Genomic DNA, 144,179 nt, shown 5'->3' with positions numbered 1-144,179 from the left:
ACACAGTATTTTAAGAGAAACCTCCTTTTAAATTTGTATAGAGAAGGAAAAAAATATCGCTAGTTTGTTTCCTCCTGCTGCTTAAGAGAGATAAAAATGTCTGACACTTGCAGCCTATTTCCTCCATTTGGAGACCCCTGGCCTTCCTGCCTGTTACCCTCTCATTTCTGCATACCAATCAAAACCTGCTTTTCACTGTCTCTGAAAGATGTGAGGTCCTTTTTTCAAGGGTGCCCCTTCAGTTGACTTGTCTAACTTGAAGTTTCCTCAAAGTGGCCATTAATAGTTCCAAATTATCCAAAAGTTCATTCATTTCCCAAAAAGGCACAAGTTTCTGGTCCATAATGGGTAAACATATGGGAAACAGGATTGTTTTTTCTTTTAGCCATACCACACAGCCTGTAGGATCTTGGTTCTCCAACCAGGGATCAAATTCAAATGCCCTGCATTGAAAGCACAGAGTCAACCACTGGACTGCCAGGGAAGTCTCCAAAAACAGGTATTCTTGAGGACAGTGAAGAAAGAGTTTTAGACCTGGTAGAACCCATCTTTGCCTTTGAATTCCCTGACACAATCTCTGGGGAGAGTAATCCTGTTGCGGTTAAGTCACTAAGTCATGTCTGACTCTTTTGCGACCCCATGGACTGTAGCACGCCAGGCCCCTCTGTCCATGGGATTCTCCAGGCAAGAATACTGGAGTAGGTTGCCATGCCCTCCTCCAGGGAGGGGATCTTCCCGACCCAGGGATTGAATCCTCCTGCATTGGCAGGTGGATTCTTTACCACTGAGCCACCAGGGAAGCCCCAATAATCCTACTGCTGCCTAAAACACAGGGAACCACAGATTTCTGCCCTTCAGATAGAAGCGGGACTTACCAAGAAGCTTCAACAAACAAAATACAGGTATGTAACATAAAGTCAGAGAGTTCAAAATGCAAAGAGAGTAGAGCTGGGATCCAAGAGGAACCCTTGCCCTCTGAAGCCAGTAGTGGAATCCTTGCTTGCCTCTTTCTGGCTTCCAGTAGTTTGCAGCAATCGTTGGTGTCCCTTGGCTTGTAGATTCATCTCTCCAGCCCTCCACCTTCACAGGGCCTTTTTGTAACACCAGTCAGATTGGATAATGGGCCCAGTCTCCTGCAGTAGAGCATCATTTTAACTTTAATTATATCCGCAATGCCCCTATTTTCAAATAAGGTCACATTCTGAAGTTCTGGGGATCAGGACATTAACATATATTCCTTGGGGGGCATGATTCAGCCCGTAACATGAGTCTAGAGGAAGGACAGTTATTTCAAGGAGGAGAATTGGGAGACTTTGTAGAGAGGGGAGCCCAAGAAAGAGGTGGTGGGAGTTGAACTCAAGTAGATTGGGGAGAGGAAATGGCAAGCATCTCAATTTGGCTTGGGTGGACATTTGTCAGGAGGGTGGATGGAGGGGATGGTGGAAGGCTGATTGTGCCAGCTCAGGCAGGGCCCTGGATGCCTGGTATATGTGACAATGGTGGTATTTAATCCATGATATGTGCCAGGCACTGTGTTATGTGCATTCCCTATTTCGTGTTATCTTATTCAGTCTTCCAAAATGTCTCATAAGGTATCGCAGAAACAAAGCAATACCCTCTCTTTAAAATGTAGCTCCTCTCTTTAAAAAAAGAAACTGTAAAATCAGAAATGTGGACTTTTGTTTTATTAAAATGAGAAACAGTGAAGCCCAGAAATACTTTCCTTGTTCAGGCACTGAGGCTTCCCCTCACTAACCCCATCCTCCATTCTCTCTGCTGCAACCCTGTGCCCCCAGAAGTATGAAAACCCAAATGCTTCCTTTCTGAGCCTCCTGCAGGCCTGACCAGTGGGAAGTAAGGCTTTTCCTGGAATATTCCTCTCAGTGATACAAAAGGAATAAGCAGAACCCCCTGTCTGGTGCTTACCTATCTCCAGAAGACTGGCAAGACAGCTTGTAAGAAAAATAAACCACTAATTGATATTGCTGTATGTTATATATGATGGGACTTCCCTGGTGGCTCAGACCAAAAAAGAATCTGCCTGCAAGGCAAGAAACATAGGTTCAGTCTGTGGATTGGGGAGATCCCCTGGAAAAGGGAATGGCTATCCACTCCAGTATTCTTGCCTGGAGAATTCCACAGACAGAGGAGTCTGGCATGCTACAGTCCATGGGGTCACAAAGAATCAGACACAACTGAGCAATTAACATGTTATATATGAAAGTCATTAAGAGATTAAATTCTAAGAGCTCTCACCACAATGAAAAATTTTTATTTCTTTAATTTTGTATCTATATGAGATGAAGCATGCTTACTAAACTTATTGTGATGATTGTTTCATGATGTATGTAAGTCCAATCATTACACTGTACACCTTAAATTTATACAGTGCTGTATCATATCTCAACAAAACTGAAAGAAGAAAAATCAAAAAGAGAAAAAGTAAATTGAAAGAAAAAACCTATCTCAGGAGTTTTCAAAGTATGTTCTGCAGAACACTGTGTGACCAAAGAACCTTTCAGATGGCTTACAGGGTCGAACTGTTTTCATAATAACACTGAAATGCTATTCACGTTCATTGTATTGACATTTGCCCAAATGGTACAAAAGAAACAGTGGGCTAAACTGCTGGCACAACCTGAATCAAGCCACCAACACCAGACTGTACTGTAGATCATATTCCTCCCTCACAAGCATTCACACCCTTAAAAAAGAAAAAAAAAGGCCAGTTTCACTCATGATGATGCTATAAGAGTTATTAATTTATTAACTCTCAATCTCAGAGTACAAGTCTTTTGTATTCTGTATGACAAAATGGGAAGTTCGCAAAAAGGACTTTTGTTGCATCCCCAAACACTATGGTTTTCTTGAGGAAAAACACTTGGGCAATTGTTTGAATAGCAAGCCAAACTAGCCACTTTCTCATGGAACATCATTGCTTCCTGAAAGAACAATTGGCAGACAAACTGAATATTGAGACTTGGGTATTTGGCAGATGTTTCCTCAGAAATGAATAAATGGAACCTGTCAATTCAAGAAAAACAACTGACATTTCTTGTTGCCTGTGATACCATTCAATGTTTCAAGCAAAAATTAACATTTTGAAAAGCTTATACCAAGAACCATGAGCTCAAGAGCTTTTCAATCATTAAAATACTTGAGAGTTAGATGGTGATATTAACAATTGTGATTTGTTTCATGTTCTATAATAATTAGATCAACATTTGGAAGTTCCATTTACCTTGGTGAACCAATATTTTCTAAATGGCCAATGCATTTTGGTACAAAACCATGCATAGATTGAAAAATATAGATAGAACCCTCAAGTGCCAACTACTGAACCACGTGGCGCAATTACTAAAGCCCGCACACTTAGAGTCCATGCTCCAAAACAAGAGAAACCGCAGCAATGAGAAGCCTGCACAGAGCAATTAGAGAAAGTCCGTGGGCAGGAACAAAGACTCAATGCAGCCAAAAATAAATAAAATGAAAAATAAAACCTATTACAGAAGATTGGATGCAGAAGTGGATATTTGAATCTAGCTATCTTTTATTAAGCCAGCCATTAAAGAGATTTGCAAAAAGGCACACAGTGATACTCTTCTCCAAACAAAATAATTACTGGTAAAACATCATTTTAAAAAAAAAATATGTGAATTAACATGTAATGGGTTTATTAGTGTTATTTTAGGTGACGCTAGTGCTAAAGAACCCACCTGCCAATGCAGGAGACTTGGGTTCAATCTCTGGATCAGGATTCTCCCCTGGAGGAGGGCATGGCAACCCACTCTAATATTTTTGTCTGGGGATTTCAAAAGACAGGAGAGCCTGGCAGGCTATCGTCCACAGGGTCGCAAAGAGTCAGACATGACTGAAGCAACTTAGCATGCACCATGCACATAAAAATTTTATTATTTTTAAGTTCTAATACATTCACCACACATGAATAAAAGGTCTTTGGCTCCTCAGTCATTTATGAGACTACAAAGGATCCTGAGAACAGAGGTCTGAGAAGTCTGGGGTCTTCAAGGTCAGTGCTAGTGTCTGTTTCATGCCTCAGAAGCATTCATTTTTGTAAGTGATGCTGGATACCCCTTCTCTTGTGCTGATCAGAGGAGCTAAAGAATAGAGACTATTGATGATCCAGGGCTAATCATGATGAAGCAAGCCAATTCCACTAATCAAACTGAAGAAACAGGAACAAGAGTGAGTTTAACTGCACTCTCTCCTCCAAAGACACATTTTGCTGCTGTGATGCCTCTCCTTTCACTGCAAGGAGAGCCACCTGTCTCTGCTGCTCCCACCTGTACAGAAACCTTTAATGTCTGTGTCACTGTCTAGGAAAAGTGAACTGTATTTTACAGAATTATGTGAAGTTACAAAACACACCTAGTGTAGACAACATTGATTGCTTTAAAACCACTTCTTAATCGCTTCACGTTAAATTTACAATGAGATGGACTTTCTGGGCTTCCGACCCCATTCCCAGGCCCCATGAGCCTGCCCTCAGCATCCGCCGGCCGGCAGCCCCTCTAGCTCTCCTCTGCTCCTGGGCGGGCCTTCACGTCCAGTCCAGGCCATGCTGCCCATTGATGGCACTTTCCTCACTTCCAGCGTGTTTGGTGATTGTTGGTCTGTTTATTTCAAGATAACTGTAATCTAAATAGGATTTGGAGATAGTTCAATGCACAGGGAAAAACAGAAAGAAAAGTTGCGACTCCCCAGGAGCACGGATGCCTCAGTGGCCAAGCAGAACTCAGGGGCCCTACACTGATTCACAGCACAGATGGGGATCCAGCCTTGGGGAACCCCAAAAGTCAGGGCCCTTTCCCTAGGGACTCAGGCTCAGATCAGTCAATGTGCCCGGCCAGGCTTCCCCACCCTCATTTTCTCTTTCCAGTTTCATGTTGTCTTTTTTTAACTTGTCTATTTCTATTGGTTGATTTAAGTCCCTTTTGGAGCAAGGAGGGAAGAAGATGACTGGGCTGTGAGACTGTTGGTGACTTAACACATTACTGACCTGAGACATGACAATATGTTTTGACAGAATGATACAATTAACATCACTGTGTGAAGCTGTTGGAGCTTAACATTGATTATTATACAACTTATGACAGTCGTTATCATTCACGTTTTGCTCTGTTGGGTTTTTATTCCAATTCTGTGTATATTATACACATAAGTTAATTACCATAAAATTTTCAAAAATGATGCATTGCAAAACTCTGAGTGAAGAATTTTTCAGTGAATTTTATCCAGATACTTTCTCTGATTGTCTGAGAGACATATATACCAGTGTCTCAGAAGATGATAGTTCTTCAGAACATAGTTCTGATTCAGATGGTGTGAATATTAGACCAACAAAAAGACAAAAAACTTCAGTGATTGATTCTTATATGGAAAGTGAAAATGAAACTCATGGTGCTGTAGAAGACTTTACAGGTGCATCAGGTGTAACTATTGAATGCAATAACCCGCAAAGTGTTAGTGAAGTAACAGAATTAATTTTTGGCCAGCCAAAATAAAAATCGCTGGCCACAGGCATTACTTTCTGCAAAAATCCCCCAGTTAATAATGAGTTAATAAAGAGCTGTCCAGTTTGGGCAGAGGTGGAAGGATGTATTTCCAGGTCTCACTTTTAGCAGTCTAAGAGTCCCCATCTCTCCAGTCTCTCACATCTGTCCTGAGGGCTCTTTCAGACACGTTGGGAGAGCAGTTGGCCTGATTTTGTCAGGAAGTTTGATAAGCTGGGTGGGAGTAAGAACAGGAAACACGAACACAACTATAATATTTGATCTTACTTCATCCTCACATCCAGCTATAGAGGAGGCTCTGCATCAGACCAAACTTGGTGGCCCCAAGGAGCTAGCATTTGCATAATGAGAAAACCATACAACTCCCAGGCCTGCTCACCTTTTTATCAACACCAAACACAAAGCACTCATATCCAGAAGCCAATGGTATCCCCACCAAGGAAAACTGTCTTCAGTTCTTAACTAAAAGGTCAAAGACAAAGGCCAGTATTTTTTATGTAGAATTTTTCCATCCCAACTTCTGACATGTAGAGGCAACAGCATCTGGCATCTCTCCATAGACGCTTAGCTTCGGGTGTTCTTTCTGGCCCCTCCATGGATTTTTCTTATCTCATCCATGTGCTTCTTTAAGCTTTTACTGTAAAGAAAAAAAGGGATTTGGAAAATCACATAAAACAAAGATGCAGCTGAAGATAAACATCCCCACAGAGGCCACGACACAGCCTTGTTGCAGACCAGAAATGCCCTGCAGGCATCTCTCCCTTCCCAGGGAGGGGACAGAAGTATCTTAGGGTGCTGCTGGCTCAGGGGCCGCTTGCAAGGGCAGGAGACTTTCTTCCTATCTTTCCAGGCCCTCCAGGGGCCCAACGTGCTCATTCTTCTTCTCCCATGTCACACGGAGAAGGGAGGATGCCACCCACTGTTAGAACAAACGTGATCTGGGGGCTCAGTGCACTCAATAGCCCCATTCTGACACATGCAGAGGGCAGTTCTGGGGGTCCACTGAGGAAAAGGAGTCTGACGGCTCTTGGAGGCAGCCTCAGACCAGCCGTAGAATACTGGACATGGGTAGGGCAAAGGATACAAAACTAAAAATACATAGTTCCTAATGTGCTGCCTTTAACTTGTGCAGGAATGAGAGTTACTAACTTAGTGCAGTAACCAGACTCTGACAATGGTTGCCTGTGGGCAGAGCAGCCTGGCTTGCTACAGTCCATGGGGTTGCAGATTAGGACACTACTGAAGCAACTAAGCATGCATGCATGCATGTAGCAGTTGTAAACTACTCTCCTTAAAAAAAAAAAAATGACATGTGTCTGCCTTTCAGTTTGCTGGCCTGGTAAGCAAACATGGTAAGCCTTGCAGTTGCTACCAGTTGACTTAGGCAGTGCCCCAGTTAGACAGTGAACTCTATAAATGTGACTGCCCCCTGCAGGGAATACTGGCCTCTCTGGAGATATTTCTCCAGCTGAGCCACCTTTACAAACTACTAGCCATGTCTGACTCTTTAGGACCCCATGGACTGCAGCACACCAGGCTTCCCTGCCCTTCACTATCTCCCAGAGTTTGCTCAAAGTCATGTCTGTTGAGTCAGTGATGCCATCCAACCATCTCATCCTCTGTCACCCCTTTCTCTTCCTGCCCTCAATCTTTCCCAGCATCAGGGTGTTTTCCAATAAGTCAGCTCTTCACATCAGGTGGCCAAAGTATTGGAGCTTCAGCTCCAGCATTAGTCCATTCAATGAATATTCAGGGTTAATTTCCTTTAGGATTGACTGGTTTGAGCTCCTTGCAGTCCAAAGGATTGTCAAGAGTCTTCTCTAACATCACAATTAGAAAGCATCAATTCTTCGGTGCTCAGCCTTTATAGTACAACTTTCACATCTACACATGACTACCGGAAAAACAATAGCTTTGGCTAGATGGACCTTTGTTGGCAAAGTGATGTCTCTGCTTTTTAATACATTGTCTAGGTTTGTCATAGTTTTCCTAGCAAGAAGCAGGCATCTTTTATTAATAATTTCATGGCTTCAGTTTCTGTCTGCAGTGATTTTGGAGCCCAAGAAAATAAAGTTTGTCACTGTTTACATTTTTCTTATTCTATTTGCCATGAAGTGATGGAACCAGATGCCATGATCTAACTTTTTTTAATGTTGAGTTTCAGGCCAGCTTTTTTACTCTTCTCTTTCACCTTCATCAAGAGGATATTCAGTTCCTCTTGCTTTCTGCCATTAGAGTGGTATCATCTGCATACCTGGACTTGTTGATATTTTCCCCAGCAATCTTGATTCCAGCTTGTGATTCATCCAGCCTGGCATTTCGCATGATGTACTGTGTAGAAGTTAAATAAGCAAGGTGACAGTATATAACCTTGAGGTATAACTTTCCCAGTTTTGAAACAGTCTATTGTTCCATGTAAGGTTCTAACTGTTGCTTCTTGACCTGCATACAGGTTTCTCAGGAGACAGATATACTTCCTGATGTACAGAGAACTTCCAGATGTACAAACTGGATTTATAAAAGGCAGAGGAACCAGAGATAAAATTTGCCAACATTCGTTGGAGCATAGAGAAAGCAAGGGAATTCTGGAAAAACATCTATTTCTGCTTCATTGACCATGCTAAAGCCTTTAACCGTGTGGATCACAACAAACTTTGGAAAATTCTTCAAGAGATGGGAATACCAGACCACCTTACCTGCCTCCTGAGAAATCTGTATGCAGGTCAGGAAGCAACAGTTAGAACTGGACATGGAGCAAAGGACTGGCTCAAGTTTTGGGAAAGGAGTATAACAAGGCTGTAAATTGTCACCCTGCTTATTTAACTTCTATGCAGAATACATCATGTGAAATGCCGGGTTGGATAAATCACAAGCTGGAACCAATGTTGTGGGGAGAAATATCAACAACCTCAGATATGCAGATGATAGCATTCTAGTGGCAGAAAGCAAGAGGAACTAAAGATCCTCTTGATGAAGGTGAAAGAGGAGAGTGAAAAACCTGGCTTAAAATTCAACATTCAAAAAACTAAGATCATGGCATCTGGTCCCATCACTTCATGGCAAATAGAAGAGGAAAAAATGGAAACAGTGACAGACTTTATTTTCTTAGACTCCAAAATCACTGTGCACAGTGACTGAAGCCATGAAGTTAAAAGATGCTTGCTCCTTGGAAGAAAAGCTGTGACAAACCTAGACAGTATATTAAGAAGCAGAGACATACTTTGCTGACAAAGTTCCAGATAGCCAAAGGTATGATTTTTTTCCAATTTTCATGTACAGATGTAAGAGCTGGACCATAAAGAAGGTTGAGTGCCAAAGAACTGATGCTTTTGAACTGCGGTGCTGGAGAAGACTCTTGAGAGTCCCTTGGACAGCAAGGAGATCAACCCAGTCAATCCTAAAGGAAATCAGCCCTGAATATTCATTGAATGAACTGATGCTGAAGCTGAATCTCCAACACTTTGGCCACCTGATATGAAGAGCCCAACCACTGGAAAAGACCCTGATGCTGGGAAGGATTGAGGGCAGGAAGAGAAGGGGACAGAGGATGAGATGGTTGGATGGCATCACCGACTCAATGGACACGAGTTGGAGCAAATTCAGGAAGATGGTGAAGGACAGGGAAGCCTGGCATGCTGCAGTTCATGGGGTCACAAGAGTCAGACAAGACTGAGTGACCGAACAACTGGTGGCTCAGTGGTAAAGAATTCATCTCCCAATGCAGGAGACCTGGGTTTGATCCCTGGGTTGGGAAGATCTCCTGAAGAAGGATATGGCAACCCACTCTAGTATTCTTGCCTGGGAAATCCCATGGATAGTGGAGCCTGGTGGGCTACAGTCCATGGGGTTGCCAAAGAGTTCAACACAACTTAGTGACTAAACAACTGACTTCTTAAAGTGATCTTCAGTAGTTTTATATATTTGCCTTTCCTATTGTGATTTTCCCTTTTCTACGGATTCTTGCTCCTTTTCTATTTAGAAAACACCTTTCAATATTTCTTTTAGAATAGGTTTAGTACTGTTGTATTCTTCTGGCTTTTGCTTTTCTGAGAAATTCTTTCTCTCTATTCTAAATGACAATCTTCCTGGGTAGAGTATCCTTGGTTGTGGGTCTTTCTCTTTCAGGACTTTGAATAGACCATGCCACTCCATTCTGGCCTGCAACATTTCTGCAGAGAAATCAGCTGATAGCCTTATGAAGGTTCTCTTGTGACTGACTCATTGTTTTTCTTTTGCTACCTTTGTTCAGTCATTAAGTCATGTCCAACTTTTTGCAACCCCATGAACTGTAGCACATCAGGTTTCCTTGTCCCTCACTATCTCTTGGAGTTTGCTCAAACTTGTGTTCACTGAGTTGGTGATGCCATCCAACCACCTCATCCTCTGTCCCTGCTTTTGCTGCCTTTAGAATCCTCTCTTTAAGTTTAATTATATCAACTATTTATTTTAATTATATTTATGTCTCAGTGTGGGTCTGTTTTGGAGAAGGAAATGGCAACCCACTCCAGTATTCTTGCCTGAAGAATCCTTTGGACAGAGGAGCCTTGTGGGCTATAGTCTGCAGTGGGTCTGTTTGGGTTCATCTTATTTGGGACCTTCTGTACTTCCTGCACCTGAATATCTATTTCCTTCTTGAAGTTTGGGAATTTTTCAGCCATCATTTATTCAAATACATTTTTGATCCCCTTCTCTCTCTTTTCTCCTTCTGGCACCTTTGTTTTTCATGCTTTATATTATCCCACAGATCTCATATGTTGCTTTCATTTGTTTTCATTTGCCTTTCTGTGTGCTGTTCTGATTGGGTGATTTCCATTATTCTATTTTCCAGATCACTTACTTGCTCTTCTGTGTTACTTAGTTACTGCTTCTAGATTGGTTTTTATCTCAGCAATGGAGTTGTCTCATTTTGATTGGTTCCTTTTTATAGCTTCTAGTTTCTTGTTAGAGTGATCTGCATTTCTATTTAAAATCTTTATTTCCTTCAGCATTTTTATTACCTCTTTTTTGAGCTCACTGTCTTGTAGACTGGTAAGGTCTGTTTCATTATTTGCTCTTTCGTGGGATTTTTCTTGTCCTTTCAATTGAGAGTGATTCCTCTGATTTTTCATCTTACTTCACTTTCTCTGCCTGTAAAACTTTAGGAGAAAATGATCTATTATGGTCCTTGAAGGGGTGTTTTTCTGTGGGAGCACCTCTGTGAAGACTGTGTGAGTCCAATATTTAGGATACGGGTCTTTTCTCAGAGTGTGCTGGCTGTTCCCCACGTGATGTGCTATGCTCAGTTGCTCGGTTACGTTTGACTTTTTGCAACCTCAAGGACTATAGCCTACCAGGCTCCTGTCCATGGGGTTTCTCAGGCAAGTATACGGGAGTGGGTTGCCATTTCCTCCTCCAGGGGATCTTGCCAATTCAAGGATCGAACCTGTGCCTCCTGCGTCACCCGCACTACACATAGATTATTTACCTCTGAGCCATCTGGGAAGCCCTATCCACTCCACAGTGGGTGTAATTAATGTTCTGCTATCCAGAGCCAGCACTATTTATTGGGCAAGGGCCCCTCTTTGTTCCATAGCCATCACAGCCCTGCCAGGGGCAGGGTCTGCTCCCCAGTTCCTGGAGTAGAAGCTCTGATGGATGGATGGATTAAATAACACTCTGTTGCCTTTGACTGCATGCTCTGTCCCAAAGGAGGTGAGTGCTGAAGCAACTGAGGTTCCTGTGGTCACAGTGAACCCATTCACCACCTGTGCTATAGTCCATGGTCACATGGAAGCAGCCCACGGTCACATCCTTTTCTCCATTGTGTTTATCCTAGACTTCATCCTGGGCAGGTGCTGGGGGCCAGGGTGCTGTGGCTACAGGGACCAAGGTGGTTGTGCCGCTGCATGGGACCTGGCTGACTCTATAGCAGGTCTCTCCCAGGACCTGTTCATCCCAGATCCAGCTCCAAACTGTGGTAAGGGGTGGGCAGAACCAGAGCACTCCTGCCAGGAAAGGAACTGCTGCATATTCCTCCCCAGGGGCCGTCCATGTAAGACGTGTGTTTCTGTGGCCCCACCCAAATGTGCACGCCAGCAACCCCTGCTTCTGCTGGACCTGCGCCCCACTGTTAATGCACTGACAATGGGCTCCAGTGTAGGACCACACTTGTCATTCCCACGCTAACGATGGGCTCCAAGGTTCAAACCATATCACACCCCAGACCCCCAGGCTGTCTCTGTGCAGCTAGACTGAGTCTTCTCCCAGGGCCCATCCACCCCAGATTCAGTGCCTAGATGCTGCTGGTACTAGAAGTGCTATCTGGTATGCATTTCGGGCTGGGAAGTGCAGCAAGGTAGAAGTTCATCTCTCTCTGCCCTGATTGTTGGTAAGCTGGCAAGCCTCCTTGCGAGCAGGGTCCTGACCATTCCAACCCCTCAGTCTGTCCTTCCAGCAGGCAAGGGGGATCCCCAGGAAAGTACCTGTCTGTGTGGCCTTTCTCTCCTATGTCCTCATCCTCTTACCCAAGGTCCTACTGTCCCTTAATAGACTTAGGTCCTCAAGTGGACCAGATGCCTGGGACAGCAGCACCCATCATGCTGTCAGGCTATGGGTAAAACTGATCATGGAGAAGACAGAGGCGACCCTGATGTACTACACCTCATCACACCTCCCCTTCTGAGAGCTTTCAGTTATGGGAGATGATCCATCCTTGTCTGAGCTAATGTTTCTATCACTGTTGTGGAAAATACCCTAGGTGGTACTTTGTCTGAAATTTCTATCTTGTGTAAGGTATCATGCCAGATACTTTTCCTACTGAATGTGATGGAATCTCAGGAGACAAGGCAGTTCAGAATCACGATTCGACAGGTGCATCTAGTCAGACCTGCAGTGCCTTTGCCCCTTCCTGGGGTCACTCTGGTGGAGGTCACACTCACTCCCTGTGATAGCCCCTTAAGGAGGCCCTAAAGGGAGTAATCAGCCCATTTTAAAGGTGGAGATCTGAAGCCTGACCACTACACCCTGTGTGACAGGGCATGGAGGCAGAGATGAGTCGCCTCTTAGGACATGAAGAGCTGAAATGATTGCTTGCTAAGAGATGGTTAGTTTCCAATGAGAGACCTAGAGTTCTGCATGTACAATAATGGAAACTGTTAGCTCAAGATACCTGTGTCTACTATCTCCAGACTCTCCATGTACAGCGTCCTTCAAGCCTCTAAAAGCACATGGTGAATGGCTGGCACTCTGGCTGTCCTTTCCCTATAACCCCTGCCACAGCTCACTTGTGCTCTCTCTCTCTCTCACACACACACACACACACACACACACACACACACACACACACACACACACACACACGGGACCTCGACCTACTGTCCTGGCACCCAAACTTGTTTTGCCAGAACAGAACGTATATTGTGTCGTTGCTTTGCTTACAGAGGATCCCCTAAAACACAGGGCTCTGTGTACTACCCCCTCGCCTACTCCGCTGCAGAGATCTGGTCCGCAGGCAATGACTCTGTCAGAGAGGACTATTGTTTTCAGAAGCCAATGGGCAGCCCCCATAGACCTCAGTTATAACTACAAATGGAAATCCCTGTAACACCCTTGAATGAACTAACAAAATGCATGGAGGGCTCTCTGAAAGATCACAAATATGTGGCATGAGGAAGTTCATGCTCATGGTCAGTTGCTTAGCCCTGTCTGACTCTTTGTGACCCTATGAACCCTAGACTGGCAGCCTCCTCTGTCCATGGACTTTTCCAGGCAAGAAAAGTGGAGTGGGTTGCCATTTCCTCCTCCAGGGGATCTTCCCAATCCAGGGATCAAACCTGAGTCTCTTGTATCTCCTGCATCGGCAGGCAGATTCTTTAACACTGAGCCACCAGGTAAGCCCCCATGAGGAAGTTAGAAAGCCTTTATGGATAAGAGCCGATCTTACAAAGAAGTCTGTGAGAGAATTAGAACAGAGAAATACAAAGTGTGAGTGCGTGTTAGAGGATACAGGACACAAGCAGGTGTAGCTCTCACTGGCGCCCTCTGGCCTGAGGACACAAACAGTGACCATTCATTATATTGCCTGAGATGGTTGTTGAGACCAAACTTCATCCTGCTCATCTCTCCTTCTTTGCCACCCTCACTGCCCACCCTCCAGTTTCTCTAACGTAACAAGCCATGTGCTTTCTCACCCCAGGGCCTTTGCACATGCTGTTTCTTCTGCCTCTCTTCAGTTCACTAGTCGTCCTCCTGCTTCAGGCCTCTGCTTAAACGCCCTGTCCCAGCAAGTCCACCTTCAACCCCTGGACCATGTCAGGCCAGGTTAACTCACACTGAGCACATTTCACTCTGTAACCAATTAACATAGCTGCATGAGTTGTGTAACTGAATAAGTCATATATAGCTTATATAGTATGTATAACCACGTGGTGTTGCAGGATAGTTAGTGATACTAGTAGTTTGAGCCCGTCCTCCCCTGTGGGCTGTGAGCTTTATGAGAAGCAGGCTGACTATCCTGTTTAGATTTGGGCTCTGGGTGGCTGGTATGAAACTTACATAGCTTGAGCCTCTAAAGTCCTAGACTGTCAGACCCTTGCCACATAGAATGAAAGTAATGAGAGTAAAGCAGCCCACTGTCCCTAAGGGAGCTGGGTCTCTGACACAGGGACACAGCCCAGAGGTTCAACCTGGGGGCACAGCTTCAGACCAGGGGTCTCTCAACACACACACTTGCCTCTCTTATCTTTGCGGTTCCCAAGGAGGCCCATGCAGCTCTTCAGGGCAAGCCTATCAACCCATAGCTTCATTCCAATTTCACCTAAACTTCCTCATTTACAAATCCTGAAAAGACTCTCTTAATTGGCAAGCTGCTCAAAGATCTGTTTGGCAAGCTCACTGCAACAGGTCAATGAACAGGAGGAGGTCCCAGGTGATGAGACATATTGATCTTAGACAGAGCATGGTGCTTCCTGACAAGCTGGGTGTTGTCCACGTCCCCAGCACTTGGTCTGGTAGGCTCCAGGTGATAACCTGGACTGTGGTCTCTGTCTTCTCCAGATTCCATCATTGACCTTTTAAAAATTGAGATAAAATTCACATACTGTAAAGTTCACCCTTTGAAAGTGAAAAAGTTTAAGTGTTAGTCACTCAGTAATGTCTGACTCTTTGTGACCCCAGGGACTATAGCCCGCCAGGCTCCTCTATCCATGGAATTCTCCAGGCATGAATACTGGAGTGGGTTGCCATTCCCTTCTTCAGGGGATCTTCCTGACCCAGGGACTGAACCCATATTTCCAGTGCCTCCTGCATTTCAGGCAGATTCTTTACCACTAAGCCACCTGGGAAGCCCTATAAAAGTAAACTTTGAATTCAGTGGGTTTTTTTTTTTTTTTTTTTTTTTTTTAGTATATTTAAAAGGTTGTGCGACCATCTCCACCATCTAGTTCCATAACATTTTCATAATCCAAAAAAGAACCCCCAGAACAGTCACTGAACAGTCACTCCCCATTTCCACTCAGCCCCTGGCAACCTCTGATCTGCTTCCTCATCTGTCTCTATCAGTTTAGTTCACTTCAGCTGCTCAGTCATGTCTGACTCTTTGTGACCGCATGTGACTAAAGCACTCCAGGCTTCTTTGTCCATCACCAACTCCCAGAACTTGCTCAAACTTATGTCCATCGAGTTGGTGATGCCATCCAATCATCTCATCCTCTGTTGTCCCCTTCTTCTCCTGCCTTCAGTCTATCTCTATAGATTACCCTATTCTGGACATTTTTCAAGGTTCACACATACCTGTAGTTTCTTCTTTTCGTGGCTGAATACTATTCCACCATAGAGATAGACCACATTTTGCTCATGTAGTCATCAGTTGATGGACATTTGGTTTTTTTCCTTTTTGTCTACAGTGAATAATGCAGCTAGAAACACGTGTGTGCAAACTTTTATGTGGACATGTTTTCATTCCTCTTGGGTTTTAAACCCAGGAGTGGAAGCGCTGGCTTGTGTAGTAACTGTTTACCATTTTGAGGAACCATCAGACTGTTTTCCAAAGCGACTGCACCATATGCCTTCCTACCAGCAGTATGAACAACAGTTCCCATTTTCCCACATCCTCACTAACACGTCTTTCTGAGTAGAGCCATCTTGGTGTGGAATGAGTGTGAATATATTACTTTTGAGTAAATAGATTTCCTGTATCATGCCAAAACTCACAATCTGGCACGTAATCATGAGCGTGTACAAGTGTACTTGGAACTGTGATGTGAGAGCTGTGTATGTATAGGATACTTGAAGCACATCCAACCTCTTCTTACCTGCGTGACCTTGTGCAAGTTATTTATCATCTCTCAACCTCAGTTTCCAGGTCTATAAAATGGAGATGGTAATGTCTGTTGGGAGATTTAATGAGATAATATACACAAAGTCTCTAGAAAAGTGCCTGGCAAATAGTAAGCTATCGTGTCTCTCATTATCATTTATTTAAAGAGTTTTTTTGATGTGAACCATTTTTAAAATCTTTATTGAATTTGAACAATATTGCTTCTGTTGTTTATGTTCTGGTTTTTTTGGCCATAACGCATGTGGGATCTTAGCTCTCCCAACCAGGGACTGAACCCATACCCTCTGCATTGGAAGACAAAGTCTTAACCACTGGACTCCCAGGAAAGTCCTTCTCATTATCATTTTAATGTAAATTGATGCTATTGAGCTCCTATTAGCGACAGAGTGACTTAATTTGTTAGAGCAAATTAGAGACACCATAGTGATCCACTTACCATCACTTGATGTAACCAAGTGACCCACAACCCAGAGACAATCTCTGAAGACAGTTGGCCAGGGTGGGTCTGAGGCCCGATATGTGTGGTTAACCTCAGAGTGTGGTGTTACAGGCTCCAGCCAGCTGGTCAAGATGGGCACTGACCACTTAGGATGAAGCCCAAAGGTAACAGCTCACACAACTGCACTCCTAGTGGTTTGCCATAGCTCTCGGTAACCTCTTTCCTGAGGTTCCCAAGATTGACCTGCAGGGCTGTCCAGAAAACACACTGCAGGCAAGCTAGACTTTCTAAAGCCCTTTCAGTTTTCAGTCTCCAATTCCTCCTTCCTCAAGGCCGATTCATCACCTCATCTCTGGAGGTTTCTTACCCTTTCCAGGCCTGGTGACCTTTCTCTCCAGTCCTAACCGCACAGACCCTCTTGTGGCTATAAAGCACCTGCCTTGGTGACCCCTGCAGTTTCCTCCACAGTGGTTCAACCAGCCAGCCCGCGGGGTGGCATGCTGCCACAAGCTCATAGGGCCTTTGACCCGCAGAGCAGAGCAGAGGCTCCATATACCTCGCCATCTTGTCTTACACCACAGGGGCCTGTGTGGGCCTCTTTCACCTTGCCTGACTACAGCTCCAGGAGGCTAGGAGACCTCTCCAGGGCCCTGAGGCAGCTCGGATAGCCCAAGTCTCTGAGTTTCTCTGTGCAGCCCCGTCCTCTACACACCAGGCTACTCTGGAGGCAGCTCCGACCTGGAGCTGGTTAGAAAGGCAGACTCTCAGGCCTTACCCCACGCCCACTGAGTCAGAATCTGCATCTCACACTTCAGGAGAATCGTGCTCTCAACCCACTAGTCTTGAACTAACCGACAAGTCTTAGAGCAACGCCTTGGGCAGCTGCTCTGCTCAGAGGCCCTTAGTCAGGAACATTCTGTTCTCTGCGGGCCTCAGCCCTCCCCTCTCCTCACTGGCCTCCATAGCTGCTTTACTCATCCCTCCATCTGTGTTTTCACCTCCAACCCCCAGAGACAGGTGTCTGCTTCCCGTGCACATGCACACTCACCTGTTCCCACTCACCTGCATATGCATGTGCGTGCTGAGTCACTTTGGTCGTGCCCAACTCTTTGTGACCCTATGGGCTGTAGCCCACCAGACTCCTCTGTCCATGGGATTCTCCAGCAAAGAATACTGAAGTGGGTTGCTGTGCCCTCCTCCAGGGGATCTTCCTGACCCAGGGGTCAAACCCGCATCTCATATGTCTCCTGCATTGGTAGTCAGGTTCTTTACACTAGTACCTCCTGGTAAGCAGCACATGCATATGCTAACACATGTCCATGTGTTCACATGTTACACACGCATATACTTTATACATGGGTGTATACACACATGCATGCATATTTAAACACGTTTATATGCCCACTTGAACAGAGACACACAAGCATCCTCACGTGTGCACACTTTCACACTTGTGAGTACACATGCGACCCTGTTCTCAATCACTGGGACCAGCAGAGAAAGGGAAAAGTAAGATTGATTCTAACACACAGGCAGACTCTCTATAAAACCTGTGGGTAAAATACACAAACCTCTCTCCTGAGAAAGGTCAGGATTTTTCAGCCTGTCCTTTGACAGCCTGTTTTGTAAATCTGTATATATTGAGAAGAAGAGAAATATATTGAGGAAGTCAGAGGTCTGAATGAATGAAGATCAGCTGCATGGAGGCTGACTGACATGGTCAGGTCCTGATCACACTGGCAGGTGTGAGTTCATGGAAGGACCTGCGTTGCCCTCCAACAGGCAGGTGCCCACAACTGGATGGATTCTGGACCTTCAGGTCTGCCTGCCCTCTTTAAGATGTGACCACCCACCCTATTTCAGTCTTGTGCACATCACCCCTGCTGGCTCCAGGGCAGAAACTGAGGCTCTCACAGCCCACTGTTCGAAGACCCTTTGCTCCTGAACTGAAGCTCCCGAAAAGTCACACTGAACTTACAGGGAGAAACAGGAAGGAGGCAGATGGCCACCACTGAAATGCATGGAATGCACCCTATCTAATGACAAATACATAGTATCAAGACTTACCTGTACAGTTTACAGAACAGCAATGAGACACAATCACCCGGGTTAGGTTATGCTAAGGCCTTATCCGCACTATCTGCCACAGCAGCTATAGGCCACATGTAGCTATTTATCTTACAATGAAATAAAATTAAAAATTCAGTTTCTCAGCCCCAAGGACCATTCTGGGTGCTTAGAAACCACATGCAGCTACCGCATTGGGCAGCACAGACAGAATATGTCCCTCATCCCCCAAGATTCTACTGGACAGCGTTGTCTAAGCTGCTCAGTGCAAGCACAGGTCTGGGTCTTACTGCTCAGACACTCAAGTGGCCCCATCGTAAAATGATGATAGTGCCTAACCTTCAAGAAGTCACTCTAAGATTTTTATATCTCATATATGAAACATACACACAGAGCAACCAGTGTCCCAGCACGTACACACATGGTGTTTTGCTGCCGGATAAATCTGAGTAACTGCTATGTCTTGGTCCACTTGGGCTGCTGTGACCCATAGTCAAATACTGGGTGGCTTATAGACAAGAACTGCTCACAGTTCTGGAGGCTATAAGTCCAAGATCCAGGCACCAGCAGCAGGACTGACTTCCTGGTTTATAGACGGCTGACTTACCGCTGTCCACCATCACACACAGGAAGGGGCAAGGGAGATCTCGAGGGTCTCTTTTGTAAGGTCACCAATCCCATCAGGGGCTCTACCCTCATGCCCCAGTCACCTCTGAAAGGTCCACCTAATACCATCACATGGAGCATCAGGATTTAACACAGGAATTTGGGGGAGACACAGCCTACAGTACCATGGGCTCAAGTTTCTATCAAGTGTCTTCATGCAGACACACATGCTTCTCCTTGGAGTCCTTATTTTGTCAGATGTTAATATCTCTGATATGAGATACAGAAACCTGTATACCGGTCAAGAAGCAACAGTTAGAACTGGACATGAACAACAAACTGGTTCAAAATTTGGAAAGAAGTACATCAAGGAGGCATATTGTCATCCTGCTGATTTAATTAATATGCAGAGTACATCATGCAAAATGCCGGGCTAGATGAAGCACAAGCTGGAATCAAGATTACTGGGAGAAAGACCAACAACCTCAGATATGCAGATGATACCACCCTTGTTTCAGAAAGCGAAGAGGAACTAGAGTCTCTTGATGAAAGTGCAAGAGGAGAGCAAAAAAGCTGACTTAAAACCCAAAATTCAAAAAATTAAGATCATGGCATTGGTCCCGTCACTTCGTGGCAGAGATGGGGAAACAATGGAAACAGTGACAGACTTAAATTTTCTTGGGTTCCAAAATCACTGCGGGAGAGCCATGAAATTAAAAGATGCTTGCTCCTTGGAAGAAAAGCTATGACAAACCTAGACAGCATATTAAAAAGCAGAGACATTACTTTCCTGACAAAGGTCCACATAGTCAAAGCTGCGGTTTTTCCAGTAGTCATGAACAGATTTGAGAGCTGAACTATAAAGAAGGCTGAGCGCTGAAGAATTGATGCTTTTGAACTGTGGTGTTGGAGAAGACTTTTGAGAGTCCCCTGGACACCAAGGAGATCAAAACAGTAAATCCTAAAGGAAATCAACTCTGAATATTCATTTGAAGGCCTGCTGCTGAAGCTGAAACTACAATACTTTGGCAACCTGATGCGGAGAGGCGACTCACAGGAAAACACCCTGATGCTGGGAAAGATTGAAGGTGGGAGGAGAAGGGGACGACAGAAGACAAGATGGTTGGATGGCATTACTGACTCGATGGACATGACTGAACAAACTCTGGGAGACAGTGAAGGGCAGAGAAGCCTGGTGTGCTGCAGTCCATAGGGTCGCAAAGAGTATGACACATCTGAGAGACTGAACAGCAGTATCTCTGATCCCTTAAAGGCCTGAGGAAATCTGACTCTGAAATGCTTGCAATATTCCTGTTCTACCCAGCATTTCTCTCCATCTTGGATTCTTCCAAGATGTTCTTCTGAAATGCAAGGTCATTTCAGAATACTTTACCCTGATTTCAGCTGCTTTACGCTGGTTAGGTCTGAGTTGCTTGTTACTCCCTTAGAAAGGGTTTATTGCTCACCGTTGTGTTGGTAGCCATCAGCGGATGAGGGGTAAGTGATAACTAAGGGTCCATAACATCTCTCCAGCATATTCCTCTGCAAGCCACAGGGTGCAAGCTTCTCTTTCTAGGTCCTTAATCCACAAATCCAAACCACCTTTTAGGGAATTCCCCAGTAGTCCAGCAGCTAAGACTCTGCACTTAAACCACAGAGGGCACAGGTTCAATCTCTGGTTCGGAAACTAGACCCCACAAGCTGTGTGGTGTGCCCCTTGGAAAAAAACACCTTTTATTCTTGAGAGGCTTTCATGTCTCATTCAAAGATGTACCAGTAAATCCCATTTCATAATAGCAACCACCAGGCAACCGTATTTCTAAGGACTTCCTTAGAAATGATCAACTGTGGATTTGTGGATTTTAAAAGACAATTTCAACTTATTGTGAAGTCAGGACACACCCTTGGAGGAGGCCTTCCAATCCATACGGCTGTGGGTCCCAGACAGAGAGAAGGATGGAGGCAGTGTGATTCACCCATTAACCATTAATTCTCTGTTGTGGTGACCAACCTCTCCAAAATACATTATTATTTAAAAAAAAAAAATACATTATAACCTAGGACTGATATTAGGTTTTACTCTTTCGTACATAATTTAGACAAGAATATCACTGATATTCAGAGAGACGAATACATCTACACAGACATGAAATAAAGCAGTTTTGAAACGACTAGCATCAGAGGCTTCTGAGACATGGGTCATAAAACAAAGAACAGGTCAAGGCCAAGGCTGCCACAAGAACAGAGGTGGGCATCACCTGGCTGCCTTTCCCCCCGGACTCAAAATCTTATGTTCCTATGCTGTGAAAGATGGCAACCAGTTCCTAAGCATGAACATTTGTCCTCATTAGAGTGTGGGCATTCTTTTTAGGGCTTCAGTTTTCATGAAACACTACACATTTTGGAACACATGGTGCACACTAGGGGAAACAAAGCTCTCACGGAAAAGTGTAGTCAGCAGAACCTAGAGATGATCTCCCATAAATGTGGCATGCTGCAAGTTCATGGGGTCACAAGGAGTCAGACACGACTTAGGGACCAAGTAACAGTAACCACAAAGAATGGAGAGTAAGTCCCACTGGAACGTGGAAGGTGGATCTCTTACCTTTGCATCTGGATGCAGCTGTCTTTCTTGTCTGGATCTTGAAGGAGGAAGCACACCCAAACCTGAGAAGAAATGAGGAACTGGTGGTCACTGCCCTTGAGGTCAAGGCTGTGGGTGGCATTAGCCAACCACTAACTTATTGAGTAAAACACCCAGGCCATGGAAACACCAGGACGGCAGGGGCAGACTGCAAAGGACGTGCAAAATGCCCACGAGGAATAGCAACGTGTTCCCAGTTATGACTGTGGAGAAGGAATTCCCTTGCAATGACAGCAACTGGAAACTGATACGGAGAAACCTCCTAAAGTAGCACATGCAGAAACTGTTCAATCGCTGTCATGTCGGGCTCTTTGCGACCCCATGAACTGCACCACAGCAGCCTCCCCTGTCCGTCCCTATCTCCCAGAGCTTGCTCAAACTCATGTCCACTGAGCCGGTGATGCCATTCAACCATCTCATCCTCGGCTGCCACCTTTTCCTCTTGCCCTCAATCTTTCCCAGCATCAGGATCTTTTCCAACGACTCAGTTCGTCACATCTGGTGACCAAAGTATAGGAGATTCAGCTTCAGCATCAGTCCTTCCAATGACGGATGATTGGAATGATTCAAAGTTGATTTCCATTAGCAATGACTGGTTTGATCTCCTTGCTTTTGAAGGGACTCTCAAGAATCTTCTCCAGCACCACAATTCGTAAGCATCAATTCTTCAGCGCTCAGCCGAAGAAATCGTTGTTGTTGTTCAGTTGCTAACATATCCAACTTTGAAACCCTATGGACTGCAGCATGCCAGGATTCCCTGAGCCTTCACCAACTCCTGGACTTTGAATTATGGTCCAACTCTTACATCCATACATGACTACTGGAAAAACCATTGCTTTGGTTAGATGGACCTTTCTCAGCAAAGTTTTGTCTGCTTTTTAAAACGCTGACTAGATTTGTCATAGCTTTTCTTCCAAGGTGCAAGTGTCTTTTTATTTCATGGCTGCAGTCACCATCCACAGTGATTTTGGACCCCAAGAAAATAAGTCTGCCACTGTTTCCACTTTTTTCCCTCTTATTTGTGATGAAATGATGTGACTGGATGCCATGATCTTAGTTTTTTTAATGTTGGGTATTAAGCCATCCTTTTCACTCTCCTCTTTCACCTTTAAGAGGATCTTTAGTTCCTCTTTGCTTTCTGTCATAGGGGTGGTGTCATCTGCATATCTGAGGTTGTTGATATTTCTCCCAGTTATCTTGATTCCAGCTTGTGCTTCATCCAGCCTGGCATTTTCCAAGATGTACTCAACATAGAAATTAAACGGGATGACAATATACAGCCTTGTTGTACTCCTTTCTCAATTTGGAACCAGTCCGTTGTTCCATGTCCAGTTCTAACTGTTGCTTCTTGACCTGCTATATATGGGTTTCTCAGGAGACAGGTAAGGTGGTCTGCTATTCCTATCTCTTGAAGAATGATCCACACAAAGAATTTAGCATAGTCAATGAAGCAGATATAGGTGTTTTTCTGGAATTCCCTTGCTTTTTCTGTTATCTAACAAATGTTGGCAATTTGATCTCTAGTTCCTCTGCCTTTTCTAAACCTAGCTTGTGCATCTAGAAGTTCTCAGTTCTCGTACTGTTGAAGCCTAGCTTGAACGATTTTGATCATTACCTTGCTAACATGTGAAATGAGTGCAACTGTGTGGTTTTAACATTCTTTGGCATAGCCCTTCTTTAGGATTGGAATGAAAACCGCCCTTTTCCTGTCCTGTGGCCACTGCTAAGTTTCCAAATTTGCTGGCATATTGAGTGCAACACTTTAACAGCATCATCTTTTAGGATTTGAAATAGCTCTGCTGAAATTCCATCACTTCCACTAGTTTTGTTCCTACTAATGCTTCCCTAGGCCCACTTGACTTCGCATTCCAGGATGTCTGAGAGTTCTTAGGTGAGTGATCACACCATCGTGGTTATCTGGGTCCTTAAGACTTTATATAGTTCCTCTGTGTATTCTTGCCACCTCTTCTTAGTATCTTCTGCTATTAGGTCCACATTGCTTCTGTCCTTTATTGTGCCCATTTTTGCATGAAATGTTCCCTTGGTATCTCTAATTTAAGAGATCTCTAGTCTGTCCCATTCTATTGTTTTCCTCTATTTCTTTGCATTGATTAATGAGGAAGGCTTTCTTATCTCTCCTTGCTATTCTTTGGAACTCTGCATTCAGATGGGTATATCTTTTTCTCCTTTGCCTTTCACTTCTGTTCTTTTCTCAGCTATTTGCAAGGCCTCCTCAGACAACCATTTGGCCTTTTTGTATTTCTCCTGCTTGGGGATGGTTTTGGTCAACACTTCTTTTACAATGTCACGAACCTCATCCATAGTTCTTCAGGCACTCTATCAGATCTAATCCCTTGAATCTATTCATCACCTCCACTGTGTAATCATAAGGGATTTGATTTAAGTCACACTTGAATTGCCTAGTGATTGTCTCTACTTGAAGTCTGAATTTTGCAATAAGGAGCTCATGATCTGAACCACAGTCAGCTCCCAGTCTTGATTTTGCCTATTGTATAGAGCTTCTCCATCTTTAGCTACAAAGAATATAATCAATCTGATTTTGGTATGAACCATCTGGTGATTTCCATGTGTAGAGTCGTCCCTTCTATTGTTGGGAGAGAGTGTGTCCTATGACCAGTGCATTCTCTTGGCAAAACTATTAGTCTTTGCCCAGCTTCATTTTGTACTCCAAGGCCAAACTTGCCTATTATTCCAGGTCTCTTGACTTTCTACTTTTGCAGTGAAGTCCCCTATGATAAAAAGGACATCTTTTTTTATGTTAGTTCTAGAAGGTCTTGTAGGTCTTCACAGAACTGTTCAACTTCAGCTTTTTCAGCATGAGTGGTTGGGGCATACACTTGGGTAACTGTGATGTTGGTTTTGCCTTGGAAACAATCGAGATCATTTTGTCATTCTTGAGATTGCATGGAAGTACTGCATTTCAGTCTTTTGTGGACTATGAGGGCTATTCCATTCCTTCCAAGGGATTCTTGCCCACAGCTGTATATATAATGGTCATTTGAATTAAACTCACCCATCCCTGTCCTTTTTAGTTCACTGATTTCTAAAATGTTGATGCTCCCTCTTCCCATCTCCTGTTCGACCATTTCCAATTTACCTTAATTCATGGACCTGACATTCCAGGTTTCCATGCAATATTATTCTTCACAGCATTGGACTTTACTTCCACCACCAGACACATCCACAACTGCATCGTTTCTGTTTTGGCTCAGCCTCTTCATTTCTTCTGAAGCTATTTCTCCACTCTTTCCCAGTAGCATAGTGCACACCTACCTAGCTGGGGGCGTTCATCTCTCAGTGTCATATCTTTTCACCTCTTCCAACTGTTCATGGGCTTTTCAGGGCTGAAGCAGTTTGCCATTCCGTTCTCCAGTGGACCACGTTTTGTCAGATCTCTGCAACATGACCCATCTATCTTGGGTGGCTCTACACGGAATGGCTCATAGTTTCATTGAGTTTTACGAGGCTGTGATCCATGTGATCATTTTGGTTAGTTTTCTGTGATTGTGGTTTTCACTCTAGGGCTAGGGAAATAAAAGCACTAAGAGACTTGGGACCAATTTGTGTGAGAGAAAATGGTCACATCAGCCAACATTTCACCACAGTAAATGCACCTGCTTAGCTATCAGCTCCAACAGGCAACCTGGGGCTGGGTAGCTGCTCTTTTCTCTGCAATCCTGGTCACCAATGTGTGGTACTAAGTTGAAAGGGAGCTATTAGATCCTCACTGGCCTTCACAGGCACCACTCAGAGAAAGAATTCCCACGTTGAAAAATGAGAAGTGTGCCTAGCTGCCACAGCAAACCCACCATCAAACACATTCTCCATTAACAGTCAGGGAGGACCATCTCTCAAAGCTGTAAATCCACTATGGTCACTTGGGATTTGCACTTGACACTTCTTATGTATTACCATTTTCTTCTGAAGCCTCCTGACCATTCACAATAGGAGTGTAACTGAGACAGTGGTTACACAACTGATCTTTGTGCAAAGAGAGCAATTATCTCACTACTCCTCCTTCCAGGAAGAAGTTGGGGGTAGGTGGATATGGTGACCTGAGATTTAAGTGCCATCTCAATGTCCAGCAGACAGGACACAATCTCTTTACCAGGGACTACACTCACCACTGGCCCTTGAGGCCTGGGCTGCTCCCTCGACTTTACAGATGCCGTGAGGGATGACAGCGCCAGCTCTTAGTGACACCAGTCACAATGTTACGGACATGCTCTGCGGGCAGTGAGAGGCCCTAACGGAAGCCCTCCTGACTCCACTGTGGGCCTCTGCCCAAGCACTCAGCTTCACACACATCTGTCAGGCACTCGGGAGCTGGCAGACAGCCTGAGATGGAGAGCCATTTAAAGATGGGACTCTCAGGTGAATCTGAGATGGGTCTGCTCAGAGTGTTTCTTCTAACACACGGGAGGCACTGTATTAGTTTACTCCTTCTTTCAGTAACACACTTTCATATACTTCCCTTGTGGGGGGATTTTCTGCTCAAAATAACATCACACCAGAACTCTTTCAAAAGGATACTCTGGTTAGTACTTCCCAGGGGACTAGATAGGACTTTACTATCTCAAAAAATCTGTGGCACAAGAATCTTAAAATTTCGCCTTTAAAGATCATAAAAAGGAAATAAATTAAGCACAAAATTAGATTAACATGACCCTGAAAAAAAAAAAGGAAGTCTAATTTATGGAAATTATGGTTTCAACAAAGTGCAAAGGAATTTTGTTAGTACGGTTAGCTACAAAACAAACAATTTTCTTGGAAAAATTAACAATCAGCCTCAGAGTAAAAGCCTCAAATAAATTCTGAAAAATTTCTAATTCAGTTTAGTGCTGAAGGAGCATAAAAACTACCACGCCAAACCTAGGATGCTTTCCACAGTATGATGAAAGTACTTTTAAAAGCTGGTACACAAAGGTCCCATTTTAATAGTTCCTCTTCTCAAAATATTTAAAATATTTTGAAATCCAGTAAATTCTCCCATATCAGAAAGATAAAGCAAGTAAAGTTGGTCTTTTCTCCAAAGGAGATAGAGATAAGAAAACAGAGCTACTGTAGTAAAATGGCATCTAGACAAAAATCATGCCTTTCACCCTTATTCTGTGTGAAATCAGAATGGTTTTAAGCACTTTGGAAACAAATGACAAACGATTTTAGAGTATTTTAAATTATAAAGACACAGAAACTGAGGAAAAGATTTTGGATTTTTCTGATAGTAATGGTAAGTAACTTGAAATGTAACTTCGCACCTCATGATAAAACCATAAAGTGTGCGTAAAACCTGAGAAGCACAGGTATGACAACCCAACCAGGCAAGTCCTGACCGCAGCCCAGCAAATCCTGCTAGAACAAGGAACACGAGTTTGTCCTGCTGCCTCAAAGAAAGCCCTTGGCTGGAGGAGGCTGGGCAGTGACAGCCCTAGTGGATTCCCATGTATTAGCAGTCTGTTGGTCAATGGTGGTTGGCTGGGAGAATTTTGACTGAGAACATGCTGCAATTTACATTTTACTTTGTTTTCTCATTCTAAAAGTTACACCACACCCTTCTTCAGTGTCACAGAGAACTAAAATGCGTATATGGCAGTTGGAATCTACTCCATGGGGCACAGCCTATTAGGCATGACACTGGTTAGGAACAAACACCTTCATAAACTTCCATGTTCATCGGCCAAAGTAATTGTTGATATAAGGCAACTTGCTGAAGCAGGTGCACAGTGGGAGGCCTGAGATATAGTAATACTTAGAACAGATACAAGCTAACTGCTATCCAAATTACTCTGCTACTAGTTTAAATGTCCTGGTTTAAATAAGGTCACTTATTCTGAGGAAGTTTTGCAAAAAAAAAAAAAGTTACCCTTTCCTAATGAACAGGAAATCATAACATTCTGGATAAACAAATGAGTTCACAGATGTTAAAAAAAAAAAAAAAAATCATGCAAAGAACCTGAGCACAGAGATATTTTCAAATAGAGAGCAGAGAGCAGAGTGCAGGTTATCTGCCCAAGGCTAATTCTGCTAGGCCTTGCGAAGTTATCCTGTAATGTCCAGCTGCTGAACCACAGTGTCCCCCAAAATCCCAACTTATAACCACCATAAAACTCATGGACTGCTGAGTTTAACCACAGAACAGTGACCACAAGTTTTGGGAGCCATCTCAATGAAGTGTCTCTCTGAGGTGGCAGTACACTGTATCGATTTATATCATCTGAAGAGAAGACAACCCAGAGGGACAGGGTGGGAAAAGAGGTAGGTTCAGGATGGGGGGGGTGGAAACACGTATTCCTGTGGCCGATGCATGCTGATGTATGGCGAAAACCATCACAATATTGTAAAGCAATTATCCTCCAATCAAAATCAATTAATTTAAAAAATAACAATTCTTTTTTAAAAAAAGAAAGAGCAATCTTCCACAGGAGACTTAAAAATTCACTGAAGGGTGGAGAATTTTCAAGGGCAAAGTAACAATGTATACCTGTTTTGCCCTATACAGTATTTTAGGTATCTTATAAAACTATTTGTATATTATCCATATTTACAAAATATACTACAGGCAAATGTACATTTCTACTACTATCTGAGGAGTATTAAAGCTGAATTAGGTTAAAACTGACTTATGTACAGGTTATAATAAACATTTACAACATAGCAACATTTGAAATTTCACTCTTAAGAAGTCTGTATAAACCCTCACCTCCAGTTATAACTTCTAGACCAAAGGTCTACAATGGTCCCTAAACGTTAACCCTTTAAAGGAAGGCAGCCTGCTGTCTTCACTTTCTCAGAAGGACAAAACACCCTCAGCCACTTCCCAGGCGCCCCACGGAAGAACACAGGCAGCGGCACAGTTACGTACCAGCTGCCAGCTACCGTTCTCTCACAATCTTGAGGGTTATTTCTTTTAGCACCCATGAAAATAAAATTAAATTCTGTTGCAGTTTAAATAAAGCTGTTGGCATTACTTAAGAATGTAGGACCCAATGTTAAATATCCATACCAGAAATTAATGAGGGGATGTCAAATACTAAGGTGAATTTTAATACCCATAAATTTCCACACCACCTCCGTGACCATGCAGAAACATAATTAACTTTTAAAACCTCTCCAAAGAGGGACCGATTTCAGACCATATTAGAGAAAAAGCAACGGTGGTGATTAAAGACACGGTGAACCAAGGCCTCGCCTGGGGTGGGAGGGAGGACAGTGGTCGTTACTCTATTGTACGTAACAGTTACATTTCAAGGGGCATTACTATGCCGGTTTAAAGACACATATCCCCTCATAGGCAGCAAATCATTCTGAAAGTGGGCGCTGTTTAAATTACTCTTGAATCGGGCTCACGGCTGACACCACAAACCTCTAGCACCACGTTTAATAAAAGCACTGAGGCAGTTCAATGTTCATGAACCCTATGACAATGTGAGAACATAAGCAAAGCTCTATCCATCAAGATTACCTTTAGTCTACTTCTCAGTCACAATTAAATGAAAAACGTGGAACAGCCACTAACCCTTCAGCAGTGCTTTTTATAAATTTTTACATATGCTGGGAGATGCCAGTGTTCTGAAAAAACATAAAAACGGATATCTTCCCGACTGACGTTATGTAAGTGAAACTAAACTTAGGATCTCAAAGATTATAAAATCAAAGCAAAACATGGTAATGCCTGAAATGACAGAGCCACTGCCTGTGTAAGGGTCCGCCACTCAATGAACTCCCAGCACAAAAGGAACTCGTCCGTCCTTCCTGCATCAGGCTCAGGTTGGCATCATTGGAAACTTACAGGCATCTTCAGTGTGGAGGGCAGGATTCTCCCTAACTAGATGAGAAGAAGGTACAAAGGTTAAGTAATCTGCCTAAGTTCACACCAGTAGAAAGTGAGCGACTAGAACTAAGAGATTTGGTTCTTTTTTTAATGCTCTTTTTAGTACACTAAATTTATCCACCTCTATTATATAAAACCAGAACTAGTATTAATTTTTAAATAATTAAGACTGTCAAAAATAATGCCCTCCCAATAAGATTTCTTTTCCATTGTAAGCTTCACAATAAGAAAATCCAGCATGGTGCTACGGATTGAACTGCATTCCCTCAAAATGTGACTGTATTTGGAGACAGGGCCTTTAAATAGGCCATGGAATTTTCCAGGCAAGAATACTGGAGTAGGTTGCCACTGCCCTCTCAGGGGAACTTTCTGACCCAGGGATCAAACCTGGGTCTCCTGAATTACAGGCAGATTCTTTACAGTCTGAGTCACCAGGGAAACCCTTTAAATAAGCAGTTAAGGTTAAATGAGGTGGTTACAGTGGACCCTAACCCAATGTGACTGATGTTTTTACCATTAGAGACCAGGACATGGACACAGGGAACACCATGTGAAGATGGAGATGGAGGGAGAGAACACGTCTGCAATCCGAAAAGAAAGGCCTCAGGAGAAACCAGCCTGCTGACGTCTCAACCATGGACTTTCAGCTTCCAGAACTGAGAGAGAACAAAAGTCTATTGTTTATTAAGCCCCCGGGTCTGTGTTTGTTACAGCAGCCTGAGCTGATACATATAATATGCAGAGCAGGAGGAGAAAAAAAATCCTCCACTGGTCTACCACATGTAATTTGATCAGAGCATGGCCCTTTTTAAAAACCTGCAATTATCAAATTTTTAAAAAGAGCCAGTGACAATAGCTTTTTTTTTTAAAAAAACAAATGCCTGTGAATTAGAGACATCCATCAATGGGTGTTAAGATTCCTATACTCCGTGTGATCTCCCCCTTACAAACTGCTCAGAAGCAGTGATTCTGGTTGTAGGACAATGCAGACCGTGGACTCCATCCCTTCAGACATGTTTTTCACTGCTCTCCTCTGCTGGACTGGTCTGAAAAGGACCACAACCTTGTCCTTCTAGTGTGACAGATCAGATTTGGAATAAAGACAAAATCAGTGGTTAAAACTACTTGGCCATGGTACTACAGGACGTGAAGCAGTACTTTGCTCAGAATAGGTCCCCCATAAATCAGACACACAGAGAGTCCACCACAAAGTCTAACTCTTGTGGGGAAAGCCAGGGTCACCAGGGACTACTCTCCTTGTTTTTCTAGTGGGAAAGTGCAGGGCACACGCAGTCATGTCCAGATTTCTTACAGAGAGATCCTTTAGGAGACAAATTCAAGGCAAAAGCTTTAAAGCTCCTTTCACCATCAATATGTGAAGATAATTTAGAATGCTGAATTTCAATCTTCAGTTGTTAACTCTTTACGTTAATGTCAATGGTTTTAAACGGTCTTCCTTTTCTACTTTTCACATCATGGTTCCAACATGAAGACACAAAATTCAAAAGCTCTACGTAATATGCCAACCCTATAAAGGATTTCCAGGTAGTTCACATGGTATTTCAAGCTCTTATGTTTTCCCAGAGGATGAATTTTTCAAGGCGTAAACTCAAAGTAATGGAGGAGGATGGAGATAAAAACAGAAGCAGGAATGTGCCTACAGTACACATAGCAGCCTACTCACCTACTGTTGACAGCCAACGTAAAAAAGAAATACATGGCAAGGACCCAAACTTCCGGGCCGCTATCACCAGAGCTGACTGGTGTCAACACACCGCCTGGTCCAGTGCCCTTCACATAAAAATTGAGCAGAAAGAACGCAGCATCATTTTAATCAAAATAATGTGCCAAGGCAGTATCCCAAAACCATCTGCCACTGAGTTACCTGAACCTAGGAGCTTTATGGCCAATGTAAGGACAGAGACTATCTAAGAATGTCTGGAGAAGCAGTTTAGACTCACTTATTCAGCAGCTTAAGAACTTGAGAACTACATATAAATTCAGCAACCTAAGAACTATATATATATATATATATATATATATATATGTATATATATATATATATATATATATATATGTATATATATATATATGAATGACAAACTAATTACTCTAATTAGATAGAAGTCCAGGTTTAACAGGAGTATTAATTTAATGATGTTTGAACTTGTCTTTAAAATATAAAATAGTACCTACGTTCTTGTACTGGAGATTTTAAAAATACTTCCAGTATAATTTCTCTCCAAATAATAGATATTTTTGTATCTTTTATTAGCTATCATTTTGGGTTATAATTCTCACTATAAAGAGACATAGCTTTCTACCTTCTAGTGACAAACACTCCACTGAAGTAATTTAATTCTGATGCAGAATGCAGCAGCTTGCAGCCTTGGCACAGCGTTGGGGGTCTGAGTTTCATTTGCTTCTGTAATCCTGGACAAGGGACCCCACTCTCCTCTCTTACATAAGCACAACATGAAAAAACATCATGCCTTCTTCACAGGATTAAGAATGAAATGAAGAGAATTCCCTGGCAGTTGAGCAATTCAGACTCAGTGCTTCCACTTCAAGGGGCATAGGTTCAATCTCTAGCTGGGGAACTAAGATCCCACATGCTGTGTGGCATGGCAAAAAAAACACCACCACACACACACACAAAAGCCAACAGCAAAACAAAATATACAACCAAAACAGAAAGAATTAAATGAAATGGGTGGAAAGCGCTTGGTAAGGTACTTATTAAGCACTTTTGCTAGTGCCTTATTAGTGTCAAACGCTTTTATTATCACAGAGCTGACAGTACCAAATGAAGAAACAATGGAAAGTAAGCCCACCCTGCAATTCTCCTCCAACGGTGACTGCTTTAGACTCAGTTCTTCAGTTTACAAGCAGCAGTCAGCAAGCGCCCACCTTTAGGCTAAGCCTGCCTTGTTATTTTGGGGAAAAAATATTTCCGGAGGTGTACCTTCAGTTATTGCAATGAGTGATTTACCTTCAGGAAGACAACTGTAAGCTCTCACTCAGGGTGAACACCTGTGCTTCCTGGTCCATCTCCTCCCTGTATCTGTCTGTGGCTCCTCCCACCAGAGCCTGAGAGGTGATCCTGCCTCCCCCTGGCCATGGCCTTGGCAGTGGCCACTGTGGCTGCCACGCCAAGCCTCCCCAGCCGCTCTGCCAGCAGGAAAGGTGACCTGTCCCGTCCCAGCTTTAACCAGAGATCCTTGGGCCAAATGGGTAACATTAAGTAAATAAATAAATCTAATTAAGTGTAGAAATACCATAAATTCTACTTTTTCCTCTGATAAAATTATCCAGGAAGATAAAACAGAGTACATCCAGTTTCAGTATTACTTATATGCCTTGGTGCTTAAAATGAAGACTTTTCACTGCAGAATCTAATTGGTACTTAAGTATTAATAAAAGCAATATGCAATTACAGCAAGAAAAGATATGAAAATATAAAACACATTATTTAATCCTATTTAAAACAATTCTTTTTAAGTTAAAATTTTATGATAAATTGAAATTTCATATTAATTGCTAATCACAAAGTTTAATACTTTGGATTATATAATATATTGGGGCTACTGATTATTATTGCCCCTTTTCTTTTCAGGTAGTATTAATTATCATTCAAATAAAAATTCTACTTCTTTTTGTTCCTATATGTATACCTGACATTTACATTGGGGAAAAGAGGGGAAAAGGTTAGTTAAAGTCTTCAAGTAAAACTTCAAAAAATCTTTTCACAGAAGCAGGTTTAACACATCACAGTCTGCTCATAAGCACAAAATTTACAGTCAAAAGTTGCACATAAAGGGTTTATTTTAAATGTTTTAAGGATAGGATAGAGTTACATCATAATTATAAAAATTACTTACAGAATTAACAGCTTTATATTGTTTATACTTCTAAATGCAGAGAACAGGGAACTGTCTACACATTGTATAAAATAAAATTAAAATTAAAAATGAATTCAAGCTTGAAAGATGAGGTCATTTACCTAATTTTAAAATGCGAACACGAAGACCTCTGAACTATACACATTCGTTCAACTGCACTAATGATGGAAAATACAAAAAGCGCAGCATTTCCAAGGAACCACGGACATTTCAACCATAATTGTTTTCTGTTATAATAATTATTCCTGTTTTGTCTTTGGAGAACTTTCTTTTTTTAAGACAATCAGCTTAATAATGTTTTCAGGCACTACAATTTGTGACAATCAAAACAGTCTTCTAATGGGTCCACGGTGTTCAGAGATTCAAGCCCAATGCACTTCGGGGTTTGGCACGTAAAACAATAATAGAAATGAAATCTGGTTTAGAAGCAACTGTGATTGTTTTAAGAATGCACAGTCCCTTCAAATGCTGCAAGACATACACAACAGGAAAATCACCTTCTGTTGGCACTACATTTGCTTCACCAGTGCATTTATATCCTACAACCACTAAAACAGCACAGTTAAGCAAATATACAGAAACTGAAAACAAATAAAAACAAAGATAGAAAACAAAAAACCTAAATATATTTAACATGCAATTTTAGTTAGTTACATTGAACATTCTACTTAGAATAGAGCATGCAAAAAAGGATGGTCTGCTTTTAAGGTCTTCCTTTGAAGCTTTACGTGGCAGCCAGACATCACACACGCACACACACGACACAATAATACTATAGCAGGTCAATGAGAAAGGCCAATACATTTTATACAGAGATTCATGTCTTGTGTTGTCACAAGTCCCATGATAATTTTGGAAATTAATGTTGTATTCCTAGAACAAGGAACCAACATTCCAATACCAGGAAAATGCAAGCAATGCATGCAGATCTGAAACATGAGCCTAAATGAAGCCTGAAATACTCAGCTGGGAAGCAGAGTTAGTCACGGCATCAGGAAGTGTGGTTTAAGCCACCAAAAGAAAAAGAATGAAAAATAAAAAAAGGGAAAACATCAACATAAAACCCCTTCCCCTTCCTTCAACCCTAAAGGCAATAAATGGAACAATGATTAAAATAATAATGAAAACAAATCACATGTCACATTTATCTAGAGAGTGGCAGATCATGTGGTATATTAAAAGTTGCTAAAGGTACTTGCAGAAAAACCACAATGCAAGTCATTAAGTAATGCAAAGAATGTTTCAACTGACCCAACCCTCAGGATCCCACCAAAGGACTTCATTTTTCAGCCTACAGTCACTGTGTCCTGTTCCTGCAGCGCACACTGGACAATTCACTCTCTTGGCCATTCGTGTCCACCTGGACTCGGGGAGCTGCGCTCAGCCTTGAGATTCACATGCAGGAAAACTCTTACAAGAGCCACCAGCAGAACAGACAACAGATCTGTAGTGTGACGCTTGTTTCAACCACAGAATGAACACCTAAGACCTAGGTACTCACTGCATGGAGAAGCTCACCCCCGACCACCCAGGGTGAGGGCACACTGCAGAGAAGCAGGGTGCTGGATTTACATGGCGCACAAGGTTACCGTACACCAGCACAACAAGGCAAAGCCTTCCTGAAAGCGAAAACGGGCGTCAAACCACGTACAGTGGGGCCTTGAAACTAAATAACCTCTTTATCATCAAGAGCAGCTATGAGAGGGGTCCCACAGACCTGGGTCTGATTGCCAGTCTATGTATTTAAGCTTTCTGCCCAAATCTTGGGTAAGATTTTCAACCTCTACAAGACTGGTTTCACAAACCATCTTTCTCCCAGTCAGCTTTCAAACTGCCAGGGATCATCCAAAACAAAGTGAGAGGCTGACGTTTTGCTGCTAAACAAACCACTTTTGTGGTTCTATTTTAGTTCAAACAGCCTTGCAGGGAAGGTTTCAATGGCTAAGGGCTGCTATCAGTCACACCCACAAGCCAGTGCAGGCGACCGACCCTGATGCGGCAGGACCCACCAAACGGAATGAATCCACAGTATCAGCACACCATGAGCAAGAACATACAGCACCAAAAAAGGTGTCAGGAATTTAAGCTGTTAATTGTCTAGACATTCTTTGAGAGGGAAAGTCGAGGGGGAGAAGCCTTCTGACCATAATCATACACCAGTAATAACGGTAATAATAACAAAGGGATCCGAGAGAACTTGGTAAAAGACAATAATGCCATTCTTACATTTCTAATATAAAAGTACTATGTTCTTCCAGGAACTTACCAAGTACACATAATCCACTGATATACTGTTGCCTTTTAAATCCATGTACTAAAACCCAGACTACTGATTTGTACAAATAGTGGACCAAATGCATCATCCAAAATACACCTGTATTACACAATGTGGACCAAGTACCTGGGCTTTGCTTTAAAAAAGTATTTAAGATTAAAAAAAAAATATATGTAAACAAAAAATGTACAAAGCTTAAAATTAAAGGCAGCCTTTTACCTAGATTTCTAATTGCTTTGTAAATTCTAATGTGGGTCATTAAACATCCACAAGTGATTCATGTTTGAATTTACAATTTAAAGCCTCTGGATTGAAATGGTGCTCTGAACTTCTGACTTTCAACACAAGCTGAATGTCCCCATGTTCTTCCTGTGCCCAGTTTTAATTTTTAAATAAACAGCAGTGATATAAAGTCAAGCACTCCTGTTAAACTGGAGACAATTATTTAACTCCTACCTCAATCCACAAAGAAAGAACTGCCAATGAAGTGTGTGTATGTGTGTGTGTGTGTGTGTGTGTGTACACAGATCTGTGTGTGTGTATATATATATTATATATGTATACACACAGATATAGATAGGTAGATAGATATACATACATATATATCTTAAAAAAAAAAAAAAAAAGGCAGTAACAAAAATGCAACCAAACTATGCTTGCATTGTGGCAGCAGAGTGTGTTAAGAGTGAAGGGGAAAGTGGATAAGATCTATTACAGTTTTAAATGACTATGATACTAGCTTAACTTTTACCAGACTTGCCTGTAACTCCCTTCCAAACAGACAGACTTCTTTTAAGAGGAAGGAGTTCCTTACACAAAATGCTTTGTGTTCACATAAATCTGTACGATTCAGAACAAAACCAGTTCTGCTGGCAGAGATTGTGGGTTCGCAGGGACATTTAAGCTTTCATTAAACTGGAAAGCAATCAAGTCTTTATGTCTACAAATTATACATTTAATAGTTCCACAAATTTGGTAAAGTTCGTGATGACATCTAGGATGTTTTCACCAAATCGTAGACATAAATATGGAAATCATCATCAAACTTGATGAAATAGACAGACGGTTTGGCTTCTACTTGATGAATGACCATGCCAGTCCTTTTAGAGCCATCTTCTTTGGCATATTCCACTTGTTTGCCCACCAGGCTGTCCACAACTTCTCCCGGTTCCCTTTCTGCTGGAGGTGAATCATCTATATTTAAGGGGGGGAGAAAAAAAAAGAATTTAAAGTTAGTTTTTAGATACACACCAACTCACATATTCTAATATTTTTTAAAAATGTTTTTAATATCCTGCACTCATCTTGATTTTCTAGACCAAGAGTCAGCAAACTTTTTCTTCAATGGCCAAACAATAAATATTTCAGGCTTGAAGCCATATGGTCTCTGTACCAACTACTCAGCTGTATCTCTCTGTGTGAAAATAACCACAGATGACACATAAATGAATGGTGTGACTACATGCCAATAAAACTTTATTTACAAAAATCTAGATATGTAAACAATTCCAAAAATCATAAATAGAAATTCTTCTGGCTCATAATTAATTATAGCTATAATTACCTAATGAAGTAATAAGGACTAAAAGAAGGAAAAGGTCAAGAAAAAACGAAATACAGTTCACCCTTGAACAACAGGAGTTTGGTATGGGTTTACTTATACCGGGATTTTTTCCAACAGTAATCAGATCTGCAATTGGTTCAATCCATGGTTACAGAGGAACCACAGAAATGGAAGGGCTGCCCATAAGTTATATGCAAATTTTCAACTGCTCAGAGGGATCAGTTCCTCGCCTCAACTCCCAAGCTGTTTAGTTGCCAACTATAATAACATCTTTCTTTTAAAAAAAAAAAATGTATTGACATATAGTTGATTTATAATGTTGTATTTTATAACTTCTTAAAAATAAGTCTGCATTGGTGATTTTCCTCGTGGTCCAGTGGTTGAGAATCCATCTTCCAATGCAGGGGATGTGGGTTTATCTCTGGTCAGGCAACAAAGATCCACAAGTCAGAAGACAACTAAAGCCCATGGGTGCTTCAACTAGAGACATGGGCTCTGGAGCTTGCACACCACAACCAGAGAGAGGCCTGCACATTTCACAAGGAAGATCTTGCATGCCACAACTAAGGCCTGATGCAGCCAAAAATAAATAATAAATCGAATTCCTTTCAGTAAAAGAAAGTCTTGCTTTACTTTGGAATGATTTTAAAGGAGACAATGCCTATTGGGATTACTGAGAATGTACTACACACTTAAAATGCCTAAGAATCCCTACCTTATCTTGAGACTCCTTAAAGCTTTTTTCCCTCAACTTCATCTCATTACACATGGTCCTCCTAACCCAGTTTCAAAATAAGAGATTTCTCATGCTATAAAAATAGGTGCTAGGTGAACTCAACTGAATCTCAGTGGATAGATGGGGCACCTGAACTTTTTTTAAAAGTCCCTAAGAAAATCTGAGTGTTAGAAAACATTGCTCACCCTATGACCTAACAATAACTCTGTAAATTCTAGGAAAACATGTAAAAATCAGAGCAAATTATCACTGTCAACAACGAAGAAATAATGTACAAAGGGGAGAAGAGACTGGCAAGAGGATGGATGGTGCTAGGCAGTTACATTTCTTTTTTTAAAAAATTTATTTATTTTACTTTACAATATTTTATTGGCTTTGCCATACACTGACATGAATACACCAGAGGTGTACATGTGTTCCCCCCCTCCCACTTTCCTCCCCATCCCATCCCTCTGGGTCATCCCAGTGCCCCGGCCCCAAGCACCCTGTGTCATGCATCAAACCTGGACTGGCGATTCGTTTCACATATGATAATATACAAGTTTCAATGCCATTCTCCCATATTATCCCACCCTCACCCTCTCCCAGAGTCCAAAAGACTGTTCAATACATCTGTGTCTCTTTTTCTGACTTGCATATAGCATTACTGTTACCATCTTTCTAAATTCCATATATATGCGTTAGTATACTGTATTGGTGTTTTTCTTTCTGGCTTACTTCACTCTGTATGATAGGCTCTAGTTTCATCCACCTCATTAGAACTGATTCAAATGTATTCTTTTTAATGGCTGAGTAATATTCCATGGTGTATATGTACCACAGCTTTCTTATCCATTCATCTGCTGATGGACATCTAGGTTGCTTCCATGTCCAGGCTATTATGAACCATGCTGCAATGAACACCGGGGTACACGTGTCTCTTTCAGATCTGGTTTCCTCGGTGTGTATGCCCAGGAGTGAGATTGCTGGGTCATATGGTAGTTCTATTTCCAGTTTTTTAAGGAATCTCCACACTGTTTTCCATAGTGGCTGTACTAGTTTGCATTCCCACCAACAGTGTAAGAGGGTTCCCTTTTCTCCACACCCTCTCCAGCACTTATTGCTTGTAGACTTTTGGATAGCAGCCATCCTGACTGGCGTGAAGTGGTACCTCATTGTGGTTTTGATTTGCATTTCTCTGATAATGAGTGATGTTGAGCATCTTTTCATGTGTTTGTTAGCCAGCTGTATGTCTTCTTTGAAGAAATGTCTGTTTAGTTCTTTGGCCTACTCTTTGATTTGGTCTTTTATTTTTCTGGAATTGAGCTGCAGGAGTTGCTCGTATATTTCTGAGATTAATTCTTTGTTGCTTCATTTGCTATTATTTTCTCCCATTCTGAAGGCTGTCTTTTCACCTTGCTTATAGTTTCCTTTGTTGTGCAGAAGCTTTTAATTTTAATTAGGTCCCATTTGTTTATTTTTGCTTTTATTTCCAATATTCTGGGAGGTGGGTCATAGAGGATCCTGCTGTGGTTTACGTCAGAGAGTGTTTTGCCTATGTTCTCCTCTAGGAGTTTAAAGAATTTCTGGTCTTACATTTAGATCTTTAATCCATTTTGAGTTTATTTTTGTGTATGGTGTTAGAAAGTGTTCTAGTTTCATTCTTTTACAAGTGGTTGACCAGTTTTCCCAGCACCACTTGTTAAAGAGATTGTCTTTTCTCCATTGTATATTCTTGCCTCCTTTGTCAAAGATAAGGTGTCCATAGGTTCGTGGATTTATCTCTGGGCTTTCTATTCTGTTCCATTGATCTATATTTCTGTCTTTGTGCCAGTACCATACTGTCTTGATGACTGTGGCTTTGTAGTAGAGTCTGAAGTCAGGCAGGTTGATTCCTCCAGTTCCATTCTTCTTTCTCAAGTTGCTTTGGCTATTCAAGGTTTTTTGTATTTCTATACAAATTGTGAAATTATTTGTTCTAGTTCTCTGAAAAATACTGTTGGTCGCCTGATAGGGATTGCATTGAATCTATATATTGCTTTGGGTAGTATACTCATTTTCACTATATTGATTCTTCCAATCCATGAACACGGTATATTTCTCCATCTATTTGTGTCCTCTTTGATTTCTTTCACCAGTGTTTTACAGTTTTCTATATATAGGTCTTTTGTTTCTTTAGGTAGATATATTTTTCTATTTTAAGAAACCCCTTACAGGTCCCAAGTAACTCAAACTCTTTCCTTCGGAGCAACAGAGAGCCTTCAAGTATTAAGACCAGGTATCCTGGTTGTCCATGCTTATGCCAGTCATCTTGACACACTAGTTAGCAGTGTGCCTTTTAATTTCCACATGTACCTTGGTCTGGACCATATCTTTTATTTACATTAACAGCAGTTTGCTCTTTGATTATAATAAATTCTCTCACTGAATGATATAATCCGAAACCTGCAATTCTGATCTCACGTAATACAAATAATCCACATGAGCATGTTATCAGTCCTGGAGGAATAAAGAGGAAATCTAAGCTGAATTCTTCTTTAATAGCGCTCTTCCATCAAGTAGCAGCATCATACCACACCACACTTTCATGGCACCTCATGTGGATGAAGAAATCCCATACACATGACTGCCATACGTTTTATAGTAAACATGATGAAGAAGCAAGAGACTCAAACAAAGGCCACCATAGAGCTCTTTGTATCAGAACATCATCACGGATTCTAACAGCAAATAAACTTGCATACCACTCAAAAGAAAGGAGTGAGAGGATAAAGACATGGTCGGTACAGGCAATGGGTAAAGTGCAAATGACCCCATACTTTCTATTATCAAGTCAATAGTACCTGCTTTAGACATTTCTCTACAAAAACATTAAAAATTTCATATAGGTTGGAGAAAAGCTTTTAAGGAATGCTCTCATTAGTAAATTCTTGCCTATATCAACACTTTGCATTATACATTTATAACAAATACACACAAACTAAAAAGAAAAACTCTAAGAAGGCTGAAATCAGGGCCAGATGACCATGAGTGGGTTCACTGAGCAGCATGTTCACAGGGAGAGCTCAAAAAAAAAAGACACAAAAACGAAGAGAGGATATCACACTGCTAATATACCCACTGTCTATCAGCCACTTATGTCTAAGGCCAAGACTTCATGTGTTTGAGGAAAAGCTATTGAGTAGTTAAAAAAAAGACTCACCTAAAAGTGAAATTAAGAAAATAAGTCTAGTCACAGCAGCATCAAAAAGAATGAAATACTTAGGAAATACATTTAAAAAGTGCAAAATTTAGAAAACTACAAAACATTATTCACAGAAAAAAAAAAAAACAAAAAACCCTCAATGAATGAAAAAACATCCCACGCTCATGGGTCAATAGCTTAACATTGTTAAGATGGCAATACCCTCATGCCAAACTGACCAAGAGATACCTGACACAAAGTTGGCTGACTTCTTTGCAGAAACCAACAAGCTGATTCTAAAATTTGTATGAAATTGCAAAGAACAGCCAAAAAAAATCTGAAAGAAAGGGAGGAACATTCTCACTTCTTGATTTTAAAACTTAAAGAATGAAGTTGGACCTGGCATCACATCATAAACAAAAAGTAACTCAAAATGTATCAAAGATCTAAGTAAGAATTAAAGACCAACATATACAAGGCTTCTAAAAGACATGAAGTAAATCTTTATAACCCTGGACTTGGCAAGGGATTATTAGATATGACTCCAAAAGCATGAGCAACAGAAAGGAAAATAGACAAATTGGATGTCATAAAATTTAAAACTTTTGTACTTCAAAGAAGGCTATCAAGAAAGTAAAAAGACAACTCTGAGAATAAAATAAAGTATCTGCAAATCATGTATCTGACAAGAGACTTGTACCTAGACTACTGACTCTAACTCAGTAACAGAAAGACAGCATAACTGAAACTACAGGCCAAGGCCACGAATAGATTTCTCCAAACAAGACACACAAAAGCCCAGTAACACATGAAAAGATACTTGACAACTTTAGTCATCAAAAAAATGAAAACCAAAACCACAATGAGGTATCATTTTACTACCACCAGGATGGCTAGATTCAAAAAGGCAAGTCCAGAGATGAATGAACAAACAAAATATAGTGTATCTATTCAATGGAGTTGTACTTGGGCATTAAAAGAAATGAAGTATGGACACACACTACAACATGGATGAGTCTTAAAAACTCTAAGCTGAGTGAGAGAAGCCAGTCACAAAGGACCCCATATTATATATTCTGTTCATATAAAAATCCAAAGTTCAGAACAGAGAAAGGAAAATATTCTTGGCAAGAGGGTGAATAATTTTACAGCCTAATAAAATGATCACTTATCCCTAATAATTAAAAATTTTAAATGTATCTCCGTAAGAATTAATCAAAGACCTTGTTTTGAAATTCAAATTCCTTCTGAAGTATCAAAAGTGAAAGCTGTCAATTTATACTTACTAGAATCGGGCATAATGCGAAGGTCGCCTTCTTTATAATCATCTAAGAGCTGGTACATGTATAAGACAGGATCTTTTTCATAGGTGATGTAAAACCATGTGTTCATGATAGGGGCGCGTGCTAAGACCATTCCCCTCCACTCGTCTTTAGAGCCGTCCTCTGTCTCAAACATGTGCTCCACTGCTTTGCCAATCATTGTGTCAGCTAGGTGCGCATCACTGATTCGAGATGTTGCTAGGGACAAAAAAAGCAAACAACGGTTTACAAAGTATGCACTGTGAAGACTGAACTTATTCAAAGAAATGATTCTGAAATACACCATCAGGCTTCAGAATCACGTGGAGGGCTGTATGAAGGACAATCACCAAATTCACATTACTGATGCAGCCTAGGATGGATTCCACGGAATTACTATGCCCCAAAGTCATGTTACTGAGAGCATCTGTTTTTCTTTCTCTGAATTCATCTGCTCTTGGTACTGTATTTAATTAAAAATTTTAGTTGTTTATTTCAAGGTATAAAGTATTTTGGTTACAATTTAATAATTATTTTAAAATTATTAATAATTATAGACTTACAGAAGAGTTCCAAAATTAGTATTGTCCCTATATAACTTTTACCCACCTTCCCTTTACATTTACAAAATGATCATTTATTAAAATCAAGATATTAACCTTCAAGGCACAGGTTTTCACTCTTGCCCCTACAATCTATTTTTTACAGTAATCAGAGTGGTATTTGTGGCAGTTATACCAGATTATGTCAATCATTTGCTTAAAATACTCCAGCATTTTCCTTTAATAATCTGAATAACAAACTGTTTCTCCAGAGCCAAAGCCCCTCATTCCACCCATCATTCCAAAGCCATCATTCCCTGCTGGTCCTCTGCCGTCCTATTCTGTCACCTTCCTCCTACTACCTATACCCCAGCAGCATGGGCATCTTTTTCTGGGATGCCCTTGGGCTGACCATGGCACTCACATCCTCAGGGGCTGGCTCTTCCTGAGCAGGTGTCCACCCTGAGGCTCCCCAGGACCATGTTATGAAAAGCGCCTCACTGCTCCAGCACCTGAGTTTTATTTCTTAAAGACATTCACCACTATCTATAATCATCTTGTTTTACACGTTTGTTTACTTGCTTTTACACTACACAGTGATGACAGCAAAGACCTTTCCCACCTTATTTTCAATAATGTGATCACAGGGGTTCAACACTGCTGTGTGAATTAATTATCTCAGAGGAAAAGTAGGTTGTTCTAGATTGACATTAGGAACACAGGTGAAAAATAACAAGCTTCTTTTCTTTTTTAGTACCGGGAAAATTATGAAGGAGCCTATTGATGTTAAGATTTCTCCGTTCTTCATATTTCAGATAATTCTTTAAGAAAAAAAAGGCACTTCTATCTCATTCATGAGGGCTATTTTTGTTTAAAGATACTGCCACTATTTAATTTTATCAGAAAGACACTCTAAACACAAATGGTAGTTTCATTTACATGTTCAATAATTACCAAAAGTAACAGATTCTCTGCTGCACAACACTAAAGCAAAATCCCACCAATTTCTTCAAACCAGAAGGTATCTAACTTTCTGATCTCAGGAATCCTAAAATTTCTGAGTATTTGCTTATATGGATGATAAATATTTTAAAAATTATAAATGATGCACTTAAGATATTTTAAGATACCCACAGAAATACATTTTTAAGGAAAAATAACTATTTTCTAACAAAATTTTAATATATATCTAGTTTTAGAAACAGGCAGCTAGACTCGTATCTGTTTCAATATTCAATCTTTTTTGCATGTACTTTTAGTTGACGTGTAAAATCACAAAGATATGCTGTTGAAAAAGTATTTTATTAGTCTTTCAAATAATTCTAGATATTCTTCTCTGATATCACATCAAAACTCATCAAGTCTTGGCTTTCCTTAAGGGTTAATTGCACTGTAGAACCTGAAATCATCAATAAACTTCTGTCAAACTATTAAATTAAAATTCATCTGCATAATACATAAAGAATTCCTATAACTCTGCAATGAACAAAACAAATTGAAATAACCTAATAAAAAATGTGGGCAAAGGAATAGGTATTTCTGCAAAGATGACATATGAATGGACATATGAAAGCATATAAAAAGATGCTTAGCATCACTAATCATCAAAAAAAAAATTCAAATCAAAACCAACAGAAAATAACAAATGTTGGTGAAGAAACTGAAATCCTTATGCACTGTTGGTGGGACTGTAAAATGTTAATGAACACTATGGAAAAACAGCATGTATACAAGCACCTCAAAAATTTAAACAAAATTACCGTATGATTCCACTTCAGGGTAAATGCCCAAAAGAACTGAAAGCAGGGCTTGAAGAGATATTTGTACACGCATATCATAGCAGCACTATCCACAATAGCCACGGTAGAAGGAACCCACCAAGAGTCCAATCAGGGACGAATGGGGAAAAATATGGTATACACATACAATGGAATATTACTCAGCCTTAGAAAGGAAGGAAATCCTGTCACATACCACAACATGAACGAACCTTGAGGACGCTATGCTAAGGGAAAGAATCTAGTCACAAAAAGCAATACCACATGATTCTACTTATGATGTACCTAAAGTTATCAAATTCACAGAAACAGGATGGTGGGTACAGGGGGGCTGATGGGAGGGGGAAAATGAGTTGCTTAATGGGGAAAGAATTGCAAAATAAAAGAATTTGGAAATCTATCCATAACAGTGTGAATATACTTAACACCTCCGAACTGTACACTTGAAAACAGTTATGGTAGTAAATTTAATGTTTTGTGTTTTTACCACAACAAAAAAAATCCCTGTTGGTCTTTGAATGGATCTTTCATCAATACATGATTTGGTAACATCATACACTGTTCGTATCAAAAATATATTCACTGAGCTATGCAGATCTTCCAAATAGTGGGAAACCTCAGTAAATAACTGTGAAAGGATGAGAGTGATAAAGGCAAATTATACCTTAATATTATTATGAATTTTGATCTCATAAGGCACATGAATATGCTTCAGGGAACCTTAACAGTCCCCAGACCATGCTTTGGGAATCAGTACTCTGTGATGTCACTTTCTCTCACCTTTAGCTTAAGGTTAAGGAAAACAAAACTAACTTACATGTACTGCCTAAAGCAAATTAGGAAAAACCATTTTCTTTCTACATGGAATATAGATGAAGTCCAAATAACTTTTCAGAATTAAGTATCACAGGGAATACTATAATTAACTGATAATTATGTTAGTCATATAACATACTGCTGGTTTGCACATAGGCCTTTGGATTTCCTTTTTCTGCTTACAAAAGCAATCCATGTCTATTGATGGAAACTGAAATGGCCCATAACTAGAAAGAAAAACATTAAGAAACCCTAAATCTCATCACCAGAGACACTCATATATTTCTGGGTATCTTGGTTTGGTAAAACCACTGTTTTTTAATAAATCAAGCTAAGTTTTTTCTGCTCTATGATGACAAAAGAACTAATACAGGTCATGTGGCAGAATACAGTAAAATCTCAAATAAGCTAGCAGTCTTGCCCTTGAAGGAGTCAGAAAAAGAATTATGATAATTAATGAGCAAAAATAATTGATATAAAGGTGAGGATACTTTTTAAGCCCTGAAGGGAAGATTCTTCTATGTTAGTTTCTAATGTGGGAAATGGACTGCTCTCAAGATCAAGAGGAAAGAGGACATGCCTCACAAGGAACAGTGTGTTCAGTCACACTGAAAAGAGATAAAAGTTTAAAATGCCAAAGATTTACTATTACACAATTAGTTACTTGTAGTTAAAAACACAAATTTTAAGAAAGACTTCTGTGAAAGCTGAACTATATTTATACAGGATGAGTAAAGACAATATATGCTATCTAAAGTGAAGATTAAAAAGTAACTTGCTGTTCTGCCAAACTTAACCTGATGGGGAAGCACTGTTCCAGGAACACAAGGGTAAAAACAAAGGGACAGGGGACTGGTAAGCGTCTTCGCTTGACAATCTGATTCCAAAATTCTATCCTCCAAGTACAGAGCTGCTGAAGCTATATTTGTAAAAATACAGGCTTTCAAAGGACAGTTACAAAAACATAAACCAGATTCAGGCAGCATCACTGTGAAAATGCAAATACTCCAAAGAAAGGAACATTAATTTGGGAGTATTCTATTGATCTTAAAAATAAAACCTAGTTTATTTTATTCTTAAAAATAAAACCAGTCATTATGCTTAAGGTATGCAAGGCAAAACTGATTCATATGACATTTAAAGTCATTCATAGCTCCTATGACCATTTGTATATATAAAAAATAAACTGAGGCTGTCATTTAAAAAAAAGAAAAAAAGCCATTCATTTCCCACAAACCTTGCAAAACAAACCCTTAAAAATACAATAAAATTCACATGCATTGGTTGCTTAAATTTTACAACGATCACTTTTGTAAAAATACACAATGAAAGATACACTTCACCTAAAAGATTCTAAAATAAACACATGAAATTTTTCTTAGCTATTATATGATGAAATAAGTACACTGAATATTTGAGCTAATGAGAAATACTCTTACCCATCAGAGTCCAGATAAACTGTGAGCAAAACGTGGGAAATAATCATATTAGAAATTATTAGATTGTCAACTTCTTAGGGAACAATTTTATACATCTTTATATCCCTCATAGTTCCTTTGAACTGTGGTCTCAGGACATCTGCTCAGCAGTTTTTATGGTCTTAGGTGACTGATTTAAATATGTATCAGAAGTGCTTATACGCCAATAAAAAGACAAATATCAGTAATGCAAATAATCAAAAAGCATCCATTTCAGAAATCCTTTTTAAAGCATATAATGCACAAATAGTAAAGAGAACTTACCAACTCTATCAGGGAGGACTTCAAGCGCAGAAACTCTTTCATCTTTATTAAGTTCTAGTCCATAAACACAGTCAAATCCATCGTATTTTATAAGATACAAAGAAGGGTTTACAGGCACCTGGTCCAGAACGGTTCCTTTCCACTGGGTGACAGGGCCATTCCCCTCCTTCCACCCATGCTGAATCCTGCAGCCTACGATGTTCCGCCGAGGCTGGGAAACAGGCTTGCTTGGTCCCACACTGCTCCGATGTTTTCTGTATTCACACATACACACACGTAAGGTATCTTCTCAAAGTATGCACTCCTACCAACACAACTACTGCTAGCCAGCATGCTCTCATCAGAAATGGCCCCGGGCCTATGCAGGCTAACGCTGCCACACCCAGGGTTCAGGTGGCTCCAGCCAGCCATCCCCAGTCCCGCAGCCGTGCAGCGGCGCCTCACAGGGGCCCACTTCAGGCAATAGGAGCTTCCTGTGCGCCTTGAGTGTGGAGGCAGAAAAACACAGGACTAGCCCTAAAATTAAGCATCAGTTTTCAGCTTTCTGAGTTTCTTTTAATTCAATCAACTTACAGTTATCCAAATTAATCAAAGAAAGATAAGGGCTGACTACATGATATAACTGCATGTGCATATGGCTTTATGAAACAGAAATCCATTTCTTGTCAAAATGAAATAACTATTCAATTTCACCCATTCTTATGCCCACACAACTTTATTCCCACTGGCTTAAACAATAAGAATAAACTAGACATTTAGCTTTTTCTTAAACTACGTCCAGGCTGGCTTATGTTCATGCATTTTTACCATCATTACTTCTCTAGAAAGCACACAACCTTCAACCCTTAAATCTGCAGCAAATAATGTAATACTGAAAATTATTCAAGTGACATTCATCGGTTACAAGCAACTGAAAAACCCACACACAATGTTTACAAATAATACACCTGGCTCTTGATGTCAGGGGAAAAAAAAACCTTCATTTCACGGAGCAATCCAAAGACAAGGAACAAGACTTGGCTTGAATGTAAGCTGAAGGCCGAAGCCATGCTGGCACATGGATGCTGCTATATGCCAAGAATGAAAAAAATTTAGAGAGCAGATAAGAATTGCTTTTCTGCTAAATGGCATAGATACAAACGTACCTTAAAAAAACAAGCAATTTATTATAGGATGTAATATTTAAAATTACAGTTGTATATATTTGAAGTAGACCAGCTTGGTAAACTTACTGGGTTTGTGAAACAGAGAAAACAGGTTACAGCAAACCATTAAAACTGCCTTAATGAGGTCTATAATCAGTTGACACAATCCTTTACCTAAGCAAGACAGGGAACACCATTTGGGGAACATCTCAGAAGGAAAACTTCTCCAGTTGGACTGTAAAAGGATTCACAGGATTACACACAGGATTACGAGACCATGAGACCAGAAGACACTGTGTCTGCCGCAGCACTTAAGGCTTTAAACACACCCAGCCAAAAGGCCTTCCAGGAAAGGCAGAACCAGGCACTGAGGTCACAAGCTGAGAATAACACCCTGAATAGGACGAGGCCCAGGGATAGAGGAAAGAGGAGGTTCAGGTGCTGGGCAGACCTCAACAGGTAATACAGAGAGGACCACACAGAAGTGTACTCTGCGCTCTGCAACACGGACAGCTCTCCTGGTACAGTGTCACCCCTTCCCACGGACAAGGCTCAGGAGAGGACCATGGTGGCAACAACGGACAATGGAAGCAAACCCAAGAATATGTCCACAGGGTAGAGGGAAACTATCACCTAACATTGTGCACACACAAAGGCCATGAAAGAGGAACTTACATCAGAAACAGAAGAGCCCAGATGAGAGGCAGCCACACGAGAGAAGATGCAAGAAAAATCAGACACAGTCAAGAAACAAGCAGCAATTTGAAATCTTTTCAGAAATGAAGACTAGACTAGAGGAACATGGAAGAAATTGACACCAAAGGGCATTTAAGGTAAACTGTTGTTTTTCGGTCATTAAGTCGTGTCCAACTCTGCAATCCCACAGACTGCAGCACATCAGATTCCTCTGTCCTCCACTATCTCCCAGAGTTTGTTCAAATTCATGTCCATTTAAGGAAAATAGATAACAAAAAAAAAAAGAGACAGATGGGAACAGATATGAAATTCCAACTTCTATATAACAGAATCACCCAATAGCTAAAATCAAAGGAGCAGAAAAAAATGCTAAATAATTCAAGAAAAATATCCTGAAATGAAAGACTGAAATGTACAAACACATCCCTGGTGAAACTGACACAGAACTACTGATGCTAAGACATCCAGTAAAACAAACTTTAAGGAAAATAATACCTCCTGGGCATCCAAGCAAAAGAACTGCATCACTTGTAAGGAAAAGCAAATCACAATGTGACAGTGACCCTGTGTGCCACCAGGTAACAGAGTGATGAACTTTCAAGTTCTCAGGAAAGAAAATGTGAGGCGATGATTTCATAGTCAGCCAAGAATTCTATACTATCCTCCAAGTAAAAGTATACAGATAAAACTGTGAACAAATAAGAACTTGAGAAATATTGTTCTTACAGATGCTTCCTGAAGAATTTAAGAGTTGGCTATCCATTATCCATGGGTTCCACATCCTCAGATTCAACCAAATGTGGACAGAAAAACAAAGTTCCAAAAAGCGAAGCTTGAATTTGCCACATGCAGGCAACAATTTACATATCATCTACATTGTATTTACAACCATTTACACAGTATTTACTCTGTATTAGGTATTATGAGTAATCTAGAGATGATTTGAAGTATACAGGAGGATGTGTGTGGATGTTATGTGCAAATACTAGGCCATTTTATATAATGGACTTGAGCATCCGTGGATTTTGGTATGGTGTCAAGGGTCCTAGAATCAATCCACCCCAGATACCAAGGGACCACTGTATAGGACAGTTTCAGATAATCAAGAATGCTAAGAAAGCTTTCAGCACAGAGCTGACAGTAAGCAGTGAGCATCTCTTACTGCCGAACAAACACAGGGAAAAGAGAAATACAGCAATATGTAACTATTGTCTGCTTTGACAACAGAGTTAACACCACTCTGCCAAGGGGAAGGGAAGAAGAATACCTGTAAAGAGGAGTTCGCTAAACAAGAGAGTGTGACTTGGAACAGAGCACCTTATATTAAAGGGAGAGGAAGCAGAGAAGCAGGAGCTAAATTCAATACTGTTCATAGTAAGGAACCGATCTATATAAACTAAAATAAGTAAAGACTGGTTAACTTTAAAAGACTGCAGTATAAAACTTAGTGGAGAGAAAAGCCTTACTAACATACTATCAGTCAGTAACTTGTAATACTAATACTCAAAGCTAAAAATGAACTCAAGACCTCTTCATAATCCCTGAAAATGGGCCACTACATCCAACTGGCCCTCTGTAGGGATATATGGCTGTGAAGACTATATTTCTTCTTTAGAATACAGTATCTTTTCGAGCATTACATTTTTCTTCAAATAGACAATTACCTATCTTCTTTTGATCTTTAGGAAAAAGTCCTTGTGATTCATCCTGTGTACAAGATCAGGTTTTCTTCAAAGCAAAGGCAGAGGTTGGTCCCCAGAACTCACTGAAGAAAGAATTCAGTCATATGCACCATTTTATAATTCATAGACATTCTATTATTACTACCAAAATTATAAGCAAATATAGCATCTTCACCAGTGTGATGATTAATCTTAATGTGTCAAGTTGTCTGGGCCACAGTACTAAGACACCTAGTCAAACATTACTCTAAATGTTTTCTGTGAAGGTATTTTTCTACATGACAAGTAACATGTAAATCAGCAGATAGACTGCCATCCATAACATAGATGAGTCTCATCCAATCAGCTGAAGGTATTAGTATCAGCTCTTCCCTGGATCTCCAATCTCTCTGTGCACACACCATTGGTGCTGTTTCTTTGGAAAACACTGACTACAAACAGAAGAGTCTATCCTAGATTCAGAGGCATGAAATTTTCTACTACCATGATTCGCAAAAAAAAAAAACCAATATATACTTAGCAACTGATAGCAGAAAAGGGCAACCGGAAGACTCAGAGCAGTTCAGTCATTCATCCTTCCTCACTCACGAGTGGCATTCTTCTGTAACGTGCAGTTGCTTCTGAAGAGGGAGCTGCATGATGCTCTCTTTACTCACATTTCAGAACAAGCAGTTTTCATCCTGGTCACCTCCAGTGGAAGTACACGAGACTCTCTTCCCTCTTCGGAACAACACGAGGGACTCAAATCTAGCTAGCAAGCAGCACTATTCAGAGTGGTTGCTATATCCTTTAGTTCTGAAGAAACATGACCCTTCCTTTTTTGCATGGATTTTATTTTCTCACTTTCTTTAAGGGAATTTTAATCAGCTTTTGTTACATAATATGTGGTAATAATATGCCTGGATTACTCCCTGGTTAGTGGAACTTCCTGAAAGCCGTATGGCGCGGTCAAAAAAATACAAATAATCTTATTAAGCTTACAATTTTCTACTAAAGTACACAATTAAAACCCAAGCAAGACAAAAAATAACCAAAAAAAAAAAAAAAAATTAAACAGAAAAAAAAAAAGGAAGGAAAAAATTTTAAAAACAAACACCTTAGTAACCCTTTCCTGGCCATGTTCACCACACTACCAGAAATTTAGTCTTTTGTTCCAAACTATTATTAATCTTGCTCAGTTCAGTTCAGTGGCTCAGTCGTATCCGACTCTTTGTGACCCCATGAACCGCAGCATGCCAGGCCTCCCTTTCCATCACCAACTCCCGGAGTCCACCCAAACCCATGTCCATTGAGTCAGTGATGCCATCCAATCATCTCATCCTTTGTCGTCCCCTTCTCCTCCTGCCCTCAATCTTGCCCAGTATCAGGGTCTTTTCAAATGAGTCAGCCCTTCGCATCAGATGGCCAAAGTATTGGAGTTTCAGCTTCAACATGAGTCCTTCCAAAGAACACCCAGGACTGATCTCCTTTAGGATGGACTGGTTGGATCTCCTTGCAGTCCAAGGGATTCTCAAGACTCTTCTCCAACACCACAGTTCAAAAGCATCAATTCTTCAGTGCTCAGCTTTCTTTATAGTCCAAGTCTCACATACATACATGACTACTGGAAAAACCATAGCCTTGACTAGACGGACCTTTGTTGTCAAAGTGATGTCTCTGCTTTTCAATATGCTGTCTAGGTTGGTCATAACTTTCCTTCCAAGGAGTAAGAGTCTTTTAATTTCATGACTGCAATCACCATCTGCAGTGATTTTTGGAGTCAAAAAAAAAAAAAAACAAAGTCAGCCGCTGTTTCCCCATCTATTTGCCATGAGGTGATGGGACCGGATGCCATAATCTTCATTTTCTGAATGTTGAGCTTTAAGAGCCAACCTTTTCACTCTCCTCTTTCACTTTCATCAAGAGGCTCTTTAGTTCCTCTTCGCTTTCTGCCATAAGGGTGGTGTCATCTGCATATCTGAGGTTATTGATATTTCTCCTGGCAATCTTGATTACAGCTTGTGCATCTTCCAGCCCAGCGTTTCTCATAATGTACTCCACATATAAGTTAAATAAGCAGGTTGACAATATACAGCCTTGACATTCTCCTTTTCCTATTTGGAACCAGTCTGTTTTTCCCTGTCCAGTTCTAACTGTTGCTTCCCGACCTGCCTACAGGTTAATACTATCTTAAAAATAATTTTTTAAAAACATTCCCTTGTTTAGTAGTTAAAAAAAAAAAAAAATAGGATTTTTGTTGCTTTTTGCAACAAATTTTTGCAGCATTTATTTTTTTCTCATGTATATTTGGTCTCTATAGATATATTCTCTGGTAGTCAGACAGGGTTCACAAATGCAAACTACAAATTCTTGCAAGCCTCAAAATACCGCTATTTTGTTCTCATCCTTGACTTGCCTAGGTATGCAAGGCAGGCTCGAATGCCCTTTGCCCTCGGTACCTTTACTGCAAAACAGTTTTCATCGTCTTTTCTCTTCCAGAGTCACAGATACCAGATGCCAATCTGATCCTTGCTCCTTTGAGGGTATCCCATCTTCCTCTTCAAGCTGCTTTTAGAATTTTGTTTGTTACTAGATTCTGAAATGTCACAAGGATTCGTGACATGTTTCAAAGCATCCCTCACTAGGACTCGGTCAATTTCTTGAATTAGGTAAAATAGGCTTGAATTTCAGCCTATCTATTGAATATCTTACCTAAAATTTTTTATTTCTATGAACTGATCATTTCTTTATCTTAAGTGATTTCTCTTTGTAATGAGTGCAACACCTGATATGAGGATAATTTTCACTTTTCTGGATTCCTTATGAGCTTCTGGGTTCAGCCTTGTCTTTGTTGCATCTGCCGCCATCTGAGTGGCAGCCTTCTTCACACCTGCAGGAGAGCAAGGTTAACTCTCCTGTTCTATATAACTTTCTTTGGTGCTGTCAGAGTTCCTCACGTGCCTGATGATTCTTGGTGTCCATATTTTCAGATGCAAGCAAAGATATAAAGTGGTATCGTAGCTGAGATGTATTTCTTCAAGCCAAGTCAGGGTCTCTGATGTCTGAGTATGATATATAGGCCCTGATAAAGCAGCCAGGACCCAGGTAATTTCAGAGCAGCTGAGACTGTGTGGCAACGTCAAGCCAGGGGAGGTAAGGCGAACACCTACTGCCTAATGCAGCTGGTTTCTCACCTGTGATGACAAAAGTAACTGCAGCCAGCCTGTGCTGTCCCTGACCTGAAGAGCTGCTAGGGGTCTAGTTTTAACAGTCAACTTTTTGGAGGTCTTCTTTTTCAGCTCAAAGTTGTTGAGAGTTCCTTAGCTTAGCTTGGTTTTTATATTGATATAAATCTATTCCTGTCTGCTGTGTATCTTGCAGAGATTTCTCAGTGTTCTGATCTGTTGGTGGGATGATCTTTCTATATCAATAACAAAAACTGCAAACTTAATGCAAATTACAGTGAAGTACTATTTTCTATCTGCTTATAGAATAAATACAACCCTCCTAATGAACAAACAATCTGGCATTCATTGCCTCAGTGATTTCATGTCTAGGAATTGATCAAAAGAAAACAATGGACAAGCAGAAAACCACAGCAAACAGTATGCTCTGAGCAGTGTTTGTACCACGGGAAACTGGATATAAAGTTCAGTAGGTCTCACTGATTTAGTAAGTAATACTATATCCATATTATGAATAACTACATAGCTATTAAAATCACAGAAAAAATATAAAGACATTTTTAAAATATACACAATCATCCAAACTTTTAAAACATACATTAAATTATTAATAGGCATAATCTCTGGATGACAGTGGATCAAAAATAATTAAGTTGCATTTCTCTGCATTCACCTGTTATTTTCAAATTTTTCTATGACTTAAATACTTTACTTTTATAGGCAGATAAAATACAATTTGTAATTATGCTTAAATTAATGCAATGGATTCCTAATTCTGCAAGAAACTACATATAAAAATAGATTTATACATATTAGCATTATAAATTCCAAATTTTATTTCTGTTGTCTTTTTAGTCAAGAGTAATTCCACTTTTAGAATACCATTTCACTAATTCTAAATTAAGAATTAAAGGTCTAATATAGACACCATTTTTGCCAAATTTATTTAATGAACAATCTAATTTGATCAAAAAGGTAGAGGCAGGAAAGAATGAACAGACGGGACTTCCTGGAGGTCCAGGGGTCGGGACTCTGAGCTTCCACTGCAGGGGGCGAGTTTGAGGAACTAGGAGCTACACAGCAAAGTGCAGCCCCCAAAAAAAGAAAAAGAAAAAAGAAGGGAATGAATGGATGCCTCAATGAATACTAAAGACAAAAACAGTAATTAGAATAATACAACACTTTTAAAAACCGCAAGCTAAGCTTTCCAATGACTGCTCCTTGAATGTCCAAACTGTTCAAATACCCTTACAGCCAAAGTTTACGAGGATTGCTTTAAAATATTTTTAAATATGTTAAAATAGTAATTATTATTTAATGTTAAGAGTGAAGAAATATATACTACTTTATTTTTGTGTGTATTTGAAATTTTCCAAACTAGAGAAATTAAAAACTACAGAGTAAACAAATTTTTATGTTTTTTAAATTCTAATAACTAATTCAGATTCAAAAATCAGTAAGAAAGATTATAATAAAAATTAAAGCTTACTTACATGAGTTGAAATAGTATATATAAAAGTAAACAATAAGAACATGTCAGATAACTGGCAGAACATACAAAAAGATCAAAAAACACACTTAGATGGTCATACCTCTAAGTAGTTCAACCTAACAGCAGTATAGGGCTCTCATGATGGTCCCACTGTGGTTAAGAACCTGCCTTTTAATTCAGGGGACACTGGCTTGATCCCTGGTCCGGGAAGATCCCACATGCCAAGAAGCAATTATGTCCATGCATCACAACTACTGAGCCCCCCACTCTAGAGCCTGGAAGTTGTAACTACTGAGCCCGTGTGCTGCAACTACTGAACCCTTCGTGCTCTAGAGTCCATGATCTACAAGAGAAGCCACTGCAATGAGAAGCCTGTGTACCACAACTAGAGAGTAGCCCCCACTCTCTGCTAGAGAAAGTTCATTTTGCAGCAACAAAGATCCAGTGCAGCCAAAAATAAACAAAACAGAACAGAAAATAAACATTTTAAAAAAAGAACAGTACACGGAGTTCCCTGGTGGTCCAGTGGTTAGGACTTCAAACTTTCACAACTGAAGACCAAGTTTCAATCTCTGGTTGGAGAACTAAGATCCCACAAGCCAGTACAAAAAGGGATGTAAGATTAACAATTTAAGGCAACTAACTTTTTCTAATGTAAAATGAGTTTCTGGAATATGGTGATTTTGCTTTATATGTTCCCCTTGGATATGTTATTTTTAATACCCTTAGTGTCTTGCATTTTCTTGGGGAAAAAAGTCTAAAGTGTTCTTAACTATCACTTACCAGGTAGTCAATAAACAGCAACATTATAAACAAATACGAAAACATCTCTTTCAACTGAGGACATATGGAATTATAGAGCCAAGGGCAAATAAAAGGCTGTACTATGTCAGGATCCACACAATTCAAGGATAAAAGTAGAGAAACCAGAATTAAATATCTATAATCACTTTCCTTGTCATCTCCATAAGCTATTAACAGCTTTTCCTGTATTCAATGGGAGTAAATGGTGACCAAGTATACAGCATCCAGTCACCTTTCCTTGCTGTAATTGTGTATATTCATTTCCAAACAACTTGACTTTGTTATCTGATGTGCTTTAAAATATCAGTTCTGATGACTGTTTAGGTCAGTGCTTCTCAAACTTAGGCATGCATCAAATCACCTACAGCTTCTGAAAACAGTCACCCAAGCCCTGTTCCATAAACTCTGGGTTCCATTCTATTCTGCAGGTCTGAAGAAGAACCAAAGACTTCCTAACAAGCTTCCAAGTGCGCTGCTGACCTAGGTACCACACCTTTGGTAGTAGAACTGATCCAGAATAAACAGTTACTTCTATACATCCATGTTCCCAAAAAGGAAAACCAAGACTATAGAAAACATTTCTGTACTTTGCTCAATACTTTAAATAATGGTACTGAAAGTACCACTCCAATTATTCTGTCATCAAGAAAAGAATTCCTGAGAACAAACTAGTGGTTACCAGTAAGGAAAGGGAAGGTGGAGGGGCAAAACAGAAACAGGAAAGTATAAACTCCTGTGTATAAAACAAACAAGGATATACTGTACAATATAAGGAATCTAGCCAATATTTTATAATAACTGTAAATGGAGTATAATCTTTAAAAATTGTGAAACACTATCTTGTACACCTAGAACATTGTATAACTCAATTATATGTCGATTTAAGAAACAAAATCTGGGCTGATTCATATCAATGTATGACCAAAAAATAATAATAAAAAAAAAAATAAGAAAGAAAAAAAAGTAAAAAAAAAAAGAAACAAAATCTGTGCTGAAAGACCTTTCACCCTTTATCTAGACTCCCTTAATGACTTAAGTTGACTACCATTTCTCATCAGTAAATATCTTACTTTTATAGTCAATATTTAAAGGCGCTGTACTTCTTACACTTTCAACTATTATAATTCTCCTATAATAAACCAGTAATGACTGCCACATACTACATACTTTGGTGTATGAATTAACTGACCTCTTTCCTTATTTTTTTAGTGTTTTTAATATTGTGAGATAAAAGCAGCTTCCTTACTGTGTTCCAGCAGATTTCCAAAGAAATTAAGTCAAAATAACAGTCTTTTTGCAAGATGCACAGCAGCAAATAGAGAAAAAAAACAAACTGCTTCTCTAGTACTTGTTGCTTGTTAAGAGTTCTACAGCTGAAACTGGCATTCCCAGCTTAAACCGACAATAAAAAACAGGATGGAGAAAGTCAAGTTTTCTATCCAAATCACTCTGGTTTTTTCATTACTCTGTCTACACACTGCGCACACTGAGTGTATTCAGAGATGTCCACGGCAAGCATCCAAATGCCTCAAGGGTTTTCCAAAGCACTATTCACTTTCACTGGTGTGAATAACAGAGCTACTGGCAAATTGATTAAAAAGCATTCCACATTTGACCAATTTAAGATTGTCAATACCATGGTTCATCTAGACGCTTGCTCCAACTGTGATCTAGGTCTGTGTGCTTGTGACAGAAATATTCTTCATATATGAGACAACAAAACATACAGTTCAGGAAACAGGATGTGGTATCAACAGTTACTATAAGTTCCAGAATCATACTGTCCTGTTTCTGAATCCTAGCTATTTCTCAGATGTGATGACTGCAGACTCAAACTCTCTTCGCACAGAAGGGTTCAAGGTCCCTACTTGACAAGGGATGTCATGAATGAGAGGAGGGGAAGGAGCACAGTGACAGCCTTGGTCAGTGACTAGTACTGGTGTCTTAGATGAAGGAAAACATTCCCTGGAAATCCTCAATTCAGTGTGTTAAGAGCTTCTGATTCATTTTCCAAATGTACATTAGTGGAAAAGATACCAAAGCCCAGTCACACCTCCCTGAAATGTAAATCGATTGTCCAAATTAAGGAAGCCAGACCCACATTCGAAAACTAAAACAAAGAATCACTACAGCTACATGCACCTTATTTGTCCCCCAACTACACTTGCCTTCAAGATGTACCTTCAGTGAAGACGTAATTCCCAAACAACCTCCTGGGAAGCCAGAAAAGAAACGTCCACCAGCTTGTCCCCAAAAGACACCAAGTACCCTGGCTCACAAGAAATACAAAAGTTTGTTTCTATTTACTTCAAAAAATGAGAAAAAGGCTCACCTATGCAACATTTCTGGGCGCAGAAACACTGCTCCAAGCACTTTGGACCTGATTACCAGAATCCCCTCACACCCACGGAGAGAGGAGGTGCCATCTGCAGGACCTGGGCTCTGCCAGCCCTTGTCTCCTGGGTGTTCCTGTGACTCTCGCAAGCAAGCAGAGGCATCTGCACATGGAATCATTATTGCATAGTCCCCCTGTACCAACATGGAAAGCAGGAGGAGGCATGACCACTGGTCACTGGCTGCACACAGCGAGTCTGAGTGCCTTACTCTCTGGAGGGCCACAGTGGGGGCAGGCAAGGAGAGCAAGACTCCAAGTTCTGCTTTCCTGTATTTGTTTGCTATAAACACTTCATCCGTAATGAAAACCCGAAAACCTCACTATTCCAGTCCAACACCATGACTTAATACAAGTTAAGCTGAGCGTTAGGCATACGAGGGATTTGGTAAAGCCCACAGCTGGCCCAGTGGGGCTTCCCACTCCAAGGCCAGTCTCTCTACCACCCATCATCCCCACTTACCCATTCAAGGAACAACAGTTAACAGCTTTCATTTGTGATATGTGGAAACTTCTGTTTCAGTTTTTTTCCACCCCACCCATCCTCAAATTTGCACTGACATCAGAAAAAAATAGGAAAATGACTGATAACTTTTCAACTTCTCCTTTTTGCTACTCTTTAAGTGAGACAAGCACACCTCATATTAAAGCCCTAGATCACATTTCCTGCATCATGTAACAGATAGAATGAGAGATTCTTTAGCTGTACACATATAAACTTCAAAAATCAAATGCATAGGTATTTATTCCTTTTTAGGGGAAAAAAGATGAACAATGCTAGTTTTGCAAAGTTAATGTGTAATTTGCTTTCATCTCCCATTGTATGTAAGTTTTTTTTCAATACCTTCTATTTATGCCAAGAGATGGTTTACTACTTATGGTAAAGATAATGAGTGGAGGGAGATACATTACATAAATTATTAGATCACTAGATATGACAGAACTGTGAAGATGATGGGCAAATAAGTGAAATTTGAGAAACGTTTTATCAAACCTCAGAACTTGCTCTATCTTCATATTTTTATTTTCAAGTCATTTCTTAAACTGAGTATCAGATATATTTACATTACATTTCCAAGTTTTCCTTCAAATAGAGACATGTTTTGGTTTAACTACCAACAATTAATGAAAAGCACCTTTATTCATCCAGACCTTCTATAACAGCCCAGAGGACTCTCACACTCTTCGATTATTACAGAGTGGTGACCAAGAGGCACAAGATTTCAATATGAATAATTTGAAAATAATTGTATCATCAGTCTTGGGAGGTGCTAGGGTCAATGAGGGTCTCCCATATTTAACAATCTTATGATGAACACTCATACAATCGTAGTTGATTTATTAAGGAGGATTTCATGGTGCAGTAGCCATCACTAGCACTGGTGGATGTTCAGTACCACAGTACCAGTGGATATTGTTGTTTAAGATAGTAACTCAATTTTCTTTTTGGACATAACTATACACACACTAAAAAAAAAAAAAAAAACTGCAGGAAGGAAGTTGCTTTTACACTCTAGTACCTACAGAATTTAAGATTCATACCACATTTGTCACTTAAAATGATCTTTCAACATGAATATGCTTTCTGTACATTACAATGTCCTCATTCACTTGAAAATGTTACGAAGAGGTGCGTGTGCCTGGCAGAGTGCTAGCCAGCTCTCGAGGGACAGGGACGCAGCTCAATGTGCGGCGAGGCTCCATGTGAGGCTGGCTGCTCTGAGGGTTCAAGAGCGGGCCTCACAGAGATAACCTCACGGCCCACGGAACCAAAGGCCACAACGCGCTCTCTGAAAAGGCAGGCTTCTGTAAAACACATAACCAGTGCAAGTTCAATGCATGAAGCAGGGCACTCAAAGCCAGTGCTCTGGGACAACCCAGAGGATGGGGTGGGAAGGGACGAGGGAGTGGGCTTCAGGATGGGGGACACATGTGCACCCGTGGCCAATTCATGTCAGTGTATGGCAAAAACTATCATAATGTTGTAAAGTAATTATCCTCCAATTAAAATTAATTAATTAGAAAATAAATAAATAAAAAGGCAAGTTTCAGAACCGCTTACTTGTGGGATGTCCTTTTCTTCATCATGCTTGCAGATACACCAGCATGGCCTAAAAGAGAAGTGAGTATATGTCAATGAAAACTGGATTAAAAAATAGTTCAAACTCAGGAAAAAGTTAACTTACGAAAAACTGCCATATAAAGTATGAAATTAAAATAAACCACAAGGGAATTCCCTGGCGGCCCCGTGGTCAGGACTCTGCACTGCTCTGTGCTTTCACTGCCAAAGGTCCAGGTTCCATTCCTGGTTAGGGGACTCTGCAGAATCCCATGAGCCACAAGACACGGCCAAAAAACAAAAAAAACCCAAAACGGCAAAATGTAAGAGAACCATTTGCTTACTTATCTTTTAAACGGAAGATATAAGGGGTTCTGGGAAGATAAAATGACAGGAAGACCAGCTTATCAGCCTAAATTGGCCATGAAACACAAAAAAAGCAAAATCACATGGATAAAAACTACAGCCAAAAAAAGTGACAATCCTAGTCATAAAGTACTAAAAGGTATAGAACTCGTCTTCCTGCCACAAACAACTAGAAAATGGAACAAGAAATGTGAAACAGCTGGATCCAGACAACAGGCAGCACAGGACTACGGAACCAGGGAGCAGAAAACCCACACAAGGACCCCTACACCAACCAAGTGCACCCCAAGAACCACCTAAGGACAGTGGTGCACGAAGAGTAACCAAGAACACGGAGGTTGAGCCACACGGACAGCCAGACGGAAGCTAAGGAAGCGGGGGGCTGGGAGTCGTGGGTCAGAGTGCCGGCAAGGGGAGAGGTCTCACGGGGCTCCAAACATCTGGAAAAGGCATGGTGGTCTTCAGTCTGTGGCGAGATACTAACTTGCAAACGCATGAGAGCTGTTCAGACTCCATCTCGCCACCTCTCTGAACACACAGGACAATCAGGAGAAACCATAAAGATAATCCCTTGGCAGGAGGATGAAGCAGCCCTAAGAAAAAAAGCTGCTACAGACACATCCCAGAATGTGCTTGCCAAAACAAAACTCCAATATTCAGTAAAGGACACCAGTAAAACCCAATGCTCCACAATTGGGTTGGATACTTCAGACGTCCAACATCCCAACTACATGTACTAGGTCTGTGGGAAAGCAGCAGACTGTAACCCCATAAGCAAACAGGTTATAACCAAAACAATGTAATTAGTAAGCAACGATGCTAAAAGAACGATTAACAACTATGCTCAAACAGTTAAAGGAAGACATAAATGCTTAAAACAGATGAATGGGGGAAGGAGAAGAAAGAAATGAAACTGATGAAAAATACATGATCCAAAATGAAGAAGAAAAAAAAATCCACTGGATGTGGTTAGTAGCAGATCAGACCCCACAAATAAAAAAAGCAGTGAATGTGAGACACTGTAACACAACATATCCAAAATTGAACACAAACAGCCTCAGTAACTTCTAGGACAAGATCAACTGGCCCAGCATAAATGAAATGGACTCCACAAAAGAGGACAGAGGGGTGAAGAAAAAGTCTGACAAAAATAATGGCAGAAAGTTTTTCAGATGTGCTTAAGTACATAAACACAGATCCAACAAGGTCAATGAAGTCAAAGTAAGATAAAAACAAAGGGAAAAACAATAAGGCACATCCTAACCAATTTCTGAAAACCAGTGACACAGAAAATACTTTTAAACAGCCAAACAATAAAAGACATCTTAAATTTAGGGAAACAAAATAGTGGCTCCAGATTTGTTGTCAGAAACAATGTTGGCCAGAAAAAACAGTGCAATAAATCTTTAAGGTGCTGCTCAGATAAAGAAAACAATCTACTTGTGAGTACTATATACAGCAAAAATCTTTCCAACCCCAACAATATTATTTCACTAAATATAGTTTAAATACATCAATTAAGAGACCATAGAAAGAAGAAACAATTATTAAAATCAAAGGTATCAGGCATCAAAAAGGATATTCCAAAATGATAACAGGGTCAATTAAGAAGCCGCAACACTCTTTCCTTTCCAGGGTGTGGGAGGCAAGATGGCAGTGCAGATTTCCAAGAAGAGAAAGTTTGTCTTTGAAGAAGATGGCATCTTCAAAGCTGAACTGAAGAAGTTTCTCACTCAGGAGATGGCTGAAGATGGGTACTCTGGAGTTGAGACCCGAGTTACACCGACCAGGAGAGAAATCATTATCATGGTCACAAGGACAGAGAACGCTCTTGGTGAGGAGGGCTAGCAGATCTGGGAATTGACTGTTGTGGTTCAGAAGAGATGTGGCTTCCCTGAGGACAGTGTAGGGCTGTATGCTGAAAAGGCAGCCACAGGAAGTCTGTGTGCCATTGTCCAGGCAGAGTCTCTGCATTACAGACTCCTAGGAGGCCTTGCTGCGCGAAGGGCCTACTATGGTGTGCTGAGGTTCATCATGGGGCCAAAGGCTGTGAGGTCATGGTGTCTGGAAAACTCCAAGGATAGAGGGCTAAATCCATGTTTGTGGATGGCCTCATGATCCACAGCGGGGACCCTGTTAACTACTATGCTGACACCTCCACACGCCACGCGCTGCACGGACAGGGTGTGCTGGGCATCAAGGTAAAGATCATGCTGCCTTGGGACCCAACCGGTAAGACTGGCCCTAAGAAGCCTTTGCTTGATCATGGGAACACTGTGGAACCCAGAGATGAAAATGCTACCTACTGACCCCATGAACTGAGAAGTGGGAAGCCAGAGCTGCCTGCCACGCCCTAGCCGGTAACCAAGGCAAGACAGATTTCCTTGGCCCTGGGTCTGGAGCCTGGATGTTGCTCTATAAAGATCTTTAATAAAATATTTTTAAAAGACAAAAAAAAAAAAAAAAAAAGAAGCCACAACAGGGCTGGTGGTCCTGTGATTAGGGCTTCCAGTTCTCATTACTGAGGGCCTGAGTTCAGTATCTGGTCAGGGAACTAAGATCCCACAGTCATGTAGCACAGTAAAAAATAAACAAACTAAACAAAAAAAGGAAGCTATAACAATCTTAAAAGTATATAAACCTAATTACAGTATACGGAAATATATAAAGCAAAAACTGATATAAGAAAAATTGACATACTCATATTTAAAAATATAAACATTTCTCAGTAATTGATATAACAAGTGGGTAAGAATGTAAGAAAAGGATATAGAAGACCTAAACATCACAAACAGCCAACTAGGCTTAGATGACATTTACAGAATGTCAATCCAGTAATGCCAAAATAAACCTTTTTTCCAAGTTCACATGGGACATTAACCCAGATACACCATATGCTACTCAGAATACAAACTCCCAATGCACTTAACGTGAAACCATACAAAGGATGTCCTCTGACTACATCAGAATTAGAAATAAATATCTGTAAATACTCCAATATCTGAAAATTAAACAATCTTTTAAAACTTCATGTTTCGAACACAAAGTCACAATGAAAATTCAAATATTTTGAATAAGAAAACAACTTATCAATATCTACAGAGTGCTTCAAAAGCAGTGTATACCATATTGATCAAAATTCACACTAAGTAACATAATCCACCTGGGTGGAAGAAGGCTTCTGGGTTATCTGCAAAGTTCTCCTTGGCATTACATCAAGACATGCAGTTTTTAAACATAAATTTCTGCAATTACATAACAATTCTAAAAAGATAAATGAAAAAGGATACATATGGTCAGTTGGTCTGTGCAAGACTGTCTATTCTACTTCACAGATAAAAACTGCCAAACATGATCCCAAATGCTAAGCGAGCCATTCCCCCTTAATTTCACCTGGCATGTTTACATACACTGAATGAAGTGGGCAGCTCATACATGAAGACACAGACTGAAAAGAGATCAAATCTGCCCAAAGCATCTCTACAAGAGCCCTCTCAGCAGTATGAGGTGCAGCTGTAAACGCCTATGGATGGTCGTCCACTTGATCCTGTCAACCCACACGAAATTTCATAACCCCACTTTATGCCCACTTCACTTTTGGTCTCAAAGTTCCTCCTTAGTACAGAGGATATTAATCAATATCTCCATCCTCAAAGAGGCTGTAGTGAAAAAAGCAGATAATAAACAAGAACAAATGAGTAATATAAGCAGAAAAATGGAATGTCTAAGAAAAAAACAAAAGGACATGGCAGATGGGCTCCCCTGATGGTTCTGTGGTAAAGAATCCGCTGCCAATGCAGGAAATGTGGGTTTGATCCCTGGTCGGGGAAGATCCTACATACCGCAGAACAACTAAGCCCCTATGATAGCACTACTATTGAGCCTGTATTCTAGATAGACCCCAGGAAGAGCAACTACTGAGCCCGCTGGCCTACAGCCAGCGCTCCACAACAAGAGAAGCCACTGCAATGAAAAGCCTGCACAGCAAAGAAGACCCTTTGCAACCCCTTGGACAGTAGCCTACCAGACTCCTCTGTCCATGGGATTTTCCAGGCAAGAATACTGGAGTGGGTTGCCATTTCCTTCTCCAGAGGATCCTCCCAACCCAGGGATCGAACCTGGGTCTCCCGCATTGTAGGCAGACGCTTTACCGTCTGAGCCACCAGGGAAGTCCTAAAGAAGATCCAGCATAACCAAAATAATATTTTTTAAAAATCAAAGAGATTTTTAGAAAAGACACAGCAGAAATCAAAAACACCAAAACAGAAATGAAGAATACACTTTGATAGACTCATTAGTAGACTGAGTACACTCAGCTAAGGAAACAACTTCTGAGCTTGAAGATATGTCAACAGAAACTTTCAATACTGAAAAGAGAAAAAGAAGATAAAAATGCAGGGGAAAAACAGAATATCCAAGAACTGTTAAACAACAACATAAGTATAATATGTGCATAATGAGAATATCAGAAAGACAAGAAAGAAACAGGAAAAAAATACATAAAGTAGTAACAATTTGCCCCAAATTAATGTCAGATACCAAAGCACAGACAAGGAAGTGCAGAGAACACCAACCAGGAAAAGTGCCAAGGAAACAAAAACAAAACCTAAATAGGCTTTTCATATTCAAATGTGAGGGGAAAAAAATCAAAGGTAAAGAAAAAAACCTCTTAAGAAGCCAGAATAAAGGAAAAAAGCAAAATTAAGAATCAGATCCTACTTCTCCTCAGAAAGCATGGAAGCAAAGAGAGACTGGAGTGAAATATTTATAGTGAAAATTAAGAAAAAAACTAAAATTTTGTATTCTGCAAAAGTATCCATCAAAAGTGAGAGAAACAGACTTGCTCAAACACAGATGAGGGAATCTGTTGCCAGCAGATCTGCCCTCCAAAAAATGTTAGAAGAAATTATTCAAAGAGAAGAAAAACAAGATAGCTCTGAAACTCAGATCTACATAAAAAAAGAACATTAGAATACGTGAAAGTAATATAAAAACTTTTATTTTTCTGATTTTTAATTGAACTGATAACATTTTGTTTATAGTAATATTAGCAACAATGTACTAGATGATTATGGAGCTTATATGTAAGTGAAAGACAATAACACAAAGGACTGGAGTGGAAGAATTAGAATACTTTGCTGCTAAAAGATATTCTCACTACCAGGGAAGCTCTATCACATTATTTGACAGTGTACCAGAATTAGTTGTATATTGCAAACTCTAGAGCTAAAAAAGTCTTTTTAAAATAAAGTATAATTGACAAGGTAAGAGAGTACAGGGAATCAAGCACAATGCTCAATTAAAACCATAAAAGGGGACTTGCCTTGTAGTCCAGTGGTTAAGAATCTGCCTTACCAACAGAGGGGACATGGGTTCTATCCCTTGTCTGGGAAGATCACATGTACCATAGGGCAACTAAGCCTGTGAGCCACAACTACTGAGCCAACCTACCAAAACCACTGAAGCCTGCTTGCTCCAGAGCCCAAGTGCCACAACTACTGAAGCCCGCAGCAACTACTGAAGCCGTGAGAGCCTGTGCTCTGCAACAAGAGAAGTCACCACGATGAGAAGCCTGAGGACTGCAACTAGAAAGTAGTACCCACTCACAGAAACTAGAAGGATGGCTGTGCGCAGTAATGACAACACAGTGCAGCCATAAGTAAATAAGCAAGAAAAAAACCTTAAAAGGCAGAAAAAAGAGTAGAAGACACAAATATGAACAAAGGACAAGGGCAATGAATAGAAAATAGCAATAATTACGGCAGATACTAATCCAATAATCTGTTTAAATGCCAATGGTCTACGTAGGCACTCCAATAAAGAGATTGTCATACTGAATGAAAAAGCAATACCATACTGTAGATTTTCTATAAGAAATTCACTTTAAAAACAAAGATATATTCAGAGTGAAAGTAAATAGATGGAGAAAGAGGTACCAAGGTAATGAAGATCAAAAGAAAGCCCGTAAAGGGGTATTTGGGCTTCCCAGTAAAAGTAAAAGTCACTCAGTCATATCCGACTCTTTGTGATCCCATGGACTATACAGAGTCCACGGAATTCTCCAGCCCAGGATACTGTAGTGGGTAGCCTTTCCCTTCTCCAGGGAATCTTCCCAACCCAGGGATTGAACCCAGGTTTCCTGCATTGCAGGTGGATTCTTTACCAGCTGAGCTGCCAATCTCAGAGATTTAAGAGCAAAGAAATTCACTGGAGATACAGAAAAGCATTACATAATGATTATGGTCTCAATTCTCCAAGAAGACATAACAATCCTTAATGTGTATGTACCTAACAAAAGAGCATCAAACTAGTTGAAGCAAAGACAGATAGGAACTACAAGGAGAAACACATGGATTCACTATCACAGTTAAAAACACTTCACTATTATCAGAAATGGACAGCTTCAGCCTTAAGAAAATTGGAAAAAGACATAGCTGAACCCAGTACTACCATTAATCACATGGATAAAACTGACATATATATAGCACTTTACCCAACAACAGAAGAATATACCTTCTTCTCAAGATCCCTTGGAGTATTCATCAAGAGGGCCTATATTGTGAACCATCAAACACACTTTAACAGATTTAAAAGATGATAAAAGAAATATCCTCAGATCACCATGACATCTACACTCAGAAAGACAGATGGAAAATCCCCAAATACTCGGAGATTAAATAACACACTTCTAAATACATGGTTTGAAGATGAAATTTTAACATAAAAATATTTTCAACTAAATGAAAATGAAAGTAAAATTTACTAAAATCTGTATCATCAGATAAAGCAGTGCTTAAAGGGGTATTTGGGCTTCCCAGGTGGCTCAGATGGTAAAATATCTGGCTGCAATGCAGAAGATGATCCCTGGGTTGGGATGATCCCCTGGAAAAGGGAATGGCAATCCACTACAGTATTCTTGCCTGGAGAATTCCATAGACAGAGGAGCCTGGCGGGTTACAGTTCATGAGGTTGCAAAGAGTTGGACATGACTGAGCGACTGATATTAACTAAAGGAAAATTTATAGGACTAAATGCATATATCAGAAAAGAGGAAAGATTTAAAACCAAAAATCTACGCTTCCAATTTAGGAAACCAGAAAAAGAAGAGCAAATTAAATGCAAAGTAAGCAGATATTATAAAACTTAGAAATCAACAAAATTTAAATTCGCAAGTCAACAGAGAAAAATCAACAAAATCAAAACCTGGTTCTTCAAAAAGATCCAAACTGATAAATCTCTAGCTGTGCTAGCTAAGAATAAAAAATACAAATCACTAGTATGAAAGAAGACATCACTACATACAAAATATATACATGAGGTAAACTACAAAACTGTGATCAAAGAAATTAAAGAACCATTTAAATGGATAAATATTCCATGTTCATGGACAGGAAGACTCAATATCATCAAGATGTCAGCTCTTCCCCACTTGATCCATAGATTTTAAACACAATCGCAATCAAATTCCTAGCATGTTACTTTGAGGATATCAACAAACTGATTCTAGAGTTTATATGGAGAGGCAAAAAGACACAAATAGGCAACAGGATATTGAAGTTGAAAAACAAAACGAGGACATTACCGGACTTCATGACCCGTTATATAGCTACATAAATCATGACAGTGTGAAAGAATGAACAAATAGATCCCCCCCAAAAAAACAGAATAGAGAGCCCGTAAGAGATCCTCAATAAATACAGTCAACTGTCCTTTGACAAATGAACAAAGGTAATACAAATGAAGACAGTGTTTTCAACAAATGGTGCTGGAACAATTGGACTTCTACATGCAGAAGTGAATCTAGACACAGACCTTATATCCATCACAAAAATGAACTCGTAACAGACCATATACCTAAATGTAAAATTAAAAACTAAATTAAAAAATTAAAAATAAAATATAAAATCCCTAAAAGGTAGTAATAGGAGAAAATCTAGATAACCTTGGTTATGTTGAACACATTTTAGATACTGAGTCTACCAAAGAGTTCATTCAGTTTTCCTGTAAGATGGCTGTAGTAGTGCTGAGCTGTCTTTAACTTCATTTGAAACAATTCTGGTAGACTGTATTGTGACAGTTGTCATCTCAGTGTGCATTTAAGAAAAAAAAAACAAGCTTATCAAAATTGGTGAAATTTTGTGTAGCCATTTCCAGTCATTTTAATACTGAAGACAGAAGAAAACTTTATTATTTCAAGAAAACACAACTGATTTGTGCAGTGTATGGAGGAGGTTGCTATGACTTATCAGGTAGACCAGTTGAAGTTGACAGACATTAAACCCAGACATTAACTGAGAAAGATCAATGTTATACCATGTGGGAGACAGCCAACATACTCAAAACATCCAAATCAAGTGCTGAAAATCATTTGCACTAGCTTGGTTATTTTAATCACTTTGGTATTTGGGTTTCACATAAGTTAAGTGGGAAAAACCTTCTTTCATTAAAAAAAAAAATGTATTTTTGGCTGTGGCGGGTCTTTGCTGTTGCACGTCGGCTTTCTCTAGTTGCAAAAAATGGAGGCTACTCTCTAGTTGAGTGTAAGGGCTTCTCGTGGCGGCTTCTCTTAATGCAGAGCACAGGCTCTAGGTGGGTGGGCTTCAGCAGTCGCAGCACAACGGGCTTAGGTGTCCTACAACGTGTGGGATCTTTCCAAACCAGGGACCACACCCGTGTTCACTGCTACGGCAGGTGGATTCCTGATCACTGGACCACCAGGGAAGCCACATGAAGAAATGGTATTTCTGCAAGCAAGTCTACTTAAACGTAATGAAAACATTCCGTTTTTAAAACAAACTGTGACAGGCGATGAAAAATAGACACTGAATAATAACTGGAAGAGACTGTGGGGCAAGCAAAAGGAACCACCACACCAAAGGCTGGTCTTCATCCAAAGATTATATAGTATATATGATGGGATTTGGAAGGGAGTCCTCTATTATGAGCTCCTTCTGGAAAATCAAACAATTCCAACAAGTACTGCTCCCAATTAGACCACTTGACAAAAAGTATCCAGAATCAGTCAACAGAAAACACATAATCTTTCATCACGATAACATGTTTCTTTGATGATCAGGCAAAAACTGTAACAGCTTGGCTGGGAACTTCTGATTCATCTACTGTTTCACCAGACACTGCACCTTCAAAATTCCATTATTTCAGTCTTTACAAAATTCTCTTAATGGAAACAATTTCAAATCCCTGGAAGACCGTAAAAAGCACCTGGAACAGTTCTTTGCTCAAGAAGATACAAAGTTTTGGAAAGAAGGAATTACAAAGTTGCCTAAAAAAGTCGCAGAAGGTAGTGGAACAAAAAACAATGAATATGTCATCCAATGAAGTTCTTGGCAAAAATGAAAAAAGTGTCTTTTATTTTTACTTTAAAACCAAAGGAACATTTTGACCAACCCAATACAATGCCAAAGGCACAATCCATGGAAAAAATAACTGATAAGTCGGACTTAATTAAAATTTAAAACTTCTGCTCTATGAAAGACAATGTCAAGATGCTAAGAAAACATTTGTGAAAGACATATCTGATAAAGTACTGTTATCTATAATACACACAGAACTTTTAAAATTCAGCAACAAGAAAACAAACTGATTTTAACAACCTTTAAAAAATGAACCAAAAACCTTAATATACACCTCATCAAAGAAGACAGAGATGGCAAATAAACATATGAAAAGATGCTTTATACCATAGGTTATATGAGAAATACAGGCTCAAAACAATGAGACACCACTAATATACCTATTAGAATGGTGAAACTGACAACACCAAATGCTGGAGAGGATGTGAAGCAACTGGAATTCTCATTTAAAGCTGATAGAAATGCAAATTTGGCAGTTTCTAACAAAACTCTTTACCATATGATCCAGAAATTATGCTCCCTGACACTTACCCAAAGGAGGTGAAAATTTATATCCATATAAAAGCCTACACATGGATGTTCACAGGAGTTTTATTCATAACTGCCAAAACTTGGAAGCAATCAACAAGACATCCTTCAGTAGGTGAATGGATAAACACTTGGTACTATATCCAGACAACAGTACTGAAAGAAAAAAGAGCCATCAAGCCATGAAAAGACATGGAAGAAACTTAAATCCGTAATACTAACCTGATAAGTTTACATATTTTATGACTCCAACTATTGTGATATTCTGGAAAAGTAAAAAACTATGGAGACAATGAAATGTCAGACAATAAAAGGTTAAAGGGGAGGCAAGGATGAATAGCTGCAGCAAAGAGGAATTTTAGGGCCGTGAAGCCACTCTTTATGATACTCTAAGGGTGGATTTGTGCCATTACTTATTTGTCAAGACCCACAGAGCATACATCACCAAGTGAACACTGATTTACAGTGAATTAAACACTTAGGATGACAATGTGCTGTTGTAACAAATGCATTTATTTAACAGAAGTACAATTGGGTGTGGGACGCTGTTGCCGGGAAACACTGAAGAGACACGGGATGCCATGAGGAACCACTGTACCTGCGGCTCAGTTTTGCTGACTTGAAACTGCTACAAAAATAGTCTATTCTTTAAAATTCTTTATAAAAAATAAAGAGGCACTAGACTTATTCTTTGACCATCAACACTGGGCTAGATTAACAAGAGGTAAGGTATGCCTTCAAAACTGAGGTAAAATTACTTCAAAGCCTGAATTCTGTCATCAGATAAACTACCAACTGGCATTTACATTCACGTATGGGCTCAAAAATTTACAGCTTAAACAAATCTCTCAAAATTATTGGAACATAGTCCAGAAATTGAGAGAAAAGCACTGCAGACACACAGGGCTCAAGAAACCACGTCCGAAGTCCAGCACCACTCCTGAGAAGTTGGCTAAGAGGCCTACACAGATGGGAGCGAGACAAGGGGCTCAGAAAGGTTTTCCCTAAGAGGCTGAAGCCACACAACGGCGTGTAAGATAAATTAGTCATAATGCAGACAAAAGTTACTATCCCTGACATTAAAGACTTTCAGAAAGCAGAGAAGAAAAAATGGGTGAGACAAGAACAGAAAAAGGCCAAAGAGGCCTTTAAAACTACAGTGATACCATTCCTTGACCATTAGATGGAAAAAAATCTACACTGCTGATGACATCCATCACTGGTAAGACTGTGTAAGAAGCACTGGCAAATTACTTGCTGGTGGGAATGCAAAGTGGTACAAAGCCCATACAGGGGAAGGTGATGGTATCTTGCAGAATTACATATACATTTAAGATCTGACTCAGTGCTACCTCAAGAGATCTATCCCAATGACAGCAGTAAGACAAATGGGCAAGGCTATTCATTGCAGTTATTATTTCCAATAGCAGGAGAGTAGAAACAACACAAATGTGCAAATAAATGATTACTCTACAAACTAACTTCGTACTTCTACACAATGGAATACTATTCAATTGTAAAGAATCATGAGCCATTTCTCTATATATTGCTAAGAAGAAGTCACCACTACATACTGTTCAGTGGAAAAGGCAAGTAACAGAAGAATAGGTAGGTATGTATATATTAACTGGGCACCAAGATTAGTTTGTTATCAACAGTGGCTTCACATCACCCATCTGAGGATCACAGATTTTCCAGCGGAAAACAGAACAAGACCCTTCACTAGGTAGCCTCAGCTACATCTATTTGTTGATTGAAGTGAGGAAAAACTAGCGTAATTTACAAAATAAACTGTTCTATGATTCACCTAACAGTACAGTCACTTGAACTGTCCTAAACAATGACAGGCAAGAAAAACTATATACACTCAAACTGTTTTAACAAGCTCATCCAGACACAAGTTCCAAAATAATCAGCATTTTTTAAAAATTTACTTTTAATTTATTATTTATTTTTGGCCGCGCAGGCTTTCTCTAGCTGCAGTGCATAGACTTCTCACTGCAGCGGCTTTTCTTGTTGTGAAGCACAGGCCCAACAGTGGTGGAGCACGGGTTTGATCGCCCCTTAGCATGTGGGATCTCCCCATGTCTCCTGCATTGGCAGGCGGGAGTCTTTGTCACTGAGCCACCAAGGAAGCCCTTTTTATATGCATTTTTGAAAACTGTTATTAGAGACAATTTCAGTAAATCTGAGAACTGAAAAGTAAAGAATATGAATGAATCACTATACATTACACCTGTAGCTTTCTAACAACCAACTCATCGACTGCCTATTCATGAAACTTTTAAAGATGTACACGCTTTAGCTAGGCAAGAGCATACACTAAGAAACAAACGCACAGCAACCAAGGAGAATCTAACATATAAAAGAGGAAAAAGAAACTCCAAGGATGACAATGTTGTACCAGATCAAGAGAATAATCAACAGAATAGAAAATGACAGAAGGTGCTAGAAAAAACTTTTTTAAGAAAAACAAGGACAGATGGATTATCTATTACATTCGGCAGGCAGGAAATGATATTGAGAGTTTCACAAAGCTGCTAGAGGTTCTAGGATACTTCAACTTGCAAAGAAACTTAAACAAATAGAAAAAAAAATAAAGCAATCACAGAACTCCAAGAAAAACATAATGTACCAAAAAAACGTAACCATACTGCATTAGTTGGCTCAAATGTTCAATATTATGTAGTAATCATGACAGAAACAATAAATACATTTTTAGCCAAAGCTTTTTTAGAAGTTTAAAGAAGTAGTAAAACTGTCACTTTTAATGCTATGCATAGAAAATCCTAAAAGATGCTATCAGAAAACTCCTAAAGCTCATCAATCGAATCTGATAAAGTTGCTGGATACAAAATTAATATACAGAAATCATTTGTATTTCTGTATACTAACAATGAAGTATCAGAAAGAGAGATTAAGGAAACAAGTTCATTTACCACTGCATCCAAAAAGACTCTAAGGACTTTACTGGGGTTCAGTGGTTAAGATTCCATGCTCCCAATGCAGAGGGCCTGCATTCAATCCCTGCTCATGGAACTAGATCCATATGCTGCAAATAAGGGATCACATGCCACAATTAAAAGATCTGCTATAAAAAAAAAAAAAAAAAAAAGATCTGCTATGCTGCAATGAAGATCGAAGATCCTGTGGGCCACATCTAAGACCTGGTGAGGCCAAATAAATGTATTGTTGTTTCTGTTCAGTCGCCAAGTCGTGTCCGACTCTTTGTAACCCCATGGACGGCAGCACACCAGGCTCCCCAGTCGTTCACCGTCTCCTGGAGTTTGCTCAGATTTATGTCTGCTGAGTTGGTGATGCTATCTAAGCATCTCACCTCTGTCGCCCCTTTCTCCTCTCGCCCTCAACCTTCCCCAGCATCAGGGTCTTTTCCAATGAGTCTGTTCTTCACAACAGGTAGGCGAAGTACTAGAGCTTCAGCATCAAGCCTTCCAATGAATATTCAGGGTTGATTTCCTTTAGGATAGACCACTTTCACTTCCTTGCAGTCCAAAGGACTCTCAAGAGTCTTCTCCAGCACCATAATTAAAAAACATCAATTCTTCGTCACTCAGCCTTCTTTATGGTCCAACTCTCACATCCATATGTAACTACTTGAAAAACCGTAGCTTAACTAGACAGACCTTTGTCAGTGAAGTGATGTCTCTGCTTTTTAATACATTGTCTAGGGTTATCATAGCTTTTCTTCCAAGGATTAAGTGTCTTAATTTTGTGGCTGCAGTCACTGTCCGCCTTGATTTTGGAACCCAAGAAAATAAAGTTTGTCACTGCTTCCACTTTCCCCCATCTATCTGCCATGAAGTGAGGGGACCGGATGCCACCTTAGTTTCTTGAATACTGAGTTTTAAGCCAGCTTTGTCACTCTTCTCTTTCACCCTCACGAAGAAGCTCTTTAATTGTTCTTCACTTTCTGCCTTTAGAGTGGTATCATCTACATACCTGAGGTTGTTGATATTTCTCTCAGCAATCTTGACTCCACCTTGAGTCATCCAGCCCAGCATTTCACATGATGTACTCTGCATAGAAGTTAAATAAACAGGGTGACAATATACAGCTTGTCATATTCCTTTCCCAATTTGGAACCAGTCAGTTGTTCCACGTCCCACTCTAATTGTTGCTTCTTGACCTGCATGCAGGTTTCTCAGGAGACAAGTAAGGTGGTCTGGTATTCTTATCTCTTTAAGAATTTTCCACAGTTTGTTGTGATCCACAAAGTCAAAGGCTTTAGCATAGTCATTGAAGCAGAAGTAAACGATTTTCTGGAATTCCCTGGCTTTCTCTATGATCCAACAAATGTTGGCAATCTGATCTCTAGTTCCTCTGCCTTTTTTTAAACCAGTCTGTACATCCGTAAGTTCTTGGTTCACAAACTCCTAAAGTCTCACTTGAAGGATTTGGGGCATAACCTTGCTAGCAAGTGAAATGAGTACAATTCTACATTAATTTGAACACTCTTTGGCATTGCCTTTCTTTGAAATTGGAATGAAAACTGACCTTTTCCAGTACTGTGACCATTGCTGAGTTTTTCAAATTTGCTGAGGTATTAAGTGCAGCACTTTAACAGCATCATCTTCTAGGACTGTAAATAGCTCAGCTGGAATTCTACCACCTCTCCACTAGCTTTGTTGGTAGTAAATGCTAAGGCCCACTTGACTTCACACTCCAGGATTTCTGACTCTAGGTGAGTGACCACAAAATCGTCGTTATTCAAGTCATTAAGACCTTTTCTGTATAGTTCTTCTGTGTATTCTTGCCACCCTTCTTAATCTGGTTCTGATAGGTCCTCCTTACCATTTCTGTCCTTTATCATGCCCCTCCTTACATGAAATATTCCCTTGATATCTCCAGTTTTCTTGAAGAGATCTCTAGTTACACAAGCCTCTTCACCACGACAAGGCTGTGATCCATTAACAGGAGCCAAATAAATAAATAAATATAAAAAAATAATAAGGCATTAAGAAAGAGAATTTATGTAGAAATAAAGCCTAAAGAAGGAAAATACCAGTACTTCAAAAACTATAAAACACTGATGAAAAGAAATTGAAGATATACTGTGTTCTTGGAATGGAAGAACCAATAATGTTAAAATGGCCACACTAACCCAAAGCAATCCTTTCAAATTACCAATGGTATTTTTCATAGAACTAGAACAAAAAATTTTATTTGTAAGGAAGCACAAAAGAATCCAAATAGCCAGAACAATCTTGAGAAAGAAGAACACACCTGAGGAATCATGCTCCCTAACTTCAGATTATACTACAAAGATACAGTAATCAAACAATATGATACTGGCACAAAAACAGACATAGAGATCAATGGACAGGATAGAAAGCCTAGAAATAAACTAACACACTTTTGAGTTTGTGAGTGGCAAGAATATACAGCTGAGGGTTTGTGAGGAGGCAAGAACAAATAGAGAAAAGACAGTCTCTTCAGTTAGTAGTGCTGGGAAAACTGGACAGCTACATGTAAGAGGATGAAGTTAGAACATTCCCTTAACACCATAAATAAAAATAAACTCAAAAGGAATTAGACCTAAATGTAAGACTGGGTACTATAAAAATCCTAGAGGAAAACAGAACACTCTGACATAAATTGAAGCAATATTTGGGGAGGTGGGGGAAGCAGGCGGGGCGGGGGGGGGGTGGGCAGCTGGCTCTGTCTCTTACAGTAATGGAAATAAAAGCAAAAATTTTACAAATGGGATCTAATTAAACTTAAAAAGTTTTTGTACAGCAAAGAAAACCATAACAAAGCAAAAAGTCAATCTACAGACTGGGAGAAAATATCTGCAAATGATGCTACCAACAGGGATTAATTTTCAAAATATACAAACTTCATACAGCTTAGTATCAAAAAACAGCCCAATCAAAAAAGGACAGAAGATCTAAACAGACATTTCTCCAAAGATGACATAAAGATGGGTAATAGGCATATGAAAATAAGCTCAACACTGCTAATTATTAAAGAAATGCAAATCAAAAGTACAAACAATGAGATATCTCACTGATAGACACCAGTCAGAATGGCTGTCTTTAAAAAGTCAACAAACAATAAATGCTAGAGTGTGGTACTCTTCTACACGGTTGGAGAACGTAAATTGGTATGGCTATTATGGAGAACAGTACCTTAAAAAACTAAAAACAGAGCTACCATATGATACTGCAATCCATGCATCTCAATGATCATAACAGCGCTAATTACAACAGCCAAGACCTAGAAGTAACCGTCAACAGATTAATGGATAAAGATGTGGTACACATATACAATAGACTATTACTCAGCCATAAAAATAGATGAAATAATGGTATTGCAGCTACATGTATAGACCTAAAAGATTATCATATTAACTGAAGTCAAGGAAAAATATCACATGCTATCACCTACATGCGAAATTTAAAAAATAATACAAATGAACTTATTTACAAAACGGAAACAGACTCACAGACATAGAAGACAAACTTATGGTTACCAAAGGAGATATAATCAGGGGAGGGGACAGATTAGGAGTTTCTGATGAACATAAACACACCATCACATATAGAACAGGTAAACAAGGACCGACCATACAGCGGAGAAAACAATACACAATATCTTGTAATAACCTATCATGGAAAAGAATCTGAAAAACAGATATGTATATGCAGGTGGCGCTAGTGGTAAAGAACCTGCCTGCCAATGCAGGAGACATCAGAGACACAGGTTCAATCTCTGGGTCAGGAAAATCCCTTAGAGAAGAAAATGGCAACCCGCTCCAGTACTCTTGCCTGGAAAATCCCACGGACAGAGGAACCTGGTGGGCTACAGTCTATAGAGCTGCAAAGAGTCGGACACGACAAGCAACTTCGCAGCAGCAGCAGCAGCACATATTCAACTGAGTCACTTCACTGTATACCTGAAACTAACTCAACATTGCAAACCAGCTATTATTTCAATTAAAAAATTAAATAGACCTCATTTTTTTAAAAAAACAAAAAGGCTAATGAGAGAAAAAGATGTTATGTGAAAAAGAATCCTCAACAGAGTTCAATATCTAATAAAGAGAAATTTGTATACTCATTATTTACAAATACTGCAGGCAAAAAATCAAAATAAACAGAATGCCTACTTTTTGATGAAAGTCTTTGGCACTATTTGACACTTCACTCATGAATTTCTATTGATTGATAAATATAAAAATCGAGGTTTTAAAAACATCTGAATACAGTAAAAATAGTTGTTAATCTGAGTATTAGGCACATCCATTATTATTACCATTCCCTGTACTTATCAGTATGATTAAAATATGTCATAAAGGGAGAAAATTTATATTTCATAAACTAGGTAAAAATGGAGGCTAACTCTATGGGAGGAAAACATGAAAAAAAGTTTTATCAGGTAAAAGGACTTGCAGTTCAATATCAGTAGGTATATATAAACTACCACTTTAGAACCAATTAAATTCCAACATAATTATATAAATAAATCTAAATTATTTAAAAAATAGAAATCGCTATTATAGTGAACTATGTATATAGAGATAATGCAAATATTCAATTTTCAAATTTTTATTGATCACACATGCCCTAATGACAAACACTGTCAGGTATTAGGATTTGCCCACTGTGGTGGTTTTAAAACATGACCACAATTCTCTGACACTTCTCCCACAGAGTGGAGTACATGCCCACTCCCTTGAACCTGAGCAGACCTTTGAGACTGCATCAATGAACAGAATGCAACAAAAGTGAACCCATATAACTTTCAAGACTCCCAACAGAAAACACCATGCATCTGTGCCTGCTTCTCTTCAGGGACCTGCTCTGGGAGCCTTAAGTAATAAGTCCAGATATCCAATGGCCCATAGTGAAAGAGAAAGACCCTAGGAGCCCTACACACTGAAGGCTCCCTGCTTCAGTTTCAAGATGGTAGCAGACTAAGGGCATATCTGAGCCACGAGAGCAACTCTGGAATGTCTATCTAGGTTTCTTGATGCATGAAAATAAGAAACCCCCATTCTAGGTGAATTTTATTTGTTAATGGGCACATTTGTTACTGGTATAAGGATTTAAAAGTAACAGAGCCTCCATTTACGTTAACAGGAAAAATGATTAAGATAATTTTATAAATAATACTGATCAAGGGATCAGTAATCTAAGAATATAATACATAACAGTGAAAAATAAATGACCCCAGGGTCTTACACGTTAAAATATTAAACAACAGGCCAACTGGAATTTACAGAGTATCTACTCTGTCTTTAGTGCTACTCCATGTGCTCTAAGAAATTATCAAAGGATAAGAAAATATAAGATCAAAGTACTGGCTAGGATTAGACAATCTCTCCCTTAGCAGTAACATCTCCTGGTTTAGCTCCTTCAACTACTTATAACATACTACACATCCCTTTAATCAATTCTCTCTTCTAACTAAGAATAAGACTTTAAATCAATGAAGAAAACAGGAGTGATGAATTCAGAATGGTGTGCATAAAAAAACTTGGGGTACAATTACTATTTCAAGCTACAGAAACATGGGGGGTTCACTGATCAACAAAAACTTTTGTTGACGGCAATTTTTGCAACAAATGAGATGAAATAAACATTTTGTTAAAATAGTATGATCAACAAAACTGTTTTTTTAAAACATTGCAGCTACAATGTGGTAGGCATGTAGCTAAGCACCTAACACACAAAAACACATTTATTTCTTCATAATAACTCCAGTAGATACATAACAGACACATAACAGATACACACTATTGTTTAGATGAGGAAAAACAAGGCTTAAGAAGATACAAAATGTACAAATGTTTACACAGCTAGTAAAAGAGCAGGATAGGACTTCCCTGGTGGTGCAGTGGATAAGAATCCGCCTGCCAATGCAGGGGACACAAGCTTGACCCCTGGTCTGAGAAGATTCCACATGTTGCAGAGCAATTTAAGCCTGTGTGCAACTTGAACCTGTGCTCTAGAGCCCGCATGTGGCAACTGAACCTGTGCTCTAGAGCCGGCATGCGGCAACTACTGAAGCCAGTGTGTCTAGAGCTTGTGCTCTGCATCAAGAAGTCACGGCAATGCACCGCAAAGAGCAGCCCCTGCTAGTAGAAACTAGAGAAACTGAACGCAGCAACAGAGACCTAGTGTAAACAAAAATAAATAAATTATCTAAGAAGTTTTAAGAAGTAACGAAATAAAGAGCAGGATAGAACTGATGAGAGTTGGAATCAGAATAGTAAACTCTCAGCTGACTTACAGTCCAGTCTGCCACCAGGACTGCAAGTTAATCTTATGGACAAATGTAACAGTTGAATCAATGTGTACAAGAGGAACTAAAATCAAAGAGATAAAAGGAACTTAAAATCTTAATCACTGTGGCTCCTCTACAAAGGAATTACAAACACCATAGTGAATAAATAAATTCTAAACCACACAGCAACTATTTGTAAGATTAATAGTAATTCTGCTGGCTGAATTCTCAGATTCACTTATATTTGAGACGTTTTCAATATTCAAATGTATTTCTGGAATGGAGAAAAATATAAGTCCAAAAGAGAATACTGGGCTTCCCTGATGACTCAGTGAAGATCCCTAGAGAAAAAAAATGGCAACCCACTCCAGTATTCTTGCCTGGGAAATCCCATGGACAGAGAAGCCTGGGGGGCTACAGTCCATGGGGTTGAAAAGGAATCAGACACAACTTAGTGACTAAACAACAACAAAAGAATATATTACTTACCTATTTTATTTTGTAGCCTATAAGATTTTTACCTTTTAGTTTTCTAGGGTAGACAAAAACCATGCAAAATCTAAATTTCTAGTATCAGCTGTATGCCACAAAAATAGGAATTTCTATTAAATATTCATTTCATTTCCATACAGTACATTCCAGTAAAGTTCTTTCAAGTAATTATACAAAAAACTAAGTTTACCTTTTTTCCTACTAAATACTCTAAACCTCACTAAATCTAATAACTCATCTAGTCATCTCACTTTCACTTCTTTCAAAAACCAATGATAAAACTTTTACTTACTATAAACCTCTTATGTGTTTACAATTCACTTGCTAAATTTACTGGACATCCATAACTCACTGCAAAAGACCACAGAAAAAATAAATATGATCCCTATGTTTCAAAAACCTAAACCTGTGTTTTTCACATGTATAAAATACTAGAAATCACAAAGCTTTAAGAATAGCAAACCACTGGGAATTACATGAGAGCACTCCCCATTTTTACAACTGTTTCAAATTTATTGTACTAAAGTAAGTGTAGAACTGCACTGCCTACCTGCATCAGCTCTGGACCGCTGGCCAGGTGTCTTTCCGAATGGGGTCTTCATTCATCTGTATTTAAGTGAGCAGCACAGCTGCTGGACTAGGGTGAAAATTCAATATGCTCCAATTTGAAACTTTTCAGAATTTCAATGTTCTTGTTAATCCATCATCCCAAGCGCTTTTTTTTTTAAACAAGTTCAGCAAAAATACGTGAAATCTTAAGTACTCTGTAAAACAGTGAAATAACAGTTCATTACTAGAGCATCACACAAGAGCAAACTTCTCCAAGTAAGCCATCAAACGTGACATTATTTTAAATGTAACATCAGTGAAAACGCACTTTGCCCACAAGCAATTAACTTTAATTCCTCAGTTTTCAATGCCAAGGACTGCACAGAGAAACAAGAGAAAAGGAAGTACTAGACCCTTCAACAAAGAAAAGGGCAGTTCCTTGGCAGTCAATTGAACATAATACAGCCTTGGGCTTCCCACGCTGTATCCCAATCCATTTTGCTGGCAGAAGTCAGAAAAGGGTAGACACTGGTGAGTCAACAAAGATTTAGACTGGCATAGCCCATCTTCTTGACAGGACACAAAAAGACCCAGCAAGACACAGGAGAGAGAAACAGGTGCAGCAGGTACGCGGTGGAACAACTGCTGGAGGATGACTCAACACTGGAAAGCACTTCAAGCCTGAGTCACTCTAGGTGGAAGGTCGGTAAACCAGAAGACTTGGGTAAGATAAGGGATTACAGTCAATAAGACTTAGCAGTTCCCTTTCTGCTCCCAAGATTCCAGAAACCAGAGGGAAAGATCCAGTAATTCTGGAGGACCCTTAAAGAAATTTTCATTCATTCCCATGCATAAAGTTAAATCATCTTATAAAAATGATTTATCCTTTAAGCCAAATTTGGGTCCAGTTTACAGTCCATGTAGTAAAACATCTATGAAAACATATTCTCATAAACCACAAAAATATCTACCACAAATTTCAGTTCACAAACTGAACCACCTGACTACATTCAGTTCTCATGTATTAGTTACCATATCTACAACATATAGCCATGTGTTCACAGGTTTAAAAACTGAAGGGGATGCATTTTCTAGACTAACATGTAACAAAATAGTTAAAATAATTTAAAAAGTCTCTAAATAACAAGGGAAAAAGGAATTATTTTTACTGGTGAAAAAAATCTTAACTACATAAATAAGACTTTATAAAAACCTCAAGGGAAATTTAAAATCAAATGGACTTTATTCGATGAATATTCAGAACGACTATTGTTTGAAGCTAAGGTAGGAGGGGAGAGACACTACAAAAGTAAGCAAGCAAAGGAGATACTATCTCAAGTGGCAGTAAGTTATAGGGCATCCCTCAGAGATATGGGGGGTTCAGTTCCAGACCACCACAATAAAGCAATTATTGTCAATTGTCAACTATAAACTGGTGCTTGCCAAGGGCGTTTGCCATCTGCCTCTGTGGAGACCGAACACTGCGGCTGCAGCTGTTGACCTTCAACACCCCCTGAGGGAGTTCAGGGTCGAGAATAAGGCACTCTGTGCTCCACAGAATCTGGTGGAACGGGTCTTTAGATAGTTGGATATTTTCAAGAACTGATTTCATGACCCCAATCTTTGCATCTCCTCATATCTAGAAAAGCACTAAATCCCTTCATGAAGACTTCAGCTCCTCATGACTAGCAGAAAACCTCTTACTAGGTTAAGAGCTTGATTGCACGGTGAACTCCCCCTTCACCACAATCTTTATATTCACTTTCCCTCACTACCTCTTTGGAGCAGTCTCTCAGAGCTATAGGAGGTGCTGTCTCCTTGGCTGCAGTCCTCATTTTGTCCCAAATAAAACTTAACTCACAGCTCTCATGTTGTTTTTAAGTCGACACAATAAAGTGAGTCACATGAATTTTTTGGTTTCCAATGCATATAAAAGTTACGTTCACATTATACTGTTGTCTATTAAGTATGCAGTAGCATTATACCCGAAGAAAACTACGTACATAAAAAAAAAAGAAAGAAAGAAAACTATGCACATATCTTGATTTTAAAAGATTCTATTGCTAAAAAAGCTATCATCTGCCAATGCCAGGTTGCCACAAGCCTTCAATAAAACGAGGTATGCTTGTAATGAAAAAAAAAATGGAAGCAGTATTACCAAGCCCATGCTCATCCTGCTTGCCGCACAACAGGGCAATGAAGCCAAGAGACAAGGTGTAGAGGCAAGCTGGCTGACCAAGGAGATGGCAGACTAACGTCTCAAAATAACCATCCTGTCTGGGTCTGGATGCCAGGTTCTTTTATACAACCCAAGAAAGAAGCAACGAGGATCCATAGTCAAAAGGCAGAATAGAGAGGGAGGCAGTGAGGAAGTAAAGTAAAAAGAGTTTTCAGTCTTGCAAATATCTCCAGGAAGAGCCAGCCTCTGGAAAGAATGTGTAAATCTTTTTTCTGCAGCCATTCACAGGTGGGCAGGGTCAGATTATCTATGAGATGAACAAGGCATTTTAGTTTAACAGGCAAACAATACAGTTTGTGGAAATGATGGAATTCCAGCAGAGCTATTTAAAATCCTAAAAGATGATGCTAGTGAAGTGCTGCACTCAATATGTCAGCAAATCTGGAAAACCCAGCAGTGGCCACAGGACTGGAAAAGGTCCATCCTCACCCAAATTACCAAGAAGGGCAGTTCTAAAGAATGGTTAAACCAGACAATTGCACTCATCTCCCATTCTAGCAAGGTTATGTTCAAATCCTCCAAGCTAAGCTTCAGCATTATGTGAACCCGAGAACTTCCAGATGTTCAACCTGGGTTTAGAAAAAGAAGAGGAACCAGAGATCAAATTGCCAACATTTGCTAGATCATAGAGAAAGCAAGGGAATTCCAAAAAAAATCTGCCTCTGTTTCACTGACTACACTAAAGCCTTTGACTGTGTAGATCACAACAATCTGCGGAAAACTCTTAAAGAGATGGGAATATCAGACTATTACCTGTCTCCTGAGAAATCTGTATGCAGGTCAAGAAGCAACAGTTAGAACCCTGTATGGAACAACTGACTGGTTCAGGATTGAGAAAGGAGTACAAGGCTGTTATTGTCACTCTGTTTATTTAACTTATATGCAAAGCACATGATGAGAAATGCTGGGCTGGATGACTCACAAACTAGAAGATTGCCAGGAGAAATATCAAAACTTCAGATATGCAGACGATCCCACTCTAATGAGAGAAAGTGAAGAGAAACTAAAGAGATTCTTGATGAGGGTGAAGGCAGGAGAGTAAAAAAGTCAGCTTAAAACTCAGTAGCAAAAGAACTAAGATCATGCATTCGGTCCCATCACTTCATGGCAAATAGAAGGGGAAAAGGTGTAAACAGGGACAGATTTCCTCTTCTTCAGCTCTAAAATCACAGATGGTGACTGCAGTCATGAAATTAGAAGACCACTGCTTCTAAGCAGGAAAGCTATGACAAACTTAAGCAAGGACTTCATTTTGCCGACAGAGGTCTATATAATCAAGGCTATGGTCTTTCCAGTAGTCATGTATGGATGTTAGAGCTGGACATTGAAGAAGCAGAGCAAGGAAGAACTGATGCTTTTGAAATGTGATGCTGAAGGAGACCCTTGAGAGTATCTTGGAAAGCAAGATCAAACCAGTCAGTCTTCAAAAAAATCAACTCTGAATACTCCTTGGAAGGAATGAAGCTGAAGCTCCAATACTTTGGCCACCTAATGCGAAGAGCTGGGCTTCTTCCCGGGTGGCTCAGTGATAAAGATTCTGCCTGCAATACAAGGACTACAGGTGACATGGGTTCAATCACTGGGTTGGGATGATCCCCTGGAGGAGGGCATGGCAACCCACTCCAGTATTCTTGCTGGAGAACCCATGGACAGAGGAGCCTGGCAGGCTACAGTCCATGGGGTCACAGAGTTGGACACAAATGAAGCGACTTTGCACACGCACACACAATGCAAACAGCTAACTCGTTGGCAAAGACCCTCATGCTGGGAAAGATTGAAGGAAGGAGGAGAAGAGGGAAACAAAGGATAAGATGGCTGGACGGCATCACCGATTCAATGGGCATGAACTTTGGCAAACTCTGGGAGATGATGAGAAACAGGGAAGCCTGGTGTGCTGCAGTCCGTGGGGTCACGAAGAGTACTTGGCGACTGAACAAAGGCAGAGAGGCAGGGTCCTTTGAGGCAGGGCATTAAATAAGATTTGAAAGGCAAAATGGTTGTCTGAGAAGGCCTTACAAATAGCTGTGAAAAGAAGAGAAGCAAAAAGCAAAGGAGAAAAGGAAAGATATACCCATTTGAATGCAGAGTTCCAAAGAATAGCAAGGAGAGATAAGAAAGCCTTCAGCAGTGATCAGTGCAAAGAAATAGAGGAAAACAATAGAATGGGAAAGACTAGAGATCTCTTCAAGAATATTAGAGATACCAAGGGAACATTTCATGCAAAGATGGACTCAATAAAGGACAGAAATGGCATGGACCTAACAGAAGCAGAAGATATTAAGAAGAGGTGGCAAGAATATACAGAAGAACTGTACAAAAAAGATCTTCATGACCAAGATAATCACCATGGTGTGATCACTCACTCACCTAGAGCCATACATCCTGGAAAATGAAGTCAAGTGGGCCTTAGGAAGCATCACTATGAACAAAGCTAGTGGAGGTGAAGGAACTTCAGTTGAGCTATTTTAAATCCTAAAAGATGATGCTGTGAAAGTACTGCACTCAATATACTAGCAAATTTGGAAAACTCAGCAGTGGTCACAGGACTGGGAAAGGTCAGTTTTCATTCCAATCCCAAAGAAAGGCAATGCCAAAGAATGCTCAAACTACCGCACAATTGCACTCATCTCACACAGCAGCAAAGTAATGCTCAAAATTCTCCAAGTCAGGCTTCAATAGTACGTGAACTGTGAACTTCCAGATGTTCAAGTTGGATTTAGAAAAGGCAGAGGAACCAGAGATCAAACTGCCAACATCCGTTGGGTCATCGAAAAAGCAAGAGAGTTCCAGAAAAACATCTATTTCTGCCTAATTGACTATGCCAAAGCCTTTGACTGTATGGATCACAACAAACTGGAAAATTCTTCAAGAGATGGGAATACCAAACCACCTGACCTGTCTCCTGAGAAATCTGTATGCAGGCCAAGCAGCAATGGTTAGAACTGGACATGGAACAACAGACTGGTTCCAAATCAGGAAAGGAGTACATCAAGGCTGTATTTTGTCACCCAGCTTAATTAACTTATATGCAGAGTACATCATGAAAAGAGTTCATCCAGACTTCATCTGGGCTGGATGAAGCACAAGCTGGAATCAAGATTGCTGGGGGAAAAATCAATAACCTCAGATATGCAGATGACACCACCCTTATGGCAGAAAGTGAAGAAGAACTAAAGAGCCTCTTGATGAAAGTGAAAAGTGGAGTGAGAAAGTTGGCTTAAAGCTCAACATTCAGAAAACAAAGATCCGGTCCCATCGCTTCATGGAAAATAGATGGGGAAACAATGGAAACAGTGAAAGCCTTTATTTTGGGGGGCTCCAAAATCACTGCAGATGATGACTGCATCCATGAAATTAAAAGATGCTTGCTCCTTGGAAGATAAGTTATAACCAACCTAGACAGCATGTTAAATGGCGGAGACATTGCTTTGCCAACAATGGTCCGTCTAGTCAAAACTATGGTTTTCCCAGTAGTCATGTATTGATGTGAGAGTTGGACTAGAAAAGAAAGCTGAGCACCGAAGAATTGATGCTCTTGAAATGTGGTGTTGGAGATGATGTCTTGAGAGTCCCTTGGACTGCAATGAGATCCAACCAGTCCATCCTTGGAGATCAGTCCTGGGTGTTCATTGGAAGGACCGATGTTGAAGCTGAAACTCTAATACTTTGGCCACCTGATGCAAAGAGCTGCCTCATTTGAAAAGACCCTGATGCTGAGAAAGACTGAAGGCAGGAGGAGAAGGGGACTAGAGAGGATGAGATGCTTGGATGGCATCACTGACTCAATGGGACATGAGTCTGAGTAGACTCCGGGAGTTGGTGATGAACAGGGAAACCTGGTGTGCTGTAGTCCATAGGGTTGCAAAGAGTTGGACACAACTGAGCGACAGAACTGAACTGAAGACTGAACTGAACTGATTAAGTAAGATCACAATAACAGCAACAAACAGCAAGTTGAAGAAACAGGTCCAACATGGAGTCAGAATTGGTTGGTCTCTGTAGAAGCAGCAGCACCTTCTGTAAAGCTGACTTTTCCTCCACGCAAGGTTCCCAAGCTGTTCCTAAGGGCTCTCCCACATTGAGCTGAGGAAATCAGTCTAGGTGTCATGACAACAAAGACCGACATCCACCTTTCCCAAGAGTCCACCCAACAGCCATGCAAGCCTCGCACAGCTCTACCTTTCCTATCAGAAATCTCAGCTTCCACATTCAACTCTTCTCACGCTGCTGTAGCTTTCCCTACTGGAACCCTACAGCCCTTATCCTCTAACTATCCAAACCTCTCCACTGCCTTCTGAAAGGCAGTCCCCTCCATCCAGTAGCTCCCTCCAAAGTGGCTGTTTGTGTTCCCCACTGTCTTTACTCACACGATCTCTCCTCCCCCCACACCCTAATGCAACAGGCTTCCCTTTTTCTTCAAAAGAACTGATGCTTTTGAACTGCAGTGCTGGAGAAGGCTCTTCAGAGTCCTGTGGACTGCAAGGAGATCAAACCAGTCAATCCTAAAGGAAATCAGTCCTGAATATTCACTGGAAGGACTGATGCTGAAGCTGAAAACTCCAATACTTTGCCACCTGATGCCAAGGGTCCACTCATTAGAAAAGACGCTGATGCTGGGAAAGATTGAAGGCAGGAGAAGGGGACAACAGAGAATGAGATGGTTGGATGGCATTGCCATCTCAATGTATATGAGTTTGAACAAGTTCCAGGAGTCAGCGATGGACAGGGAAGCCTAGTGTGCTGCAGTCCATGGGGTTGCAAAGAGTCGGAGACAAAACAGCGACTAAACGGAACTTTTTGCTGCAGACCTCTATCTATCTATTAACCCTCTCGTCATCTGCACACATTTTTGAAAATTTGGTTCCTGGTTTGCTTGTTTTCCATTACATTTTTGGCAACAAAAGATCCTTTGAACAACATGCCCCCTTGGTTCTAAAACATCTTTACTTCAATCTACCCAAATCTAGCCAACTGTCTTCACAGTCACAACCTCAACCTTCTCATTACCAATCAATCCAATATACCTCTGGAATCTTTAAGCATCTCACACTCAAAACAACCTCTAGTCACTCCACTTTTCTTACACCAGCCATCCTACTCCCAACCATTACTTTATGCAACCACTACCTCCAAACTATGGCTTGACTTTTATCTCCTTGGGTACTAACCACCCACATTACTCAGCTTAGATTCCACAGATGGTCAACTACATTGTGAGTCCCTTGCTTGTCTCTAGCACTTTCTGCCAAAACCAACTTCTTGCTTACTACAGCCACAACCTGAGCCATTAAGCATGGCTGAAAAACGTCAAACTTAGAATCTTATATTTCAAGTGAGCTTTTGACAATTCCATGCCCACCCTCAACAGGTAAGCTTCCTTTTTGCTAATCAGATGGGAGCAAACAAAAAAGAACTACTCATTTTCCCACTACCAAATTTATTAGTTGACTGGTACCTTCTCCTACTATAGTAACAGATGAACTGTTTCAATTCAACCCTTTCATATGTTTTGCAAATCCCACCTTCTGTATCAATTTCCCTTACCACTAACATATTCTCATCGGCACGTAACAAAGGATGTAGTATTTTCCAATTTTAAAAACATCTCACGATTCTGTTCCTTTTCTGACATTCTTTACAAAGCTACTTCAAAGACTGAAGAATATTTTAACCTACACAAGTATCAATGTTCCCTAACTTAATAAATCAACTTGGTTCTAAAACATAAAAAATTTGGCTTACTGATGATCTAAAGGCACCCTTGTCACTAGCAGATATAAGCTTGTCTTTGTATGATTTTCTATTGCTTATCACTGCATTAAAATTTTCAGGTTAATCTTGTTATAATACTTTCACAGAAAGTATAACACACAGATTGAAGAGTTGCAGCAGGAAAGGATACATGAGCTTTTGTAAGAACACAAAAGTCCTTCCCCAGTTTTGAGTTGCAATTACTATTCCGAACTGCCCAATTTTATCTTAGAAATGATACAGAAAAATCTCATTTCTAAGATAGCAGGAGTCACAATTTTTTTTCAAATATCACAGAAAATGTTATCAAGTGAAGCTTAATTTGATGGCCATAAAAAAGATAGCCCTCTATTCAGGATTAAGCCCAGCAGACTGCTAACCCCATGAGGCGAAAAGCTTCTAGAGAATAATGTTGCATAGTACCAAAGAATCACCCCAAATGACCCACTGATTATGAATGGTGCTTGACACTGGAGGGACCAAACCATCCAACAGCACTAATTACGAGCCAACCACGCTCTGGAGTCTTCCAGACATGATGTAATGCAAAGCACACCACACACAAGAGCAGGTAAGAAGCTTCTACAAGACAAACGGGTCATATTCTATACAGGTGCAATGTCATAAGAAAAAAAGGTAGACACTGATCTAGATTAAGAGACTAAAAGCAGACAAGTAAATCCTAAACGAACGGTTTGGAGGGAAAAGCTGTAGAAGACACTGAAGACAAACAGGAAAATCTAAATAGGAACTATATAATAGCTAACACATTATGACATTATCATTAAACTTTAAAAGCACAATGACATTATAGTTATGCGTAAGAATACACTTATTTTTAGGATACACAAATTTCTACAGGTAGGATGACATAATGTCTCCAAGTGAATTTCAAACAGTTCAGGGGAAGAAAGCAATACATACAACAGTCAATCAAGTGAAAATGACAAAATATTAATTTCTCAATCTAAACAAAGAACATATTAATGTTATTTGCCAAATTCCTACTTCAATTTAAATTTTTTAAAAAATAAAATTTTTCATAATAAAATTTGGAGAAAAGATGATCTTGGATTTCCCTTTGCTAAATCCATCTGTATTAAATATAGCTAGCTATCCAGGTATGCAATTTTGCTAGATAACTTTTAAAATGTCATGAATTTAGTTTTGAAACTCAAAATTCTTCTATAACCATCTCAAAGGTTGTTTGCCCCAAGCACATGCTGTGTCTCACACACTGATATACATGTAACAACTCAGACTCTACACCGCCACCATGAGGCACACATGAGAGCTGTTCCATTTTGGAAATTAAAAACCTATGGCACTAAAATTAAAACAGCTCGCAAGGGGGCTGCAAGAAGTACTACTGAGATATATTTCTTATTTTGAAAATAAACACAGGGACTTCCCTGGTGGTCCAGTGGTTAAAATTCTGCACTTCCACTGCAGGGGGCACGAGTTCAATCTCTGGTAGGTGAACTAACATCCCACATGCCACAAGGCGTGCACCCCCCCAACCAAACAAAAATTAAAAACATAAATTGTGCCCATAAAGAAAAAGGACACCACAAAAAAAATCAGTGACACAGTGCTGCTGTCTCCAAAAAGGTTAAGAAATGAATGATTCAAATTTTCAGATGTAAAATTAAGTAATAAACACAAAGCAGAAGTTACATATCAAAATATTTGCTGCCAGCTGCTATCACCAAACAGTGCTATTTATAAATTCCTAAAGCTGCTTAAGCAGAAGTGCCATGTTCCAAAGAAGTCTCGACACCAATGCAAAAGTACACAGGAACACTAAAGGCCAAACACATCACGTGTCAGCTGAAGTTTGGGCTGCCAACAATGGTCTTAAAGTTGTCATCATAGAAGGTTCAGAGTGTGTGTGTGTGGGGGGGGGGGGGGGGAGGGGGTTATGTTAACACAAATATTTATATGAAAAATGACATATGGCTAAAATCAGAATAGGACCTAAACATTAAACAAGAAATAATTTTAATTAAGATATTGTAGATACAAAGAAAAGCACCCAAATCTTAAAAGTGTTACGATGCCTGCAATTTACTGCAACTTTCAAATGGCTCAACAAAAAATGTTAGTAGAGCAAAATGTTAGCAAATGAAATCTCAATGGAGAACATACAGGTATAACTAAGCTATAGTTTTAACCTTTCAATGTAGAAGAAATTTCATTTTAAACGCTTGTGGGGTGGGGAACAGCAGAGAGAGGAGAATAGCAAAGTTTGGAACTAGTGGCAACAGCATAGATTTACTACACGTACTCAACAGTCTGTAGCTTATTTCCTAAAATGAGAATTTTTTTAAAAAATTAAGAAAAGGCAGCAAAATATTCGCAACTCCTGAATCTGGATGGCAAATATTAGATGTTCAAATGCCTGTTTCAACTTTTCTATATGTTTGAAATTTTTCACAATAAAATGGTAGGAGAGAGTCAGTGGTTTCAGATTTTATAAATCTGGAAAGAAAAAGCACTGGTTTACAACTTAGAACCTTCCCAAAGCACCTAAAAGAATTTACTAGAAAGTCCAGTCACAAATGTTTCAATGGATGGCAGGTAAAACCAGCACTCTAGGTCTCCGGTGCTGATATCCCTTTGGCCGTAACTTTAAGATTAAAATGAAGGGCTCAAAATAAAAAAAAAAAAAGAAGAAAGAAAAAATAAATACATAAAATGAAGGGCTCAATTTGAACACAACAGCATTAACTACCCAGTGTTTGGCTACAGTATATATCAAGAGTTCACTTGGAAGGCCTTCAGAGCCCCAAACTATCAATATAAACAAAACCATTAAACAGTCTAAATCACCAGACATCTAAACACCAAGTTCTAATATAAGAGCTCTTAAGCGTGGGCAAAATTCACAAGTACCATGAACTTGGACAAGGGAAAAATTCTATCTTCATTTTCCTTTTACTTCCATCATGTGTACGAAACCACAATATTATGAGTATCCCTGACTTTCTCAAACAATAGAAATCACAGATCTTTCCAACCCCCACTGCATGTGTTACAGATCTCAAAATAGCTTTAAAGCTCATCTACTACCTCTAAATTAAGTTACATGGCCTGCCACAGAACAGACATGACCAGAGCCATCAGGGTGTTAGTCACCAAACTATGAAAACAGAATCGGTGACTGTTGTAAAACAAAGAGTTTGGCTGGCCTTCATCCCAGTTCCTAGGAAGTACCTTCTAAACCCTGGGAATGTACTTAGGAACAGGAGTGCTTTTGAGTTATGATCCCCTAGATAGTCTGTGCTAACAAGATGACCCACCAAGAAGATCAACCAGGGGATTACAGAACTGGGATTCTGAGTCCCCTGACAGCAGTCAATTTTCAAGGAGAGAAGCTGAAGATTGAGCTCAACCTTACGGTCAATGATTCAATCAGCCATGCTTACACAACAAAGCCCCAATAAACACTCTGGACAGCCAAGCTTCCCTGGTCAACAACACTCCAGCTCTATACATCATTACATATCCATGTGCAGGACAGTGATACTCCTGACTCCACCAAAGAAAACTGGATGATTCCCACTCAGATTATTACAGACCTCATCCTGTGTGTTTCTTCTTTTGGATGGTCATGGATTTGGATCTTTTTCTGCTATAATGAAACTGTATCATAAGGATAGCATTTTCCTGAGTTCTATGAGTTCTTCTAGTAAATTCTCAAATCTGAGGTGGTTACGGGAACCCCTGAATTTGTAGCCAGGTGGTCAGAAATGTGGATGGCTTGTTGACCCCAAGTTTATTGCTGGTGTCTGCAGTGAGGGCAGTTTTATGGAGGACAATGCTTCAGCCTGTAAAGTTTAGCCTCACTCTGAGTAGCTAGCTTGTTAGGATTATATGCACTGATCCACAGATCTATAATGCTCTCCTGTATTCCCTATCATCAATTATTTATGGATCAATATGCTACAGTCCATGGGGTCGCAGAATCAGACACGACTGAATGACTGAACAACCAACAACAAATGTGAAAGGTCAAAGACCACCTCAATTCACTCTCTGATAAACATCAAGAACTACCATTTCAGTACCTTAAAATATAAACATTGTTTATCTGTAGGTCTTATCTGCCACATAATATATTAACAAAAAAGCACTATTACTAAAGTTTTCATATTTTAGTTAACTATTTAAATATAGCTTATTTCTCCTTTGCTCCCTTCTATTTAACTTACTGTATTCAGAAACATTCTGAGAAGATATCCATAGGTTTCGCCAGACTGCCAAAAGACCCATGACAAAACCATTCCTGCCTATAACCACTGGCAAGAAAACAACTCCAAATCTTTGGTGTGTCTTTAGAAGGATACACACAGCAATCACTATAAAGAACAGACAATCCTGCTAATGATGGACTACCATCACTGGTGATGGACTAGTAATTTAGACCACTCACCTGAAAGCTAGAATGTTAAAACAAAATCTGAAAGAACAACCTTAACAAAAACTATTGGGAACCAGGGTTTCTTATAGGAATGGTTAATTCCAGGTAAGGAGGAGGAAATACATGAAAAACCTGGAAAATCAAGCATACCAGAAGCCAGGAAGTTATCCAACTTAAGAAGGTATCACTGGAGTGGTGTCACAGAGACAAAGAGGGTTCTTTTACACTATTTTCTTGACTGTTATACCGTTCACCCTCTGTATCTGTAAGTTCCACATCCACAGATTCAACCTACCTTAGATCAAAAATATTCAAGGGGAAAAAAATTCCAGAAAGTTCCCCCATAGCACTGGCAACTACTTATACAGCATTTATGGTGCATTTGCAACCAGTTATGCAGTACTTATGTTGCATTAGGTATTATAAATAATTTAGAAATGGCAAAATATATGAGAGGATGTGCACTGGTTACATGGAAAAACTATGTCATTTTATGGAAGAGACTTGAGCATCCATGGCTTTCTTCAGGGGGTACTAGAACCAATCCCCTGCAGATAATGAGGAACTGTATATGCCTGAAAATGTCCACCAACCAAAACTTGAACACACACACTGACACATACCCGAATCACATGCTTGCAGGTATCAAAGAATTGGAAGATGGTGCTTCCAGAGGTAGGGCCTTGAGAGGTAAACCCCAAATTTGCAACCACTTTTATCCCTGAGGGTAATGGCCAAGTGTTTGGGGCAGCTAAAGGCTAACAACTGTGCAAGGTGAGGGGCCAAAGGCCAGAACCCAGGGACCACCTAAAGAAGGAGGGGCTAGTAAATCCATCTCCTGGTCAGATGGAATCCTGACTGCTCTCGGGGTCTGAGGGACCTGTAAGAGACCCAGCTGCAACTCATCTCTACCTTAACACTTAGCTGAGATGCTCCTAAGCCACCTGATCCCTCATATGTCTGTCACAGCAAGCATAGATCCTCTCCAGGAATACCATCCCAGAGCCCAAATTATCTCAAACAATTTAAAAAATATAATCTACTACATGTGCAACCATGTAAGTTAGCCCACAAAGAGACAAAATAAAAACCAGCAGAAACATCAAATAACAACAACCAAAAAAACCAAGACCCACCGGGCTGCTGGCTATTGCAGTTACAAAATTATCCTTTAAAATAAGTTACTGGAAGAAGGCTACAGGAATAAATAACTAAATGAAAAAACATCTGCAACTATCACATTCAAAGTTATTAAAAATAAGATATAAAACTCTGGTAGAAAACTACCACAGAACCAGATTTTCCAGAAGTGAAAAAACACAATAAACTCAATGGACAGATTATCAGTAAGCTAGTCCTGTTAAAGATCAGAAGAAATACCAAGAATGAAGCAGGCAAAGGGTAAAACACCAGGAAATTCTCACAAGTGTTTTAATGGCGTGGAGGGTTGGGAGACAGGGTAACAGAAATACATTAAAAGACAATGACTAAAAAAAAAAAAAAAAAAGACAATGACTGCAAACTTCGCAAAAGAATAAAAAGCATTACCGTAGATTAAGACCTGTAAACACAAAATATAAATTTAAAAATATATAAAATACAAAATATAAATATAAAAAATACAAAATATAAACATACAAAATGTAAGTTAAAAAATCATAAAAACTGTTCAAAACGAAAGACCAAATAGATAAAAAGCATGAAATAAAAAAGATTCTATCCATGAGAGCAAATTCGAAACTGACAGTTTACTCAAGAAAAAAAATGAAAGCTGAAAATGTAATTCAGAAACTTCTTTCAACACCTTAGAAGAAAACCGACAAGTTAAAAGTCTACACATATAAAAAATATCCTTCAAAAGGGAAAAATCAATTTCAGATATTTTTAGACTAACACAAACTCATAGAATTCACTATTAGGAGTCACACAACAGGGGAGAAACAGAGTGTTCTTCAGGCAGAAGGAAAATGAAACTGGAACTGGACTGACTGGAACTACAGCAAGGAATGAAGAGCAATGAAAAGGGTTAAGTTAAATGGCTAGTACTAGGGGACTCCCTCAGAGAAGGCAGTGGCAGCCCACTCCAGTACTCTTGCCTGGAAAATCCCATGGACGGAGGAGCCTGGTAGGCTGCAGTCCACGGGGTCGCGAAGAGTCGGACAGGACTGAGCAACTTCACTTTCACTTTTCACTTTCATGCATTGGAGACGGAAAATGGCAGCCCACTCCAGTATTCTTGCCTGGAGAATCCCAGGGACCGGAGCCTGGTGGGCTGCCGTCTATGGGGTCACACAGAGTTGGACACGACTGACGTGACTTAGCAGCAGCAGCAGGGGACTCCCTGGAGGTCCAGCGGTTAGGACTTTGCCCTCCAACGCAGGGGACATGTGTTGATCCCTGGTCACTGAACTAAGATCCCACGTGCCATGGGACAAGTAAGACCACTCGCTGAAACTAGTGAGGCTGCATGCCACAACAGGAGGAAAGTCCACATGCAGATACCAAGAGCCCACCTGCTGCAGCAGACCCCACATGCCGCAACCGAGATCTGATAGGGTCAAGTAAGCGTTCTTTAAAAATAATAATAATGTATAAGATAAAATATACAGAGTTAAAATAGCACCAACTGAGCTACATTAAGTGAAAATAAGTGGAGTTTAGGCATCCACAAAAAGGGGAAAATAACCAAATGTTAGATTTTGACAAGTCAAAGATGCATGTTTTAAGTAACCTTGAGGTTAGCAGAGTTAAAAAAAAAAAAAAAAGACAACCAAAGAAATGAGGAAAAGACACATAAAACAGATACAAAAAGCAGAAGACACAAGAACATATTTAAACCCAACTATGTCAGTCATTTTGTTAAATATCAATAGACCAAACACTCCAGTTACATGAAATACTGTCAGACGAGATTTTTTAAATCCCAGCTATGTAATGCTGACAACAGAAAAAATCCATAGAAAGTATGCAGAAAGACTGCAAAAACAAGTTTAAAAAATTAAAAGGCACACACTATACCTACTAATCAGAGAAAAGATAATGCAGTTACACTAATATTAAGCTAATCGAACTTTACCTCTAATATTACTTTTGCCTTAAAGGACACATTCTTTTAAGACTCAATGGTGAGGAAAATATAAAATGCTAAACCTGTCTGCACCTAGTAACATAACCACAAAATAGATAAAGCAAAAATTATCATTAAGGAGAAACAGACAAATGCAAAATAAGCATACCAATACATTTCTCTTGGTAACCAATACAACCAGCAAACCGAAGGGAAAAAAGGACAAGAAGAATTTAACACAATTAGCAAAGCTGAACTAACAAATATAAAACACTGCATCCAACAAAGGTACAAGCACATTCTTTCCAAGCACACACAGGTCGTTTACAAACACTGATCAGAGCAGTGACGTGGCACACAGCAAGCGTGCTCGCCCGCACTCCTCCTTCCTCTTTCTCTACTCCGTATTTGTGGTAGCAGCAGCCGTGTCCACAGTCTAGTCACCAACAAGCAGCTCTTTGTCAGCGTGCAGGAGCTACACACTCCAGGTGAGCAGCCAGGAGACAGTCGCCGAGATCAAGGCTCCTGTAGTCTCGCTGGAGAGCACTGCTCCGAAGGATCAAGTCCTGCTCCTGGCAGGCACGCCCCGAGAGGATGAGGCTACCATAGGCCAGTGTGGGTTAGAGGTTCTGAGCACTCTGGAAGCAGCCAGCCTCACGCTTGGTCCATGGTTTCCTGGCCCCTGCTGGGAAAGTAAGGGTCAGACTCCCAAGGTGGCCGAACAAGAGAAGAAGAAGACAGACTGGGCCAAGAAGCCCATGCAGCGGAACCAGCACTTTGTCAGTGCTGTGCCCACGTTGGGCAAGAAGGGCCCCAATGCCGACTCTCAAGTCCTCTGTAATCTTGGCTTTCTCTAATAAAGCCACTTAGCCCAATCATATGGGGAAAAAAAAAAAAAAAAGAACCTGATCAGATTGTCTGTTAGGCCATAAAGCAAGCTCCAAAAAATGTCATAAGCTTTTAATTATATAGTATTCTGACCACAAAGGAATCAAAACAGAAACCAGAGAAAAGCACATAGAATACAGAAGATTCTTAGAGCAAAGAAACTATTCTGTATGTAACTATAATGGTGGATACACATTACAAACGTAAAGGCTCACAGACTATATAAAAGAGTGAACCCTGGTGGGCCAGTGACTCCATATTCCGAACACACGTGGCCCAGGTTTGGTTCCTAGTCAGGGAACTAGTAATAGACCCCACAGGCCACAACTAAGAGTTACCATGACACAACTAAAGATCACGCACGCATCACTGAAAATGGAAGATCCTGCATGCCACAACTAAAACCTCGTACAGCCATATAAACAAATATTCTTTTAAAAAGAAGAGTGAACCCTATGTGACCTTGATGACAATGATGTCAACATAGGTTCATCCACTCTAACAAATGTACAATCTGGTACAGGATGTTGCTAATAGAAGAGGCTGAGCTTGTGTGGGATCAGGGGGCACAGGGAACTCTGTACTTTCTACTCAGTATTGCTGTGAACATAAAGCTGCCCTTAAAAATAAAGGTGTATTTGGAAATAAGAAAAAAAAAGTTTATCTGGCAGACTAGGTTAATGAGTATGCTATGATTACAAACAACTCTCAAAATCTTAGTTGCTTAAGACCAAAGATATTCCCACTTCCTGCCTTCCCCCTCTTTTCTCCACTCTTGCCCTCGCCACCCCGCCCTCAGCTCTCCATTTGCTCTAGACACATGAAGACCTGAACCGCAAGACGCTCCACCTGTAAACATGAGCACTGTCAAGAGGAAGGGAATATGGCAAATCTCACCACTGCTCTTAAAGCCCGTGTGACAAGTCTCTTCAGCTCACACTTCACTGGCCAAGACAAATCACATGACTACTTAACCGTGGAGGCAGAAACTAAAAGCAAAAACACTGCCACACGCTCTCGGAAATGATTTAAACTTAATACTGGTAAGGATGTAGAGTCACAAGAATGCACTCACCAGAAAAGAAACTGATAGGTATACCCACACTGGATGTGGCATTATCTAATACTGAACATAGGCATGAAAGACCCAACAATTCTACTCCTCAGTCTACCCAACAGAAAAGCAACCAAGAAACATGTACCTGAATGTTACACAAGCCCTGTGACACTCGTGAAATAAGCCTCCTGGATCACCTAATATGGGGAGCTGCTCAGGTCTAAATCCATCATGGCCCTTCCCCCAGACCAGTACTTCCCACAGGTTGTTCTAGCCAATGACTGGCCATAGGCAGGATGCTAAAGGAGGCCCATTTCAGCAGGACAAGGGAATCCTCTGGTCCCAACTTTGGCTAAAGGACATGTCACTGGCCTTCCAAAACTTTCTTAGAACAGCACTTAAGTCCTAAGTTACCAGACATTCTCTTCAATTTCTTCCTCCTCCACATGCATCAGACCTGCAAGGGGCTGTTCACTCTCTCCCCAGTATTTCTCCCAATACTGCAAAACCTAATCCTTGTCTTGTCCTTGGAGGGAACTGAACAGTCTCAAAGTGGGAACAACCTAATATTTATCAGCAGGAGAATGAACAGCCATGGATAATACATGAGTAAATCATTACATGCATAAACAAAGTACAACTATACGCGACCTTGTGAATGAAATGAATGACAAAAATGAGTAGCAGGTGCACGGGTAGTGTCACAAACCACAGATTTGTAATGACTTCTGTACTTTCCGTATATTTCACTGAAAAAGAAAAAGAAAAGCAAGACTCTGAGGAGTCAACTGTCCTTAAACCAAAAGGGGAATTGGCTACTTACCATCAATCAGATACAACCACTACGGAGAACAGTGTGGAAGTTCCTTAAATAACTAAGAATAAAAGTACCATCCGTGTGTGCTCAGTCATGTCCGCCTCCTTGCGACCCCATGGACTGCATGCAGTCCACCAGGCTCCTCTGTCCATGAAATTTTCCAGGCAAGAATATCAGAGAAGGGGTTGCCATTTCCTCCTCCAGAGGATCTTCCTGACCCAGGGATCCAACCAGTTTTTCCTGAGTCCCCCACATTAGTAGGCAGATTCTTTTATCACAGAGCCACCTGGGAAGCCCAAAGGTGATGCTGAGGGTGATGAGAGTCAAAGGAAAAAATAACTTCTTCCTCTTTTTCTCCCTCCCTCTCTCCCTCTTCTTACCTTCACCTCAGTATTCATTTGAGCAAAGACATCAATGCTACTCTCAAAACTACCGTATGTGACTCAGCAAGCCCCCTACTGGGTATACTCCCTGAGAAAACCGTAATTCAGAAGGACACATGCACCCCAGTGTTCAGAGCAGCACTATTTACAACAGCCAGGGTATGGGAGCAATTGAGATGTCCGTTGACAGATGAATGGATAAAGATGTGGTGCATATATACAATGGAATATTGCTCAGCAGCCATAAAAAGGAACAAAATTAGGTCATTTGTAATGACATGGATGAACCTAGAATCTGTCATACAGTAGAGGGAAGTCATAAAGAGAAAAACAAATACCGTGTATACAGGGAATATATGGAATCTAGAAAAATGGTACTGAGGAACCAAACTGCACAACAGGAACAAAGATGCACATGTAGAGGATGGCCTTCGGGTCGGGGGGCGAACTGAGAGAGCAGCGCTGGCGTGTACACACTGCCATCTGTGAAACAGCTAGCTACTGAGAGGCTGGCGGAGAGCACAGGAAGCTTGGTGCTCTGGGAAGACCTAGGCGTGGGACACAGGGGATGGGAGGGAGGCTCGAGAGAGAGGGGATATATGCATACTTACAGCTGATGCGTGCTTTTGTATAGCAGAAACACAACTGTAAAGCAACTATACTCCAATTAAAAAATAAAATAAACACAGAGTATAGGCAATTTATATTTCTTCAGTGAAGCCACTTTCCAAAAAGATTCTACCAAATTATCGTCCCACAGTTATGTAAATTATTTATTTAAAGGCTATGCATTTTAGGTGAACACTACTTTATGGACTAAAACTTGTGGTGAAGAGTAATTATGAAGAGAAAGCACATAAGATTGCTTTTATCTTTTACTGAGTCCATTTAATAGATTCAAGATATTAGATCTGATAGAGTACCTAATGAACTATGGACGAGATTTGTGACACTGTACAGGAGGCAGGGATCAAGACCATCCCCAAGAAAAAGAAATGCAAAAAAGCAAAATGGTTGTCTCAGGAGGGCTTACAAATAGCTGTGAAAAGAAGAGAAGTAAAAACCAAAGGAGAAAAGGAAAGATATATCCATTTGAATGCAGAGTTCCAAAGAATAGCAAGGAGAGATAAGAAAGCCTTCCTCACTGATCAGTGCAAAGAAATAGAGGAAAACAATAGAATGGGAAAGACTAGAGATCTCTTCAAGAAAATTAGAGATACCAAGGGAACATTTCATGCAAAGATGGGCTCAATAAAGGACAGAAATGGTATGGACCTGACAGAGGCAGAAGATATCAAGAAGAGGTGGCAAGAATACACAGAAGAACTGTACAAAAAAGATCTTCACGACCCAGATAATCACGATGGTGTGATCACTCATCTAGAGCCAGACATCCTGGAATGTGAAGTCAAGTGGGCCTTAGGAAGCATCACTATGAACAAAGCTAGTGGAGGTGATGGAATTCCAGTTGGGCTATTTCAAATCCTGAAAGATGACGCTGTGAAAGTGCTGCACTCAACATGCCAGCAAATTTGGAAAACTCAGCAGTGGCCACAGGACTGGAAAAGGTCAGTTTTCATTCCAGTCCTTAACACAAAGGCAATCCCAAGGAATGCTCAAACTACCACACAATTGCACTCATCTCACACACGAGTAAAGTAATGCTCAAAATTCTCCAAGCCAGACTTCAACAGTAGGGCGTGAACCGTGAACTTCCAGATGTTCAAGCTGGTTTTAAAAAAGGCAGAGGAACCAGAGATCAAATGCCAACATCCGCTGGATCATCGAAAAAGCAAGAGAGTTCCAGAAAAACATCTATTTCTGCTTTATTGACTATGCCAAAGCCTTTGACTGTATGGATCACAACAAACTGGAAAATTCTTAAAGAGATGGAAATACCAGACCACCTGACCTGCCTCTTGAAAAATCTGTATGCAGGTCAGGAAGCAACAGTTTGAACTGGACATGGAACAACAGACTGGTTCCACATACGAAAAGGAGTACATCAAGGCTGTATATTGTCACTGTGCTTATTTAACTTCTATGCAGAGTACCTCATGAGAAACGCTGGGCTGGAGGAAGCACAAGCTGGAATCAAGATTGCTGGAAGAAGTATCAATAACCTCAGATATGCAGATGACACCACCCTTATGGGAGAAAGTAAAAAAGAACTAAAGAGCCTCTTGATGAAAGTGAAAGAAGAGAGTGAAAAAGTTGGCTTAAAGCTCAACATTGAGAAAACAAAGATCATGGCATCCAGTCCCATCACTTCATGGTCAACGGATAGAGAAACAGTGTCAGAGTTTATTTTTCTGGGCTCCAAAATCACTGCAGATGGTGACTGCAGCCATGAAATTAAAAGACGCTTACTCCTTGCAAGAAAAGTTATGACCAACCTAGATAGCATATTAAAAAGCAGAGACATTACTTTGCCAACAAAGGTCCATCTAGGTCAAAGCTATGGTTTTTTCTAGTAGTCATGTATGGATGTGAGAGTTGGACTATAAAGAAAGCTAAGTGCCGAAGAATTGATGCTTCTAAACTGTGGTGTTGGGAGAAGACTCTTGAGAATCCCTTGGACTGCAAGGAGATCCCAACCAGTCCATCCTAAAGGAGATCAGTCCTGGGTGTTCACTGGAAGGACTGATGTTGAAGCTGAAACTCCGATACTTTGGCCACCTGATGTGAAGAACTGACTCATTTGAAAAGACCCTGATGCTGGGAAAGGTTGAAGGTGAGAGGAGAAGGGGACGACAGAGGGTGAGATGGCTGGATGGCATCACCAACTCAATGGACATGAGTTTTGAGTAAACTCTGGGAGTTAGTGATGGACAAGGAGGCCTGGCATGCTGCAGTCCATGAAGTCGCAAAGAGTCAGACACAACTAAGCAACAGAATTGAACTGAGTCCATTTAAAGAAAAACTTAAGATTATATAGAAATACCAGAGTAACCAAAAATTACCAATTATAACTCAATGATTAATTCTAAATTAAAAAAACCATTTAACAGACCTTCCAGCCCAGGATGCAACTGTCACCACAGCATTTACAGATCCCAGTTCAGTGTCCTGTCCACATCAATAAATTTGGCCTAACCCAACTTTATATTCCCTCCATCATCATCTTACACCCTTAACATCCATTCCCACAATTACTCCCCAGGCAAACTCTTTTGGAGGGTAGTCTACCTCTTCATGAATCACACTCTGCACCTCATCCTTTGGGGCCTTCTGGGAGGATCCTAGGGGAAGCCAAATGCAGGTTTTTCAGGGAAACAAAGATTAAGTTCAGACAGAGGATGGAAAGGCTGTATCTACTGGCAAAGGTAGCCCAACAGAATTTAGGTGTTCAAGATCTCCAGCTAAATCAGAAACTGACCATATGTCTCTAATCCAATTTTCAGGATCCCACTCCTAACCAAAGTTCTCACCTACTAACAGGGAATTCAATTTGCAGTTTTAGGGCAGGAACTTTCAGGTCCCTTATGTGGAACCCTCGCTGGGAATTTAAAACCTTGAGCTCATCATTTTGCTGTGTAATGTTTTAACTTGGCTAGGCTAAACTCACTCCCAGGATTTCCCTTGTATTTGTTTCAGGACTGGGTGGGCCACAGAGAGACTACCGTGGGGCAGGCGGAGGGCACATCTGGTGGGACACCTGCGGTCACTAACTCCCCATCTGCCTCACTGGTGCGAGGCTGCAACAGCTACTCTACCTTCCCCCAGGCTCCCTGAGTCTCTGTCTCCTGGGCCAAGTGTGTGTGGTCAGCTCCAAGACAAAGGCCCAGCTCTTTCTGGATGCCCACTCAACCAAGGTCAGAGGCAACACAACTGACACAGCTTTCCATCTGTCTCGCTGTGGCTTCCAGTCTGTTTTCTCCCCCAAGGCACTTCCACCTTTCTTTCTCAAACTCCTGTCCTACTGACTACAACTCTAGCATGAGGCACACAGGCAGCCTTGTCAACAAGCTGCATTGCCAGCTCCTACACTGTATTAACTGAGATCTCTGAATACGACCGTCTGACAGACCCCTGGACAGAAGACCACACATTTAACCACACAGCCTCAATCTGCCTTTGGATCATGCTAGCTAGGGCCCAGGGGATGTGAGCCCTCAGAAACCAAGAACTGAGCTAAGGACCAGAAAAGTATATATGGACAAAAACAATTAAGAATCTCTGCTCTCATGAAGTGTCTTTTTGAGAAAACAAAAACTCCTTAAATCATGTGAATAAAAGTAACCCTGTAATTTTGATAAGCACTTGGAAGGACAGCAATGTCTCTAATATAAGGACTTGACTTGAAGAAAATCAAGAAAAAAACTTCAAAACCTTCAGAAAATTGATGGTTACTGTAAGCCGAGTGATGGCTATATGGAGATTCTCTACCTTTATTAGAAAATTTACAAACACTTTCATCAAAACAGCTTTCATCAAAAAGTGATGCTTGAGACAAGAAAGGCAGACTAAGAACTGAAATTTGGACAGAAAAGCATTCCAGGAAGTGGGAAAGAACAAGTGCCATGCTTCCTAGTGGTGGAGATGATGATGGGCACTGGAGACAGGAGAAGCACCTGCATGTCTGCAGCAAAGGGAGAGGCAGCGCAGGTGAGCACAAGGCCCCAGAGGATAAAAATCATGCACACCCTGAGGCCTGCTATGGAGCTCTGTCCTTAAAGGGGAAGCCACTCAGAGTTTTATGTAAACGGTGATACACTTAGATTTGCCTTTAAAAAATAAAAAGGTAATTTCTAAAAAAAAAAAAAAACAGGTAATTTCTGACACTAACAAATTATAATACAGACATATTTACCTCTTACCCAACAATCTCACTATCTTGAAACTGTATCTGATCAAATACAAAACAATGTATCGAACAAGGTTATTCATTGCAATAATTTTTTAACAGTAGCAGAATATAAACACTATATATCTACTTAGGAAATGAACTACCAGCACAAAAGAGTACATACCAAGAATACAGAAGTGTATATGAAGTAATCTCCAGAATATATTAAGTAAAAAGGAAGAAACAACAGTGGATACAAGCTTTTTGGAAACAAAAGCAGACACAAACTTCTTTTTAAGAAAAGCAGGTAAAAAAATGTTTCCTTATGTTGCAAAAATAAGTAGAAAAATAAACCAGAAATAAAAATGGAGCAGGAGGAGAACAGTTTAGAGATAGGAAAAGAAAGGAGAATGTGAACACACCTTTACAATCCAGCTTTGACTCTGGAACTATATAAATGTTTCACACACTGAAACAAAATACATTTAGAAAATCATTGAAGCAATCCTTAAATGTTAGGGATTTCATTCAAATAAGCCAAACTAATAATCAAATTGATTACAAAATCAGAGAGAAAATGTTATTTCAAATAATTCTATAATTCAGAATGTAAACATTTTTAAAACAAAGGGAATAGAAACCTACAATCATTTTAATGTTAAAACGTTTTTGAACTACCATGCTTATGTTCTAGGATAAAGGAAAGTAATTAAAGTTGATAAGAATGCAAATTTTTAACATTAAAGAAGATAAATTCAAAGTAAAAACCCTATGAAGTTAAATGTGAACTGGAACTAGCCACACAAAATCAAAACTAGTATTTCCCAAGTCTGTCCAATGACAGCAAGGGCATCTCAGTGGCAATAAGGACACACAGCACCAGATTTTGGTATCTAAACTCCACTGCCTGATAAAAAGAGCTAAAAGAACTGGTTGATAGATATTGGGAAGAAAAAGCACAAAGTGAGTCTCAGACATCTTGTAACATGAGCAAGAAACAATTCAAAGGTTAACAGGGCCACATCCAAGGGAAGAAAACTAGTTTGAAATGACCAAGCCATGACCAAACTAGGACAAGTTGAGGGAAAAAAAATGATGACTACTTGATTAAGACATACTGCAAATACATAAAATTCCACAGGTCCACAGTGATCCTAAACAAGAGAAAGCAAGAGGGAATACACAGTAACAAATCAACCCTGTACACAGGGAAAATAACATTCTTACCCTTGTGTCAAGACCTAAAACTCATGCTAGGAATATTATTTTAGATATGATTAGTTAATATATGGATAAGTAGTTCATATAGACATACATGCCTATAACTATACAGACCATCTATAAATAAATATGTAGATCATTTGCAGACAAGTCCAAATATTAAACCTAAGTTATAAGGATGTAACTGTAAGCAAGCTGAACAACAGATATAAGCTAACAAATATAATCTAAGTTTGAAAAAGTTGTCCTGCCTTTTATTACTACAATCTAAAAACATTTCAAGTGGTATTTAAATACTTCATTAGTCTCTTTATTTACTCTCTCAACATTTGGATAAAACAATATCCATGATGAATTGATCCTTTCTCTATCACCCACCCCACCCCCAAAAAAGTCAACACATTTAACATTTTAATGTCTCCAGACAAATTGCCTTTGCTTCAAATTACTTTATCCTTATTCAACAGGCTGCTGCTGCTAAGTCACTTCAGTCGTGTCTGACTCTGTGCAACCCCATAGATGACAGCCCACCAGGCTCCGCCATCCCTGGGATTCTCCAGGCAAGAACACTGGAATGGGTTGCCATTTCCTTCTCCAATGCATGAAAGTGAAAAGTGAAAGTGAAGTCACTCAGTCGTGTCCAACTCTTCAGGACCCCATGGACTGCAGCCTACCAGGCTCCTCCACCCATGGGATTTTCCAGGCAAGAGTACTGGAGTGGGTTGCCATTGCCTTCTCCGTATTCAAAAGGCTAGACTCTTGTAAACTTGAGCTGGAACACTGGTAGATTCCTTCAATCCATCTTTCAGAGGTTTAATGCCTTTCAATGGCTCCCCGCACCGCCCCCCCCCCACTACCACCACCACCCTTCAGATAAAACAGCAACCACCTTAATGTCATATGTTCAATTATTTAAAATCTGGCCCCAAATTCATTCCTAGACAGACTGATCATGTCAAACTTAAGTGGTGTCAGCAGCTACAGATCAATAACCACAGGGAACTTATGATACCCAGAAGCCCTAGGAATCACTCACATGGGAGTAACAGGTAACACAGCAAAACCTTTGATTGTAATTCAAATCCAGAATGGTCTAACACTCATCATGACTCCGCTCCTGTTGTTCCTTCATCTAAACTGCTTTCCTCTAACCTATAGTCTTAACCCTGCTCGAACATCACCTTCTCTCCCCAGATGTCTCACCATATGCCTGGGTATCTTCCCTACCAACCTGTAAGGTCTCTAAGGGCGTATCTTCATGTATCATGCCCATAGCTGACTTATGGCAATTTAAAAGCCAAAAAATAAGCACCCAATAAAGATTTAATTAAAAATTTAATAGAAGACAAGCACAACTAAGCAACCTATTGTTGAAAAAAAAAAATGCTAATAACTATAGCAAAGTTTAAAAGCATGGAGAAGAAGGAAATCAACAATGATTGGCACCAGCTGCTGCATTTCAGGAACTGTACTGGGAACTCTACACATCCATTTCATTTAACTATTGTAATAGCCTTACATGATAGGTTTCATCCCAGTTTACAGTTGAGGAATAGCGCCTAGAAGGGCTATGTGATGAATCAGGTATGTGGCTTTGGACCAGTAAGGAGTGGGGTTGGATTTCAACCCAGACTCTTCAGAGTTGAAGGCCATTCGATCTCCACATCCAACTCCAGAGCTCACATCTTTTTCACAATGGATTCCCCATTTCCAATTTCTTTTTGTTCAAAGGAAAGAAAGAAAACATAATTAAGCATCTAATAAATATAAGGAAGTATTTCCATGATACATATTTTTCTTAACAAATTAGAATTCTGCTAATTCAAAAGAAATATCCAACAACACTGTTTTTTTTTTTTTTTTTTAACACTGTTATTTTTAATCTCTGCAATAATCCACCATAATTCTTTCGGAACAGCAGTATCCTTTTTACATGTTTCTAACATACCAGAGGAAAAAAATGCTAACAAGGAGTACAGCCAATGGAGTTTAACTGTATACAATCAGGTAAGTCATTGGGAAGAGAGAACACTGCATAATTAGATTTCTTCTAGCTAAGACTTCAAATTAATGGCTCATAATTGTATCATATCAACACATAAGAGTCAAATCTGAGGTACTCTTTCCCACAGGATGCACAGGCAAGCAAAAGTCACACCAACCTTCCACTCCACGATTTACGAGAGTGGTACCATTACCTGTAAGGACACCAATGACCAACATTTCACCGTTACCTAGATTTCATGAGTGTTACTAAATATTACACCAAAAACAAGAAAGTATCTAAGGTCAATATGGAAAACAATGCTGGTACTATTTCTCAGCACCATTAATCGGATACTGTGAATTATGACCCTGAGGGAAAAGGAAAAGAACACAGCACAGTTTCCCAAACTAAGGTGACGGAGGACTCCTTTGATTTTCCTGCAGCATTTCTTAGCATGAGTGTCACAAAGGATACCCCCTTAAACGCTGCTTCATATATACACCCGAAACAAAGTAAATATTACTACTGGATTCTGCACTAGTAAATAAAGAAACAGTACTATCAAAACTCTGGGGATCATCGAAAATCTTAAAAAAAAAAAAATTCTAAGTTAATCATAGAGATAACTGAAGGTCTCTTTCCTTAACTCATTTCACAGCATTCTGAAGTAACCATTTTGCTACTCAAAGAAATTCTATTCTCTCACAAGAAACACACACCTACTATCGACGATTCTGACAAACATTTAACGACCTTTACATGTAATTATCAAGTTAAATCCCATGAACACAGGGGCCTGGTAGGTTAGTCCATGAGGTCACAAGAGTCGGACACGACTTAGCTACTGAACAACAAATCAAGTCTGATGATAAAGGTTCTGTAAATTGCTAGCTACAATTTTTTGGTATTCGCCTCTTACCCAAGGATTGGGGGAAGGGCAGAAGGTTCCTCATCTCACTTGCCCCTCATCTGAAATTTCACAGCCTCTTAAAAGTTCACCTCTAAGAACGTTAACAGACTCAATCTGTCCTGGTATACACACCCTCAAGTACAGGTTTAGTTTTCATTTCCTAACAAAAGCTATGTAGAAAGCAATTACTGTACTCTCCATCAATCCCTTCAGACCGCAGAGGTCCTTCCAGAAAATTCCAACAGAAGTTATATAGGAATTTGCATTTGGGGAGGTATGTCGTCTTTGGCAGAAGTCATGTTATACAGCGCAATCCTTTAACACTTACATGTATTGAGGGTTGCTTTCTGACGTACAGATCTGTATTTGCTACTTCAACATGCATGGAAAACCCTCTCCAAAACCAGGAATCCCAACCCACAAATCATAAAAAGCAGATAAGCGTGAAGCAACTGCGTAAACAGATTTGGGGTGCCTATTTCGTGGCATTTATGGCTGAGGCCATCACTAAAATTCAATCCGGTTAAAGTCGACAACGCATCCCCAACAGGAAAGATGAACAGAGCCAAACCGTAGGCACTGCGCAGTTTCCGCGCCGTGCGATTAATCTCAGCAAATGCTTGCGGAATGCGCTCAAGGTCACTCGTGATGAAAAAGAAAAGTGTGTGTGTGTGTCTATGTGTGAGTGTGCGTGTGCAGAAACGCCCGCCGTCGGCCAGTCCCGCGCAGAGCTGCCCAGGGCGCGTGGACAGGCAGCCAAGGGGGCGGGGGAAACAAGGGGGGGGTTACCGAGAGACCCGAAAAACCACCTTCTCCGCCAAGCCCACTGCTGCAGAACCCCGGGCAGCCACCCGGGAGATTACGCCGTCGTAGGTACGCAGCCCTGGGTAGGAGAGCAACGCCAGGCCTCCGGAGGGTCCCGATCTCGGAGAACCCCCTCCCCTTCCTGTGGTCCGGTTCCAGCGCCCCTCTAGCTACGGAGACCAGTCCTCCTTCCCACCCCCACCTCCTTCCACCCTCCACCCCAGCCCCTCCCCACGCCGCGAGGGCCTCTTCCCCTCCCCCCTTACATCCCCTCCCACCACCCGGGGGTCCAGCCCCCACCCCCGCCCCAGGGGACTCCTACACCGCCCCCTCAGGCCCCGAGGGTCTCATTCCTTCCTTCCCCGCCCAGCCCGGGTTATGCAACACTCATCCGCCCCGCCCCCCCGCCAGCGCCCGCCGCATTGCCCCCCCTCCCCGGGCCCAGCCACCCCGCGCCCCCCGCCCGCTCGAGTGCCGAGGCCTCCCGAACAAAGCGCGCGGGGCTGGCCGGCCGGGCCGGGGGCGGCGGCCATGTTGGCGGGGGCGGCGAACAAAGGCGCGCGGCCCGAGCCCGAGGCCCCCGCCCGAAGCCCGGCCGGCAGGGGGCGCTGTACAGGCGCCGCCCGCCGCCCGGACAATGCGCCGCGGCCCGCTGCTCCCCGGGCGCCACCGCCCCTCAACGCGCCCCGCCCGCGGCCCCGCTGCGGCGCCCGCTCCCCGGCGGTGCACAAGCCTCACCTGCTGGCCTCTTAGGCCGCCGTCTGCAGCCCTTGGGCCCTGCCGTCCCGCGCCGCGCTCCCGCCCCGGCCCGACCGAGCCAGACGGCGCCGCCCCGCCCCCGCTCCGCTCCGCGGCCGCCGCCGCCCGCCCCCGACCGCACGGCGCACGCGCACTGCGGCCGCCGACTGCACCGGCAGCGCCGCCCGGCCCCGGCCCGACGGGCCGCATTACGCAGGCGCTCCAGCTGGAGGGCGGGGCCGAGAGGACAGAGGGCGGGGCCTGGCGGCAGGACTCGGCTTGAGGATGCTCACCTGGCGGCGGGGCGGGACCGAATAAAGGAAGGCCTGGAGGTGGGGCGGGGCCTGATGCTGCAGCAGGGCGGGGCCTGGCGCCACTCACCTGGCAGCCAAGCACAGCGGACCAGGGCCTGGCGCCGGGGTGGGGCCTGGCAGCGGGGAGGGGCCGGGCGCGGCTCTCACCTGGGGGCGGGGCCTGGCTGGGTCCCAGCTGCGCGCCGAGAGGCGGCATTAATGGCCCAGAGGCCGGGGGGCCGGGGACGGCGCCGATCGCACCGGAAGTCTGACATCCTTAGAAGTTTCGTTTTCGCGCGGTGGGAGGGCTTTTACCGACAGACTGATCCTCCCTGTCCTGGAATTAAAGCAGCAAGTCGACCTGCGTCGCATACGCCGCCCCTTCGGAAGAAGCGGAATACAGTGACAAAGCTATCCGCTGACAGAGCTGTGGTGGCCGAGGAAATGCAGCACCCAGTGCCGAGGGCTTCCCGATCGGGCCCCACCGCCGCACTGCGCCACCGCGGCCGAAATTCGGGTCTCGCCCACTCACCTGCCCTACCTGGAGGGGGTAGGACGAGCTTTGCAGCGCTTGACAACGCACTCCCTCCTTGTCCGTACTCCGCCTCCTCCACAAACTGGCCAATTCGCTCGGCTCTGGCTTTCCGCAGAAGTCAGGAGCTAGGCATTCTCACGGTCACTCGCGAACTTGTTTGCCTTCTGTTTCACCCAAGACGCCCTTTGAGTGTCAGATTGGTTGTTTGCAGGAAGAGGGGGAGAGGAAGGAAGAGTCCGGAACAGGTTTGACTCCTTCGGAGTGCAATGCCCGCAGGCTGTACCCGGGGTCTGACTCCCTACCCCGCACCCCAGCCTGGAGCTCTACCTGATTCAATCCCAAGACTGGCGCTCTCCTCTTCCTTCGTCCTCATACCCCCTCAACTCTCACCCAACACTTCCCTCCCCCACTTGCCCGGTGCCCTCCCCTCCCCCAACCCCACGACCACCTGGCGTCCTCCAGAGAGTCACTGAGCGGACGTGGTTCCTAGAATGCGAAAAGCTTCCTAATAAACCGCCTGCCCGAATGTTGTCGGGTCAAATGACAGACGTATTATTGGAAAGCGCTCTGTTCACCGTAACCTGCAGCCCAATTGTCGCTTAGCATTGCTCTGTGGGATTTTGCTGGCACCTTTTTCTTCCAAGTAAGATTGATACGTGCCTGTTGAAACAAAGTGCTCATCTCAGATGACACACTTGGCAAGAATTGCAAGTTCACAGGCCAACTAGAGGACCAATTTAGATACAGATACACAAAAATGTGTCACTGTACTTACCAATGAGAAAGCGTTGGGAAATTAACTTTCCATGATGTTCAATGTTTATGACCCAGACAGTAGTGGAGAGGGAGAAATTTCCCTCGAGTTCTAATGACAAAATTGACACCAGACAGAATAGCAGGAGAAAAACAAATTTGAATGCATGCACATAAAGTTCTCATAGAAATTGGATCTATGAGGTGGCCAAAGCGGGCAGATTTTATACTTTTTAGACAAAAACTAAATTTGTGAGGAGTTGACAAGATCGGGTTGGGATGCTCAATTAGTGAAGAATCTAAACAGAATTTGGGCTTGGGATAGTAAATTTAAAATTAACAAGGTTTGTTTATACAGGCTTTTCAGCCTGATTTCCCTGTTTCTGGTGATAAGGATCTCTGTACCCTCTGGTACAAGAAAGGTATTTGTTGTTCAGTCGCTCAGTCCTGCCTGACTCTTTTTCGATTTTCCATGGACTGTTGCTCCCCAGACTCCTCTGTCCAAGGGATGTCCCAAGCAAGAATTCTGGAGTGGGTTGCCATTTCCTTCTCCAGAGGCAAATTCTTTACTGCTGAGCCACCCTGAGAAAGGTATCAAAACCTTTGAAGGAATGACATAGCCCGAGGACACAACCTAATAGGTCCAAGATGGCAGATGAGTTGACTTCCACTAGACCTTGAGCCTCAGTATATGCTCACTGTAACACGTCAGCAAGCTAAATGACACACCCACAGGTGCCGTGACAGTTCAAGGGCGAACCATAAAGGTCAAAAAGTGGGTAGTGGTCCAATTCCTGGAAATCCCCACTCCTTCCCCAAAATAGCTAAAATATTCCTCCCACTCATTAGCTTATGAAATTACCCACCCCTGTAAAAATTGACAAGTCAGTGAAATGTTTCTCTCTAAATAAATCAACTTCCTACCCGTCACTTTGTCTCTCACTTAAATTCTTTCTGTGATGAGACATCAAGAACCTGAGTTTCATTAAGTCCTGAGACCATGTGTGTGATCTCAGTTAAAACTGATTTCAAGTCCCAACCTGAGTTGCATGGTTTCAGCAATTTTCACATGGGAGATTTTTTCATTTTTAAGGAGACAGAGGGGAAGGTCAGAGTGTCCCTCTTGCATTGACCCTTTCTTAAGTAACTGTGCATGCATGCTAAGTCACTTCAGTCAGGTCTGACTCTGTGACCCTATGGACTGTAGCCTGCTAGGCTCCTCTGTCCATGGGATTCTCCAGCCAAGAATACTGGTCTGGGTTGCTGTGCCCTCCTCCAAGGGATCTTCCCAACCTAGAGATCAAACTGCAGTCTCTTATGTCTCCTTCATTGTCAGGTGGGTTCTTTACCACTCATGCCACCTGGGAAGCCTGTAAGTAACTTTAATACAATATAATTAATGTTCTGTTGAGGCACATTTGGAAGCAGTCCACTGGGTGCCCCAACAACCTCAACCAGAAGGCTGTGAGTCCCTTCCTTTCCCGTTCTGAATGGAGAGGTCTGGCCATCTTGCTTCTCAGGAAGCTTCAGTAGACCCCACACTAAAGTGTCTTCCTATTAGTGGGGAGGGAGCCGGATTGTTGCAATACTCTTTCTTTGGAAGTGGGACTTGAAGAACCAAAGAGGACCACTTTCGTCTCAAGAATCCTGTTTCTCAAAAGGTACTCTCTTTCCATGCTCATTCTTGGCTTAACTTGCTCCTGAAACCACAGGAAAATCATCAATTGGAGTACTATGCCCCTTCCAGGCTTCTCTCCCAACAGTTTGAAACTATCACCATCACAGCACTGCTGGATGAAAAAGAGAACCAGAAGAGTCTTTCACACTCCCTGGCTCAACATATATCAGCTGGACCCTACCAGGCACAGGGCACTGCATTTGCCTCTGGAGGGGACACTATGTCTACATACACAAGAATGTTTACACTTCATGAAGGGAACATCACACGGTGCTGAATGGATGACTCCAAGAAAGAAACAGCAGGAGCAGAGTTCAGCCATCTGATCAACTATACAGCTTCCTCCCCTGGCTCATACCCACCTTTCTCCAGGTCATTCTCTACACAGCAGCCAAATATATGCTTCTAAATGATACCTTCTCAGAGAAGCCTCTTCTGACCACCTGCACAAGTAGATTGCCCTCTATTCTCTTTAACTGTCATCCTTGTTTATTTTTCTTTGTAGCACTGATTCTCTTTTGTAATTACATACAGCACAGAATTGTTAAGTCACCACCCACCCCATTATAAAGTCCAAAGGCCAGAGACAATATCTGTTTTCCTTTATACCTTGCAGAGGACTGTAGAAGTGACATGAAGTCGCTCAGCTGTGTCTGACTCTGCGACCCCATGGACTGTAGCCTACCAAGATCCTCAGTCCATGGGATTTTCCAGGCAAGAATACTGGAGTGGGTTGCCATTTCCCTCTCCAGGGGATCTTCCCGACCCAGGGATTGAACCCGGGTCTCCCACATTGTACACAGATGCTTTACTATCTGATGCTTTACTACTACTATTTTACTACCAGGGAAATGAATAGATGACTTGTCTGAATACTGGATCATGTGGTTTTGTTAACATAGGGTTTAGGAAGAGCCTCAAGTGACAAGATACCGGGGAATTTAAACTCTTCTTACCTACTCACAGAGTTATATCAAGGTTCAACAGAAACGCTATATAGACCTATGCACATGTGAGGGAGTTTCTCCATCCCATGGGAAACAATTGAAGATGTTCAGTTAGGTTTGTGGGGTGACATTTTTTTTTGGGTGGGTGACTTTTTAAAATCAATCAGGTGTTATGTAGAAGAGAATTTACAGTGGGAATTATGACATAAAGGAGACTATGTAGGAGGCTACTGTAATAATTTTGGGGGACAGAATTTGAACTGGATAAAGTGCTTATGAAAAGGATAATATAATAACTTTTAAAGAGCAAGCATTCAACTCCATGATAGAGGGGAGTTATTTTACTGAAGAGGGGGATGATGGTGGCATTTTGGTTAGGCTGAGAAGGAAGAACTCCTTATGATTTAAAGAAATATCCTGAAAAGTTTTAATTAAATGATATGATGATATAGTCATGCTGATTTCTCTCAACAGATTAGTTTTGCCTGGTTTTGAACTTTATATAAATTGAATCAGTGACATACCTACATATCACATGATACTTGAATACTGTTTTTGCATCCCTAGGGATACTGCACGTGTATTGGAAGATAGTTGCTCTTGGATATGAGGAAGGAATTCACAGGGCCTAGACTCCATCTTAGGCCTGTTCATGCTGATCATGCTCGGCCACCTCTCCAATGGACTCTGAATTCTGTGTTTAGTGCCTATGGAAACGACAACAGAAGGATAAGACCCCCTCCAGACAGGGGAAGCTTGAAGATCATATCCAGGTTACTCCTCGCCTAAGAGAACACATACACTAATCACCCCTTCCTCCAGACAGGCCATATGTTTTCTGTACCTATCAGAGTGTAACCTTGGGCTTATTGATTGTTGGCTAATTGTTTAACTGTCTAAGCACCTGGCACATGAATGATGGGGTTATTGGGATTGTATTTACCCTTCCTTTGTTTATGTAAATCTCAAAGAATTTGGGGTGGTGGGTTCAGACATGTACACATGGGGTATAAAAGATTTTCACAAATGCTGGTCGGGGTCCTTGGCTAAGAGGAGACTGCCTTGGGCCCGCCGGTGTAATAAACTGCACTCCACTATCTGCATTGTCCTTCTGAGTGAGTTTGTTTCCCAGAACGCGTGGCTACAACAGATATACTCCTAGAAGAGAAATTGCTGAATAAAGAATATGAATATTAGTAGGTACCACATTCATACAATGATGTGAACACCTTAGATCTTTACCAGTGCAGTAGGTGAACAAAACCATATCCCATGATAGTTTTTGTTTGCATTTATCTCATTTTAAGAGAGATAGTTCGCTTTTCATATATTTAAAAGTCATTTAAGCCTATGAAATGCACTAAAATCTATTGGAAGTAATAAACGAGTTCAGCAAGGTTGTAGGATATAAAATCACTATACAAAAGTCAATCGTAATTCTATACAATGAAGTGAAGTCGCTCAGTCGTGTCCAACTCTTAGTGACCCCATGGATTGTAGCCTACTAGGCTTCTCCGTCCATGGGATTCTCCAGGCAAGAATACTGGAGTGGGTTGCCATTTCCTTCTCCAGGGGATCTTCCTGACCCAGGGATCGAACCCAGGTCTCTCGTATTGGAGGCAGATGCTTTAACCTCTGAGCCACCAGGAAGCCCATTTCTATACAATAGCAGCAGGCAAACCAAAAGTGGAATTTAGAAAACAATTCCCTTTTATATAGATTTCAAAAGAATAAGTTAAGAATAAATTTAACAAAAGTACAAAATTTATACTCCGAAAATTACCAAACAACAATGCAAGAAATTAAAGAACTAGATAAGTTTGCAAGTATCTCATGTTCACAAACTGGAAGACTGTTTACAGAGGGCAGTTCAGTTCAGTTCAGTTCAGTCGTGTCGGACTCTTTGCGACCCCATGAATCGCAGCATGCCAGGCCTCCCTGTCCATCACAAACTCCCGGAGTTTACTCAAACTCATGCCCATGAGTCGGTGATGCCATCCAGCCATCGCATCCTCTGTCGTCCCCTTCTCCTCCTGCCCCCAATCCCTCCAAGCATCAAGGTCTTTTCCAATGAGTCAACAGACGACAGTACTCTCCAAATTGATATACAGATTCAATGCAACCCTTATCAAAATCCCGATGACTTTTTTGCATAATTTGACAAGCTGATTCTAAAATTTGCGTACAGCTTCCGCCGCGGCAGCCATTGTAGAACAATAGCCATGGCTCTGCGCTACCCCATGGCGGCGGGCCTCAACAAGGGTCACAAGGTGACCAAGAACAAGCCGAGACACAGCCGCCGCCGCCGGCGTCTCCCCAGACACAGCAAGTTCGTGCGGGACATGATCCGGGAGGTGTGTGGCTTCGCCCCTTACCAGCGGCGAGCCATGGAGCTGCTCAAGGTCTCCAAGGACAAGTGGGTTCATCAAGAAAAGGGTGGGGACACACATCCGCGCGAAGAGGAAAAGAAAGGAGCTGAGCAACGTCTTGGCCGCCATGAGGAACGCAGCAGCCAAGAAGGACTGAACCCTTCCCCTCTGTTCACAATAAATCTTCCCAAAAATTAAGGGAAAAAAAAATAGTAAAATTTGCCTACAAATTTAAGGGATCCAAAATAGCCAAGACAATACTGAAAAAGAAGAATAAAGCTTGAGGAACTATCTCTCTCAATTTTTTTTTTTCTCTCTGCACTGGGTCTTCATTGTTGTAGGTAGCAGTGAGCAGTACAAACCTTTTCTAGTAACAGTGAACAGACGCTACTCTCTAATTGAAATGTGCAAGCTTCTCATTGACAGAGGAGCCTGGTTGGCTACAGTACATAGGGTAACGAAGAGTTGGACATGACTAAAGCAATTAGCAGCAGTGCTACATATGAAATGTCCCAAAGAGGCAAATCTGTAAAGACAGAAAGTAGATTAGTTATTGCCTGGAGCTGGGGGATAGGAAGATTGAGGGGTGATGACTAAGGGGTGCAGAGTTTCTTTTGGGGGTAATGAAAATGTTCTAAAATTAATTATGATAATAGAATCATAACTTTGGGAATATACTAAAAAACTATGAAATTTTACACTTGATATGATTGAATTATCTGGTAAATGGATTTAATTTCAGGAAAAGGTGTTCAAAAATGAAAAAAAAGATCATTTAATATTTATTTCTTGTGAATTGTCTATATCCTTGGTGAATTCTTCTAATTGGATTTTTGTTTCATTTTTCTCCTTATTTGTAGGAACTCTGCACATTGCAGAATATTAGTCTTTTGTCATATGTGTAGAAAAATTTTACCCAATTTTTTTTTAAATTTTACCTAATTTTTTATTTGGGTTTTTATTTTGTTTGTAGTTTTTTTGTTTTTTGTGTTTTTTTCTGCAAAGGCTTTGTTAGCCCAAGGCAATAAAACAGCCAGTTATTTTACCAGTGAAGCAAATCTATCTGGGACTAGAAAACAAGTGCAATTTGAGACATACAACTATGACAAACCACATGCAAGTCCAGCAAAGATAGGAAAGTTTTTGTTGAGGAGAAGGAAAAGTTGGGAGGGGCTGTTGTAAATAAAAAGTCCACTAGAGGAAATTGGGAGTTCAAGGTATAGTAACTTTTCATTGGCTAAGTTGCAACAGTCTCTCATTGCCTGATATGGCCAGGCAAAAAGAAAATCTCTCTTCCTCCTGCTGGTGGCAATAAAGTAGGGTCATTCCTGTAGGAGATGGAAAGTACTTCTCTTCCAGTAGGATCTTATTGACTTCAAAGGGTACATGTATAAGAGCTCCCCTTTCTGCCCTCCCAATTCTATTTTAGTAAGGTTTCCTTTCATTAAAAAGCAGAGACACCACTTTGCTGACAAAGTGAAAAAACTGAAGTCGCTCAGTCGTGTCTGACTCTTTGCAACCCCATGGAATGTAGACTACCAGGATCCTCAGTCCATGGGATTTTCCAGGCAAGAATACTGGAGTGGGTTGCCATTTCCTTCTCCAGGGGATCTTCCCGACCCAGGGATCGAACCTGGGTCTCCCGCATTGTAGGCAGATGCTTTACCGTCTAAGCTACTAGGGAAGCCCAGAGGTCCATATAAATAAAGATATGGTTTTTCCAGTAGTTACACAGGAATGTGAGAGTTGGACCTTAAACAAAGTGCTGAAAAATTGATGCTTTTGAACTGTGGTGCTGCAGAAGACTCTTGAGAGTCCCTTGGACAGAAAGGCGATCAAACAAATCAATCCTAAAGAAAATCAATCCTGAATATTCATTGAAAGGACTGATGCTGAAGCTAAACTCCAATACTTTGGCCACCTGATGCCAAGAGCTGACTCACAGGAAAAGACCCTGATGCTGGGAAAGATTGAGGGCAAGAGGAGAAGGGGGCAACAGAGGATGAAATGGTTGGATGGCATCACCCACTCAATGAACATGCATTTGAGCAAACTCTGAGAGATAGTAAAGGACAGGGAAGGCTGGCATGCTGCAGTCCATGGGGATGCAAAGTCAGACACAACTTAGTGACTGAACAACAACGCTTCATTAAGGGAATGAAGAATATACCAGTAAATGATGGATGTTGTAGCCGTCAAGGCCTCAGCCGCTGCAGCTGCCCAGGATTGTTCACCATGAAGAAATTCAGGATGGAGAAAAGCAGGATACCAGTGCTAGAAATTAAGGTGTGCATAAAACGAATACTTTCAATGAGCCTAGACTCTTGCATCTTCACATACATAGAAAAGTACTAACTTGAGATGTCTGGTTTTCTTTAATTAGTTTTCTTTAATTCTACCACCTGGTTTCTGTTGCAAAAACTCCTATGTATCCTCACTGCTGCCTTACATCTTTGAAACAATACTTCAGAGCTATCTGAGAGGCTGCTTCCCAGGATATGTCCTCAGGAAGTCACCAAATACAATACAATTGTTAACTTTTATGTTGTACATTTTTTTCAGTCAAGAAATTTTTCATAGTTTAAAAATGTTATGTAGAGGACTTCTCTGGCAGTTCAGTAGTTAGAACTTCTAATCCAGGAACAATTATCCCCCATGCCATAGAGTACGACCAAAAAAAAAAAAATTATGTAAACGAATTTATCACTCTTTTCTTATATTGCTTCTTTATTTTAACATGTTTAGAAAGGTCTTCCCTATACTGAAACAATGCATTCTTTCCCCTTTCATGTTCAGAAACATTTTTTGTTCTTTAAAAACTTAAAATTATAGATATAACTTTAAGCACTGGAAAAGAAATTTTTTATTTTGTCTTTAAACATTTTTCTCTATTTTTGAAGTGGCTGACATTGTCAAATAGTCAAAATCTTCCACTTTCATCCTCTATCATGTTTAAATATTCTCTTCTCCACAGATGACTTCCCTAGAAATCAAAGATGAACTTTCCTGGGGGTCACTTGTTCTGGGTCTAAATGTGTTTATGAATGTCCACTTTCGGCTGTGTGTGTGTTGTGTGTGGTTTTCCTTGTTCCAAGGGTGCACACCTTGCTTGTGTGCATGCATGATAAGTCATTTCAGTCGTGTCTGACTCTTTGAGACCCCATGGACTGCAGTATGCCAGCCCTCTCTGTCCCTCACCATCTCCCGAAGTTTGCCCAAGTTCATGTCCGTTGCATTGGTGATGCCATCCAACCCTCTCATCCTCTGACACCCTCTTCTCCTTCTGCCCTCAAACTTTCCCAGCATCAGGGACTTTTCCAATGGGTCAACTGTTTGCATCAGATGACCCGAATACTGGAGTTTCAGCTTCAACATCAGTCCTTCCCATGAGTATTCAGAGTTGATTTCCCTTAAGATCGACAGGTTAGATCTCCTTGCTGTCTCAGGACAGCAAGAGATTCTCAGGACTCTTCTCCAACACCAGTTTGAAGGCATTAATTCTTCGGCACTCCCCTTCTTTACTGTCCGGCTCTCACAGCTATACATGGCCACTGGGAAGGCCATAGCCTTGACTATACAGACATTTGTCAGCAGAGTAATGTCTCTGCTTTTCAACATGCTGTCTACGTTTGTCATAGCTTTCCTGCCAAGAAACAAACGTCTTCTGATTTCATGGTTGCCATCACCACCCTCAGTGATTTTAGAGCTCAAGAATAGGAAATCTGTCACCACTTCCACCTTTTCTCCCTCTATTTGCTATGAAGTAATGGGACCGGATGTTCTTGCTTAGGAGGCTATAATAAAGAGCCCAACCCCCTCTTCCCCTGTCCAAATTTGCCTTAAAAGCATAAAAGCTCACTTCTTTGCTTTGTAAATTACAAAAAAAAAAAAGCATAAAATGGAAGCAATTTAATCTGTGAAGCTACCATGCTTGTGAACAATGACCCTGAGTGGTGACTGTTTTCACAATTTCCCTTCAGGACTGAGTCTTCTACCAACTTCAGCCTTGGTATAAGTGCTGGGTCCCTCCGCACCTCTTTTGGGTGTGAGGATGATTCAGAGGACTGAGCAAAGTCTGGAGCACATACAGTGGGCATTGGCACCCTGTTGTTCAGATGCTCAGCTGTGTCTGACTCTTTGTGACCCCATGGACTGCACCATGCCAGGCTTCCCTGTCCTTCATCATCTCCCAGAGTTTGCCAAAACCCATGTCCATGAGTTGGTGATGCCATCCAAACATCTCATCCTCTGTTGTCCACTTCTCCTCCTGTTGCAGAAACCAGTACTTGAGAAACCAAGCACCATACTCAGAGATTTGGAGAACTCAGGTTTATTACGCCAGCAGGCCCAGAGGAGTTAACACTCTAAGCTCTGAGCCCTGAGCAAAGGGCTTGCAGAGCTTTTATACATGGACAGGCATGATTAAGTGGGTTTGCAGGGGGTGGGCAATTGCAAAGAGCAGGACAAGGGTGAGGGAGATAAGCTCCAGTTCCTAGTATTGTGAGTCCCCACTTTCTGAGACTATGTGAGCTACGTGATCCAGACTTTGCAAGGAGCAAGCTGAGTTACAGAGGCAGAAGGAGCAGGAGGTTATGTAAAATTTTAACTTTTCCTCTTCATTCCCCCATCTTGATGCTTTTATCACTCATTGTAGAAAGCATCGTCTCATGTTTTGGTAGGACATTCAGAGCTCCCTGTCATTTAGGGAGCTATATGGAGCTGTTATCATTTGTAATATTATGGATTCAATTCGAGAGGTTATGAACTGGATAATATCATTGAGAATACAGTGGCCAAACAAGAGCGCCCCAAAGAACATGAAGAGAGGACCAGTTAAAGGGAGAAGCCACGATGCCCAGCTCCAGATACTGTTCCAGTTACCCAGGAATTAGCTAGTTTCTCTCTCTTTTTTATGATTTGTTCCCTTAGCTGTTGGGCTATGTCCCTGACTATTCCTGATTGGTTTACATAAAAGCAGCAATCTTCATTAAAGAAGAGGCAGAGTCCTCCCTTTTCCACTGTCACTAGGTCTAGCCCTCTCCTATTCTGTAAAACCACCTCAGCCAGGGACTCTAGCTGATCCTGTAATGAAGAGTATAGCAGTAATATCAATTAGGGATAGAGGCCAGGCTTGACAGTGAAAATCCATGGACATTTTGATAGCCAGATCCTCAAGCTTCCGCCGTGCGTTGACCAGCCAGCTGCCAGAGTCTGTCTGCAGTAAAGCTGAAGAATCTTCAAGCTTCTGCTGTGCATTGACTAGTCAGCTTCTGGAGTGACTAGAGCAGGGCTCAGCATCCTTTGTGGGTGAGGGCCGTTGTCTTTGGAACTGGACCTTGAGGAGGTTTTTGGGGTCCCAAACTGCTTTCCAGGTGTCCTCATCACAGGAAGATGCTGCCTTCTTGACTCTGGAGTGGTGGATACAAGGGATAACACCCATAACTCTTAATAGCAGTAGGGATTGCCAGGACAACTGTGTGAGGGCTTGTCCAAACTAGCTGAAGTGGTTTTGGTTTTTTTTCCCTAATCTTTAACCCATACTACATCTCCTGGCTGGTAGGGATGAACCTAATTTCCCAAAGGAATGGATGTCCTTTCTAAGGTTTATTGGGTGCTATGACAGAAGACTTTTTCCAGGGCCTGGAGGTGTTGGGACATTTCCAGGTCAGCTAGTTGTTGGTGGTCTCCCTTGAGCTTTTCTATCACTGGGAAAGGTCTCCCTTATAGGATCTCTAAAGGAGAATAGCCTGAGGACCTCGGCATACATTTATGGAGGAGATGACAGTCCACAGAATGATGAGGCAGCTTGTTTCAGCATTGTCTGGGTGTGGGCTGGGGGATATTCTTGTCGTACTACTACTTGGAGAAAAAAACTTAACCAGAAATTTAAAGATAGATTAATAGAAGTAGGAAAGCTGTTGTGGAGCTAGCCAGGAAAACCAGGTCCAGACATTGGTTCATGACATTAGTGTTTCTCTAAGTATGAGAAGATGCAAGAATTTGGACTTATAAAATCTTTACCTGAAAACCTCTGACTATCCGAAGGCTTGTTTTTCCAGGTTTTTCCTAGAGCACAGAGTGCCTTATTTTTTTGTCTCCACCCTGAACTCCTTTCAAGGGGGTGTTGAAAGTCAGCATGTTGTAGTGATCTTGATTTAATCTTTGTAGAGGCACCTGGCAAGGGCCAAATTCCAGTCAGCAGGGCTCCTTCATAGCCACGTATTTGACCATGTTTTGGGGGCATTTCATGGTCATTGTGTCCCACGGTGTTGGGAAGGCTCATTCCCAGGTCTAACAAAGATTCCATTGATAGGCCACTCAGTGTTTTGTCACTAGACCAGGCCTTGTAAGTAGCAAACGTCTCTGGAGCATACCTGTCTTACTGGCCTCTTGGTCCAGGAAAATATTTCCTCTTTTTCCTTCTTCTCATATCTAGTGTTACATTATTACAATTATTGATCTCAAAAGGAACTGCGTATTAGCATTTTATTACAGGCTTAGTCACACATTTGGTAAAGTAAGAAATAATCTTCCAAAGCAAGCTACATTGTTGGGAGCCGCCAGGACGAGAAAGGCACCTGCAAGGCAACTCTTCCCCTCGAGGTTATCCCAGGGGCCCGGTGTGTCCCTTTCTTCCTTCTGTCTTACTGTTGTTGGGCTTTCTATTAATTTTTGGAAATTATAATATATAGTAATAAGGCCTTGCTGGAAAAGTCCAAGCCTTTTTGGAAATGCTTAAGATTGCTCTGGCTCAGGACACGACCATAAACATCAAGTCATAAAAGAAAAGGCCACAGGTATAGTTTGGCTGCTTGCTTAAAAGATTATAATGTTCTAGAATAGGAAAGAGTAGAGGTGTTTAGATTTAGAAGTAGATATACTGCTTTAGTTTACTTTCTCCTTGGTTGAAAGGGTTTTCACTATTGCTATTTCCTTGCTGCTACTTGTTCATTGTTTCCCTTTCTTTAAACAATATGGGATATTATGGATATTTCTGTAAAATTAGAATATGGGGTATATAAGATTTTAATAGAAGATTTATATTAACCAGCTTTACTGCCATTATTTTACTATTAACAGAGGTGTTTTGCTGCTTTAGAGGTGTTTTTGCTGTTTAATAGTTAATCGTTGTAAATTGAGATTTTGTGGTTTCAGGTAAAGAAAAATATCAGGTTTTTCTCGTGGTACTATTTTCAGAAATGTCAAACATGTTACTGTAACCCTTCCCATGTATTGTTTTATTGTCCAAAGAATTTACACTATACCTGAGATCTATGAAACATTGTTTTTGTTAGAGTGAGAATGTTAGGCCATTGAGGCAAGAAGATTATGTACAGGATATTTAAGTATAAACACTGTAATCAGAAACGTTCTAGATGAATGCTTAGGGGAAAAACATGGGGAAAAAAATATTGACGGAAGCATAAACCAATATCTGATGTAATATGTGGTGACTTAAGGGGGAGGTAACATTCATTCTATAAAAACTGAGCTATCCTAAAAATAAAAAAAGAAGCTACCTCTTCTAGTCAACGCCTGTGTGTGTGTGTGTCTGTCTGTCTGTCTGTCTTCTCTCGCCGACGCCATTCATCCTGAGGGTTCCCCTGGATCCTGCTGGGGCTGGACCCCGGCACTACATAGAAAATAATATAGCCAGCAGATATTAGTAAGGTCACGAGCAAGAATTTAAGTCAAGAACTTTCATCGGGTATAGCCCAGTATACCCCAGGTCATCTGACTCAGGTAAATGATTTTAGCCAAGTGTTCATCTCCTGGTTGTACATCATGGAGCATCTGACCCTTATCCAAAGATTGGTTACTGCGATAAGCTTTAGAAACAATCTTAGAGTATCCTTTTAATAACTTAATTAAATCTTTTAGCAATATAACATAACAAGGAATTTTCTCAGAAGTGAGTCTTAGTAAGCACAGACCTTAATTAACAAAACTAGTACTTAATATTCAATGAAACATAATTTTTTCTTTTTTGGAAAACTCACTGTGAGGGTATTAACACTGTAGCCAGGGGAGGCTTTAACCCATCAAATAAAAATGAGGTCTGTCAGGGAGCTGGGAAAAGCCAAGCAGCCATCTTGGATTTCCCATAGCCCTGTCTCTTTGATTTTTAGCTGTTGTTTATCCATTTTTAATTTCGTGATTTAGGAGCAGACTATTGGCATGTTTTAAAAGGACATCAGGATAGCAAAAGTCTAACCATGAGGGGTTATTTTTTGTAGAAGCAGAATGAGCTTTATCTACATGTACCATAATCTTAAATAATGTTTATTTATTTTACCAAAGTAGCAAAAAGATTTTAAAAACAAATACAAATCGCTTAAAGGCAAAGAAATTCATAATCTGTTATTGAAAGCTGCATTCTAAGAAAACTTTGTTCTCTAAACAGAGAGAAGACCAAATTCCAGTCTGGTGCCAGCTTACTGTTAATAACAAAATTTGTTTATCTGTTTAATCTTAGAAAGTCTTTTCCATAAAGCTTGAATTAGCAATATTCTTCTAAAGGCATGAGAGTAAAACCATAGAAGGCATGTTTAAAATCTGATTCTATTGCAACTGACAAAGAAACCTGGTCATTGTTGTGATATGTAATACTTTAATATGATAACTAGAATTATAATTAACCATATTTTATCTGGGCATATCAGATCTATATGAATTTTACATAATTTTAGGATATCTATATTAGTAACATCAACCATACAGTATAACCTGAAAAGATTTATCACCCCTTTAAGAGTAATTCTCATGTAATTTAATATGTCCAATGAACCAAGGTAGCTTAATAGCTTTTTGGAATGTCTCTGGGGCTCTCTGAAGCATCCCAAAGTTAGCTAGAAGTCAAGCTATTTAGGAAGTTTTGTCAATAAATGTCAAAAGGGTTTATAACACTCAGTCAGGTAGGATCATATAAGTTACTGTGAAATAATAGCTATTCACTTAGCCAAAGTTAACAAAGATTTCAAAGGTAAATATAGAACAGATTAGTTAACAGGTAAAGAAACTTAAATCTATTATTAAAAGCAGTTCAGCATCTGAAGAAAGTATGTCCTCTTAACAGAGAGAAAGGCCAAATTCAAGTTTTTGCACCAGCTTACTTTAAACTCATTTAGGTAAACTTAATTAAACATATTTTAAACTTAGTCAATCTTAACCATACACAATACTGTTTTTTCAGGGTCCGCTTTCCACAAACCTTCTAATCACTTTTTGTAACAGCCACCTGTAAGTCAGACCTACTTTCTTTTCCCTTCATTAAAATGTAATTTTATTTTTTATACCTTTTTTAATTAAAAACTTACATCCTATTTTCATTATTAGATTAGCAAATAAACATTAAGACTAGATATTTAATATTGACTATTTCCCAGTTCATGTGAATCTGAAATTCATTTAGGTTAACTTTTCTTGTATTTAAAATTGTTTGCTTTGTAAGTGCTTACATTTTTGGGCCGATTAAATTAGAACTCATTTACAACTTTAACAATATTATCAGAAAAAAAGACATACACTGAGACATACATAAATCCAGACAGACAAATAGAGATCTTATAGTTTTCTGTTTGAGATTTAAAATATCTCTTTGATCCCCTTGTTTTTTCTTTGCTTGAAGTTCTAATTTGCCCAAGTATGAGGTCTCAGGCAAAGTGGTCTGTGTATTTCAAGGACATGGAAAGGGTTAACTTCAAGCTTTTCCCTAGGCAGAATTTTTAACAAGCTAGTTGTTTTTAATTGCATATGCAAAAAGAATTGGTTTTGCAGTTTCCAAAAGAAAAATTTCTTTCACTCCATTCAATCAGCAATCACACACTCACAATCATTCAGAGGCTATCACAATGCCTCCCTTCTTCCAAGTCCCCAGTTTCCTTAACTGTTGCTCCTGTCCTGGGAGCTCCAAGAAGATGATCACTCTCCTCTTCTACCCATTGGGATAAGACCTAACTGGGGACTGGCCCCAGGGCCTTACCTGATCCTGTGGCCAATCCTGGTGAGGTGGTCCCTCCCTCCAATGAGCATGGTTGGGGCTCGGCCATTAGGAGAGTCGGAACACCAGTCCAAAAGAGAACCCTTAATACCATCAGGTGGCACACCTCCTCATTCGTCTCGGGGTTCCTTCACTCCAGCCTGGCCGAGCCACCAGTCTGTTGGCTCAAGGGACCAGCATGGTTGGAATCTCTCTGGGGCCTCCAGAAATGTTGCAGAAACCAGTACTTGAGAAACCAAGTACCACACTTGGAGAGTTGGAGAACTCAGGTTTATTACGCCAGCGGGCCCAGAGGAGTTAACGCTCTAAGCTCTGAGCCCTGAACAAAGGGGTTGCAGAGTTTTTATACATGGACAGGCATGATTAAGCAGGTTTGCAGGGGCTGGACAATTGCAAAGAGCAGGACAAGGGTGAGGGAGATAAGCTCCAGTTCCTAGTATTGTGAGTCCCCACTTTCTGAGACTATGTGAGCTATGTGATCCAGACTTTGTAAGGAGCAAGTTGAGCTACAGAGACAGAAGGAGCAGGAGGTTATGTAAAATTTTAACTTTTCATCTTCACTCCTGCCTTCAGTCTTTCCCAGCATCAAGGTCTTTTCCAATGAGTCATCTCTTCCCATCAGGTGGCCAAAGTATTGGAGCTTCAGCTTCAGCATCAGTCCAACCAATGAATATTCAGGGTTGATTTCCTTTAAGATTGACTGGCTTGATCTCCTTGTAGTCCAAGGGATTCTCAAGAGTCCTCCCCAGCACCACAGTTTGAAGGCATCAGTTCTTCGGTGCTCACCCTTTTATTGTCCACCTCTCATATCCATACATGACTACTGGAAAAAGCATAGCTTTGACTATACAGACATTTGCAGGCAAAGTAATGTCTCTGCTTTTTTACACACTGTCTAGGTTTGTCATTGCATCTTTTAATTTCATGGCTGCAGTCACCATCCACAGTGATTTTGGAACCCAAGAAAATAAAGTCTGTCACTGTTTCCACTGCTTTGGCATCCTAGCAGATAATAAACATCCAGGAGGTGCTGCCCCTGGCCAGGAGGAAACCAACACAATGGAGAAAGTCGCTAAAACATTAGATTCCAGGCCTTGACAGCCCCGAGGCAGAGAGGCTCCCACCAGGAATAATCTCTCCCAAGCCCTGACCCCAATGCCCTCTATCTTTCATAGCGACACCAGCTTTCTGGAAGGAAAAGGGTGTCTTCATTTCAGGAGGATGGGGAAAAACTGTTTTCATCTATTCTTTTGTTATCCCCCAAATCTCTGAGTCCCTAATGATTTGGCATTTGAGTCTCAAACCCAGTTTGCATACTTTTCAAGTTTTTTGTCTCAAACTAGAATGTCTGACTTGAGACCTCAGAATCCTACTTTGTAAATCAAAAGCCAATAATTTTGTAATCTCCAGTCTTTTCACAATCAGCTCTCCTGTGAAGCAGGATAGTTGGAAAGTTCTAAATACATGAATGCCAAACATGTTTGATCTCAAAGTTGAAAACCTTTTGAGCAAGTACCCCATGAGTGAATGTGCTCTTAATGTGTGTCCATATATACTACTGCTAATCTATATATAAAAAATTGGCAAAGCATAGCTTTTTCTTCTCTGTCTTGGATGTCAATTAAATTCAGTATAAGTTCACCCAGCTAGAGTACTTGCAGTGACTCTGTGCTAATGATAATGCTGAAATAATAGGTGGGCTTCCCTGAAGGCTCAGACAGTAAAGAATCTGCCTGCTTGTGCTAATAGGAGGTGAAGAATTTTTAATTCCAGGAGAGATGATTTCTTGTTCTCAAGGAAAAATGTCAACTGGCCCCTGGAAGCTCTTCTTGGATTAGTAACTGACAAATCACTCCATTATTACCCTTGTTCATCTCTTATGTTCCAAGCAGTGAGCAGGCTCCTCATCAGGCTCCAGACCTCTCCTCCATCACTGCAGATGAAGAGTTAGACTTCTGAGTGTAAAGAAAATAAAATGTTACCTGCTATTCCAGTTCTACAAAGATCAAGCCATTAGTCACTGCAGCTACTCAATGACAGTGCACCTGAGGGGAATTCAGAATGGAGAAAAACCGGAAGCAGTCTGTGCTTTGGGTACCCATCCCTAAATAGCTAAGATGCATATCTAAGGAAAACTTTCAATGACCCCAGATTCTTGCTTCTTTTCATATACAGAAAAGCACTAAAATCATTAACTTGAGATGTTTCTTCTTCAGGATTAGCAGTAATCTGATGTTCAACTCCGTGATTATTCATTTTTGGCTTGGTTTTGTTTTCCAGCAAAAAGTTCATCTATATCCTGGCTTCTCCCTACTGCTTCGGAACAGTTTCTCAGAGCTGAGAGGCTGTCTCCAGGCTATAATCTTCAGTAAGACCCTGAATATACTCAACTCACAGATCTCACATTGTATGTGATTTTTGTTAGTCAACATGAGTGATATAGGTCATCCTTGGGCACAAAGGAAAGATAAAGAATGTTTTTTCTAGTTGAAACACTTTTTTATCAGAAAGTTGATGCATACAGGTTGTAAAAGATACAAAGAATGCCTGAAATGTATAAAATGAGCTCCTCCTGCCCCTCTACTGTTCAGGGAAGGTACTTACTGACCTACAGAGCACCTCTCTTACTGGAAAAGTTCTTTCTTTTCAAATCCCCTTTTAGATATCCTTGAGAATAGCTCTTCATACACATTTCACCTACTTTGTGTAGCAAACTTTGTTTTTTAAGTCAATATTTGCTTTATCAGTATGAAAAGGCAAAAAGATGACCCTGAAAGATGCGCTCCCCAGGTTGGTAGGTGCCCAATATGCTACTGGAGATCAGTGGAGAAATAACTCCAGAAAGAATGAAGAGATGGAGCCAAAGCAAAAACAATGCCCAGTTGTGGATGTGACTGGTGATGGAAGTAAAGTCCAATGCTGTATAGAGCAATATTGCATAGGAACCTGGAATGTTAGGTCCATGAATCAAGGTAAATTGGAAGTGGTCAAACAGGAGATGGCAAGAGTGAACATCGACATTTTAGGAATCAGTGAATTAAAATGGACAGGAATGGGTGAATTTAATTCAGATGACCATTATATCTACTACTGTGGGCAAGAATACCTTAGAAGAAATGGAGTAACCCTCATAGTCAACAAAAACAGTCCAAAATGCAGTACTTGGGTGCAGTCTCAAAAATGACAGGATGATCTCTGTTGGTTTCCAAGGCAAACCATTCAGTATCACAGTACTCCGAGTTTAAGTCCCAACCACTAATGCCAAAGAAGCTGAAGTTGAGCAGTTCTATGAAGACCTACGAGACCATCTGAAATTAACACCAAAAAAAAAAAAAAGATATCCTTTTCATCATAGTGGACTAGAATACAACAGTAAGAAGTCAAGAGATACCTGGAGTAACAGGCAAGTTTGGCCTTGGAGTACAAAATGAAGCAGGGCAAAGGCTGACAGTTTTGCCCAAAGAATGCACTGGTCATAGCAAACACCCTCTTCCAACAACACAAGAGAAGACTGTACACATGGACATCACCAGATGATCAACTGAAATCCACAATGATTTTGGAACCCAAGAAAATAAAGTCTGTCACTGTTTCCATTGTTTCAGCATCCTAGCAGATAACAAACATCCAGGAGGTGTTGCCTGTGGCCAGGAGAAAACCGGCACATTGTACAGGAGGCAGTGATCAAAACCATCACCAAGAAAAAGAAATGCAAAAAGGCCAAAAGGTTGTCTGAGGAGGCCTTACAAATAGCTGAGGAAAGAAGAGAAACAAAAGGCAAAGGAGAGAAAGAAAGATATACCCATTGGAATGCAGAGTTCCAAAGAATAGCACTGAGAGATAAAAAAGCTTTCCTCAGTGATCAGTGCAGAGAAATAGAGGAAAACAGTAGAATGGGAAAGACTAGAGATCTCTTCAAGAAAATTATAGCTACCAAGGGAACATTTCATGCAAAGATGGGCACAATAAAGGACAGAAGTGGTATGAACCTAGCAGAAGCAGAAGATATTAAGAAGAGGTGGCAAGAAGAACTATACAGAAAATATCTTAATGACCAGATAACCATGATGGTGTGACCACTCACCTGAGCCAGACATCCTGTAATGCGAAGTCAAGTGGGCCTTAGGAAGCATCACTACGAACAAAGCTAGTGGAGGTGATGGAATTCCAGTTGAGCTATTTCAAATCCTGAAAGATGATGCTGTGAAAGTGCTGCACTCAAAATGCCAGCAAATTTGGAAAACTCAGCAGAGGCCACAGGGCTGGAAAAGGTCAGTTTTCATTCCAATCCCAAAGAAAGGCAATGCCAAAGAATGTTCAAACTACTGCACAATTGCACTCATCTCATACACTAGCAAAGTAATGCTCAAAATTCTCCAAGGCAGGCTTCAACAGCACATGAACCAAGAACTTCCAGATGTTCAAGCTGGATTTAGAAAAGGCAGAGGAACCAGAAATCAAATTGCCACCATTCATTGGATCATAGAGAAAGTAAGAGAATCCCAGAAACACTTCTGCTTCATTGACTATAAAAAAGCTTAAGGCTAAAGCCTTAGACTGTGTGGATCACAACAAACTAGAAAATTCTTAAAGAGATAAGAATACCAGACCACCTGATCTGCCTCCTGAGAAATCTGTATGCAGGTCAAGAAGCGACTGTTAGAACTGGACATGAAACAGTGGACTGGTTCAAAATTCGGAAAGGCATACTTCAAGGCTATATCTTGTCACCCTGCTTATTTAGCTTTTATTTAGTGTACATCATGAGAAATGCCAGGCTGGTTGAAGCTCAAGCTGGAATCAAGATTGCCAGGAGAAATATTAATACCTCAGATATGCAGATGACACCACCCTTATGACAGAAAATGATTAGGTGAAGAAGGAATTCATAGGGCCTTGACTCCATCTGAGGCCTGTCCATGCTGATCGTGCTCGGCCACCTCTCCAGTGGACTCTGAACTCTGCTTAGTGCCTCTGGGAAGACATGGAAGGATAAGACCCCCTCCGGACAGGGGAACCTTGAAGATCGTATCCAAGTTACTCATCACCTAAGAGAAAACAGACACTAATCACCCCTGCCTCCGGACAGTATCTATCAGAATGTAAGCACAGGCTTATTGGTTATTAACTGGTTGGAATATAACGGCGGGCTTATTGATTATTAACTGTTTGAACACATAACACGTGAATGATGGGGTTATTGTGATTGTATTTACCCTTCCTTTGTAAGCCTCAGGGATTGGGGTGGTGGGTTTGGACACGTATGCATGGGGTATAAAAGATTTTCACAAATATTGTTTGGGGTCCTTGGCTAAGAGGAGACTCTGCCTTGGGCCCGCCGGTGTAATAAACTGCACTCCACTATCTGCATTGTCCTTCTGAGTGAGTTTGTTTCCCAGAACGCGTGGCTATAACATAGGAATTAAAGAGCCTCTTGATGAAAGTGAAAGAAGAGAGTGAAAAAGCTGGCTTAAAACTCAACTTTCAGAAAACTAAGATCATGGAATCTGGTCCCATCACTTCATGGAAAATAGATGGGAAAACAATGGAAACAGTGACAGACTTTATTTTCTTGGGCTCCAAAATCACTATAGATGGTGGCTGCAGCAATGAAATTAAAAAGTGTTTTCTCCTTGGAAGAAAAGCTATGACAAACCTAGACAGCATATTAAAAAAGAGAGGCATTACTTTGCTGACAAAGATCCATCTAGTCAAAGCTTTGGTTTTTCCAGTAGTCATGTATAGATGTGAGAGTTGGACCATAAAGAAAGCTGAGGACCGAAGAACTAATGCTTTTGAATGGTGGTGTTGGAGAAGACTCTTGGACTACAAACCAGTCAATCCTAAAGGAAATCAGTCCTGAATATTCATTGGAAGAACTGATGCTGAAGCTAAAGTTCCAATACTTTGGCCACCTGATGAGAAGAACTGAGTCATTGGAAAAGACCCTGATGCTGGGAAAGATTGAGGGCAGGAGGAGAAGGGATGATAGAGGATGAGATTGTTGGATGGCATCACCAACTTGATGGACATGAGTTTGAGCAAGCTCTGGGAGTTGGTGATGGCCGTGGAAGGCTGGAAGGCTGGCATGCTACAGTGCATGGAGTCGCAAAGAGTTGGACGTGACTGAGCAACTGAACTGACTTGGTTTATCAAAGTTATAAATTTAATATTAGTGAATTTTACAGTTGTAAAAACCTAGTTCTTCTTTAAATAAACATAATTCATATTATTTTATTCCAAAATCTAGCCAATCTTTAAATAAATTTTAATGATCTACTTTTATATAACCTAAGTCTCCTTAAGCATTTAACAATATACTTGATTTCCATCAACTATACATCAATTTAAGAAAAGCAAAAATTTGATTTCCTTTATAAGTACTTAAGTTGTTTGATTAATTAACAAAATTTTCCCAAGTAGTCATCAATCTTCATAGATTCATAAATTATAAGTTCTTTTACATGGTAATAATGTTTACAAAGTTGAGGGTTTTCTTTGAAAATTAAAAATAGTCTAATCAGTTATTTAATTACACATTTTAAACTGAAATTGCAAGATTGCTGGGCCCTAAATCTCTTAAACTTCAAAAATACATAGAATACTAAGTATGCACAAAAATATTAACACTATATCCTTGATTTATGAATCAGGTCTACACCTACTTTTAACATTTGTTTTTAACTTTTTTTAAAATTATTATTTTTTTTTTTAATTTTTTTAGTGCCAAAGGATCTCCCAGCCCATGTTTTGATCACTCAAGTTGTACATTATCTAATTCTCCTATCTGAAGATTGGCAGCCTCCCCCTTAAGATGGTTCTTAACATCCTTTTGAGGTTTTTCTTTTTTTTTTCTTGATCTTTGTCTTTTGTGACTCTTTAGATATTTAAGTGATATTACTTGGAGGAGTCTGTATAACACTGTACCCATAAATTCCCAGGTCCTTTGAAGGAATTCAGAAACAGCACCCCAAAATATGCCTCTTTGGTATATTGATTATTTTGATCTGAAGACACTTGAACAAAGCAAGTGCTTATCTGCCTAAAGACAAATCCTCCAAAAAGAACTCAATTGCCATTAATTCCCTCCCAGAAGTTTTTCACCCAGCAGGGAAGATTCATTCTTATCATAGGAGAAGGGGCTGGAAGTCACCACCACACTCAGACAAATGACCATAACTTCCATCTGTTTGATTCTTTTTTTTGTTGTTGTTGTATTTGTTGTTGTTTTAAAATCATTTACTCTCCCCTAAAACGTTCATATCCCGTCTTCCCTTTCCACATGAAGATAGTAATAAGATCTCAAATCTCATCACCATTTGGGTATTCACTTTTTTTTCCCCTGTGACTCCTCGAATCTTGTGATGTTAAAAATAAATTATTTGGGGGACTTCCTTGGTGCCCCAGTGGCTAAGACTCCATGTTCCCAATGCAGGGAGCCCAGGTTTGATCTTGGGTCAGGGAACCAGATACATGATACAACTAAGAATTGGCATGCAGGACCTAAAAGTCCTGCATACCTCATGAAAATTAAAGACCCCGAGTCCTGCAACTAGGACCTGGCACAGCCAAATAAATAAATATTTTTTAAAAACAATAAATTAATTTACATACTTTTTGTTCTGGTTACTGTGTCTGTTGTCAGTGTGTTTCATCGATCTAGCCAGGGCAAGTCTTTACTCCTCTACCCCTTCTAAACACAAAGACAGTTTGGAGAGACAGATACATAGTGAGTGGAGAGGGGTATCTTCCCTCACCTGCCACATCAGTAAAACAGACCCTAAAACTCAAGAGTTGCAGGGTCCCTTCTTGTTCCTCACAGGAGCTGGCCTGTGATCTGGGCCCAGGAGGACAAATGAGGGACATACCAACACTACAGGCAGAGAATCCTAGGCTCACTGGCCACCCCCCCTCACCCCCCTGCCATCCTCATCTCTCTGTTGTTAAAGTGCCCTTTGTTTTCCAGATGCCGGGAGATTTTTCTTCCTCAATCACTTTAAGCAGTTTTATTACGATATAGCTTGGAGTAATTTTCTTCACATCCTTCTGTTTGGGGTTGTTGAGTTTTATTTTTGTTCTTGTTTGTTTAAGCTGTGGGTTTATGGTTTTCATCAAATCCCCTCCCTAGGACTCAAGTTCCAAATATCCTGTCATTTATATTGTCTCACAGTTCACTGATAAGTCTTTCATTTCAGATGATTTCTACTACTAGATCTTCAAGTTCACTTATCCTTTCTTGGACGTTGTCTAAAATGCTATTAATTCCATCCAGTGTAATTTTCTTATTTAAAAAATTCATTTACTTTTTAATTGAAGGATAATTGCTTTACAGAATTTTGTTGTTTTCTGTCAAATTTCAACATGAAACAGCCATAGGTATACATATGTCCCCTCATCTCAGGCATCATATATTTCATTTCTTGAGGTTCTTTCTATTATATGGGTCTATTTTTTTCTTCATATGTTCCAATAACTCTTCTATACTTATAATTTTCTCTGCTTTCTTGAACATTTGAAAAACATTCATAGGGTAGCTATTTTAACATTCTGTTCTACTAATTCTATCATTGGTGACATTTCTGGAACTGTATTGATTTATTTTTCTACTAATCATGAGTTTCCTAGATCTTTGCCTATTTGGTAAATTTTTAATTGTATGATAGATATGTTAAATATCTTCTTGAGTGTAGGAATTTTTTTATCATTCCTTTAAATGTTACTAGCCTTTATTCTGATATGTACTATAAGTACTCGGAAATAGTTTGATATTTCTGAGCCTTGATTTTTACTCTAGTGCTAATTTGTCCTTACTTCTAAGACAATACACTATTGCCTACTTTTTTCAATACCCTGTTTATTGGGAGTCTTTCCAGTCTGGCTGGTGGAACATGAATTATTCCTGGACTGTGTGAGTGGGGATTGTGCCCCTGCTCCTCTCTGGTGATGTTTCTCTGGCTGTCTCTTCACATACTCAGAGTTTTCAGAACTCTTTCACATGTCTGCAAAGAGATTTGGGGAGTGCTCTGTAGAGATCTCTCTTTTTGGACACACTCACCTGCGAAGTGTAGCTGCCTTGGCCACCTCCATCTCTGAGCTGTGTCTCCTTAACCCAAGGGTCTTGCCACTGCTGAGCTACATCTGGGAACCCCATTATGCTCCATGGATAGCAAACCATCGAGGCAGTAATCCGTAGTTTTTTCCTATATTTGGTCTGTTTCTCAGTTGGGCAAGGTAGAAGATAATTTCTGTCTCCTTTCCTCCACTCTTACTGGAAGGAGAACCCCTCCCTTTGTGAGCTGTGAATGGTCAGTCCTTAGGACCTTCATGTTTATTGAATGAGGGGATCACTGGCCAGCAGTAGCCCCTGAGAGATCCACAAGCTCTGCTCAGTCACATTCTTCCTTTTAACCATCTCGCCCATTACTTCATACACATGTTATGTGCCATCTCAGGAAACAAACTCAAGAACAATAAAATTCACATTCTAGTTTAGCTAGCTTAACACGAGAAAAATGGAATGCAAGTTAAATAGCAATCCCATGTATGCATGGCATGAAAAACGCTGCATTCTTTAGCTTGCCTTTGGTCTAGAACCATTGCTACAAAGTTATTACCAGAGGAATCCTTGATCACATATTATTTTCATACAATTTAGCAAAACGTCTCCCTCTTTTTGGGTCTCATTTTGGTTTTAATATAAAGCTATATTAATGCTTACTTGTATAGCTTACTTGTAAAGCTTTTTTAATCCTAGAGTGTTCAAACACTGAGCTTTGAATGTCTTTTCATTTCAGCTTCAGTAGACAGTGTGGAAGCCAGAGAGCCCACTTCACAGTCAGGAAAGGAAAACATATGACGCATGTATAAGTTACTCATTTGGAATTTTAACTGAACCAAAGGACAATTCATTTTTGGTAGAAAAAATTTTACATTACCTGGTTTCTCACATCTGGCTGTCAAGCCAACCAAGGTACAAAATAGGATAGAAGAGGACTTCCCGGGTGACCCATTGGTTAAGAATTCACCTGCCAATGCAAGGGACATGGGTTCCATCCCTGGTCCAGGAAAACCCCATGCCTCCTGGCAGCTAAGCACCCACGCCAGAACTACTGAGCCTGTGCCCTAGAGCCTGGGAGCTGCAACTACTGAATCCCATGCACTCTGGAGCCCATGCTCTGCAGTAAGTGAAGCCACTGAAATGAGAAGGCCAAGCACAGCAGCTAGAGAGAAGCCCCCTCTAGTTTCTCTACTGGGCTTCCTCTAGACAAGCCCACATGCCACAATGAAGACCCAGTACAACCGAAAATAAAATTAATTAGAAATGAAAAAGTAGAAGATTTATTTCTACAGATTCTAATGGCAGTTTATTTTTTTTTAATGTAGGTAGGTAGACAAAGCTCTCATCTCTCAAAGCATGTTATTAATAAATTCAAAATAATATCAAGGCAAATCAGGGCATAAATGCTTGGAAGTCACTATGTATCTATTGTAATGATTCATTCATTCATTTTCTAAATGTAGTAATATTTGTAAATAGCAAGGAGAGATAAGAAGACTTTCTTAAATGAACAATGCAAAAGAAATAGAGGAAAACAATAGAATGGAAAAGACTAGAGATCTCTTCAAGAAAATTGGAGATATCAAGACTTCATGCAAGGATGGGCATGATAAAGGACAAAAACAGTAAGGACCTAACAAAAGCAAAAGAGATTAAGAAAAGGTGACAAGAATACAGAGAAGAACTGTACAAAAAAGGTTTTAATGACTCAGATAACCATGATGGTGTGATCACTCACCTAGGTCCAGACATCCTGGAGTATGAAGTCAAGTGGGTCTTAGGAAGCATCTCTACGAGCAAAGCTAATGGAGGTGATGGAATTCCAGCTGAGCTATTTACAATCCTAAAAGACAATGCTGATAAAGTGCTGCATTTAATATATCACTGTTTCCATTTTTTCCCCATCTATTTGCCATGAAATGATGGGATTGAATGCCATGATCTTAGTTTTTTGAATGTTGATTTTAAGCCAGCTTTTTCACTCTCTTCTTTCACCTCATCAAGAGGCTCTTCTGTTCCTCTTCACTTTCTGCCATAAGGGTAATGTCATCTGCATATCTGAGGTTATTGATATTTCTCCCAGCAATCTTGATTCCAGCTTAAGCTTCATCCAGCCTGGCATTTTGCATGTTGTATTCTGTATATAAGTTAAATAATCAAGGTGACAATATACTGCCTTGACATACTCCTTTCCCAATTTTGAACCAGTTCATTGTTTCATGACTGGTTCTAACTTGCTTTTTTACCTGCATATGGGTGTCTCAGGAGGCAGAGAAATTGATCCGGTATTCCTACATCTTTTAGAATTTTCTAGTTTCTCGTGATCCAGACAGTCAAAGGCTTTAGCATAGTCATTGAAGCAAGTAGATACTTTTCTGGAATTAAATAGTAGGGAAAAAGTAGAATCAGTGACAGACTTTTTTCCTTGGGCTCCAAAATCACTGTGGATGGTGACTGCAGGCATGAAATCAAATGAAGAAAAGCTATGACAAATGTAGACAATATATTAAAAAGCAGAGACAAAAGTCCGTCTATTAAAAGCTATGGTTTTACTAGTAGTCATGAATATATTTGAGAGTTGGACCAGAAAAAAAGCTGAGCACTGAAGAATTGATACTTTTGAACTGTGGTGCTAGAGAAGACTCTGGAGAGTCCCTTGGACAGCAAGATCAAATCAGTCAATCCTAAAGGAAATCAACCCCGAATATTCCTTGGAAGGACTGATGCTGAAGCTCCAATACCTTGGTCACCAGATGCAAAGAGCTAACTCATTGGAAAAGACCCTGATTCTGGGAAAGATTGAGGACAAAAGAAGCAGGTGGCAGAGGATGAGATTTGTTTAGCATCACCAACTCAATGGATATGAATGAATCTGAGCAAATTCCTCGAGACAGTGAAGGAGAGGGGAGCCCGTCCTAAAGTCCATGTGGTCTCAAAGAATTGGACACAACTTAGTGACTGAACAACAACAATTGATTTCCCAGCTCCAGTCCAGAATTTTTACATTTTAAATTTTTTATTACCTTGTTTAGTTTTGGCTGTGCTGGGTCTTTGTTGCCGCTCGGGCTTTTCTCTAGTTGCGATACAGGAGCGTCTCATTGCAGTGGCTTCTCTTGTTGCAGAGTATAGGCTCCTGATGTGCGGGGTAGTTGCAGCTTCAGTAGTTCAGTGAGCATAGTTGTTGCGGTTCTCGGGCTCTGGAGCACAGGCTCAGCAGTGTGGTACACAGGCTTACTTGTCCTGTAGCATGAAGATCTTACTAGATCAGGGGTTGAACCGGTGTCTCCTGCATTGGCAGGCGATTCCTTACCACCTAGACATCAGGGAAGCTTTACCCCAGAAATTTTGATCAGTGATAATTGGCCTGGGCTCCCACAGGGCCTTGGTCTTTTTCAGAGCACCCTAGTGCTTTAGGTTTGGCAAGGAGAGGAGCACTCACTGGGTCAGGGGGCTGTCTGCAACCACGTGCAGGTGCTCTGGGCCAGGTGTGCTGAGGCTTGTTCTCGACCAGTGTGGCAGAAATACAATTGCAAAATTCTTTCCCACCCCAAAAAACTGCTCCACAGAAGTAGAAAGGAAAATATATATTATTATGATTGAATAAAAGTGTTAAACCCGAATTTGATGCACATCACAGGGATTCAATGCAACTCTCTAAAAGACTAGCAGAAAGAAATCTAACTCTTCGACAGAGTCAAGGACATACAACCCATTACATTAGGTAGGCTTGCCTAAAATTTCTGGAACAAGGTGACAAGTCTGCCCCATCTCCCTCCAGGGTGTCTTAAACTCTACTGTACTATCGGTACATAAATTGTGCATCACCTTGATTGTCCTCAAATGTGAGCAGCGTATTTGGCCACCAATCAAGATTTGAGATTATTAAGGGCTGTAGGGGGTCAAAACAGGCCACCCCAAAAATATGCCATATGGCCATAAAGATTATTTTGAGCTGAAGACAATTGAGAAACAGCAGGTGCCAAACACCTCCCTCATCTGCCTAAAAGCATGACATAAACTCCCATTTGTAAAGCTTTTTCCCTGTCCTGTACCAGGAAGAGGAGGATGGATCCGAGTCTCTTCTCAGCCCCTAAAATAGCAGGAGAGGAATCTAGGTGATGAGCCGATTAAAACAACTCTTCTTTTCCATGAGTTCTCCCCATATATTTATCTTCCAAAGTTTGCTGCCTTTAAATCCTGAACATCTCTTTCTGAGTCTGGTCACTTCGCTAGAGTATTGTTTTGTTAAACGCCCACATCGCTGAGTTTCCACTAGGTCTCTATGTGCTGCCCACATTAACAAACTCTGAGTTTCTTTCTCTTTTTTTTATTTGACTGCACCAGGCCTTAGTTGCAGCATGCAGGATCTAGTTCCCTGACTAGGGATTGAACCTGGGCCCCTTGCACTGGCTGTGTGGAGTCTTAACCATTGGACCACTAGGAAACTCTCAAGTTTCTCTTCTTAGTCTGTCTCTCTTATCAGTCTATTTTGCAGGGCCCCAGCTGGAGAACCTAGGAAGGGAGAGGGAGAGAGATTTTTCCTCCCCTACAGAGCCAATACTTTTCCTCATAGAGGGGTTGGACACCCTTATATGCCTTGGGGACCTGCTGGGTTTTCCAGAATACTGAAAACCAGCAGCAAAGTGAACAAGGCATTGCCATGCCAGCCAGAAAGAAGCGCATGGTGCCATGCTGGGGAAGGAAAAATTTCCCACTACTCTTTCTAGGTTCCTCTAGCTGGTCTAAGAATCACACTGACATAAGACAAGCCAACAAGAGAAAATAAAATTTAATTACATACTACATACATGTGGGGCCTCCATGAGAATGTGCTAATCATTAAAACAAAAAAAAAAAAAGAGTGGATTCATTTTTTAAAAAGTGGATTCATTTAAACAAACAAAAAAAAGTGGAGTCATTAAAAAATGAGTTCATTAAAACAAAAGCCAAAAAAAGGTGAATTCATTGAAACAACAACAACAAAGAAAAAGAATGAGTTAGGCAATTGAAGTCTATATGCCATCTGAGAGAAGGAGAACGGGATAGTAGGGATTTGAGATTTCAAAGGGGAGAAAGGTGATTTGCTTGGAAGTGGAAAAACAAATGTTTGGTCAACAGATGTTTGGTATGCCATGCACAGAAGGTCTCCAGGCCCTGCCGAGTTCCCCCACCTCATTGTTACCTAACCACATCCAGCCACTATTCTTTGTAGGTATTGCTGGTGATGGTACTCTTCCTGTGTCAGGGCGTTTATCTAGATTATTTAGAAAGGACACTTCCCTCGTGGTCCAGTGGCTGACTCTGCACTCCCAGTGCACATGGTGTGGGTTCAATCCCTGGTCAGGGAACTAGATCCCACATACAACATGTTGCAACTAAAGATTCTGCATGCCACAACTAAGAACTGGTGTAGCCAAATAAATAGAATGAATATTTAAAGAAAAAAAAAAGCATAGTCTTTAGGCAGTTGAGGAGGTAAAAGGAAAGACTTTCTGAGTCTTCTGTTTCTTCCAGATAATCAGTCTAAGATAATCCTCATTCCAAAGAGACATACTTTGGTGGTGGTGCTTTAGGTGCTAAGTTGTGTTCAACTCTTGCCCCTCCTGTAGCCCACCAGGCTCCTCTGTCCATGGAATTCTACAGGCAAGAATACTGGAGTGGGTTGCCATTTCCTTCTCCAGGGGATCTTCCCAACCCAGGGATTGAACCCAGGTCTCCTGCATTGCAGGTGGAGTCTTTACCAACTAAGCCACAAGGGAAGCCCCAAAATATCATGTCTATACTCTTATGGAGGCCCCATATGTATGCAGTATGTAATTAAATTTCATTTTCTCTCATTAACTTGTCTTATGTCAATGTGATTCCTGGACCAGCTGGGGAACCAAGAAAGAGTAGAGGGAAACTTTTCGGTGGTGGTGGGGAGGGGAGAGTCTGGCTTCCTGACAGATATGAACTGGTGCCTTCTGTCGTGGTCTGTACGTTGTTGTTGTTCAGCTGCCCAGTCATGTTCTGCTCTTTGCAACTCCACGGAGTGTAGCAGGCCAGGCCTCCCTGTCCCTCACCATCTCCTGAAGTTTGCCCAAGTTCATGTTCATTGCACCAGTGATGCAGTACAGCTGCCCTATCCTCTGATGGCCTCTTCCCCTTCTGCCTTCAATCTATCCCAGCATCAGGGACTTTTCCAATGAGTCATCTGTTCATGCACATGTCTGTTCTTGGTACGTACAGGCCTCTGAAAGTGTCATGGTCCATGCAGGGGTTGGAAAAGAATTTCCACACATGAGGCAGAATGAGAGGAGAAGAAAGTTTATTAGAGTGGGAGGTACAGTTAGAACAGCAGGATAGTTAAGGGTAGAGCCGAACACTTGCGCAGGTTAACAGCCAATTTTTATAGTCTCAAGACACAGAAGATTCCCACTTGAATGGTAGCATTAAGTGATTGGTTTGAATGCAATCAGTTCAGCTCAATTTAGTCGCTCAGTCGTGTCTGACTCTTTGCAACCCCATGGACTGCAGCACACTAGGCTTACCTGTCCATCACCAACTCCTGGAATTTACTCAAACTTATGTCCTTTGAGTCGGTGATACCATCAAACCATCTCATCCTCTGTCGTCCCCTTCTCCTCTTGCCTTAAATCTTTCCCAGCATTCAGGGTTTTTCAAATGAGTCACTTCTTCACATCTGGTGGCCAAAGTATTAGAGTTTCAGCTTCAGCATCAGTCCTTCCAATGAACATTCAGGACTGGTTTCCTTTAGGATGCACTGGTTGGATCTCCGTGCAGTCCAAGGAACTCTGAAGAGTCTTCTCCAAAATCACAGTCCAAAAGCATCAGTTCTTCGGCACTCAATTTTCTTTATAGTCTAACTCTCACATCCATACATGACTACTGGAAAAACCATAGTTTTGACTAGATGGACCTTTGTTGGCAAAGTAATGTCTTTGCGTTTTAATATGCTGTCTAGGTTGGGCATAACTTTCCTTCTAAGGAGTAAGCGTCTTTTAATTTCATGGCTACAGTCACAACCTGCAGCAGTTTTGGAGCTCCAAAAAAAGAGGTCTGCCACTGTTTCCATTGTTTTTCCATCTATTTGCCATAAAGAGTTGGATTCAGATGCCATGATCTTAGTTTTCTGAATGTTGAGCTTTAAGGCAACTTTTTCACTCTCCTCTTTCACTTTCATCAAGAGGCTCTTTAGTTCTTCTTCACTTTCTGCTGTAAGGGTGGTGTCATCTGCATGTCTGAGGTTATTGATATTCCTCCTGGCAATTTTGATTCCAGCTTGTGCTTCCTTCAGCCCAGCGTTTCTCATGATGTACTCTGCACAGAAGTTAAATAAGCAGGGTGACAATATACAGCCTTGATGTACTCCTTTTCCTATTTGGAACCAGTCTGTTGTTCCATGTCCAGTTCTAACTGTTGCTTCCTGACCTGCATACAGATTTTTCAAGAGGCAGGTCAGGTGGTCTGGTATTCCCATCTCTTAAAGAATTTTCCACAGATTCTCGTGATCCACACAGTCAAAGGCTTTGGCATAGTCAATAAAGCAGAAATAGATGTTTTTCTGGAACTCTCTTGCTTTTTTGATGATCCAGCAAATGTTGGCAATTTGATCTCTGGTTCCTCTGCCTTTTCTAAAACCAGCTTGAACATCTGGAAGTTCACAGTTCACGTATTGTTGAAACCTGGCTTGCAGAATTTTGAGCATTACTTTACTAGCATGTGAGATGAGTGCTATTGTGTGGTAGTTTGAGCATTCTTTGGCATTTCGTTTCTTAGGAATTGGAATGAAACCTGACCTTTTCCAGTCCTTCGGCTACTGCTAAGTTTTCCAAATTTGCTGGTGTATTGAGTGTAGCACTTTCACAGCATCATCTTTTAGGATTTGAAAGAGCTCAACTGGAATGCCATCACCCATACTAGCTTTGTTTGTAGTGATGCTTCCTAAGGCCCACTTGACTTCACATTCCAGGATGTCTGGCTCTAGGTGAGTGATCACACCATCGTGATTATCTGGGTCGTGAAGATCTTTCTTGTAACGTTCTTCTGTGTATTCGTGCCACCTCTTCTTAATATCTTCTGCTTCTGTTATGCCTATACCATTTCTACCCTTTATAGGGCCCATCTTTGCATGAAATGTTCCACTGGTATCTCTAATTTTCTTGAAGAGATCTCCAGTCTATCCCATTCTATTGTTTTCCTCT

General features: G+C 40.8%; 1 protein-coding gene, 1 non-coding gene and 3 pseudogenes across 8 annotated transcripts; 3 read left to right on the top strand and 2 right to left on the bottom strand.

The window, feature by feature from the left end:
* Positions 1-33,464: 33,464 nt before the first annotated feature.
* On the bottom strand, positions 33,465-111,306 carry SPIN1 (spindlin 1). 7 transcript variants are annotated; one of them, XM_061163547.1, is made up of 6 exons: positions 111,168-111,306; positions 81,270-81,483; positions 60,714-60,762; positions 47,277-47,530; positions 42,384-42,617; positions 33,465-36,828 (listed from the first exon to the last, which is right to left on the bottom strand). In XM_061163547.1, exons 2-6 carry the CDS (start codon positions 81,319-81,321, stop codon positions 36,629-36,631), a joined length of 789 nt encoding a protein of 262 aa, XP_061019530.1. In that variant the 5' UTR covers positions 81,322-81,483; positions 111,168-111,306; the 3' UTR covers positions 33,465-36,628. The 7 variants fall into 7 exon arrangements, with proteins under 7 accessions (XP_061019530.1, XP_061019528.1, XP_061019529.1 ...); XM_061163545.1 differs by lacking the exon at positions 111,168-111,306 and adding an exon at positions 110,343-110,441; XM_061163546.1 differs by lacking the exon at positions 111,168-111,306 and adding an exon at positions 107,423-107,620.
* LOC133071411 (small ribosomal subunit protein uS3-like) lies at positions 62,389-63,415 on the top strand (annotated as a pseudogene).
* On the bottom strand, positions 65,174-65,245 carry TRNAC-ACA (transfer RNA cysteine (anticodon ACA)). The gene has a single exon. It is a non-coding gene; the product is annotated as a tRNA-Cys (tRNA).
* On the top strand, positions 94,412-97,605 carry LOC133071339 (ubiquitin-like FUBI-ribosomal protein eS30 fusion protein; annotated as a pseudogene).
* Positions 111,307-116,770: 5,464 nt separating the features above from the next.
* LOC133071410 (large ribosomal subunit protein eL36-like) lies at positions 116,771-117,074 on the top strand (annotated as a pseudogene).
* Positions 117,075-144,179: the final 27,105 nt, after the last annotated feature.

This window comes from Dama dama, chromosome 16, assembly GCF_033118175.1.
Source record: "Dama dama isolate Ldn47 chromosome 16, ASM3311817v1, whole genome shotgun sequence".
NCBI classification, from domain to species: domain Eukaryota; kingdom Metazoa; phylum Chordata; class Mammalia; order Artiodactyla; family Cervidae; genus Dama; species Dama dama.
The sequence above is the reverse complement of the archived record's forward strand: the minus strand, read 5'-3'. Positions and strand labels throughout refer to the sequence as shown.

What these genes read in the sequence shown, in the direction of transcription:
- SPIN1 (XM_061163547.1), bottom strand. Translation starts at nt 81,321, where the DNA reads ATGAAGACCCCATTCGGAAAGACACCTGGCCAGCGGTCCAGAGCTGAT. An exon ending in AGTCCTCCCTGATAGAGTTG is followed by an intron (nt 42,618 to 47,276) that starts GTAAGTTCTCTT and finishes TTTTGTCCCTAG; the next exon opens with CAACATCTCGAATCAGTGAT. An exon ending in TCGCATTATGCCCGATTCTA is followed by an intron (nt 36,829 to 42,383) that starts GTAAGTATAAAT and finishes CCTTAAATATAG; the next exon opens with ATGATTCACCTCCAGCAGAA.